This window comes from Malania oleifera, chromosome 3 (assembly GCF_029873635.1).
Source record: "Malania oleifera isolate guangnan ecotype guangnan chromosome 3, ASM2987363v1, whole genome shotgun sequence".
Lineage (NCBI taxonomy): Eukaryota > Viridiplantae > Streptophyta > Magnoliopsida > Santalales > Ximeniaceae > Malania > Malania oleifera.
This window is the reverse complement of record NC_080419.1, coordinates 109,993,541-110,137,719: the sequence shown is the minus strand read 5'-3', so window position 1 is coordinate 110,137,719 and position 144,179 is coordinate 109,993,541. Positions and strand designations below refer to the sequence as shown.

General features: G+C 37.4%; 3 protein-coding genes across 6 annotated transcripts; 1 reads left to right on the top strand and 2 right to left on the bottom strand.

Annotated features, from left to right (window-relative positions):
* Nucleotides 1-11,275: 11,275 nt before the first annotated feature.
* Nucleotides 11,276-21,865, bottom strand: LOC131152227 (mediator of RNA polymerase II transcription subunit 27). The gene is made up of 8 exons (XM_058103979.1): nt 21,471-21,865; nt 14,265-14,430; nt 13,421-13,892; nt 12,568-12,627; nt 12,402-12,470; nt 12,238-12,281; nt 11,958-12,159; nt 11,276-11,657 (listed from the first exon to the last, which is right to left on the bottom strand). The coding sequence occupies exons 1-7, from the start codon at nt 21,757-21,759 to the stop codon at nt 11,976-11,978; spliced, it is 1,284 nt and encodes a 427-aa protein (XP_057959962.1). The 5' UTR covers nt 21,760-21,865; the 3' UTR covers nt 11,276-11,657; nt 11,958-11,975.
* Nucleotides 21,866-25,826: 3,961 nt separating this feature from the next.
* On the top strand, nt 25,827-26,680 carry LOC131151483 (probable lysophospholipase BODYGUARD 4; the record flags this gene model as incomplete). Its single annotated transcript, XM_058102723.1, is given in 5 exon segments — nt 25,827-25,901; nt 26,165-26,265; nt 26,333-26,411; nt 26,413-26,462; nt 26,464-26,680. Coding segments are annotated over 5 exon segments (522 nt in total), but the record flags the coding sequence as incomplete, so codon positions are not given.
* Nucleotides 26,681-27,881: 1,201 nt separating this feature from the next.
* Nucleotides 27,882-103,307, bottom strand: LOC131152226 (protein KAKU4). 4 transcript variants are annotated; one of them, XM_058103977.1, is made up of 13 exons: nt 102,816-103,307; nt 94,631-94,698; nt 91,534-91,652; nt 70,220-70,287; nt 70,005-70,135; nt 61,681-61,860; nt 59,832-60,117; nt 59,588-59,667; nt 59,304-59,376; nt 35,297-35,378; nt 29,887-29,966; nt 28,468-28,567; nt 27,882-28,385 (listed from the first exon to the last, which is right to left on the bottom strand). In XM_058103977.1, the coding sequence occupies exons 1-13, from the start codon at nt 103,084-103,086 to the stop codon at nt 28,034-28,036; spliced, it is 1,890 nt and encodes a 629-aa protein (XP_057959960.1). In that variant the 5' UTR covers nt 103,087-103,307; the 3' UTR covers nt 27,882-28,033. The 4 variants fall into 4 exon arrangements, with proteins under 4 accessions (XP_057959960.1, XP_057959961.1, XP_057959959.1 ...); XM_058103978.1 differs by having other exon boundaries at nt 94,631-94,695; nt 102,816-103,298; XM_058103976.1 differs by having other exon boundaries at nt 70,005-70,287; nt 94,631-94,695; nt 102,816-103,271.
* Nucleotides 103,308-144,179: the final 40,872 nt, after the last annotated feature.

Genomic DNA, 144,179 nt, shown 5'->3' with positions numbered 1-144,179 from the left:
AATGCGAGATTTTCACTGATCATAAAAGCTTAAAATATCTCTTCACTCAGAAAGATTTGAATATGTGGCAGAGAAGATGGTTGGAGCTTATCAAAGACTATAATTGTACTATTAGCTAGCACCCAGGGAAAGCAAATGTGGCGGCTGATGCACTAAGCAGAAAAACAGTAGGAGCAGCGGTGTCAACAATGGTGATTCAGCACCCTATCCAGATGTATTTGGAGAGGTTAGGCGTGGAGCTGGTAAAGGGTGATCACTGGACATTTATTGCCAAACTAGTGTTACAACCTACACTACAAGAAAGGATTAAAGCCGCCCAGAGAGCTGATCCAGAACTAGCAGAGTTGATAGATAAAGTGCAAGACGGGGCAGGATGAAGAGTTCAGTATATCAGATGACGGATCCCTACAGTTTCATACCAGATTATGTGTTCCTACAGATGCTCAGATCAGGAGAGTTATCTTGGAGGAGGCACGTAGATCCCTATACACCGTGTATCCAGGTAGTACAAAAATATATCGGGATCTACGAAAATCCTTCTGGTGGAGCGGCATGAAGAAGGAGATTGCTGAATTCGTAAAGCAGTGCTTGATATGCCAGCAGATAAAGGCTGAACACCAGAGACCCACAAGGCAGTTGCAGCCACTCTACATCCCTGAGTGGAAATGGGATTATGTCTCTATGAATTTTGTAACAGGACTACCGCTAGCGCGATAGCCAAAATGCTATTTGGGTGGCCTAGATCGATTAATGAAAACCGCTCATTTCATCCCTATCAAAGTCAACTATTCTATGGATATACTAGTAGAGTTATAGATTCAGGAGATGGTGCACTCATATGGTGTGCTAGTATCTATAGTCTTAGACTGAGACCCCCGATTTACTTTACGATTTTGGAGGAGCTTTCAGGAGGCTATGGGGTCACAGTAAGCATTCAGCACCACTTTTCATCCTCAAACAAATGGGCAGACAGAGAGGACAATACAAATACTTGAGAATATGCTATGTGCATGTGTGTTGGATTTCAGGGGTAGTTGGACCTAGTATTTGCCGCTGGTCGAGTTTGCATACAATAACAGCTATCAGACCAACATTGGGATGGCATCGTACGACGCTTTATATGGTAGAATGTGTCATTCTCCATTATATTGGGATGAAGTTGGAGAAAAGCGAGTATGGGTACCAGAGTTGGTGTAGTAGGCGTAAGATAAAGTCCGATTTATTAAAGACATAATTAGTGTAGCTCAGAGTCGGCAGAAAAATTACGCTGATACTCGCCGCTGGGAGTTGGAGTTCGACGTGGGAGATCAGACATTTTTTAAGGTAGCACCACTAAGAGGAGTTAAGAGATTTGGGAAGAAGGGTAAGCTGAGCCCTAGGTACATAGGCCCATTTGAGATACTTGAAAAAGTGGGGTCAGTTGCCTACAGGCTAGCTTTACCACCAGTTCTATCTAGAATACACATCGTATTTCATGTTTCCATGTTGAAGAAATACGTCCCAGACCCATCCCACGTGATCAGTTATGCAAAGATAGAGCTTAGAGATTCACTGGCATATGAGGAAGCACCAGTGCAAATCTTAGATAAGAAGGAAAAAGAATTGCGCACCAAGAAAATTCAGTTAGTAAAAGTCTTGTGGAGGAATCATGTCATAGAGGAAACTTCGTGGGAGCTTGAGGAGGAAATCAGATAGAAATACCCACACCTATTTAGTGGGATACGGTAACAGTTAGTATTGTTCAAATAATGACAGTTTTAATGATTAGTTGTGGATTGAATAAAGAACTAAGGATTGGTTTGTGTGATTGCTGAAATAACAAGAGGTTAAGAATTCATGAAAAGAATTAAAAGAAAATTTTAAAACCCAATTCACCCCCCCTTTTGGGACTACACCTTAGTTTACATGTTGTGATCATTTAAGAGGGGGAAGACTCTCCCACCATAGTATTAATTAGCTATGATTGATTTGATTGGATTGCCTTTTCAAGGTCGTAATCAATTACACTACAGTAGCTATGGTTTAGTTCTGTCATTATGGTAGAGGATCAAAGCAGTTCGGTTGGTATCCATCCAAGCATTTCCAAAAGAGCATAAATGAGTTTTAATCATTCATAGTGGACAAAAGAAATGGATAATTTATTGGTGGAAATGGAAGAAAAATTGTTGCTTCCACAATGATCAAGAATTATTTATGAAATGGATAGGAAGTTCCAATCGAAGTTCCAAAACGAATGGGAATATATAGCCATCAGTAAGTTCTTCAATACTTGGAATGTATTTTCAAACATGGCTGAGTTTAATCTTGAAAGTATGTGGAAGTTGAAAGGAGTCATGTCAATAATTCCAACGGAATGTGTTAGGTATTACTACAAGTTTGAAAATGCTAGATATTTTAGGAGAGTATTAAAGAATGGCCCATGGATAGTCAAAGGGGCATTCCTCGCCTTAACAAGAATGCCCTAAAAAATGGGACCGATGGATGTCAATTTCAACAGGGTTTCTATATGAGTCACTACTAAAGGTCTCTTGGTGGGGTATATTGACATTACTATGGCTAACATGATAGGAAAATAATGGGGAATGTCATTGATAAGGATTTGATTGCTAGTAATTTAGGGGCGGGGGGAGAAGTCTATAATGAGACCAAAGGTGAAAATGGACTTTGAGAAGGCCTTACTAACAAGATTTTATTTGAGGTTGGAGAAGGATTGTATGAGGTGGACCACATTTAAATACAAGAAGCTATACAAAATTTTCCATAACTGTGGATTGGTGGGGCATTTGGAGAGAGAATGTCCTACGAATCTAGAGGAGGCAAGAAAGTAACACGAGAGCATGCTGCACAAGTTGGTGAGGAATAATAATTCACAAGTATTTATGGACCCCATAGAAGATCTCTATGCTAGAAGGAACAAGGTGTATTCTCCTTCAAAAGAAATAAACATGAAATATGTAGAGGACGACAAAAGGAGCAAAAATAAGGGCCCAAAATTATTCAAAAAGAGAAATAAAAATACAGGAATTGAGACAACATTGAACAAACCAATAGGGGAAACCCTTTTATTCTTAAATTGAGTTCTTGGGGAATGACTTTAATTCAGACAAAGAAAACATGTCTCTTATGTTTGTCAACCATGGTTTTTTTTTGGGGGGGGGGGGGGTAAGTGAGGTTTGAAAAGCTTGCACATTGTAGGTGGAGCTTGAAACCTTGCTAGCACCAACTATAAAAGGGCACCTTGGTAGCACCCTTCAACACACAGTGAAGAAGATCCTCTTCCACAGCTAAAATGAGAGTCAGAAGAAAGGGAGGAAATCTTACAACCTTGATTGGATAGCTATCCCAAACAACAGTCTCTCTAGTGGGATCCTTCTTATTTATCATTGTATACATGAGTAATCTTGCTGAGATAAAGTGTATATTGAGCCTCCAGTGTGCTAGAGAAGGCCCATTGTTGTACCCATCATTTTGATAATAGTGGAAGTTAATCCGAACTTTGGTCTCATGGTTTTTACCTCCATATTGAAGGGTTTTCCACGTATATATGGTGTTCCTATGAATTGTCTACTCATCTCATCATTACCTCCTTTTTAATTAGCACACGTGGGGGGTAGAAGTATTGCCCTTCACCCCCAGCAACTGGTGTCAGAGATATGGCTTCGTAGTTTTCTAGTACTGTGCTACCTAAAATGGAGGAGAAATCTACTACGGTTAAACTGACCTCATCCAATTATAGGCTTTTGCTCATTATGGATTCCTTGATTTTGAAACATTAAAGTGCTTTTGTTAAAGGAATATTAATCTCAGATAATATTCTCCTAGCCCAAGAAATTATTCATTTTATTCATAAATGTAAAAAAGGAGGTACAAAAATGGGCAGCTATCAAAATTGATATATGTAAAGCTTATGTTTCTATTAAATGAAGATGTCTGTTGAGAATATTTAAGAAAATAAGCTTTCATGCTCGATGGGCTTAGTGTGTGGACCAATGTTTTTCCACAGTTCATTACTCAATTTTAATTAATAGGCAACTCTCGGAGGCTTTCTCTTCTTCAAGAGGCTTTCAACAAGGTGGTCCTTTTCTTTCTTTTTGTTTATCTTGGCAATGCAAGCTATCTTCGTATATCTTCACGATAAAATCCAACACAAAAATTTACAAGAGATAAGAATCAAAAGGGGTTGCCCTGAGATCTCCCACTTGTTTTTTGTTGATGGTTGTTTTCCTTTCTACAAGATGGTTTTGATAACTTTTTTGAAATCAAAAAGGCTTTTGGCTTATTTTACAATGCATTGGGATTGAAAATGAACCCTGCGAAGTCAACATGTTTTTTTAGTCTAAATACTCCTTGCAAAATGGGACATATTATGGCTAAAAGGATTTATTCATAAGATTTGTGACATGGAGAATTACTTAGGCACTTTTTGTCTTGTTTGTGAGGAGGAAAGTTGAAGAATTCAGTAGGATTATTGATAAGCTAGGATATGATGTAGGTTGGGCTCTTAGTGCTCTAAATTTCTTTCTTAGGTAGGTAGACCTATTTTGATAAAGGCGGTGAGGAATAGTCTCCCAAATTTACAAAATGAGCATTTGGAGGATACCTAAAGCCATTTCTTTTAAATACAACAATATTCTTGGGGACTTTTGGTAGGGCAAAAAGCCAAACCTCACACCTACACCTTATTTGTCTAAATGGGATGAACTTTGCTTGCCATCTTCTTGTCGAAATTTTTGGCTTTTAAGAACCTTTTATTGTTTAATAGAGCTTGATTAAACTCCAACTTCCTTGTGGGGAAGAACTTGCAAGACACTTTACTTCCTAAAAACTTCAATTTGAAGAGCATGGGCTTTTTGGGCAAGAAATATTTTCAAAGAAATTTGTATTATGGAAAAATTTGGCTTATTCTCTTTAGGGGATGGTTGTTTCTCCCCATGGAAGTCCCTTGGATTCCTTCTCCTTCCTTTTTACATAGACCAATTAGCTGGGATCACTTGCTTGCTTTTGATTTGTGGGATAGACAGAATGCTCAATGGAATAGTGAACTTTTGATGCAACTTCTCCTACAGGAGGTCGTCAAGGCAATTAAAAAGCTTCATGGCCTCAGTTTTCAAATGCAATTAAAGGCATCTAGACCCCTTTTAAGTCAGAAGCATTCTCAATCAGATGAGCTTATCTTGCATTTCTAAGGACTCGATTAAGGGTAGAAATCAAGTGTGAATTGTATGGGAATTATGCATTTAAGGTGGAATGGATCTCTTTGATTTGGAAAATGAAGATTGCACCAAAATTAAAAAAGATTTTATTCAAGTTCATTGCCAATATTTTACCAACAAGGGTTTGCCTTGGGGAGAGGCACGTCCTGAATCTTGAAGCTAATGTCTCTTGTCGTTCGTGTGGTCACGAGGAGGAACTGTCTGATCATATTTTCTTACCTTGCGATTTTTCTCAATGCCCATGGTTTGCTTCACTCATTCAATCAAGGCTTTCATCTTTTACTAATCAGTGGGAACATTTTGGTGCTATTGAACAGAATGTAAGGAAAAATCTTTTTAAACTCCATCAGCTTACAAAACTATTACCATCCATTGCTTTTTTCAGTTTCCAATCAAATTAAGACAAAACATTTCAAATCCACCTCACATTGCTCTGGAAACTATATATACCAGTGAGGATAACAGTCCAAATCAAAATTAACTACTACAAAACTTGAATCATCTATGTTGAAATTAAGAAACCAATGTGTAAGTGAAAGGCTTTTCTGTTAAACTGAATCACACAATGCAACAACCAACAATAAAATATACAAAAAACACAATCACACAGATTATATGAAAGTAATAAAAAAATGACACGGAGAATTTCGTGGTTCGACTATGCCTACATCCACGGGAGCAAACGACTGTGAATTTTCACTATCTTGTGTCCAAAGACATTAAGTTACAACATACAACATTGTATATATAACTCTCCCGGAGGTTTTCCCCCCGAAACCCAACCTATTCAACTTCCCAATTCAAAATCCCAAAACAAGCGCCGTGTAATTGAGCAAAATCGTCAACGGTTTAATGCCGAGACCAAACCGTCGATAAAGCCATCGATTGTTTTCTTCCAAACCTGAAAACATCGAGTAGAACTTTCGATAGCTTCAAATAAACCGTCGACAGTTTATTCTTGAGAGCAAACCGTCGATGCAACTCTCTACAACCGTCAACTGTTTTTTGCGTACTAGCTTCTCTATTTTCCACCATGTTTTCTTTATACATGTGTTCCACTCAATATATGAGTCACATAATACAATAATCTCCACCTTAGCAAATATACACCCCTTAGGAGAAAAAATCGAAAACATAACCAACAGTTCCACCTGGGACAATAGGTTGGGACTGCCTCCCTCTAGTAACTAGAGATATTAAGCAAGTCCAAGCAATGCTTGAACTTATCTGTGATAACATGGTTTTTCAAAACATCTGCTGCATTCTCAGAAGTGTGAATTTTCTCAAACAAGAGTTCACCAGAAGAGACCAACTCCCGAATCCTGTGAAACCTCACATCTATGTGTTTGGTTCTCGCATGATACACTTCGTTCTTCACCAAATAAATGACACTCTGACTATCACAGCGCAGTTGAACTCCACCTTACTGGATAGCTAGCTTCTTGATTAATCCTATAAGCCACAATGCTTCCTTGGCAGCTTTGACTACTATCATATATTCCGACTTAGTTGTTGATAATGCAACTAGAGACTGTACCATGGAACTCCAGCAAATAGGACCTCCCACAAGAGTGAACACATATCCTATTATAGACCTCATGTCATCCAAGTCCCTTACATGGTCTGCATCCACATATCCTGCAACAAATGGGTCACTCTGTTGCCTACCGAACATCATGCCATAGTGTGAAGTACCTCATAAGTATCTGAAAATCCACTTGACTACATCACAATGTTGTCTACTTAGATGAAACTTACTCACCACACTAACAACTTGTGCTAGGTCCGGTCTTGTACATACCATAGCATACATTAAACACCCCAATGCACTAGCATAGGGGACCTTTGACATGTCACGAATATCATCATCCGTCTTTGGGCATTGGGTGGTAGACAATTTAAAATGATTCGCTAACAGTGTATTTATCAGTTTTGTATTAACCATGCTAAACCTCTCAACACCTTCTCCACATAGCTACCCTAAGATAACCACAATCTCCCTATAGCTCTGTCTTTGCGAATCTCCATCCCAAGAATCTTCTTGCTCGCATCCAAATCCTTCATGTCAAACTCTTTACTCAACAAAATCTTCAGCTGATTTACCTTAATCATATCCTTTGCAGCAATTAGCATGTCATCAACATAAAGCAATAGAAAAATGAGTGAACCATCCTTCAAACTCTTCACATAAACGTAACAATCATACTCACACCTTCTGTAACCAATTTGAATCATGTAGGAGTCAAAATGTTTGTACCACTGCATCGGAGACTGCTTCAGCCCGTAAAGTTACTTCCTTAGTTTACAAACCAAATACTTTTGTCTAGGTTGACTAAACCCTTCTAGCTATACCATATAAATCAGCTTCTCCAAATCCTCATAGAGAAATGTTATTTTTTTGTCCATTTGCTCCAAATGCACATCGCAATGCGCCACCCATCCCAACACTACCCTTATGAAAGTGTGTTTGACCCTTATGAAAGTGTGTTTGACCACAGGGGAGAAGATCTCATCATAATCAACTCCTTTCCTTTGTAAGTAATCCTTTGCTACTAATCGATCCTTGAATTTCTCTCCTTTTTTTTTTTTTTTTTCTAATACTGCTTCTTTCTTTCTATACACCCACTTGTATCCTATTGCCCTCTTCCCTTCTGGAAGTTCCACCAACTCTCACATCTGGTTCTTATGCAATGACCCCATCTCCTCCACCATAGCACCCATCCATCTACTTTTCTTTTAGTTGTGCATCGCCTCTTGAGAAGTAGTCAGATCCTTACTACTAATAATAAGTGCATCAGACACTAGATCATCAAATTCATACCTGGGTGGTGGCCTGATAGTGTATCTGGGTTTGTGTATAGCTATACCGTGATCTTATTGGTCTCCCAAACTAGAGCTCCCTACATTCTGAACAATATCATCTCTGCCCTGAGTCTTTAACTCCACCTGCACCACATGCTTATTTCTGCTACAGTTTTTTGGCACATATTTCTTTTCATTATCCTCTTGAGTATGTCGCAAAATGGATTTTTCATCAAAAATCATGTCTTTATTGATTACCACCTTGTTTGCCATTGGATCCCACAACTTGAACCCTTTCACACCTTTCTTATACCCCAGAAAAATACACCGTCTAGACTTCGCATCAAACTTCAATCTCTCCTCACTAGAAATGTGCACATAGGTTGTACAACCAAATACTTTCAAACCATAGTAGTCTACCGCATTACCTGTCCACACCTTCTCTACAACTTTCCCATCTAGTGATGCCCTTAGTGATCAGTTAACTAAGAAACATGTCATACTCACCGCCTCGACCCAAAAGTTCTTTACAAGTCCTGCATTCAATCTAAGACACCAAGCTCTTTTAGCTAGAGTTTGATTCATCCTTTTTGCCACACCATTCTATTGTGGTGTCTTGTATACTGTGGAATGTCTCCTTATGTCATGCTACTCACACAACTCCCTAAACCTCAAATCAGTGTACTCAGTTCCATTGTTTGACTTGAGGCATTTAATCCTCCTCCTGGTCTGATTTTCCATCTCAGCTTTCCACAATTTAAACCTAGTAAATGTCTTTGACTTGTGTTGCATAAAGTACACCCAAACCTTTCATAAGTAATCATCGATAAAACTCATGAAGTACATGTCTACCTCGTGATGCTACCCTCATTGTCCCCTAAACATCTAAATAAATGTAGTCAAGAATCCCCTCCGTCTTGTGTGTAGTTGTTTTGATTTGCACCCTATTTTGTTTCCCAAGAACACAATACTTGCAGAAATTCAGCCTGCATGTTTTGACACCCATCAAAAGATTTCTCTTATAAAGTTCCATCATTCCACACTCACTTATATGCCCTAACTGCATATGCCACAAAACAGTATTATCTAACTCAAAATCCGCAGTTGTAGCTCCTACAACTGTAGTACCCAACAGTGCATAGATATTTCTTGCTAATTTATGTCACTTCATTACCGTTAAAACGCCTTTACACACCTTCATTACCCCACTTTTAGACTTGTAACTAAAACCATTACAATCTAAAGTGCCTAATGAAATCAAATTCTTTTGTAGATCTAGTATATGCTTAACATAACATAATGTTCTCACAACACCATCAAACATTTTAATTCTGATGTTTCATATTCCAACAATTTTGCACAAAGCATCATTTTTCATCAGAACAGAACCATAATTAACTGACCTACAGGTGCTGACCAATCTTTCTTTGGTGTCATGTGATAAGAGCATGCCGAATCTAGGATCCAATAATCTGTGAGGCCATTTGAACCCGATGAAACAGAAAGCATATCACCATTATTACTTTCTGAGTCTACTTCTTCCACTACATTCGCTAATTTTGAAGAACCCTCTTGATCTTCTGCATTCCCCTTCGTCCTTTCCAAACACTCCGATTTTATATGCCCCTTTTTCCCACATCTAAAACACCGTATGTCCTTCCAGGATTGCGACTAAGATTTATTATTATTCGATCCGCTCCGGAACTTACTTCTCCCACGTTCCGGGTTACCCTTCACCACAAGCCATTCACCTTGTGAAATCTCATCGCTGGCTTTCTCTCTTTGATGAAAACCTAGCAAAGTGCTCATAACCTCTTCCAAATTCAGTATTTCTTTTCCCCATGTCAGAGTTGTAACCAGATTTTCATACGTATAAGACGCAGGTAGGGAATTCAATAGTATTAATGCCTTGTCTTCATCCTCAAACTTCACATCAACTCGCATCAAATCACTTATAATCTGATTGAATACATTGATGTGTTAGCTCAAATCCAAACCCTCTGCCATCTTATGTCAATACAATTTCTACTTAACATACAATTTGCTCGTTAAAGACTAGGACATATACCGGCTTTCCAGTTTCTATCAAACAATCGCCGAAGATTCTTCATCCATGACATGATACAACACATCATCAGTCAGACAAAGTCTGATAGTCGATATAGTCTTCGCTTCCAACTCCTTCCAACTTGTTTCGTCCATGCCTTCCGATTGACTTCCATATAAGGCCTTCACCATACCTTGCTGCACTAACAGATCCTTAACCCTCCTCTATCATAGTCCGAAATTTCCTAATCCATTGAACTTTGCAGAAGAAATCTCAAAAGTCATTGTAACCAATTGCTCTAATACCAATTTGTTGTGCAAATGAATGCACAACAAAAAACCGAATCACACAATGCAGCAACCAATAATGAAATATATAAAAAATACAATCACGCAGATTATATGAAAGCAATAAAACAATGATACGAAAAATTACGTGGTTCGACAATGCTTACATCCACGGGAACAAACGACTGTGAATTTTCACTATCTTATGTCCAAAGACATTGAGTTACAATATACAACTTTGTATATATTTAATCCTCTCGGAGGTTTTTCCCCTGAAACCTAACTTATTCAACTTCCCAATTCAAAATTCAAAAACCAGCACCATGTAATTGAGCAAAACTATCAACGATTTCAAACAAATCGCCGACAATTTAATGCTGAGACCAAACTGTCGATAAAGTCGTCAACTGTTTTCTTCTAAACCTAAAACCATCAAACAAAACTACTAACAGTTTCAGACAAAGTTTATTCCTAAGAGCAAACCGTCGATGCAACTCTCTAAAACATTCGACTGTTTCTTGCACACTAGTTTCTCTATTTTCCATCATTTTTTTCTTTATACATGTGTTCTACTCAATATACGAGCTGCATATTACAACATTTTTACTAAATTAACGCCAACTAATCCTAGCAAATAAAATATTTCTAAATTGGAAAGACACATAAGGTTTCTCATACTTGATTTTAATTGTTTATTGACCTTACATAAAGTCTCAAGTAAAAAGTATCCAATTTCGGAGAGAGACATAAATTGGATTAGACAAAAGATTCTACATGACAATTATTGATAGAGGATGAGTGTTAAAAATCATTTCAGTTTAATAAATTTTCCGACTCTTTAAGTCTTCAATTCTAGAGGAGAGAAGTGATGGTTGGGCCTTTCATGTTTGGGAAAGGAAGAGAAAAAACGACTAGATATGAAACAATTTGTATAAAAAATAATTCTATTGAGCAGGAAGTGTCAAAACTTGTTTACCTTTTTACATACAATATCGCTGTGGAATAAGTTACTAAAATATCTGCTTAACAAGAGCAAGAAGAACAATGTTCATTGGAAGGCCCATTGAACTTGACAATCCATCCCTGTTTTCTTAACCCCTCCTTGCCTAGGCCAAGATTTGAAAATTAGACCTTCAACATGGGTTAGCATTTATAACACTTAGGGTGTCCCTGCTCGATCATGTACACAATTGATGCCATTTTCAAATGAACGATGTCTGTTGCAAGGCGTAACTAATGGACTGCAAACTGCACGGTTACTTTTGATGGATCATTTACCCAGTAATTCCCACACTAGTCATAGAATGCCTGCCAATAACCAACAAATAAAACAAAGCATTAACAACTAAATGGTTGTACTGATAAAACAAAACACTAAATCTGTTCATGGAACATTGCTGGGTGATGGTTTGTTTCATTTTTGGTGGATTGGGGAGTTGAGGGTTTTATTTGTGGATGATGGCATAGTTTTACTGCCTTCCAGTAACCAATAATGTCAAATTACAGCCTAGAAAGTAAAAGGATGAACAATAAGAACTTTTGGAACGAATTTGTGTTTGATCTTTTCGTTTTATCAGCTATAAGGGTCTAGCAGAGTATCACAAGTACCTGCATCAATCGATGTTTCTATGTTTCCTCTGAAAAACAGCCAACATGATAAGCCTGAACAACATCCAAATTATGTTCCTTTAATGAAGGATTTGGTTGTCCAGATGAAAGCTTATGGGCAGAAAAACGCTGGTAAGGTCTATGAACAGGAGGCAACAGCAAAGCCAATCTTCTATCCATTGACAATAGCCGTCCACACTTACTGCACAACACCAGCATTAAATTCATTTATCCAACAGGAACTAGAGAAATTCATGAAGTTGAAAAGAGAAAATTGCACCTGCAAACTTTTGTAAAAAGATTTTGGTAGCTGCAGATCCAGTGCTGCATAACAAATGGATATATAAGAAAACTAAAATAACCATGAATTTAAAATTATTCAGAATTTGAAAATGGATAATTTAATTAGGCCGGAAACCCTTTTAAGTAGGATAGAGATGGTACCAATAGAGAATATAGAGGTGTTTCAGTTCTAATCCCAAGAAAATGCTGCAAGGCCATAGCAGCATTCTCCTGCAATAAAAATCCCAGTAAAGTCCAGCTTTGTGACATATTATGAACATATTGCGCATATGAACTAGAACTAAAGTAAGAAACAAAAAGCCATTACCGTAATGTGTCTAAATACATGGAAAACAGAAAAACCTCGAGCATGTACGTAGCTGCCTCCCTGTAAGTGAAAATTCCAAGTGCATTAGCAGAGCATACTACAGTTTTTGACAGCATTAGAGAATATAAAGCATAAATTACAATAGGAATAAGAACTCATTCTTAAATTATATTTTTCATGGAAATTTTGGGGGACTTGATTTATTACAGTTCGGAAAAAGAAAGGTGACGGAAAAAATAGTATTCAAAGAACAAAACTTTAACATAATTTTACAAACATTAATAAGGAAAATTTCTCGAACATAATTTTGAGAAACAATAATAAGGAAAATTTATGCACTCTTTGGCATTGGGCATTGAGCCAAAGAGGTCAGTCAATTCAGCAGAATTCCATGCAAGGTTGAAGAGAACTCGTATCAGCACAATCTTTTGTATTTTAGCTAGGCCAAAGTTTGTTGTAAAAATAGAAATAAAAATATTTTGGGCTAATCCCACCCACCGTTTACTGGATTGTGTGGAAATTGGACCGGAGGGAAAGAAATAGGAGAGTACTTCAGGCAATTGAATTGTCTATTATAAAGATCATAAATATGCGGTTAAATTGCTTTCTTTTTTGGTTTAGTGGAGATACTGCTATAGGTGATCAGGTAGTGGTTGATTTTATTGATTTTCTGTCTTGTAAATGATCTGTTGTACTTGGGTTTGCATCCCCATGGTGCCTTTTAAAGATTATTTTCCCTTGCTCGTTGGGAGAAAAAAAAAATTTGAAGCATGGGGCCTCAAAACAAGTGGGAACAGAATCCTCAAATGCTAACAGTTCTGAAAGAAAAATATTGTCTAGGGAACAGATTTACCTCATCTGGAGAAAAGAAAGCCACTGCATCAGGATCAGCAGATCCAGCAGGATGCAATGATACTATTGCCCTAAAAACAGAAGGAACCAACAATTCAACTACAGCAACCTTTTCTGCATCTACAGCATCCAGAGATCCTGGTCTTAATTTATTTGAACTGTGGTAATTATGTGCTTTGGATGATTCTACAAAGCTCTCATTTGCAGAAGAGGGCAGTGAAGAAGCTTTCTTTAACCAGTCTAGACGTTGGTAAGTAGAAATTTTCACATTTGGCACTTCTTTTTCCAGACGCATCAGAACATCAGATAGTGTTTTGCAATCAATATGCTCTTCTTGATGAGTCCCCAATAATGCTTGAGAACTACAATGTTTCTTCGAAACAGGTTCAGTACTGGAAATCTGGCTATTTACTCCACCATCAAGGTGAGGGAAAAATTGCCTTTTCTGGTCGGTAAAGGCCTTGAGGGCTAACCTGGAAACATTCAGAAAAATATGTAACTTGCCTTGGATCTGTATCTGTAGTACCATATCCGGAAAAAAAAAAAATAAAAGACAGCAAGAGGGAAATTGAAACAAAAGCAACAGTCCTATAAAGAAGAAAATGGCCTTAGTACTTTAAATAACAGAGAAGGACCCAACATAACTACAGCACAACTTCAGCAGCAGTTTTGCTTGTATTTAGATCTGAAATTCAGACTGAGAAGTCTACAAGAACATCAAGAACTAAAAGCAAATTTCTGGAGCTGTTTGTTAGAAACTCTAATATAATTGATATATAAGCAACAAAAGACTAGAGTGCAAAACAGTATCAGTGCATCAGTATATCCAAGATCTTCAAACACACCTTGTCCTGTCAACTGCAGATGCACCAGCCTGACCAGCAAGTTGACGTTTCCAAGCATACGCAACAACAGCACCATCTGGACAAACCAAAGGCATGTGCAAGCCCCAGGAGTTACTTCGTGATCGAAGAGATTCATTCAGAACACCCGAGTCTTCCAGCTGCTTACCTAACGAAAGTGAAAAGATCTCAAATTTATGGATGTTAACCCATACAAATTGAAGTATCAAGCTGTGAGCTTTTTTTTTTTTTTTTTTGGGAAGTTGGGGGGGGGGGGGGGGGGGGGAGAGATTACAAGCATCTAATGATTCAGATTTCAGTCTAGTTTCTACCAGACAATACATCCTCCAAAATTTAATTTCAATACCAAAATATGAAAGGGGATGACCAAAGTTCAAAGTACCAATGATGTTGAATATGTATATTGCCTGTACATATGGTAAATATTCTATTTAATGCATTTTCATCAACATTGTCAAAAAGATAAGGGCATCTGCGCAGCACACAAACTGGGCAAATCCTTACTTTAACTATAGTTTCAGATCAGTAATGCAATGTGTATGGTTGTAATTTAGTAAAATGTAGACATGTCTGCAGTTCTCTCACTACCTCCACTGACATATTCTCTAAAATTCCACTCATTCTCAGAGCATGTTTATTATCCTGATCTACACCAGTCGCTGTTGCAGTCGCTGGTCTTCACTAAAGTAGACAAAACCATCTCAGTAGAGTTTTCATCATATTGCTCCCAACTGATGCTATCAATGCCACATCACCAAAGCATTTCTAACTCCATTCATTTTTGTGTATTGATTATGCTATCTCAATGTTCTTGTTTCAGTTTTCACCTATCTTATTTGACAAACATATTTTTCAACCATGGTCTTAATTCTTGAATTTTCATGGTGTTTAAAATTCCACTTTCCACCATCACCGAACTCGAAATGCCAGTCAGTTTTCACAGTAGAACTTCCATTGAAATATCCACAAATTATCCAAAGTTTATCAAAATCTCTAAGTTTCAACAAAATCTTGACTGAAGAACAAAATTTCTTCTTAATTGAATTGAAAACCCTAAAAATTGAAATTTATGTCTTACCAAATGTTTTATAAAATTGAAAATATACATTGTTATGAGGATAGCTTTAGTTTTAACTTTAAATTCAAATTTATTTCTGAATTTTATTTATGCTGAAGATGTTTAATATGGTTATCATTCAGTTCTTGCAGCTTTTTCTTGGATAAGTAAAATTCATTCATTACAAAAAGAACGAAAGATACAAGCTGTGGAGGACAAAACAGTAATTGCAGCCTATATTGTCGTTGGTGCATTTCATTTACAATCTTTTAGTTCTAAATCCAGCACTATTATGTGTTTTTTCTAAAATTTTATCCTAAAAAAAAATTCATGATTTACTATCAACTTTCATATTTTTTAAAAAACAAAAATCAACATAAAATTTCTGTGTTTTTAAACTCATTAAATTTTGGTTGCAACTGGAATGTAAAATTTTTTAACTACTGAAAACCAATGACTACCTAATTGCAAAAAAATAATAAAATGAAAAAGCCCAATCCCTTCCTCCATGTCAAAACTGCAGTCTAAACAATGATAGCATGTCAATCTAGACCCTTCATGTTCATCTATATTAACTTAACTATATTCCAATTTTACTAGTAATTTGACCACATTCCCAATCTTAAATTTGCTCATCTTAACAGCAGACCTTAAAATAATCTCCCCAAATTCAAAGTCAGTTTTCCCTGTGTTTTTTTTTTTTTTTAACACAGAGAAACCATTCCATTAAACATTAGTACAATAAATAGAGGATAGTGATATAAATGGATTTTGGTTGGTGGATATCCTGCTCCAATTCATCCCTATAGGGGTAGATTTGGTAGTTTCTAAATGGATCCTAGACAATAGTTGGATTGAATTTTATCACCCGAGGCGGATTCTGAGAACAAGGGGGGCATGTATTTTCCCGCAATCCGCCCCGGCCCAAATACTGCTCCACTTAACTGAAACCTGCCTGGAATATAAATAAATAAACAAATATATACACACACACACACGCATACATACATACATACATACATACATAAATATATATATATATATATGTGTGTGTGTGTGTGTGTGTGTGTGTGTGTGTCTATATATATATATGTATGTGTCGATATATTTGTGTCTATAAACATAATATCTTCATTCAATTTTTCATAGGTTCTAAACGTATTATTTTTATTTTATTTTATCCTACTAAAAAGGTTATGTTATAATTATATTAAAATTATACTAAGCTATATTATTTTAACAATATAAAGGCCCACGAATTGTTTTTTCCCCAAAATTTTGTATGTTTTTTATAGTTGGTGGGGCGGATTTTGGTCCCTGAAGGGAGGTGAATCCCCTAATGAGGCAGGGATGGGGATATAAATAATGCCACAAGACGGATTCCAGGCAATAGGCAGGACGGATAATTCTTGGTGGGGCAGATTCGAGTTCTGCTGCTCCCACTGCAATCAGCCCCATTTACATCCTTAATGGAGGATAAGGCATCCTTTACAAAATCAAAATTAATTACAAGAGCAAACTTGTTGAAGATAACATAGCTCATTCCACCGAGGCTACCCAAATATAGCTGCATTGACCCTCATGATTGTAGATATTTCATTCATTCTAGGATATTAGTCTCCATTATATATACGGTATCATTTCATTGTAATTATTCTTTGTAATTATAAATATAGTATTCATACCCACGTTAATGTGTGGTGGTTTCTCAAAATATTCACATGGTATCAAAGAGAAATTGATCCTTCTTCGGCACAAGAAAAATTTCCCCGCTGTGCTTTGTTCACACCAAACCCAACGGACACTACCCTTGCATCTTCGTCGCCCCCAGTTCTCATCATCAACTTCCAATGTTTGACTCTGCACGTTCGTTCCCGACGGCCGCCATGCTTGCCGACGGTCACCACCTGCCGTCACCGACCCTGTTCTTCTGGATCTCCGTCTTCGCCAGTTCCTTGATTGTTGCCGCTGCCTTTGTGCCATGATTCGTCGCCGGCACACGTCCCCTTCGCAATCCGGGAGCAGATCTTCTTTGTAGAGGGACCCGAGAGCAGCAACATTCTCCGGCGCTCGTCTGTGTCTCCATTCTATTAGTCTGTCTTCTTTGACATTCGCAGTTCTTGTCTCAGTTCTCCGACGCCCTCATCTCAGTTCAACTCTCCAGCTTCTCTTGTCTTCTCTGACCATCGCCCGTCTCTCAGCTACCGTATCAATATCCCTCAGATCTACACCAGCTTTACATTTCTCAAATTTGCTTATATTTTACTTGTACAAATGCTAAGGTCACTCGTGGGTGCACCAATTTTCACATAGTATTGAAGCACCTCCCCGGTTGAGATCAAGACCCAAAAAAAACAAAAAAACAAATAAAAAAAATCAAAATAATAATAATAAAAAAATCGAATCTTTTTTATTTGTCTCCATGGCTGCCAATACTGCAAGCACCGACAATTTTGATGATCCAAGTCATGTTTTTTATCTTAGTAATTCTGACAATCCTGACATCGTCCTGGTTTCCAATCTCTTGACTAAAACCAATTACAATACATGGAGCCAATCCATGGTCATTGCACTCAGCACCAAGAACAAAGTCGGCTTCATTGATGGTACCATATCCAAGCCCTCCAAGACATCTTCTACTGAGTATCGACAATGGAATCGTTGCAATAACATGGTAAAAGCATGGCTTGTCAACTCCCTTTCAAAAGAAATTTCTACTAGTGTTCTCTTTTGTGATCTTGCTCAAGATATCTGGATAAATTTGAAGGAGCGTTTTTCTCAAGTTAATGGTCCTAGGATGTATCATCTTGAACAAGAAATCCATAATCTTGTTCAAGGAAAATACGTCTGTGACCACCTATTTTACAAGGCTGAAATTGCTATGGGATGAGCTGTCGCCTCTTCAGTCTAATCTCTTTAAGGGGGATGTTGCTCCATACCAAAAGTACCAACGCACCATGAAGTTTCTTATGGGACTTAATGACTCCTATGGTGCGATTCACAGTCAGATTCTCTTGATGGATCCTTTGCTCATGATCAACCGCATCTACAATTTAATTCTTCAAGAAGATTGTCAACAAAACATCCAAACTACTTCACTTGTTGATGGGGTTGCATTAGCTGCAAAAGGTATTCTCCCCACACCAAAAGATGGTAAGTCGTTCCGCAAGCCTAGACAAAAGTGTACTCACTGTCACAAAGAAGGTCACACTGTGGATCACTGCTATTTCATCCATGGGTTCCCATCTGGATCTTCTAAAACTAGCTCGGGTTCCAAGCCATGTGCACACCAAGTCTTTTCCATTGACAAGACTAGAACCCAGGACCTCCTGGTAACTAGCTCTGATACCATGTTATTGCAACGGTTCCATTGTCGATACTCAGCAAAAGATGTCTTGGAGAGCTTGGATATGGTACCATCAATGAAGCCGACTTTGTCCTTAGTGCTGAATGCAATGACCATGGATTGGCTCCATGTATTGTAATTGGCTTTAGTCAAGAGATTGGAAACCAGGACGATGTCAGGATTGTCGGAATTACTAAGATAAAAAACACGACTTAGATCATCAAAATTGTCGGTGCTTGCAGTATTGGCAGCCATGAAGACAAATAGAAAAGATTTGATTTTTTTTTATTATTATTTTGATTTTTTTTATTTGTTTTATTATTTGATTTTTTTTTTTTTTTTTGTCTTGATCTCAATCGTGGAGGTGGTTCAGTACTATGTGAAAATTGGTGCACCCACACGTGACCATAGCATTTGTACAAGTAAAATATAAGCAGATTTGAGAAATGTAAAACTGGTGTAGATTTGAGGGATATTGATACGATAGCTGAGAGACGGGTGATGGCCGGAGAAGACGAGAGACGCCAGAGAGCTGAACTGAGATGAGGACATTGGAGAACTGAGACAAGAACCGCGAACGCCAGAGAAGACGAACTAATAGAATGGAGACACAGACGAGTGTCGGAGAATGCTGCTGCTCTCGGGTCCCTCTGCAGAGAAGATCTGCTCTCGGATTACGAGGGGGACGTGTGCCGGCGACGAATCGTGGCACGAAGGCAGCGGCGACGATCAAGGAACCGGAGAAGACGGAGATCCATAAGAACAGGGTCGGTGACGGCGGGTGGTGATCGTCGGCAAGCAGGTCGGCGATGGTGACCATCAGGAACAAACATGCAAAGTCGAACGTTGGAAGTTGATGATGAGAACTGGGGGCAACAGAGATGCAAGGGTGGTGTCCATCGGGTTTGGTGTGAATAGAGCGCAGCAGGGAAATTTTTCTTGACATAAAGAAGGATCAATTTCGCTCTGATACCATGTGAATATTTTGAGAAACCACCACACATTAACTTCCAACCCCTTTGAAGATAAAGCATTGACAAACCCCCAAACCCCAAAGGAATGAGCCCAAAATGCAAAAAAGTTAACTTTCTCCCAAAGCAAAATTGAAAAAGTCTTACAATCTTTGAAAATTCTCGCATACTGCTTGTGCCATAGAATCCATAAGCATACATTTCCACAAGTCCATAAAGTCCTCCCTCTTTTTCCTCTTCCCAACCCCAAAATCTCACCAACAAAACAATCATAGGTAGTGTTTGGGAACATGATTTTAGGCCTTGGATTTGGATATGCGGGTCTGGAAGAGACTCAATGCAATTTTATACTGCATTTTGTCTAAATTCACACAAATCGAATTCAATGCCCTGAAATTCATGCCCCCAAACGTATGGGCACACATTCTGCAAGGCCATTCAATCCTCACCGTAATAATTTAAAAAAAGTATTCCAAAGATACCTTGCCACCTCAAAATGAAGTAAAATATGAACATTAGTCTCGTTTGATTCACAAGTCACAACTCAACATACAAACATCCAGGCTGGTTGAGGCCTTATAGGATCTCCTTAGCAAGTCATTCATATTAACCCTGTTAAGAACAATTGAACAAGTGTCCAACTGAAAGCGCAAATCTTGAAAGGAATTTTTGCTTGCCAAGAAATATCGTCTAACAATTCATCCATAACCGATGGCAACGATAAGAGTTCCAAATCAACAACTACTGCTACCAAGTTGTAGTTCCATCATGCATCCTATACCTAACATATATCTATTTGAGTAGCGTTCGGTTTAGAGTTGGAATTGGAATCTAAACTGCAGCAGGGACTTCCCACTTACTGGCATGACCCAATGAACCCCCAACCACTGCCAGATAATATAGCACAGCTCCTGCATCTTTCCAAATGAAACATCAGCTAATGAAAATGACCCATTATCCAGCGATATTTTCACCAAGAATTGCTCCTACACAGCTTTCCAGGCAAAGAAAGCTACCTTTTTGGGGCTCTTGATCTACAAAAATGATTTCCAAAACCAAGGAGAATTTCGTGCATCCCTGTGGATGTATTAGGTTGTAGAAAGAGTTACTTCGAATCTGCTGTTCATTCCATCTGACTTATCTGATTGAATCCTCCTTCCCTAACATTAGCAATGTTAACGCTATGGCAAATACCCGGAAGATTCACCACAAGTGCCAGCTCCCAGTCACTGCATTCCCTTCAGAAGTGCAGGTTTCCGTGCTTCCAATTTCAACTAAGGAGGTTACCTTTGCTATTCTGAACCTAAATTTAGATCTTTGTGCCTTTTAAATATGGTTTCTCCACTGACCACTTCAATATTTCATGTTTAACACATTTATATCTTGCAATATCCTCATTCTTATGCCAAGGTAGATAACAGAGCGTGCAGGTTGCAATTTCAGTTTTATCATTCCAGTACCATATTTCTTTATATCAAGATAATGACACCATCCCTTCATATGATACGAGAGCCTTCATTTCTCCATCACAATACAGTATGGTTCCAGGAAAGATTTGAAAAAAAAGAACTATCAATTGAAGTTAAATTTAGCAATACAAAAGGAAAAATTAGTAGCAAGTAGAGAAAACTTCTTTGCACACAATATCTCTTTAATACTACAACAGATTTTAAAAACTGACAAATAAAAATTAGAAATTCAACCGCAACTAATCGTAAAACCCTCAACCCAGACATGTAGAATAAAATGAAAATGCGACCATTTCATGAAAAATAAATAAATAAATAAATAAAGGGCCCAAGAATAAAAATTACCAACGTCGCGAAGGTCTTGGAGGTGCTTCCGCATGGAAGCCTCCTCTTCGGTAATCATATTAAAGGGTTTTTTGTGGAGTTGGGGTTGCGCTGAGATGAAGAGGGCTTCGAGAATGTGGTCGGCGCTGAGGCGGATATCGGCAATAAGGCGGGCAGCGTGCGCCAGCCGCTCCATCGCCAGCGCCACCTGCTTCGGCGGCGCGTCCCCCGCAGTTTCGCGCTGCTGCGGGGCCGGTGGCGGAGGGTTGGGCGTCGCCGCCTGAGGGTACTGCTGCTGCTGCATCATCATTTGGGTGACCAGTCGTCGTGCTCGCGATGTGTTGTAGGCAATCGAGATGTGGAATACCGGAGGTAGGATCCTACCTGGTTTAAATTTTGTAATTGTGAAATTTTGTTCACCCATTTACAAAACGGGTTTACCCGTTTATAAAATGGTGTTCCCCCCATTTTTGGTTGTTGCTTCTTCTTTTTTTTTCCCCTTGTCTTTCTCTATTTTTCTTTTTATTGGGTAGGATAGGGTGGGGAATAATTGGCTAGTTTGCACCAATTTATTGCGATCACACTATTATATTCGGTGCTAGAGCTATTTAAGTATTATAATATGAGTGGATTCTCCCTATAAGTGCAAGTTGCAAGTTATAGAAATGTTGGAGATTAGAGGAAAAAACGTGTCATAATTCCCTATCAAGTAAAGAGATCGTGATCTCATAAGGATGACATAGACTTTAATGAGACGTCTTTTGAGATAAGATCGCGATGTCTAGTGGGAAAAAAAGAGAATAATATTTCATCATAGTTTGGTGAATACCGTTACAACTACTATGACTTCCTAATTTTTAAATGGATGTATAAACATTTGGAGAATAGGGATGCAGGCGTGAATTCATGCATGTGGAAGTTGTTATCTGACATGTTTTGAAATAATTTAGATAAGACCACAAGTTGGAAAGATGTTATTTAAAAAAATCATCTCTATAGCTTGTTTATTCAATCTCTATGAAAAGTATATAGGTCTACAGTGAAGTGAGTGATTAGGTGTGCATTTTACTACATACATGTTAAATGGAATCACAAGTTGGCAATGTTTGCAATTTATGTAACTTTGCACATTTAATCTCCACAAAAGAGCATTGTATATTTGTATATCTTTAGTGAATTCATGAGCTTGAATTCATGTATGTGAAGTTCACATCTAACATGTGTCACGCCCTGAACCCGCAAGTGGGTCTCAGGTGTGAATTTAGTAACCTAACATATCTCTGTATCAGTTTAAAACATATCTGATACAATACAAAGTGAGGGTCCGACCCTGTGGGGTGAACGGATGCCCATATACATACATACAAACATCCATACTCATCCATGATACGCAGCGGAATACGGTCTTTTATACATCAACAATATCATACCAGAGTTTGTACATGTTAGAATATACATCCCCATAATACAAAACATACCCCAAGTGTCTACAAAACTATCCCGACAACCTGGATACCAAAACTCGTACCTAATAGGTACTAGTAGTAGTTACGAGACCCTTGCTCCCAGACGCTAGGATGCTACTTACGGCTGAAGGACCTGAAAACATTTATATATATATTCGGGGTGAGACACCTCTCAGTAAGGGAGAAAACATGTTATATCAGTGTGTGGCATACTAGTGTTATTTTACATACTTCATAACACATAAAATACGATATAGTTCGTAACATTTCCATACAGTTTCATACGTATACATACAGTTCCACACAGTTCTAGTATTTTCACAAAAACCATTCCAGTACATACGATACCCAAAACATACGGTCAATGTTGTCACACTAGTTCGCAACTACACAAGGTCACCTCGTCTCACAACGATTACATTGCTACATACGCAACTACGCTGCGACGACCGAGACCCATAGTGATTACATTACTCCATACGCAACTACACAAGGTCACCTAGTCTTATATTGATTACATTGCTACACATACAACTACGAAGTGACGACTTAGGCCCACAGTGATTACATTGCTACATACGCAACTACACAAGGTCACCTAATCTCACAACGATTACATTGTCACATGCACAACTACGCTGCAACGACCTAGGCCCACAGTGATTACATTGCTACATACGATGTAGAACACACCCCTCGATGACCAGCCGGAACATACTGGTGATATTTCACACCCCGGATATAGAGTTGGCCACTCTCGCCCATGGTAGTTAACCAATACATGGCTATTTTACAAATCCTTGGAATCATTTTGGAACTCACGTTCCTATACATTTCAGCGTACGGTAATAAGCCGCCACATAACTGTTTTACAAATACCTGGAACAAATACATACAATCCATACATACCACACTTATTTGGTTTACAGCAAATCATATCATTTACAATTTCAAGTATACAATTTATGCAAATATGGATTATGGTCACTTCAATAATACAGTTTTAACACAACCAATAGTTTTCCAAACAAAATATAGATGATACCCGAAATCCCAAATTTTCCTGAAAAACTGTAACCCAAAAATCCCGCAATTTTATCAGATAGATTTCCCCAAATAAGTTACCAAAACATACATACAATCGTAGCCTACAAGCTTACCGATCCTAATTTCGAAAATGAACTGATATAAACAGAATCCCCTTACCTTAACCCGAATTTCAATTACGAACTTTACTGTCCTCAAAACTATGAACTGAGACTCCAAAACTTACAAACCACAGTATAGTACATACTTACAATCCATACTACTACACATATATTGAATCAGAAATGAAAACCAAGTCTTACCTCGATTTTAGCACGAAACCTGGAATCCTGCGAAACGAGATTCCAATCCACTAGAAACGTAGAGAATCCTTCTCTGATCATCGCAGTAACATTGGATTTGCGATTCCGGCAACAAACGACGAAAAAAACTAGAGAGAGTGTGTGTAGGGAGAGTTCTAGAGTTCTAAAGGGTTTTGGGGAAACTTAGTCCCAAAGCAACCCAAAATATCCCTTTATAGACCTTTGACCCAGGGAATTTCATCGACGAATTAAGGTCCTCATCGATGAATTCTTCACTAGCCTTGTCGACGAATCAGCAGTCTCGTCGACGAGCCAGATATTCCAATTTTCCTGGGCCTCTCGGCTTTTCCTCATCAACGAACCTCTGAATTTCGTTGACAAGAAGCCTTCTACCTTTGTCGATAAATTTTGGCCTCGTAGACGAAGTATGTAGAATTCCATTTTTACCCCTCTTTTACATAATCAACCCTCATCTCACGATTTGGGTTCTTACAACATGTGTTGTAATGATTTAACTTAGGTGTATTGAAAATGTCACTATTTATGTATCTTTTTTATACTTTTTTTAATTTAATTTCTACATAAGAGTAAAGCATGTTATGTAGGGCTTTGTTTTAATGTTTCAAAAAGGTAACATGTTAATATTTTATATATATATATATATATATATATATATATATATATAAAGAAGAAAAAAAATGTCAAAAAATTATGAAACATTAAAACTAGATTCAATAAATTTTATTTCCTAATATAAACTTAATTAAAAAGAACATATTTTTTTAACTAAAAATTTAAATTTTTATGTGAATATAATTAAAATATAATATCCATAAATTTATAAAAATATGAAAAAAAAGTCATTTAAAAATTATATTTACCATTTGTCAATGTGCATATACAATAAGATTGTTCATATATCACTAATTAAAAAACAAGTTTTGAAATTAAATAATTTATATTCTATTAAAAATTTATTTTTTATCTTTTGGGTTATATTAAGGATTATTTTTTTTATTCAAGGATAAAAATGAGCATTTATTCGATTAAAATTTTAATTTGTATTAATTTTATAAATATTATTTAAAACACTGATTTTATTTTTATATTTTTATTTTTGAATCTAGTTTTAATGTTTCATAATTTTTTGACATTTTTTTCTTCTTTCTATATATATATATATATATATATATATATATATATATATATATAATATTAACATGTTACCTTTTTGGGTTTTTTTAGATCAAGGATTTTATTTGAAAAGAAGAAAAAGAAAGGAAAGTAAGGATAAATCTCGCAGCTTCATGATGCGAGATTTGCTGAACCTGTGCCACGCGTCGCCAGACGAAACGCTAAGTCTTCAAAATCTCGCAACATGATGCTGCGAGATTTATTTTGGCACCGTGTCACGTGTCAGCTTCTCACTCGTTGGGCATTCAAATCTCACAGCTTGGTGCTGCGAGATCACGTGAGCATCAGTTTGAGAAATTTTTTCCCAATAAGAATATTATTTAATATTTTATTTTTTTTTAATAATAAAATGGGAAAAAACTCACTCTACGGGCTGTAATATTGCATTGGCCTTGGCTGCAAAGTACCCCAATTCTGTCAAATCAATCTCCCTCGTTGCACCGGTTAGTGCATCACCTTCTTTGATCAAATATTTCAATAGTGCAATGCAGCCTTTTTTAACCAACAGCTCTTAGTTTGCTCAACTCTTCTTTCCTTTTCTTTTTGGTGCATTGAGCAACAAAAAAGCATTTCATCCAACAAAAAATGCCGTACTTGTTGCTTGGGTTCTTCATGTATATTTCTGTTTTCGTCTTTTTTTAACTCTTTTCTAATTTCAGCCTTACATCTCCTTGTTTAAAGATGATTCTGGCTTAACAGCACTCAGAAAATTTGCAGATATGAACACCTGGGTCGATGCATCTGTTTTCTTATTTGCTGAGACCACAGGACATGGGAGTGGATTCTGAAGCTCCTTACTTGGAGAAGGTAAACCTCAGGACATGGGAGTGGAAAAGGCAAATAGCGAGCAGCCTTTCTTTTTTCCTCCTTGCAAGGATCTTCATTTCATGATTGTGGACTTGACAAGGCAGACCCATCATTCTGCTTGGCATACCATGCACAATGTGATATGTCGGGGGAGCAAAGTTAATGGATGAGTATTTGGAAACCATGAATAAATGTGGAGAAAATGTTTGTCATCCAAGGCGACCGGGACAAGGTTCTGCCTTCGGAGTGCAGGAACATCCTCAAAATGAAGGTAGAGGAAACTGGAATTAGCATCATAAAAACTGTGAACCATATCTCTGTAGTCCTAGGTAGAGAGGATTTCACTCGAGATCTAATTTGGCAGTCTGCTGAGGCCACAAGCAGAAAGGAATGTTTGAAAGATGGCAGATTGTGAACGTTTGGTCCCTCTTACTGCTTTTGTGTTACCAATTCTTTTAGGGGATTTGAGGATGCAGTTTTAAATTGTTTGTGACACAATGATGATCATATGCTTGGTGAACCAAAACTCTGGTCGAATCATTCTTGAAGAACCTTGGAATTTAGCAAATGAATTTGCCTCCAAATGGAAAGAAATTTGTGTCATTGGCAACCAAGACCTGATCAAGTATGCTAAATACCATGTTTGTGTTGTTGAAGTATGCTCAGACTTATGTTCATTATTCTTCCAATGCATGGTAATCTAATGGTCATACTCCTTGCATGTATTGACTATTGCTTTGAAGTTTTTAGTTCATCTCTTATAGACTAGAGTAATTTTTCAAGGAGTGAGATCCTTCCCTTGCATTTAATTTTATTCACTAATTTCCATGCTTTGATTTTTCAAGTAATATGTACGAAGCTTACACATTTGAGGATGCTTTTCATATAAAGTGAGCAATCTTTTAGACCCTGTTACGAACTTGAAAGGAAATTGGGGAAAATAAATACAAAAGCTTATGCTCTTTCTTGTTTGGTTATGGAAAAGAACTTGAGAGAGAAAATGAAGTATATGATAAACTAATGAATGCAATTTCTATGTTACATCTCGTTAACCTTTGAGTTTATTAATTAATTTTTAAACATACTATCCCACATTGCAACCATGCTTGAGCAGCGTAGTCGCAGGGTTTACCCTCAAAATGAGGGAGAGAGATGGGAAAAGGAATGAATGAATAAACTGAGAGAAATCTTTCTTCTCTTGGTAAATAAAAATGATAGCTATAAAAAATAACTCCGGCCGTAAGGGTCCTTCATGTTTCAGACACTGGCTGTGATGTTTGGAGATGTATTATAAAACGTCAACCACATTAGTCTAGCGAGACTTTGACAAAGAGGTAAAAACATCTAAAGCCAGATAATTCACTGATATGAAGTTCCAGAGTGCCTTCTACTACATACAAACAACAATTTAAGGAAAGTGTATAAAGTGCAGGAGAGAAAAAAGGAAATCACGAACATAATAGGGTTTTACATTCCCTCTTTTAACTTCCTTTTTTTTTTTTTTTTCCTGAATCAATAATTTTCAGTGCACCATCAAGGGTTTTAGGTGCATGAATAATGTTGATAGGTGCATTGAGAACTATAGATTTGAAAAAATAATTGAGACGCGCTGTGCATGAATGAAACTATTCCGACAACTAAATTCCCACCGCAAGTAAACAATGAGCTTGATTTTGAGTCCAACAGGACATCTGACTACAATTCGGTTACAAGATAATTTAAATGCTATTGTACAATAAAATACAGTAAGTACAAATGCAGCTCCATATCATTTAGCCTTCCCTCTGGTTTTTCTGGTGTATCTGCTCGGTTTCTTTCCCTGCTGCCTCTCCACTGCAGCGCTTTTGCTGGTCTTCCTTGGGAAGCTCTGTCTTGAATAAGGCTTGGTTGTCTCCTGGGGTAACTCATCATAAGTCATGCTCAAACTATTCTGGGAGTGGGTGTCATTTGCAGCACCATCAGCCTCATTTGCAATTGGGATCTCAACAGAAGCTTCACTAAGAAGCTCGCGGGCCTCCTCCATGTGGGCATTGGTATTTCTCTTGTCATTGCTTGAACTGCCTCGTTGTTGTTCCCTAGATGCTCTAGGCTCTGGTTCTGCGTCCTTTCCGGCAGAAGCACTAATAATCACGGAGAACAGCATTTATTAGAAGTTCAATTAAACAGCAGAAATAACAAAAAATATGTCAGACACCCTTTCACCTAGATCCATGAGAAGGAAAACCATTAGCAGTGTCTGTGCCCCTCAATCCTGTAATTTCTTTCGGCTGCGACTGTTCTCTATCATCATTGGACCTTGAATCTGGATATGCATTACAGCCGAGTCAAGCTCATAGAGGGGATTCTCAAATGACAGTAAGGATACATCAGACTACTGCAAAGTACTTATTTATAATTGGTACAAAATGGAGGCTTAAAATGAATACACTGCTGGAGTTTTCTCTTTCCTTTTGCGCTTGTGTGCATGCATCAGTAGAATGTAGTTAGAGTTCTCTTGCAACTATAAATTAATAATTTTTAGGAAAATGAAGTATATTAATGGAGGACTACATCTACAAGGGGGATCACCCTAGAATAAAAGGACCATTCAATCAAAGAAACAAAATAGAGAACCACTTATCTTTCATGACTTGCACTGGAAAAATATTTTCCCCAAAATGCAAGCAAACGGTTCTCAAAATAATGCAGATGGTCAAATTTACAAGTTGAAACCTTATTCACCACAGATAATTTTTTTACCCTCTTAACTTCATGATGTCATCGACTCAAACACTGACCAGCTTAGAAAAATATGAAAAGAAAAATATCAACATTTACAACCCATGTTAAATTCTAATGCAATATAGTGGATATAATAACAGAGAGAACTTCTGGTTGTTACCTTACCACTGAGACCAAAGTGCAGGAGTTTAAAAAATGGTTGTCAAGTAATATGACACACATACATGTTTGTAACAAGGGTAATGGAGATCAGCTAGATTTCATTCATGTTTATTAAGCATATGTTTAAATTCATGATCAGAAATAACAAGTACAAAAACTGTGATACCAAAAGAGCTCAATAAGAAACGAAGGAATCCATAATTAGTTAAAAAAAAAAAAACAATGGATTTTACAGATCAGTAATTTACACTAACAAATTATGCTCCCATTTGGAACGTCTTAAAAAATAGGGATCGTTTGGAATCACCTAAAAAAAAGTACAATTTTTTTTTAAAGAAGTACTTATCAGAGAAAGTACTTATCTAAAAGTAGTCAAGGATTACTTATTATAAGTACTTCACAGATAAGTACCTTTTTTTTTTAGAGATATTTTTTTAGAAAATACTTATTTTCCTTAAAAAGGAAGAGTAGTTTGGAGAAGTACTTTTTTTTAGTAAGTACTTAATTTAAGTGTAAACCAAACACTAAATTACCCTTTTTTTTTTTTGAGTACTTTTTATAAGTACTTGTGTCAATATGTATCACATAGAAAACTCTTTTTTTTTTCTTTTTTTTTTTTTCAAGTTTACATATAAAGAACTCATATAACCTTAAAATGTCAGAACAAAAACAAGCATGACAAATGGCACGTTGACGTGAAAAGCATGCCGGACAACCAAATGTTTTTGAAAACCTTACCATGTAACATTCCTTCCACTGTAGAACCTAGCTGCTGCTGGTTGAATCCATTATTGTCCTTAAGGCCCTCAACATTATCACTGTAATGAAGCAACACAAAAATTATATGAAGAGAGATAGCTGCATAAGGAAAATAACACACAGGGTTGGGGGCGGGGGTGGGGGGAGAGATAGAGAGCATGGTTATCAAAATCCAGATCCGGATTGTGCAATTCTATGATCCTACGATCCATACTTGCCTAATCAATCCAGATCTTAAGTAGAATCTTAATAAAGTAGGATCTTATCTAGATCTTTAGGATCTAAGGATCGCGATCCTACTGATCCTACTTTTGCAATGGAATATGGATTTTTCCCATCTAGGATTTTAAAGAAAAAGGCCCAATATATATTTTTATTGGCCCAAACACTTTGCGTTTGCAATAGACAAAAAATTTGGTCTAGTTGACTCAACTGCATCAAAATTAGGACAACACAACGAGCATGTTCTAGGATTTGAAGTCAAGAGAGCAGCTGAGCATCACTTGAAAGCTCTCTTTCTTCAAAATTAAAAGCTCTCTGAGAGCCTAGAGTTCTTGATAGACAGATCATAGGTTGTCTATCAGTAGGCTTGGACTGTTCCTTCATCCAGCAACAGTAGAGGCCAGCTGAGAGCTTTCATATCAGCAGAGAGCTTTAACAAATAGGGAGTTGCAGTCAGACTGAGAGCTTAAAGTTGCAGGCCTGTAGCAGTTATGCCTTATCTTTCTAGTACCTATCTTTTTTGCCAAAGATGAGAGCATATAGCTTTCTTTTCTCCGTGACTAACAAAAAATTCTTCCTCTTCTTTTTTATTCTTCTCCTTCTTCTTCTTCTTCTTCTTCTTCTTCTTCTTACGGTCTGATGACAAAACCGCAGAAATTGAGAAATTTACATCAGTTCATTGAATTAAGATTAGCAATTTCTTCTTCCTTCTTCTCTTCATTCTTTTTGCTTTTCTTTTTAATTATAATTATTAAATAAATCAGCTAGCAACAGTCTGCCCTTTGCAGAGCACTTTGCAGTTCAGGCTATTTAGATTTTTTTGTAGAAGGAAAAACCTGCTAGGTGCTAGCTAGCAAGCTAGCTATGTTCCCGAAATATGTTTTAACTTCTCAAACATATTACCAAGTTTTTTATGATTATTTTATTGAGAGTCATCATAAATTGCCAAATATATAAAATTTTAAATTTATTTTACCTTGTAAGTAGAATCTTTTGTTCCAGAATCCAATCTTATGATCCAATCCTGTGGGGAACCTCCCAATGGTCCTATGTAGGATCCTGATTCTAACAACCTTGATAGAGAGATAAAGAGAGAGAGAATTTCGTTTGTGTATGCCCATGTAATTGTATCATACTTTTTCTTTTTCTTCTTTTTCTCACTCCATTTTTCCTTCCCTATTTTTGATGGCCATGGCCAAATGCATGTACTACCACACAAGGGACATCAATGAACAACATCTTGACAACGGCATCTTGGCACAGAACAGCTGTTCTAAAGACTCTGAGCTTGTGCATGCAAGCCCAACAGCCCAAAGCTTTTGCTACTGCACTAGATTTTTACCATTACTCTTGTATCACAAAAGCTCAACAATAATCACATTAAGCACAATATCACTCAAAACTATAAATTTTTCCATACAGGCAATCATGTAGACATCAAGAATTTGAGTGTGACAGTTACTAAGTGCCTGTTTAGTTGTGGAAACAGTTTTTATTTTAAATTTTAGTTTTACAAAAAATAATAAAGAAGTTTGTTAATTTTTCATTTTTACAACATTTGTAGGAGAAACCAATCCCACTAAAACAAAAAGAAGAAAATGCCCAAGAAGAATCAAGGAAAACAACCTAATGGCGCATGACAGTGTTCAGCATGGAGAATTGGTACTATCCAGAAGCCTTGCACATTAATCAAGAAAGGATCTACATTGAACAGGAAAAGAACCACATTGAAAATTTTGGCTTGATTTTATGATTTGGTTATGGTAATATTTCTATGTAGAAAATTATGGAAGTATGTCTTACAATTTTGGAAACTAATTACTTATATATAGTGAGTTGTAAGCCTGGAGGCAGTGTTGATTAATAAATGATAATAGATTCATGGATAGGGTTTTGTACGGGAATGTGTCCCTTGTGTGAGCAATATGTGTGGCATCTCTGCATCTCTGTCTTGCGAGTGCCACACAGCATCAACTTGTTATTAGAGCCATATGACTGCTGTGAAACCACCATCGTCCCACCACCTTCCATCCTCCCTTAACGATGGCATCTTTGTTGTCTGCTGTGCCATTGCAGAAGCTGCAAAGCTTCAAAAGTAGTCACTTTGGCACCAGAAGCACAGGATCCAAAATCCTCAAGAGTCTGCTCCAAGGACTAGGTTACACCACCTAGATCCTTTGACTGACTTCCACTTAAATTGACCACCATGCAACCATTGATGGCTTCCTCCAACCTCAACAGCCATTGTTGGAGCGTTGTTGACTTTTTTTAGGACCTGATTATATTCCTCACCAAAAATGAGTGTACCCTAGCCACCTCATATCACCGTATCCAACTAAACATTGCTAGATCCTTCTAAAACTGTTACCCTCCCATCACAAATCTTGCCATTGCCAAGTTGTAATGCCTCTTTATTAACTCTAGAGATAATAGTAATATGGAGGAGACAATTGTTTCAGGCACTGACAGAACTGAAACCATCCTTTGTTTCAAAGAAAGGAAGACAGGTTATTCACATTTCATTCGATGGTCAAAGGGCGTATTGAAAGCTAATCAGTGGGAATTCTAAAGATTGTCTTCCCTAGGGTTCTTCCTCTTTACCCTTGCAAGATCTTCTCCACACTCCCACTTATCATGTAACTACCATGAGAGCCCCAAATCCCCAACCCACTCTTTCACCTGACCAGTTTCCCTTCTAAAATTACCAAGCCCAATATCAACATCTTTAATCCAGGTAGGCTACCATTTGATCTACCCTATTTCCAGCACAAGCCCAAAGCCATGACCCACCTTTATAAATTTGAGCGCATGCAACAAGATGTGGCTGGTTTAAAAGATAAGCTGGATCACACCCACGACCTCCTATATTGCGCTCATGCAATGATTCAACAACAAAATGGTCAGAACATCGCAACCCTTCAGTTCAACACGGTATATATTCCTAAGGATATTTGGGACTTCGATAGCCAATTGGACAATGTGTTGGCTTGCTTGGATGCCATGACAAAAGGAAAAGAAATGCTTGATGGTATTGGTACTTTGGCTTGGTTGCGCTCAATAAGTAAATCCTAGAAATCCATGTGGGAAGTTGCTTGCTGCTGCTCTTGATTATTTCCAGTAGATCTCCACCGCTTGCTGTAGCTTGATGAAGAAATTGATGGAGCTGCAAATCAATCCCACCAATTTGCATCCATCTTTATTTTTTTTCTTGAATATTTCCAGCCTATCTTTCCTTTCAAGTCCCAACTTCATGTTCATTTTTTAATTTTTACAGAATTTTTTCTTGAATTTGAGTTGTTGTGTGTTCAGATTTTCTTTTTCGTCTGTAAAAATTATTTAATTTGAAGAATGCAACCAATTATTCTGTTTGGATAATTTTATTTGTGCTCGGCATTTTTTATAAAATTTTTTTCCCCAAAAACTGACATTCAGATGTTCACCAAACAATTATACTTTTCAATATTCAGGGGCTCATCAAGCTCCAATTCGGTTTATAAAACTCACAGGCTAATTCGAGCACATATTGCTTAATTTTGTCAAAACCCCCTTCCTCTAGTATCCCACCCATTCTGATGAACTCCACACACACTTTTAATACCCTAATGCCATGGTGGATTAGCCTCTAAGGGGAACCTCCAAAACCAATTCCAATTTATTTTTTGATACACATTTCCAAGCCCCAAACCCCTCAGACTTGGGTCTCCTACCAACATCCCGATCTACAAGATGATAACTCTTATTCACACCACTGCCTGACCACAATGAATGTCTCATCAACTTCTTCAAAACCCTCAACACACTTGTAGGAACCCAAAAAAATGATAAGAAATAAATGGGAATGTTATAAAGGTATGAAAAAAATGAGTAATATGATCCCTACTGGTAAGTAGGCCCTCTTCAACCCTTCCAAGTTATTTCCCACTCTCTCACTCTATTTCCACCATTTATAACTTTTAATCTTCCAAATTGACTTCCAAGAAAGGCTAACCCACCCATCCACAAAAATTTCCCTGTCAATAGGCAAGTAATAGGAAGATTTTTACACGCATGCCCCAGTTTCCAAAACCCTAATCATAAATGATAAAAAAGAAGGGCTTCCCTGGGCCACAAGGCCGAAACATAAATCATATTCAATGCAATAATCAGCGCTGCTTCCAAAGGCTCATAACCCACTGTGTATTAGTTAATTTCCTAAATTCTTATTGGCATAAGTTCCCTACATACTAATTTGCTATATAAAAATAATGATATAACCACACCATAAAATAAAATCAAAATTTCAAAATATGTATCCTTTCTTGAAAGATGCAAAAGGCCTCCTGGCAGGTACAAGCCTTCACGATGAACACTCTCTCTTGCCATCACAACCTACACATGCAAAGAGAAACAACCAGATACTTTCACAAATCCATCCACCTCCACACACAAAAGCCAAGTGGCTCCCTACCCATCATTGTGTTCAAATCATTACAATCGACGCCATACCTTCCTATAACTGCCGCCCTCCAAAATGATATTTTTTCCAGCATGAGCTGCCATGTGAATTTGATAAGGAGAATTTGTTAAAAATACCACCATCGATTTATAGCATAATTTAACACAAACCCGCTTCACCAAATGACCTTTAGACTCCTCTTTCACACCACACCCACCAGCAACACATTGTACATTCTTCAATCTCCATGCCATAAGCAAGGAATAGGCAACAAAGGAAACTAAGCAAGGAATAGGAAACTAAGGAACTAAGGCATTAATTAAATACAAATATTAGGAAAAGAACTTTTGTGCCTGCACCCATTTCAAATGAGAATTCCTCTTCCAAAACACATTTGTTTTCAAATCTCTCCACAGGAGATTTTTTTAGAATAATAACAAAAAGATCATAACACTCAACATAGCATGAAAAAAATAAAAAAAAAAAAAACAAATGATGTAGGATATTAGGCAAGCAATGGGGTATCCCAATATTTCACAAAATAAAGAAACAATACAAAACAGTACTTTTTGATGCCAGATTTACAAAAGTTGTGCTGAGAGTCATGTAAGCTTGTGCCGTACAAAATAAAGAATTCAATGCTCACTTGGAATCCTATTTTATGGGAGATGTTACCCACCCACAAAAAAAAGAGTGAAGAAGACTGAAAATTGGAGAAAGTAAAACACCAACCTCTGTAAGACTGCCAGTACGATGTCTGATGACAGAAGTTCACGTGGAGAGTTTATTCTCTCTTTTGAACCGTCTTGGAAACCTAAAAACAAAAGGAATGTCTTCAGAAACTAAATAATGTTCAGCATGGGGCTGGAGGTTGGAGGGGATGAAGCATAAATCATTATTATACATAATTTCATTCATCTCTTTGGATTGTATCAATTCAGTCAGAATGAAAAGAAGCTATGATCAGTACTAAAATCACCATTCATAAAGGACAGAAACATTTCATTAGTCAACATCAATTTAACAAACATCATTAGTTCTATCCCACTTACACCAATGGTTAGATCTTCCATGATAATGATCAGTCCTTATTCCACCAACCCTATATGCATTTGAAATTGGTGAATACTACCAACAAAGATAAAACCACTTACACTTAACATTTTTCATATGGGTCATGTCAACTAGCTTGATAGACGTTGATCAGCAGAATTTCTAACAGCTTAAGCTTTGGGGGTACTGGTAGCATAACTCAATGTTAGAACAGCAGTTGTTCCTGGGAGGTTTGGTTCCAGCCTCCAGGAGGTCATCAATGAAGTTTTGAATTTAGACCTGCCACTCCAAAGATCCAAATCACTGCTTTGGTTGCAAGAATACCAACATAGCAGCTTGAGGCAAGTAATATGATAGAAATCATTAGTGTTTTAAAAGGCAAAGGCATAAGGCGAGGCATTTTACCCCTTTTTAGGTGAGGCATAAGCCTTTCGGGAATTTAATTTTTTATTTAAAAAAATATATAAATAAATTATATATACTAAAAATACTTTGGATTTTTATTGTATAATTAAAATAACGCATGTTCTTTAAATTTCAGGATTACCTCCCTTGAGGTTTGTCAAAAAGACATAAACCTCTCTTCATATTTGGCAAAAAGGCTAACTTTTTTAGAGGTATAAGTGTCCCAAAAATCAAATGTCAGGAGAGGCCTGTGGGATTTCTGTCATCTCAGAGGAGGTCTCTGGGATTCATAAAACCTTGAGGGAGGTCCTTATCTTTTTGCCAAACCTTAGGGGAGGTTAGCACCTTATGTTGTTAATTTTACCACAAAAAAATAGCTTAGAGAGTCTGCCTATAGGCTATTGGCCCATGAATTATTAGGGCCGCTTCCATGTGCCCATCATTGATCTTAAATATTTTACTGCAAGTGTCCACCCTTGCTTTATTGGTTATAAAAATAAATAAAAAAAGATTTGTCTCTCAGTTCTCTCTCTCTCTCTCTGAGATAACTCCCAAATGGAATTGAAGAGAGATCATCTCTTAGTTGCCATGTCTTGCTGGAAGTGAGGAAAGTCGCTTGTAAGGAGAGAGGGTTTCTAGAAAGAGGTTGCTTGAGAAGATAGTCACTGATGTAGAGAAGATCCGATGTTGGTTGAAGATATGAAGAGATGTTGAAGATCTAAAGGAGTTTGCGTCTTCGTCAGCAAGAGGAGAGAGTGAAAGGTTTATAAGCAGTGATAACTTGTCAAAAGGCAGAAGGATCTTCATTTGTTGGTGACCCGTTTGTGGTTAATTGAGTGCTTAACCTTATTTGTGGTTGTTTCAATTGTTCTAGAAGTTCACCTTGTTTGTTGTTGGTTTTGTTTGTGAGTGTTGGGATGGAGCTTGCGAATACCAAGAGCAATTTGTTTGATGTGTATTTTTGATTTGCTACTACATAGAGGTTGTGTGTGCGCTAGGATGGGGATCCAAGTGTGTTTCCCTCTTCAGACACTTATTAAGGTAACATCATACTATAACTGTCTTAAAGGAATAGTATTCAACGTTCTTATAGTATCAAACATCCCAACAAGCATCTCATCACATTGAATCTTTTGCTTAGAACGGTAGTGCTACAATTTGTATGTCATCTGGTATCTCTTCTGCTTGTCCTTGGGTTATCAACTCTGTCGAGAAAATTTCTTGGGGTCATTCAAGAAAGCTTTGAGCATATTTAAACTCATACATATTGCTTGAACAGCTTCTTGGTTTATCAAAGGTCAATTTAAAGAAAATCATTTTCTTACTCTCATTTATTCTTTGCATAATATTTTTGAGAGGATTTTACAATCTCAACCGAGCCTCATTTTAAAATCATTTGAGTACATATAGATTTTCATCTATACAAATCAGCTTATTGAAGAAGCAATTCTTTGTACAAAAAATTTATTTCTTTTGTATCCCTGCGATTCGAGTAGTGAATCGTGCCAGGCGTAGGATATCGCCTGAAGAGGAGGGCTCCATCCTACTAAAGGAGTGCTGTAAAGGATGGCTCCATCCTGTAAGGAGTGTGTAAAGGGAGGCTCCACCTTGCAAGGAGTTGTAACGGTTTTGCTCTGCCCGGTTAAGGGAGCTGGTTAGTGAAATCCTCAAGCGGGTTGGCTTGAGGCGAGGACATAGACAGGGTTTGCCGAACCTCGTAAAAAATCGTTGTGTTTGCTCTCTCTTCCCTAAACTATTTATTTTCCGCACTTGTATTCTATATTTAATTTGATGTGCATGATTTAAATATTTCCAAATCTTAATATCTGTGATATTTGTGATTGCTTGGAAAAGCCCTAGGTTTGAGTATTACTGCTTATGGATTTCAAAATTAGGATATAAACGACCTAGGTTTTTTAAATACCCAATTCACCCCCCTCCCCCATTGGGAATACACCATAAATCACACCTTTCAATCTCATGTCAGTTTATAAGCTTACAAAACCACTAAATTGTTCTATAACCTTCTTTCCTAATTATGTGCTTATTCAAGATCTAAAGACAAGGAAGATAATTGGCACAAGATGTGAGGCTCGTGGACTTTACAACAACTTTGCTTGCACAACCACTACTACACCACTTCAAATCTATTGCCCTTGGTCATCTGTCATTGGACAAGTTGAAACAGTTAGTTCTTGCCTTAAGTTGTGTGTCTAATACTGAATGCATCTTATCAATTGGGAAAACATCATCATGTTTGCTTTGCTTTTCAAGCCAACAAATTGGCAATTAGTCCTTTCATGCTTGTCCATTTTGATGTTTAGGGTGCTAGTCATGTCACGTCGAATTGGGCCATTGGTACTTTGTTACATTCATTGATGACTACTCCAGGATGACTTGGTTGTATTTGATGAAAGATCGTTCTAAGTTGTTTGATATCTTTTATGCCTTCTGTTCTCAAATAAAGACTTGGTTTGATATGCTAGTCAAGATACATTGCAATGATAATGCTAAGGAATACTTCTTGGGTATTAGACGTATCGAGATCTCATATGGGAACCGTCTTGTCAGAAAGGAAGTATGTTTTTGATCTTTTAGATGAGACTGGGCTGTTAGGATCCAAATTTATTGATAGACCCATGGATCCCAATTGTAAGCTAGTGCTAGATATGGCTGATTTGTTGCCTAAGCCAAGACAGTATTGGAGACTTGTTGGAAAGTTGAATTATTCCACAACCACTCAGTTGGACATATCCTTCACAACAAGTGTTGCAAGTCAATTTTTGAATTCTTTGAGACAAGTCATTGGGATGCAATAATTTACATCTTGAGATATCTTAAAGGTGCACCTGGGAGAGGTCTCTTATATTAGGATTTGGGTCACACTCATATTTATGGATATATAGATGCAGATTGGACTGGGTCACCTTCCAATAGAAGATCCACAACCGGGTACTGTATCTTTATCGGTGGTCATTTGGTTTATTGGAAGAGTAAGAAACAAGCTGTTGGGCCTAGGACAAGTGCAGAGTCTTGAGTATAGGGCCATGGCACACACTACATATGAACTTGTTTGGTCGAAGAACATGTTGGAAGAATTGGTTTTTCCACATTCTCAACCTATGGAGTTGATGTGTGATACTCCAGCTGCTATTCAGACTGCCTCCACCTTGCTCTTTCATGAGTGAACAAAGCACATTGAAATTGATTGCCACTTTGTTCAGGTGAAACTTGCGTAGAAGCTCATTACAACCACTCATTTGAAGACAGACTTGCAACTTACTAATTTATTTACTAAAACCTTGGGAGGTGCTTGTGGAAATTCATTTGTAACAAGCTAGGAGCATGTGATATATATGCTACAACTTAAGGGGGAATGTTGATGGTTCTTTTGGTCATTTAGCATTGTTAGCATGTACTAGAGTTATGTTAGTACGTGTGAGTTAGTAAGGGTATTATGGACACTGGTATGTACTACTTGACATATATTACAAATAGGTATATGCCTATCATTTATGTTAGGTCTTTCATTTTACTCAAAATCTCACCACCACCCACTACAAATAAAAAACAAGGAAAGAGGGATACCCTAGATGACCTGAATCACTCTTTAGGCTGCCATTAATTATTAGTGTTTTAAAAGGCGTTTGTAAGGCGCGCCTCAAGGCGTTTTGAGCATAAAATGCCCTAAGGCGTAATTGGAAAGGCATAAAGCCTCAAATGCGTACGCCTTAGCCAAAAAAAATGCGCATTTTACGCCTCATTTGGGAAGGCGTACGCATTTCAAGAGCACCTGATTTAAAATATAAATAAAAAAGGAACAAGCACGGCCTGAATCGTCAAAAACACCTCGATTAAAGCTTCTTTCCTCCCTCTCTCGACGATTCCTCCAGCTTCTTCTCCCTCTCCGATGACTCAATAACAGCTTCCGACAATTCCTCCAAGCTTCTCATCGCCCTCCAACAACTCGATGATTGCTTCTGACGATTCTTCCAAGCTTCTCGTCTCTCTCCGACGAGTCAAGGATCCCTTCCAAGCTTTGACCTACCTTTGATGACTCCTTCCAACGTATCATCTCTATTCAACAACCCCTTCAAAGCTCTCGTCTCTTTTGATCTGCCTCCGATGACCCCTTACAAAGTCTCATCTCTCTCCAACAACCCATTTGAACCTCTCGTCTCTCTACAGCGACCCTCTACAACATCACTGCTTAGAGATTTCATCTCATTTTGAGATCTTTGCTCAAACTAATTCAAGTATTCAACTCTTACTCGCTCCACTCTCCAGTGTTGTTCATAGCAAACTCCCACGAGGCCCTCTTCCATTGTCTCTATCTCTAAAACTGAAGGTAGCTGCAGCTGGCTTTTGGTTTGTTTCAGTTTTCAATTTTCAGTTTTAATTTCCTGCTGCAGCTGTCTGAAGGTGATTCAAAGGGGCACAAAAAAGATTTTTTTTGGAAATGCATAAAAGTTGATGGAGAAAAATATTTTAGATGCAAATTTTGTGATCAAACTTGCGGTGGGATTGTGACAAGATTTAAACATCATTTGGCAGGGTACAAGTAGGGCAATGAAACCTTGCCCAAAAGCTCCTCAAAACGTGAGAGATGAGTGCAAGATTGCTCTTGAAAAATTCCAAGAAGAGAAAGGTAAAGAAATAAACTTCTTGAAGAGATTGGGATGGGCCCAGGAGGAGGGACTCAGAGTGTCATGTCTCCATTAGTTGGACATATTGAGCAGCATAACAGTGGGCCTGGCCTTAATCCCAAGGGTAGAGGTCCAATGGACAAGTTTTCATTTTCATAGACCAAACAACCCACTCTAAACTCAAAATGGAAGAAGGAAGAAAGAAATGAAGTGTGTAGGAAAGTTGGTCGTTATGTGTTCAACAATGCTTTACCATTTAATTTGATGGATGACGTATATTGGCGTGCTATGGTGGATTGTATTTCTAATTACGGGCCAGGTTTCAAGCCTCCATCTATGCAAGAGATGAGGACATGGATCCTTAAAGATGAAGTGAAAGACATCAATGGCATGTTGAAAGACCACAAAAAAACTTGGAAGGAATATGGATGTTCTATCATGGTTGATGGATGGGCTGATGGGTGTTCAACGGTCTTGATTAATTTCCTTGTGAATAATACTGCTGGTACATGGTTTTTAAAACCCATTGATGCTTCTGATTCTATAAAAAATGGTGATTGGATGTTTAAGTATATGGATGAGGTGGTTAAGGAAGTTGGTGAGGAGAATGTTGTGCAAGTGATAACTGATAATGCAAAGAACATAATAAATGGTGGAAAAAAGCTTATGGAAAAGAGGGAGAAGCTCTATTGGACTCCATGTGCTACACATTGCTTGGATCTCAAGTTGGAGGATATTGCAAAATTGAGGATCCATGCAACCACAATCCTGAAGACTAAGCAAGTCGTGAAATTTATTTATAATCATTCCTATGTACTTGCAATGATGAGAAAGCATTTCACCAACAACAAAGAACTCATCCGCCCTTCAGTGACGCGCTTTGCTACTGCATTTTTGACACTTCAAAGCATTTACAAACAAAAGCGCAGTCTTCAATCTATGTTCTCTTCTATGGTGCACTTCTACATATGCAAAAATGCATGAATGTATAAGGACTCACTCAATAGTTTTATTTGACCAACATTTTTGGCCTCACGTGGCTTATGTTATCAAGAGTGTTGTCCCTCTTGTGTGTGTTCTAAGAGAAGTTGATTTTGAGGAAAGACCAGCCATGGGGTTTCTCTATGAGTAGAAGGATTCAGCAAAGGAAAAATATTGCTGCAAATTTTTCTAGAAATGCCCAAGAACTATGGACTCATTTGCATAAAAATAGATGATAGATGGACTCCACAACTTCATCACCCTTTACATGCCGCGGGATATTATTTAAATCCCCAATTGCATTATAAGGAGATCTTTTCTGATTGTGAAGAAAGGACTACTTGAATGCATGGATAGAATGTTGAGATATGAGGAGAGGCTAGCTACAAACATCCAATTGGATTTGTTTGATAATGCACGAGGGGATTTTGGGACTCGAGTGACTATTGACTCCAGTATGTAGAGAAGCCCGGGTAAAAATAATACTTCAATATAAATTAGTTAATTAGTAGTACTCTATCCTTGTTTCTTCTCATAACTTGGAACTTAAACATGTTTTTTTCTTTTGTAGCTAATTGGTGGGAGTGCTTTGGGATAAAGACCCCAGAATTGACCAAGTTTGCTATTCATGTTCTTAGCCTGACATGTAGTGCTAGTGGATGTGAGAGGAATTGGAGCACATTTGAGCAGGTTCTTAGTTTTTACAAATGCCATGTTATTATTGTTTCACCCAAATATGAAAATCTCTTCTAATATCTAAAAATTTAAATGGCTTAAACTCAATTGTGTATTCATACGAAAAATAGGAATAGATTAGAGCACAAGAGATTGAATGCTCTAGTTTACGTGAAGTACAACACCAAACTGAGGGAGAGAGCTCTAAGAAGAATACAAAAGTGTGATCCAATATTGGTGGCGGAAGTAGCTTCAGATGATGAATGGATCACTAGAAAGGAAGAACCTATCCTCCCAAAAGATACTTCTTGGTTTGATGATGAAAATCTCCTAGAAGTTGATGCTATTAGAGCTTTTCCCGTGGTAGCTTTTGAAGGAGATGATGCTCAAGCAACACAAGCTTCTGGTAGCTCGCATTCTATACTTCCTCGCAAAAGGAAGATTAGTGATTATTGTGAGAACTTGAGTACATACATATCAATAGTCATTTTTGAATCTACTAATTTAAAATTCTCCATTATCCTAACTCCTAATCTATAGCTTTATTGAATTTCTAGGCACTCAAGACAAAGGCAAGAGGCCAATATTGGTCACAATTGAGGAAGACGATCATGTTGAAGTGGGGGAGGGGGAATTTATAAGTGGAAGAACTCCTACTATAGGTGAGTTTGATGAAGATGAGGATTTTGATGAAGATCTTGATAGTTCCTTCAGAACTTTGTTGATTTAGATTTAGATTCTTAGAAATTAGAATCTTAGATGATGAGACATTGTGATGTTTGTGGCTAATGTTAGCTAAAATTGGCCTATATGATATTTAAAAATTATGTTTTTATTTTTTTCTCCATTCTTTTAAAATTTTTCTCTTTTTTTTTTTCTATATATAATTTGATTTTATTTATTATTTCAAAAATACAGCTGCAAAATTCTTACGCCTCAAGGCTTATGCCTCGCCTTGCAGAGGAGGGTAAAACGCCTCGCCTTACGCCTTTGCCTTTTACAACATTGTTAATTATCATTGAAAAATAAGCATTTGATAAGCACCCTCATCCAATTCTTACACTTCTCTCCAAATGCAAATGATCTCACACACGCTATATGCTAAACTAATGGGCTGAACTCTGCCAACTTCATCGACGTACTCTGATCCCATTGAATTCTCCACCACCAAATCCCAAAACTCCTGAAAAGAAAGGTACTATAAATTCATCCAGTCCCTCCCTATGCTGAACACAACCACGACCTCCACCTAAAAAAGCCTCTCTAGCCAAGACATTAATGTCTTGGAAAATAGGATTCCACTCCAACCCTCGATCATTGGCCTTTAAAAGTCTTCCTCCACGTACAGGTTTTTAAAGAAATCAGTAGCCTCTTCTGATATCAACTGAACATCAATCACTACCTCCTGATGTAGGAAAAGAAGCTGTGTACCATGGCAGACCCTTTTTGGAGACTCATTCAAAGGAATTGGGTCAAGGATTATTGGGCTTAACTAATAGTGTTTTATGTGTTTAGTTTAATTAGTACAGGATTATGTGGGGCTTGTTTGTAATATTTGTGTATTATAGCAGTGTGTTTGTAATTTCATATAGTTTTAGGGGTATATATGTAATTTCATGGGAAGAACTCCTTTTTCACAGGCTTAAAAACCTCTCGAGATGTCTTAGCAGAGGTCGAGTAAGATTTACCCTGGACTCTATTCAAAATTGCCATCAAACTAGCACATGCAGAAACTGTTGACTTACAGGGAAAAATCACCAAACTCCCTTCCTCAACTACAGCATTTTGGAAGCCTACCTCCTTCAAATGGCAAACAGCTGAATACCATTCTGTACATTCTTGGCATTTCTCCCAAAGTCTAAGGTCCCCCACTCCTGCTGATTAAGTAGTTCACATTCCCCCAAATCCACAATGCCCCCATGCTCAAAGCCACATTTTCTTCAATATTTACATGCAAATCAAATTCATCCCTTAGGCCATGAGTGTCAATCAAGTAATCCTACAGTAACCCTCTCTCAGCTTCACTCATACTATCAAACTCCCCTCTCTCACCTAGCTGAACACCAGATGCAACAGAGAATTAAACCCACAATCCCCTTAACAACACCTCCTTGCCTTCTAAATTCATCTCAACATTCTCTTTGCCCACATACTTCATTACCTCAGCTTCCATATGAATTATATTAATCTACTCTGAGATTTTGAAGGCCTCACCTTCAAATTGTCCTCCTAGGGAATCCCTGTCCCTGCCTTGCAAATTCATTTTTGGCATTTTAACAGGGGGGTCTCACATATCATAATTTGTCTCCTCTTTTGTGATTAGATCTTCAGTATCAAGCTTCCCATTACCTTCCTGGGCTTGTCACCTTCATCCACCTCTCTTCAACTGTCTCCAGCATTGTCATAATTTGCCTCCCTGCAACCCAATGCTCAATTTGGGTTCAATTGACCCTTCTTATCCCAGCATAAGAGCCATTTGTGTTGGGCTTTGGTTTAGCAGCTCAAACTTTTTTAATCCTGAGCCCAATCCCCTTATCACCAGCTGAAGCATTTTTTGTAGGTCTCTTTTGAAACTGTCAGGCTGGCTTACAAGAACCTTAGAAGCCCCTCCTTTTATTTGACTTAGATTGGACGCAGAAAATACCCGCCCATCCCACCTTTTGCCTTCTCAGCTCTTGGGTTCTCTACAGAACTTATTTGGCCCATTTTGTAGCCGATCTTTTTGGCACATGCACCCCCCCTGACTAGAGATCCAACCGAGCTAATTAGGTACCCCACCCCAAATATCTTCCCTACCATTGGCCATTGAGCTCCCTCTCCTTCAGAATATCTCAATCAACATTCAAATTAAAATATGAGTCAGGTTCTTGTCCTGCACATCTCCCTTCCCAACAGCAATCTCCACATTCTCTCCTTCGACATGCAAAATCCAGCCAAATTTCCCCACAAGGCTCCCATCCCTCTCCAATTGACTTAGCTTCCTGTCCTCTTCTCTGAAACACTTACAGCTTCTTTTCAGCTTCCACAACATTGAAACATCCACTATCTCTGCACTTCAATCATAAATTCCCATGCTGATTAACAAAAACATGACCATTCACAATTTCACCCAAACTTTTAAAATACATCCAACATGCAGATGCAGCTTCATCAGGAATTCTCAGCGAAGACCTTCTTCCTGAATCAAAAACTTCCCAAGAAATATTATAATTTTCCAATACTGCATTTGGAAAAACCCATTTGGAAATCTACAGTTATTACTATGGGTACTCTGATTTAGCTGAGCAGAACTGATGAAGTTGGTCCGGCACCCAATTATACATGATTCATAGCATAGGTGGCACATGCTTTAATCAGATATGAGAAAGCCATGATATGAGGTTGTTATCTTCTCCAACCCAATCACTTATGAATTGATCATTCCATGGCAAGTCTAACTTGCTAAAATAATGATCAAAAGCAAGCAACAGCAATGAAGATAAGGGTCAAAAAGGATCAAATTCTGGGTTCTGGATTGTGTGATTATGATGCAATATGTCTGGTTGTGGTTCAAGGTTTGATTCTAGGCTAGGTTGAAGGAATTCAGATTATTGCATGCAAAATTAATAGTACAATTTTCAGTTCTAAGGAAAAATGAGTGATCAACAAACAACGGTGCCAGAGGAGCATCCATCAGACGAACATCAGTGCCCATCACTGAAAACACTTAAATTGGATAATTTAGAAGTCCCCACTTAGAATTATGTAAAATTATGCACCGCTGCATACAAAGCTTTTTATTTTTTCTGTAGTCAGCATAACATATATATTCTGCATGTCAATTCTGTATGGCATTTGGACAATGCAATCAATAAAAAAAGAAATCATCCTTCAATTAATACATCCGTTTTCCCTTCTCAACAAGGCATACTGTAATAAGTAAATAAATAAATAAATCAGTGGAGAGAGAGAGAGAGAGAGAGAGAGAAGAAATTGGTTGTTATTGATGAAATTTGTTAAAAAATATTTGGGCCCTTTCTAGCTCCATTCTCAAAAAAAAATTAAAGTTATGAATGATTGATAGGTTCAATTTGATGGTTGTCCAACAAATATAGAACTGTTCCACAATAGAGTCACTAAGATCAAGTACATTATTGCCCACAGATGACCCAAAACTTCAAGGAAGTGTATTCAGTCTTCCTAACCAACAATATATATCCTCACATCAGAATAAATGTAGTTCTTTTTTGGGCTTCTACGAGTTGAAAACCATCATAGAAGCTCAATATTCTCAATTAATTACAAGAAATATTTGAAACCACAATATAACTTTAGTTGTTCATTCTTCTCCCAAATCATCACTTGAGAATTGTAAGTTGTAACTGTTGACTCCTTGAGTTTCTTTTAACACTGCAGCCTAAAAATCTTAATCTTTCATACAGCTCCAATGGAAAATTTCATTAAAAGAACTTAGTTTCATAAAAAGGGAGAAGACAGGCTCAACAATAACAATTTAATTAAATTCTCTTAGTTTCATAAAAAGGGAGAAGACAGGCTCAACAGTAACAATTTAATTAAATTCTTTATAGCTTAAAATTTTAAAAATAAAGGATAAATAAAAATGAAAATTTTATTTTATGGAAAAAGAGAAGAAATTTCATTGATAGATTACGAATATACAGAAAGGAGAAAAAGACATCTCCCAACAGAAAATCTAGGACAAACCAGAATAAAAAATACAAAAAAACAGCAACAGGAAAAAAAAGGAAACAAACAAAAACCACAACTCCCAAAATGAAGCCATTAGATTTCGCCAATCTCACTGAACATCCAGATTACAGCACTACAATGCCATGTAGTGATTTTTTTCCCAAACCAGCAAACAATTGAACTTCTTCCCCAAAAAGATACGTGCAGTGCCCATAACCAACACACCACAATGATGACATATAATGAATCTCTTCCCAAACCAGAAAACAATGCAACTTCTTCCTTGAAAAACTACGTGCATCACGTCTCAACCATACCCCAACAACACTGCAAAAAACCACATGTCCATAACACTGCCATGTCCTTCTCCTTCCAAAACCCACAAAGAAGCCAAAATATCTTCCACCAATTCTGGACAAACCAAGATTTCTCCCAAAACACCAAATAACTTACCCCACTCTCCAAGAAAAATCACAATGCAGAAAGAGATGAGATGCTGTCTCTGAATTATTATAGAAAAGCACACAAACATTTGGTGGAAGTGCCTTCAATGGTCGCCAAAACTGCAACAAGTTTTGTTATTGATTCAATAAGCACAACCAACCAAATAAAACCTTAATTTTTTAGGGTAATTAGGCCTTTCAAAATAAAGGAATAAAGAGAAAAAGAATAATTAGAATGAGTCAAGAACTCACAAAAAAAAAAAAAAAAAGGATTAACAAGAACATATCCCCAAATGATCGAAGGACCAAGAATAAGAATCCAATCCCAAAGAAAGGATGACAATTACTCAACAAAAGCAACAAAGAGGAACGCTCAACCAACTTACAATCATTAAGAGGTCACCTAAAATGAAAATCCCAAAAAGCTCAAAATAAAAATAACGCTATTCTGGTTTGTGCTCAAACAAGAGATAAGGAAAACAGGTGAATAAAACAATATTCACCAACCAAAGATCTTTCTGCAAACGAATCTGAGAACCTCTACCAACACAAATTTAGTGTGGGGAAAGAACAAGGGATAAATCTGAGAAGATCTACACAAACTCTTCGAAGAACATCTAAAACTAAAATTGGTATACCATCAATTCTCAATCCAACCCAAACTTAATTCTAAATTCTAATGACTATGCCAAAGGGAAAAATCCTCTAGGGGAAAAAGCCAAAGCCATTTAGCTATGAAAATAGTGTTCTTAGACACCAACTTACCAAGACTGAACCCACCCTCCAATTTTTACCTGCACACCACATCCCAACTCACCAAATGATCTCTATGACCCTCAACTTTATACCACAAGAAATCTCTCATAATTTTCTTATGCACACTAGCAATCCCCACAAGAATCTTAAAAGTTGACAAGTAATACAACGAGATACAAGACAGACAATCCAGAATAAGAGTGGTTACATAACAGAGAAAAGGGCCCCCTTCCAACCATCTAGACACTTAGCCACCTTTACATTACCAAATTCCAAAAATTTACAGATCTGGGATCTCCTCCCAAAGGGAACCCTAAGCATGTCAAAGGCTAGCCACCAAACCACACCCCGCTTGAAAGGACCACTCCCTAGCACGCCTGAGAGGCACATTGATGGCAGCTCGACCACTTTTTCCCATGTTAATCTTAAGCGCAGACACCCTCTCAAAAACATTGAGAATACCCAAGATACTCCTAAAAGGACTATAATCATCTAAAAGGAAAATGGTATCAACAGGACTAAAGTTGAAAGACCAACCCCCACAAGGCTAATATCTTACACACACTAGAAACTAGACTAATAGGTATGAAATCTTCTATCTTGATAGATCTACTCTTCTTAGGAACCAAAGTAATGAATGTGGAGTTAGTACTAAAAGGATGTCCCCGGGCCACAAGGCCCCCCACTATGTGAGCATAAAAGGGAAGGTCATCATAGTATATGTAGTCTTACTCCTATTACGTAGAGAAGTTGTTTCTTTGGACTTAAACCTGTGACCAACCGGTCACAAAGGAGCAACCTTACTGTTGATCCAAGACCCACTCTCCAATAGAATTCAATAAACACTTTAAGCAAAGCTTTTATAGAAAGATTTCTTGATCTGGCACACTAATCGTAACTCCCCCAGAGCAACAAGCTTAGGTGTTTGCTCCATATAGACCTCCTAAAGATCACCATGTAGGAAGGCATTCTTTGTATCTAGCTAATGCAACGAACAACGACATGTGATGGCTAAGGAGATAAACAAATGAACTGGGCAAGTTTAAAAATCGAGTAGAATGTGTCAAGAGCAATCCAAACCTTACACTTGAGTGTAACCCTAGCAACAAGATAGGCCTTCAAACAAGCCACAAAACCATTAGGATCGACTTTCACAGTATACACTCAAAGACAGCCAACTAGAAACCTATCAGGAGGACAAGCAACCATCTCCCAAGTACATCATATAATCTAACGCACGCATATCTTCAACCATTCAGTCCTCCACCTAGAATGGGGTAGAGCTTCAAAAATCTATTTTAGAAGAGCGACAAATGATAGAGCACTCATAAAACAATAACACGAGGGTGACAAGAAAACACAACAAATAAAATTAGACACTAGATGTTGGATTCACATACATTTGCCTTTTCAAACAGCAATCTTGAGAAATCCAGAGAGGGAAATAAAGGCATAGTAGTAGTAGTAGTTGGAGGAGGCTCTTTACCTTCAATTGTTGTGTGTAAACTTACAAATTGATATGATCCAAGCGCGAGAAGGACTCAAGTTGGATGAAGATGCTCAAGGACTAGGCAAAGATAATAGGCAAGGAAATGGAAGGCTAGGCAAAGGAAGGGCCTCATCAAAGTCAACATAACTCAAGAAAAAATAGTACGATGTAGACTTAATGAAGGTGACATGACAAAGAATTAATTTTAAGTAGGGCTATAACATTGACATCCCTTTTTGTCACGGGCTAAGCTTGTTCAGGGCATTATGCTTGCCTATGACCGCTTATCTCGTGTGTTTGGGATGGGTTTCCATCATGTAAATACTAGTGTAGGGTCATTTTCTATTATTTCTTTCATTGTAAGCCAAATAAGGCAGTATGACTCCTCGGTCACTTTGATGTTTCCTAGTGCTAGAGTGAGAATGGCCTAGAAAGCTCTTTAGGGGAGGGTGAGTGTTCATCAATCATTGTAAAACTCACTAGCAATTGTCAACGTGCTTAGCCTACTTGCCTCCCTCGCTAAGTACAACATGTCAACGGAGGATTTGTTAATGAATTACGTTTGCTTCAATATTTACTGCTTGGTTGCCACGGCTTTCATGAATTGATTATTATTTCCGCTGCTATCTGATTGAATGTTAATGAAAGTGTTCCGTGGATGAATGTTGGTAAACAAAAGGCTGGCTAGTTAAGCAAGAGTGCTTTAGCTAGCGCCGCACGGCCCTTCACAACAGTGTGAAAAAGGCGGACCGTGACATTTGGTATCAGAGCCCAAGTCGGTGACACTTGGTGAGAGCCCAAGGTTGAGTTGCTACGTGAATTCGATTGCCTTCGTTGTTGGGTTTGGAAAGCTTTGGTAAGTGACCATGGCACCAAACAATGCTGAGAGGATCAGCGTGCTGGAAGCACAGGTTGAAGAGTCAACCAACACTATGGCCGCGGAGGTGGCCCAGATGAGAGAACTTGTTGATGAAGTGAGGGGATCACAAAAACATCAAGCAGGTTTGATAGGCGACATGTCAGAGGACTTTCGCCACACTGTGGAAACTTTGCAAGCCCGGATGGCAGATCTGGATGCAAAGGTAAATGTGATGGTTCTTGCTATGGGGAACTCCAACACTCCGGGAGTTAGCAAAACCAAGGTGCCAGAACCCAGGACGTATGGGGGTGCCCGAGATGCCAAGGAGTTAGAGAACTTCTTGTTTGATGTGGAGCAGTACTTTCGCGTTGTGAGGATGGCCTCAGAACAGGCAAAGGTGGATACTGCGACCATGTACTTGGTTGGTGATGCCAAACTGTGGTGGCGTACCAAGTACAGAGAAATTGAAAATGGAAGCTGTGTGATTGATAGTTGGGCAGACTTGAGGAGAGAGCTCAAGGCCCAATTCTTTCCTGAGAACGTTGAGTATAATGCAAGGAGAAAACTGAGAGATCTCAAGCATACGGGTTCAATCAGTGACTATGTGAAACAATTTTCTGCTTTAATGTTGGATATTCGGGATATGTCGGAGAAGGACAAGTTGTTCTATTTTCTAGAGGGGATGAAACCGTGGGCAAGAACTGAACTTCATAGACAAAGGGTTCAAGACTTGTCAACTGCACAAGCGGCTGCAGAACGCTTGACAGACTACGCTGGTGATGAGACCACTTCGTCCAAACGGTTTGGCGGAGAGGGAAACGGTGGAAAGTCTTTCAAGAATGGCAAACCCAAGAGTGGGGGAGCCGACCCTAATTCATCAACCTCACAGGAAGCTTCGTCGTCTCGAGGGTTCAACACACCCAATGGAAAGGGGAAGAGTAAAATTGAGTGTTTCTTGTGTCGAGGTCCTCATAGAGTTTTTGAGTGCCCTCACAAAGCATCACTTAATGCCTTACAGGCTTCCATTGTAGAACAAGCAGTGGAAGACGATGGGGAAGAGGATGAAGCCCCGAGGGTGGGTTCAGTGCGGTTGGTGAACGCATTGGAAAAGCAGGCAAAAACACCGAAAGTTACACGAGCAAAAGGGTTAATGTTTGTGGACTTGAGGATAAATGGGAAGAGTCCTCGCGCTATGGTGGATACGGGAGCTACTCATAATTTTGTTTCACAGTTGGAAGCAGGAAGACTCAACTTATCCTTAGAGAAGGATACAGGACGCGTGAAAGCAGTTAACTCTGTAGCCCAGCCTACTCTGGGAGTAGCCAAGCAAGTGGTGATAAAGCTTGGACAGTGGGAAGGTCATGCGAATTTCACAGTGGTGCCATTGGATGACTATCCAGTCATTCTAGGAACGGAGTTCCTAATGGGGACGAGGGCAGTGCTGATGCCTTCGACTGGTTCCCTGTGTCTGATGGGAGATCACTCGTGCATGGTGCAAGTCGTTGCAACGAAAGGAGACGAAGGGAAGTCCCTTTCAGCCATACAACTCAATGAAGGATTGGGTCAGGGTGAGCAGACACGTCTAGCCATGGTGGTGGTAGACAAAGAAGTAGGCCAAGAGGTGGAGCCTACGACCATCCAAGCGGTGTTGGATGAGGATAAAGAGGTGTTGCCGGATAAGCTGCCTCACAATTTGCCTTCACGACGGACTGTGGAGCAAGAGATCAAGTTGTTATCAGGAGTGAAACCACCTGCTAAAAGGCCATGTTGGATTGTGCCTAGAGAGATAGTAGAGTTGGGGAAACAGCTTGATGAAGTGGAAGCGGGATGTGTTCGCCCTTCCAAAACACCGTTGGGAGCATCGGTGTCGTTTCAAAGGAAACATGAAGAGCATCTACGGAAGGTGTTCGACAGGCTGAAGGGAAACAGTCTGAATTTGAAGAAGGAGAATTTCTCTTTCGCTCGGCGGAGCAACAAATTCCTTGGTCAAGTCGTTGAACAAGGTCGTATCCGGAGGGATATGGAGAAGGTAAGGATGGTTCAAGAACGGAAGATTCCCACAACAGTGAAGGAGTTGCGTTCCTTTCTTGGCCTTACTAGTTTCTACAGGAAGTTCGTTAAGGGGTATTCGCGGAGAATGACTCCAATGACAGGACTACTGGGGAGGTATTATTGGCCGCACACGCGGGATGATGTGGTTAATTATACCAAAACTTGTCTCACTTGCCAACAAGACAAAGGGGAGCGGAAGAAGTATGGTACTTTCATGGCCGCACCAAAGTACTGTTCGGCAGAGGGGACGACACAATTGTTCCTTGTGACTATTGTGAAACTTTGGGGTGTTCCCCAAGTTATTATTTGTGACCAAGATTTAATGTTCACTGACAACTTCTTAACAAGATTTTTCAGGATATTCAGGTCACACCTTGACATCTCTTCGAGTTATCATCGACAGACAGACGAACAGATGAAGAGATTCAGAGAGCTACTAGATGAGTACTTGCGCCATTGTGTCAATGACAACCGGAAGAATGGCGTGCAACTACTTGATGTGGCTCCATTCTGTAGCAACGCCCAAAGGCGCTCAACAACCAAAAAGAGCCCTTTTGAGCTTGCTATAGACCAGCTGCCGCTGTTACCTCACACAGTGGGCGAGCCGTACAGACGAAAGAGTCCTAAGGCGTACATCTTCACCAGTGAAGGGAGACAGAATGCAGACTTTGCCCAAGCCTATCTAGAGAATGCTTCTAAGCAGATGAAGAAATGGGCAGATTAAGAGAGAAAACCGCAATTTCATGTCAATTGCCTCAAGCCATTCAACGCCAACACCAACGACCTGAGCAGAAGTCAGTCAAACAGCGTAGAGTTGAAGGCAGTGCAACCTGACAGACATGATGTTGAAGAGATCCTTGCAGGCAGAAAGTTCATATCCTCAAGGAAGAAGCGGCAGAAGTTCTTAGTGGAGTGGAAATGCCTTAATGACAAAGAAATCAGCTGGATTTCTGCGGAAGATATTCAACTGTTCGTGGATAAATTTGAAGTGTACCTACCGCCAAAAGTCTACGAGGACGTCGACCGCATAAGTGGGGGAGAATGTCACGGGCTAAGCTTGTTCAGGGCATTATGCTTGCCTATGACCGCTTATCTCGTGTGTTTGGGATGGGTTTCCATCATGTAAATACTAGTGTAGGGTCATTTTCTAGTATTTCTTTCATTGTAAGCCAAATAAGGCAGTATGACTCATCGGTCACTTTGATGTTTCCTAGTGCTAGAGTGAGAATGGCCTAGAAAGCTCTTTAGGGGAGGGTGAGTGTTCATCAATCATTGTAAAACTCACTAGCAATTGTCAACGTGCTTAGCCTACTTGCCTCCCTCGCTAAGTACAACATGTCAACGGAGGATTTGTTAATGAATTACGTTTGCTTCAATATTTACTGCTTGGTTGCCACGGCTTTCATGAATTGATTATTATTTCCGCTGCTATCTGATTGAATGTTAATGAAAGTGTTCCGTGGATGAATGTTGGTAAACAAAAGGCTGGCTAGTTAAGCAAGAGTGCTTTAGCTAGCGCCGCACGGCCCTTCACAACGGTGTGAAAAAGGCGGACCGTGACACTTTTGAATGCAAAATAGCCTAAAAAAAATACATTTGACGGCACGAGGATCCAACTTATTCATTCATGTGCTTAACCAATGGACAAAGGACACATGACCAAATATACAAGGAAGAAGTGAGAAACAAAGCCATTGGAAAGATAACTGAATATGGGATCTTACCACGAAGGATAGAGGATGGCATTTTATTGGTGAAAGAGCAAGCAATGAGCACAACTCCACTCCAAAGGGCTTTGGGGATATTCATTTGATACAACAGACTACAAGTGACTTCGAGAATGTGTGTGTTTTTCTGCTCTGGAACTCCATTTTGTTGTGGAGTGAAGGCACAAGATGATTGATGGATCATATCAAAGATACTCATATAGGTAGTGAATTGGGTACTTAAGTACTCCTTAGCAATATCACAACAAAATATCTTAATTGGCAAATCAAACTTAGTCCTTATTTGAGAAAAAAAGACACAAAAGATATTAATCTTTCACTAAATCCAACCAAGTCATCCTAAAGTAGTCATTGACAAATGTAACAAAGTATCAAAACCCTAACTTTGACATGACACGACTAGGACTCCAAACATCAGAATAGACTAACATGAAAGGATTGACCGTCTGTTTATTAACGTGGGAAGCAAAGGGAACACAATGATGCTTTCCTAATTGACAAGACTTGCACATAAATTAGACATAGAACTCAAAGCAAGAACTAGCTCTTTTAACTTGTCCAATGAAGGATGAGCAACACAACATTGGGTTTGAAGTGGTGTAGTAGCAGCACTACAGGCAATAGGAGGAGAGAATGACTTAAAGTAGTAAATTCCACTAGCCTCACATCATGTCCAAGTCTTTTTCCTTGTCTACAGATTTTGAATAACAAAAGAATCAAGAAGGAAGGTTTTTACACAACAATAAAGTAACTTGATAATCTTATTAACATACATAAGATTGAAAGGGAATTTAGGAATGTACACAACAGAAAAAAGATAGGTGGAGAAGGTAGGATTTATAGTTCCTATCCCATTAACTGTAGCAGTGGACCCATTAGTAAGGGTAACTCTTGACAAATTTTTAGAATATAGAAGGGCAAGAAAGAATTTGGTTACACCTATCATTCTGGTTAATAGGAAGAAGGAAGATAACCCAAGGACTAGAGGGGGAGATGCAAGATGACTTGAAAACTACAGGAGTACCTTTCTAAGCAAAAGAAACAATGTGATGAGATGCTTGTTAGGATGCTTGATAAAGAAGGAACCATGAATACTCACCCTTTGAAACAGTTATAGACAGTGTCCACCAAAGCTAGTGGCCAATGAGGAAAACATACTTTCCGAATTTGGGGAATCCATCCCAACACGAACAACCTTGGTATGGCAGAAAATTAAATGTACACAGCAAACAAGATACTTCTAGGATTCATGGACCCCGTTCCAACAACCACCTTCGACAACTGGAGCAAACCACAAACACATGATGAACAAGATAAACTGAACAAACCACAAACACATCAACTATCACTGTTTTGGGCCCCAATGAACTCAATAAACATTGACAAGCATTTTCAGACAGTACCAAAAAGAAGCTTCACATGCCGATGTGTGGGGTCGGTGAGTGAGGGTGCGTGGGAGCAGCTCCAGTGATAGGATTTACGTGTTGTGTAGATCAACAATGTCAGTGGATGGCTATGGTGTTGATTTGGAAAAATTTAAAGGGGTTTTTGTGGGCCTTAATTAGCAGAGTCGTCCAGGAAATTTCTAGGAACTGCTGGCTGTTGTTCAGGCAAATGGTGATGCTGGCAATGCTCCTACAATGATAGACTTGCAGCAGATTTAGGGTTTTAGGCTCTGGTTCAATGATACTCTGGCAATTAGGGTTTAGGTCTCAGATTCTGAAGAATTCTGATACATTGCTGAAGAATTCAGTAAAATGGAAGACCTAATCACAATGATAAGTCTCTCCCTCTATTTATAATTTTTATTTTTGATAACAAAAGAAAATTATATTAATGGGAAAAAAATTACAAGAGGTAGAATGAGAAATCTCCCAAAGAAAATCTGGAACAAACCAAAAAAAAAAAAACAAAAACCCACAGAAAAAGGATTAACTCAACAAGCCAGCACATTCCTCCAATCTCTTTGAATCTCCTGGAAACTATTTCCTCCGAAAAAACCAAAGCCAACACTCCACAGTGACGTTAAGAACTGGATCTTATCCCAGCCCAACTCCCAAATTAATTTTTCCCGGAGATGCATTCCCTTCCATCCATAACCCCAATAAAATTGCAAATACACCAAACCTCTATAAGGCTGCCCTGTCCTTCCTTCTACCAAAACCTGCAGAAGAAATGGCTAAATCTTCCACTGATACAGGGCATATCCAACTCTCCCCAACAATACCAAACAACTTCTTTCAAATCCTCCAAAAAAAATCAGAGTGTAAAGGAAATGAGAAGCTGTCTCATGGTCCTCAAAAGGGAGCACACAAACATCAGGAGAAAGAGCCTTCAAAGGTCTTCTAATTTGCAACAAGTTATTAGTATTTATTTTATTAAGCACAACAAACCAAGTAAAAGCCTTAATTTTTTAGGGAGCCTTGGCCTTCCAAATTGTAGGAAAGAGCAGAAATGAAGAATTATAATGGATCGATAATTCAAAAAAATATTTGCAAGAATACACTCCCGAATGATCCAATAACCAAGTTTGAATATCTCTCCCCAACAAAAGATTACCTCTGTTCAACAAGGATAACAAAGAAGACAGCTCCTCAATCTCCCTCCCTCTCATTAAGAGGTCTCCTAAAATGAAGATTCTAGGAAATCAAAGGACTACTCAAATCCCCAACAAAAGAATATGTGGCTCTATTTTGCTTAACAATTAAAAGAAAGAGACAAGGGAAAGAAGTGGATAAAGCTTCATTACCTAGGCAACAGTCTTTCTAGAAGCAGATACGTGACCCACTCCGACCACAAGATTAGTGTTAGGGTCAAAGGAAGGATAAATCTAAGAAATGGATCTCCACAGACTCCTCAAAGAACATCATAGATTACTATTCGTATCCCACCCATTCTCATCCTACCCAAACTTGCTTCTTATTATTTATGCCAAAGGGAAGATTCTTCAAAAGGGAAGTGCCACAACCATTTGGCTAAAAGTGTGGGGTTTTTAGACACCAATTTACCCAAACCCAACCCACCCTCCTTTTCTGCTTAAAAACCTCATTCCATCTGACTAAGTGAGCTTTATGGTCCCCCACGTCAACCCACATAAAGTCTCTCCTGATTTTCTCCATTTCACTAGCAATCAGTGTCTGAATCTTAAAATCAAAGAGAAAATAAAGTGGAATACTTAAAAGACGAGCCTGAATCACAGTAATTCTACTCCCTAAAGAGAAAAAAGCCCCTTTCCACCCATCTAACCTCTTTGTCACCCTCTCCACCACTAGATCCTAAAACTCTGCTGCTCTAGGATTCCCCCCCCCCCCCCCCCAAAGGAAACCCAAGAAAAGTCAAAGGCCAATCTAGAATGCCACACTCCACTTCAATGGCCCGATCCCTAACTCGCTCGTCGAGTACATTTAGCGCTACTAATCCACTCTTCCCCATACTAATTTTGAGACCAGACCCCTCCTCAAGGATTTGGAGAATACACAAAATACTTCTAAAGGACTGTTATCATCAGGGAAGAAAATGGTATCATCAGCAAACTGAAGATGGGAAATCACCACATCCTCTCTCCTTACTATTAAAGCCTCTAACTAGTCCCCTCTCCACAGCCCTATCCACCATCCTGCTCAACACATCCGCTATAGAACAAATAGAAAAACGGATAGAGGATTACCCTTACCAAGCACACGTCAATGACCATATTACCCTTACTAACACACACTTACTAACACAGCAGTACCACTAAACAACTACAGTAACTAGTAACAGTAGGTTTGTGACTTTGTTCATAATTTTCATTGATTCGCTCAAGTCTCATGCTTCAAAGTTTAAATTTTCACGATTTACAGCTTTGGCTTTTTTTTTGCACCAATTGAATAGGGAAAATGAAAAAAACAAAAAATCAACTGTAAAAAGTAAAAAACAAATAAAATGATGAAAAGTGCAAAGAATAGATAAAAATAGGGTAAGGTGCGAATCCATCAAAGTATATTCAACCTGTTGAGGTAACTGGAGTTTAACAAAACCCACTGGGTTTGACTGGTTTGATCAGGTTGTATGCATTTCCAGTTTGATATAACCCAGCCTGGTTTTAGGCCCAGGTTACCGGGGTTTTGATCCAACAGCCCAGGCCTAGTGAGGTTCAATAACATGGTCAGAATACAAAGACATCAAGACGTGCGTCCACAAGTGCATGCAAGACGTTTTTTGTTTTTGCCTATTTACCATATTCACTAATACTATGCAAAATGCTTAGCAATATATATATACACACATACATACATATATATACTAACCATAGACAGTTTTCATGCTATGAATCATCTCTTTATGTTAAAAAATCATAATTCTTGAAGGATGATTGGGTTGGGATTGCTCTTTTGATTTGAGCTTTTCCCCCAATCTTTTCCAGTTTACGAAGCAGCGGGGAACTTTCTTTATGTCAGATTGATGGCAGTCACAAGGCCATTGAGCTCTCTTTCAAATATGAAGAGGCTAACATCAAACTCCATTCTGTGCCAAAGAAGCACAAAACAGCCACACGCACATTGTTGCTACTAAACTACATCAGAAGTTTCCTTCAGACATACAGCAGGTTACATCTACTCATGCCATGGTCATCTCCAAGTAAATCCCATGGTCACTACTATGAATGCATATGGTCACTCCACAAGCTTGATCATCCAAGCTAGGGCAGGGAAGTAGCCATCTCATTAGCTTCTAGACATTCTTGATGATAAATGGAATTTATGTACTACAATCCCATATCGTTCCAGCTAAACTAAATATTGAAAAAGCTGTCTCGGCCAGCCTAGCCTTGCTCCCCTTGTTACTAAATTCTAAAATAAGTAGGCATGTAGTGTTTCACCCTCTAATCAGCAAAAACCATGATATGGAAATAAAAGAAAAAATAAGCTGCTCTTTAACTTCATATGAAAGCAATGTATCATTATGTGGCTTTGAAACAAAACCTGAAAGGCCGGATTGGTAAGATTCAGAAGTACCATGTGGTCTTCCGTCAGTTATCTGCTGGGCTTCTAAATCCTGCACAATACAATGATAAAACTATAAGAGGTATTGCATAATACTAACAGAACTTAAACTCAGCGAAGCAGTTCTCACTCTTACTTTTAGTTGACTGAAACCAAATCTAGGAAATAAGACTAGCATAGCAATTCAAATTTTCTTCTACCCTAAAAAGGAAAATAAAATTTGAAGCTGAAAAACAAAAAAAAAAAATCGCCTAATCGGGTACCTGGTTTCTATTGCAAACAGAAATTGCAGGATTGGATGACAAAGTTTCATTTTGTAATCCATCTTGTGCCATCTCTGCATCTGAAGGAGTATAAAACAAGATTTTATTTCTTAGATTTTTTAATTCATTTTCTTCATATTCTTAATGTCAAAACATATTTCAGCAAGTAGGCAGCTTATTCTGCCTGTAATGACAATTGGCTATGGAATAACGAAAGTAGATTTTTCTTGAGTAAAAACTGCACCTAGAATGTCATTAGATGCATTCACTCCTGTCACCAATTTCAAAGATTCATCTGCTGATTGCATAGCTGCTAAAGGATTTGAGTTGCACATTTTATCCCCAATGCCAGATTCCATTTTGTCACCCATTGCAGGATTTTGGCTGGTTTTCTGTTCTAAAGAAAATGCGGATAAGTCAATTTTTGTAGATGGTAAATCCTTCAGCATTTCTTCTGTTGCCTTTGAACGCACTCTTCGTATTTCATCCAGAATATTCCATGATCCAGCAGCAAAAGAATCCCTTTTCAGCTGCATTCCATTTACAAGAATAAATTAACAAATTGAAACTGGTGAGAAAAAGCAAAGAATATAAAAATAGGCCAATGCAGCATTGAAGCCAAAAATAAAAGCTGGCACTCAACAGGTCACCATAGCATTGACTTTCCTACCTGCAACTACAAATCCAAGTAAATAAACCAGTTTGACATAAATCCTGGAAGCATCAACACAAATAAACAACATCCACTTTACATCTCAAAGTTTCTGTTCTATTCCTAATTTGTCAACCTTCCACATAGTTAAATTATATCTCTTACAAGCGATCTTATACACCAGAATCACAAGTGATTCCAAAAGAAACTAGTTCAACTCACTTTATACATGGAATCCAGTCAAAAAAAAAAAATTGTGATTCACCAACTGGAAAACAGTTCAAGTCAACCCTTCAACGTAAAAGAGCACGCATCAACATATCTTCCAGCAAAATTCAATCATAACTTATCAATTCAACAGGTATGGGATTGCAAAATTAAGGTATGGTCCAATCAGGCTACCCATGGATGTGAAGAATGCATGAATGTCAGCTTGTGTCGCATAAAAAAAAAATTAAAAATTTATCAAAAAAACATGCACAATTGCAAAATTAAGGTATGATCCAATCAGGTTACTCTTTGATGTGAAAAAGCACGACTGTCTACCTTTTTGTTGTAGCAAAAGTTAAACAAGTTTATTAACTCAAGAGGCAGTGTAGAAAATTTAGGCATGATTCAATCAAGTCAAGATGTCTCTTATTAAAGGTATAAATTCATGAAAACATTTATATTTATACTCTGCCATCAAATGGTACTTATTGATGTCTTTATTATTCATGGACAAGTTAAAATATATTTCTGGACAGTCCTACAATCTTAGCTTTAAAGGTATTCAATTTTCAATTCTGAAAGGTGACTGATGCTACATTTCAAAAGATTGGTAGCAGTTTCCTGTTTTCAGAGGAGTTTCCAATCTTAAACCATCCTAAGCCAGGTGATTCTACAGTTCTACACATCAAGAATTTGTGAAAATTCTATTCTGACGTCTACTTTGTTGGTCACCATAATCTAATCTGCATTCAAAACTCCCCGTCCCCACGTATTATTTTTGTGGAAAAATAAAAAATTTCCTGGAATTGGTATGTCCCGCTTTAGAGGTACTCTCAACAACTGAGACAGAATTTCAAAATGTTAGTAGTACTTCCAAGTATCAGAAGACATTTTATCCTAAATTATGATAAGCGGGATGAACCTACAGCATCAAGAAGCAGTAAAATTCTATCCTGATCTTTGATTCACCAGATACCATAATTTAGTTTCTATTTACCATCCTAGCAGCAATTGCTCATCTAACGGAACCACCCAATCTCACATTATTGCTAATTCCACCTATGTTCATCATCCGCCAAGTCCAAACATGCAAATTAGGGATTAAATTGCTTTTCTATACACCATCACTTCATAGAACCCAACTCCAACCGTGTTCTGGAAGCACAAGATGAGCAATAAAAAGATGCAGCAAACATCAGAAATTAAATATGAAAATATATAAAGAAGGCACCTTGGGTGTAGACAAAGAACTTCCACCAATTGAATGTGGTGTTTCTTGCTTAAAAAGATCCATCCCAATTGGTGACGAGGAATTATACTCAATATTTACAGATGGAGATGCCCATGGAGGACGAGCCCGCATATATGATTTGGCCATATCTACTGGAGAGCCCATTGCAGTTTCAGTAACCTATGTCATTTTGAATCAGTACTGAGATGAACTCAACTTAAATAACAAGTAAATATCTAAAAGCAAATTTTTTTAAAAAAAAAATGCAGTACCTAGGCATCTAGATGTCACCACAGAACGACGGCCAATTAAAATTCACTAATTTTACACTCTTAAATCAAGCACTTGCAATTTTCCTTTTTTTATATAGAAAAGGAAATTTATTAAGAAAGAGAACGTAGAGAAGCTAGAGAACAAGATGTCCTCCAAGCGACAATCACAAGAGAGCTGCCTCTGTTCAACTGCAAAATGATGTAAATCAGTCAAAAAAACCAAAAAAAGGAGCCCTTCCCTCTGCAGAGGAAAACTGAATGGAAGGGGAAAAAATATTTCTGCAAATCAATCAAAGAAACACCTAAAAATCCCCCAAAAGCAAAAGCCGTGGAAAAGCAAGAAAGACTACTCTATCCTATAAAAAATAGGAAGGCATAATTTGATCTTTGAAGATTCTAGAACTCTTCTCCACCCAATAGCATGCCAAAAGCACAATTTGACAAAACTTTCACTTTCTCACATTTCCCTAGAATTTCACTGTCAATACCCAGCTGCTATTATACAAACACTACCACCACAGTTTCCTTTTCTACCCTGTATAAGATTAGCTTCTTGATCATTTTGTCACACTCAGAATGAAACTTGACCAGACACAGCTCCCTTTGAATGAGATGAAACAAGCTGAACATCATTAAAATGCAATTTGAATTGCTTTTTTTTTTTTTTAGAAAAAGGATATTAACAGAATAAGAAAGAGAATGTACAACGAAGAGGACACGGAGTCCTCATACACGAAAGGAAAATAAATAAAATACAATCAGCTCAATAGAGCCATCTAATCACATTTAACATCCTCAAAACAAATAAAACAACCCGCACTCAAAGCCCAACGATATGCCAATGCTGTATCCTGCCCCAAAGCAAAAGTAAAGACAATTTCTTCCAGAGAAAATAGATGCATTCCATTCCAGCCGAATCCCACACAAAACAGCAAATAAAACACACTTCCACAAACTACCAGCATCTTTACTCTTCCCAGATCCTGTAAGAGAAATAATCAATAGCTCTTCCACCGTCTTCGGCTCACCAAATAAGCGAAATACTCTATTCCACATGCTGAAAGTAAATCTCCAGATTCTGACTACCTCCAGATTCTATAATCGGCTTGAAAATAGCTTACCCTTCTGGTCCATCTTGAGAAATCAACGTTGCTTCTGGTCATAATGTCAGAAACTTACTGTTTATTAGCAGATTTAAATCACCCTCTCCATGAGTCATGTCCATTTGATACAAGAGCAGAGAGATGGCTAAGTGAGACAAAGAAGGAATACCATGAGTACAAGGCAGAATGCTTAAATTTGCTGCTTATCTGTACTTTGCAAGGCTGGAATCTGGAGTACCATGTCTAATCACATCTTGTGTTAAACATCAGTTCCTCTTGGGTCTTGTTGGTTATTCAGATCGTATTTCTGAACTTGAGTCAACTTTACCATCTACTCCCTGATGCTACTGCCTACAATTGATCCAGACAAGCTTGACAGAAATTATCAAACTTGGCCCAAGTCCAGTGTAACTCTTAGACTGGCCATTCAGGCATAGTATGTTCCTAATTGTGACCACTACAATGCAGCAATCCTCCTGAATCAAGAGCCAGGAAACCACAATCACCACTGCCATCATCTCACTAGTTGACTTGGCATATCAGTGAGCACCACTTGACCACCACAACTGACATTCAACGCATTGCCAAAACCCAACCTTGCATCTTACATCATCTTTCCAACTCCTCAATCCAACAACACTTGCTTGCCACTTCAATTTATAGAAATCTACTGGCCTGAATGATTCAGCAAAAAATCTTTGCCACCAATCCTTATTTATGCAAATGCCTCCATAAGGAACCCAATCGGCCAATCCCACATCATGAAATTTCCAATGATCAATTCTTTGACTTTTCACCAAGTTGGAAAACATACCAAACTCCATGTCTTCACTAAACTTCAGCAGACCCTGAGAAGCAGATGACGAGCCTTCACCCAGGACACAAACATCATGCCACCAATGCTAAAATTCTAAAACAACAATGCCCTACCTTTCTCCACCGCTTGGACATACCCATTGTTAAACTTCACCAAACCTCCATTATGAAGAATTATATTAAACCTCAATTCCATTTAGAAATCCATTTGATGCTCTTTTCCTGGGGGCAGAGCTTGGAAAAAAAATTAAGAGTCTATTTGGCATCAGTTCTGTATAGTAATGAAACAATCTACAACACCTTTGTTAACATTGCTCGGTTTTGTTGTCAGTCTTCAGTTGTTTTCGAAAAAATTGGAAACCAAAATTTGTTTTTCAGTTGTTTTTGGCAACCTAGGGCAGGCATTAGATCAACGGTAAGGTTGCTCCTTTGTGATCGGGGTTGGTCACGGGTTCAAGTCCAAGCAAACTGCCTCTCTGCATAAAAGCAGGGGTAAGGCTACGTATACTGTAACGATCCTCCCCCTACCCTTGCAAAGCGAGGAGCTTTGTAGCCCAAGGACGCCCTTTTCTTTTAGCTACTGTTAGGCATCCATGCTTTATCACATACTCATGTTCCTTGGAAAACTAAAATAGAAAAACAGAAACTGGTTTTCAACAACTAAATGGCCTTTGTAACTTTCCTCGTATTTGCATCAGAAAAGCTCTCAATTGAGGAGTCCTTTCTTCTGTGCTCTTGCTCTCGTTGAGAAAAAATGTCGTAATTGCTGACTTTCTGGCTATCCAAGATTTTGTCTCACCATCCATCCCCACCTTGTTATTACTAGGACTCACATTGTCCCAATTCACAGCATGATCCACAATCGAATTAGCCTTATTCTACACATTGAGACCTTCATCCTCCTTAGAAGCCCTCTTGAGGGCTCTTTAGATTTCATAACACTCCTTCCTGCATCTCTCTGCCCTCCAAAAGAGGATATACCCTGCCCACACAGAAACACTTTTCATTAGGGAAGATGTGTTATGAAGCTGATTCTTCTCCACCTGCTCACTCAGCCTTAAGCCAAACCTGCTGTTCCCCTCCCTTTTGAAGCCCATGGTATCATGATCCTCAGCTATAAAACCCTCACCACTCCTACATTGCTGAAATTGCTGTGGGGTTGAGGATAATTCAACTGTACAGCCTCTATACCTACAGATTGGGCCTCTAGAGCATTAGTCTGTAAAGAAAAAATAGTCCCATTATGGGCCAATCAAATCTCTTTTGCATGCGAGATTTCAAAAACCCTTAAAAGCTCCCTTAACAGCCAAACAAGTTGCAATTGAGCGAAATCTTCTATAAAAATCCCTAGCTTGTTTCCTAGAAGTTGGGCCAAATGGATAGTGATATTAAGGATACCTTGGCCAACTGAATTGAAGCCTATTCCACCCTTTTGTGCCTTCGCAATCATCCCTTCCCCTCAGAAACCCTAGTTTCCCCAAAAGCTCCTAGAACACCAGCCACCACTAACCCAGTGTTCATCATTGAGAACCTCAGTAAGTTCCACATTGCCACTCATCCTTCGATGTATCTAAACAATCAGACAAGACCTCCTTCAAGCTCCTGCAGCATGATTACTTTAAGATTGACCCACAGATTGTTGTATCTTCAATTGCTTGAAGAGTGAGCCACAATTACCCTTTTGATTTGCTCTAGTCGCCACAAACCTTCATCTTGCCAAACTTTTTGTAATGAGTGTTTTTCCCCAATTTCAAAAGTGAAGGCAAGCACTTCCAAACCCATCTAGCCACCAACAGGGAATCCAAATCCATAGACTGCAAATTTGGGTTTTCTCCTCCAAGTGAACAAAACCCCTTACCCAACCTTTTCCAATTTATTTCCATCTGCACCATTTTGTGGAAGTTCACTTCCATACCTATATACGATTGTATCCATCAGGAAGAACAAAAGAAAACCAGAAAGGGGATTGAGAGGAAAATGATAGCCAAAGCAAAAGTGAGAGTGAGAGTTGCCATCCCCTTCTAGGTGATGGAACCTTTCAAAGGGCATTGTGGTAACAATCCCATGGATACGCAATAGGTGACAATTAAGGGACCTGTCTTCTAGATTGGGTATCTAAACAAATCTTTAGAATATGATTAAGAAATAGGATCAATCAATAAGTTACATTAGGTCAGATAAAATCAAATGTAAGTTCTACATAAAAAAAAAATTTTAACAATAATGATTGTGAAAACTGAAGTCATAGACCGTAGCAATGCTTAGTATGAATCTCTTGCCATGTTGTGCATATCTATGCATTGATGAAAGAGAAGTCGAGAATTAGATTAGATTTTTTAAGGATACAAAATTCCTTTTAGGAATACCTATAATCTTAAAACACCACGACCATGCAACATAAACTTTCTTTTACAATTTTTTTTTTTTTTTTTAAAAGGCTATTTATATCCTCTTTTTTCATCTACAATGATATCGGTTGACAGCCATGATGGAGCAAAATCTTTGGTGATTACACTACAGATCAAAGGAAAATCCTTGGATTTGAAAGGATGAAGATAGGAGATTTCATGGTTTGGATAGAGAAGAATGAGACAAGAAATCAATGGGTGGGGGCTCCTACGTTGGTGATAACAATGGATTTTTTAGAATGTGACATTGGTGTGCTCTCGGTTGAGTAGGTGCTATCTCGATTTTTTGGTGGTGATTTCTTGAGCTGGGAGTCTAGGAATCTTCGATTTTTTTTCCTAAAGGGTTGAAAGGAGGTAGCTGGAGAAGTTTTGTGCAAGGTTTACAAGATTTAGTAGAGAGAAATGTAATAATGTATCGAATGATCTAATCTTGAGAGGGTCGGTATCAAAGATGCAAAAAGGGGAAAATTTTGTGGAGCAAGGCCATAAAGGAAAAATATCCTTTGGAATCATTTGCACATTGATGAAGGCACACAAGTTGTGGGAATAAAGAAGGAAGCCATGGAAGCAATCTGGCAGCTGCAGCAGTGTGCGATTGGGGGAAAAAAAAAAAAAAATTAAAAATTAAAAAATTAAAAAAAAAATTAAAAAAAATTAAAAAATTAAAAAAAAAAAAAAAAAAAAAAAAAAAAAAAAAAACCAAAAATAAAGAAAAAGATGGTGGCAGCAGATCAGCAAGATATAGGTCTAGTGCTTCTTGCGAGTGATCCATTAATGAAGAAAGGGGAGATCTTCAGGCTAGAGATTAGTGAAAACCTTCTATTGTTGTAGTGTTCATTTATTTGGTAATGGATCTAGTCAGGCTGTTGGGCCTAAAATTGGTGGGCTTCAGAGTAGTGGGTCTATGAGTACAGGAAGTGTATCGGGTGCTTGCTGGGGTAGGGAAGGGCATGTTTTAAAGATTTCAATAGACTTGACCCATTCAGTGAATTGTTGTGGCCTTTTTACTGAGGCAACCCTGAGAGGGGATAACAAGGTAGCTTTCTCATTTAGCAAAATAGGCGTAGAGTCCCAGGTACGATCTGAAGGGAACTCTTGTATCGATAAAGGGGTTTCACACTTAAACAATATGGATGTTATGCAAGTGGATAAGAGAAAAAGTTATGATTTTGCAACTTCTGATTCGATTGTAACAGGTATTTTTCTGGAAGCTTCTTTTCAAAATCAGAATGTTTAAATGGCAGGAGCAGGGGCTAAGCAAACTGCCAAAGGTCTCAATGCTGATAGATGCGATATTAATGCTTGTGTTCAGGAGCTGTCTAATAATTTTGGTAATGGTGTGCTTAAAAATTCTCATGAGCAGGAGATGATCAGAGAAAGTTTTGGCAACAAGTTGTGCCCAGAGGTGGTGAATACTTCTGGAGAAAGAAAGGATGAAAAAGATGTAAAAGGGCAGTGGAAATGAAGGTGTATAAGAAGCAATCAGCAAGGAAGGAATGAGTATGGACTCAAGTTTGCAAGGAGGAAAATTTTTAAAAATAGATGATGCTGGAAAGTTTTGTTTCAGGAATCTCAGAATTGTTGTAGGTCTGGCTTAGATGAAGGCAGAAATTATTTTAAGAAAGAAGAAAAGAAGCAAGGGGTGTTTTTTGGAAGAGGGCAGCGAATATGAGAATGATTTTGCTCTGATGGTGGTCCTCTTTTTTTCTTTTGATAAACAAAGGGAATTTATTGAATAGGCATCAAGGGATACCGGCCCATAATACAGAAAGCCACCACTCTGAAGGGTGTCACAAAAATCAAAACATTACATTAAAATCATTTACAACTCCCCCTACGCCAGCGCTATTAAACGCAGTAAACCACTGCTCTTTGCTGATCAGAAGTCCTGAGGTTGAGTTATTAAACACTACTGTTCCTCTCTTTCCAAATGCACCAGAAAATTGCGAGGGGGATGAGAGGCATGGCCTTTCTCTTCTCTTTTGTTTCCCAAATCCCTCCCCAGGCCCAGTGTTCCACTTCCAAGAGTTGGTGATAACCCAGTGTCTATCAAAGTCACAGCCATATTCCAAAGATTCCTGGTCCAAGGGCAATGGAGGAGGATGAACTCAACTGACTCTGCATCAGCCATGAAAAGGGGCACTGTTTGTGACAGACACCCCCCTTCTCAGTAAGTTATCCAAAGTCAAAGATCTTACCATGTGTTGCCTCCCAGGCAAAAAAGGCAACTTATGTTGGGGCATCTGTCTTCCAAATCAGATTCCAAGGAAAATTATTACTGTTAGACTCGAAAGAAAGAGTTTCTTGTAGAAGGATCTAACTGTGAAGACCCCCTTCTTGTGTAAGGTCCAAACTGGACAATTTGAACAATATTTTGGTGCTGGAAGTTGTAAAGATAGCTGTAGAATTCTGTGAGCTGGTGGAGTTCCCAATCTTCCACCTTTCTAAGCAGATATTCCAGAAGAGCCCCTGACGTGAGGTGTGGACTTTCTGAATGATGCAGGCATCTTTGTCGCGGCCAAGCTCCAGATGGCTGGAAATAAGACATTAGAGCCTCCTAATGGAATCTAATAAAAGAGAAGAAATCATTGGTGATGATTTCCCACCAAAGGTGATCCTTCACTACTGTGATTCTCCATAACAGTTTCCCTAGTAAGGCTTTTTTTAAAAAGTGGAGGGACTTCAAACCCAGGTCTCCTGAACGAATGGGTTGCTTCACCATACCTCATTGACCAGGTGGAACTTGAATTCCAATCCCCTAGCTCCCTCAAAGAAACCTCCTTTGAATTCCTTCAAGTCTCTTCACAACAGAAGCCGGAAGGGGTAGGAGGGACATGTAATAAATGGGAAGATTTGTCAAGTTACTTCTAATGAGAGTGAGTCTGCCACCTTTTGACAAAAAATTCCTTTTCCATCCTGCCAATTTTTTTCAAATTTTTCAATGATGGGATCCCACACTCCTTTATCTTTGAATTTGGTGCCAAGAGGTAGCCCAAGGTAATTGATAGGGAAAGTTCCCATCTTGCAGCCCAAAAGGACAGCAGGGAGAGGCCCATCTGAAATTCTGCCAATCAGAATGATTTCACTTGATCTTTTGTAGGATGAGATTTGCAAAAATATGGATTACATTTCTGATTCTTTTGATGCTCTCTATAATATTTCTTATGTGCCCCTTCTCTGATTGAAGTTTAAAGGATTTTTCTATCTTTGAGGAGAGGGATTGGCGTAGACTTGGCAATGACCAACAAACGTAGGGATGGATTATTATTATAACCTACTCCAGTAGAGGAGATTAGTGCACAGGATGTACCAGCTCAAAACACTCGGGATGATATGGTAGCATGGCTGGCTGATCCAGGAGGGAATGAAGTCAAATTGAATGTGCTAAAAGAAAAACGGTTTAAAGGCAGTGAGAACTACCAAGATTACAGAGCTCACAAATGGAAGGGCTTAAAGAAGGGGTTTTTGGATTGTTAGTCTTATATTGTATTTTTTACTTTTGGTTTTTGTTGTTTTTTAAGGATCACTGGTCCTCTTCTAGGTTTTACATCTCTCTTTTCTCCTCCTTAATGAATTTCCTTTTTGTGATAAATAAAAAATAGAAAAACAAAAAAACAAAAAACTAATATAGCAGTATATCTCTCAAAGCTAAAGCCACATAAAAATGTCATAATGTTTACTAAAGGAAACTAGCAGCAGAAGGAAATCACTGAAAAATAACTCACATCTGGAAGCAGAAAAGTATTCAATGAACAGGTTCGCTGATCTAATTCCGACTTTGAGCTTGATCCTAATTTCTTCTCCTTTAACCATTTTTTTGCCTCCATAACAGCTGTGCTACAGAGATCAAGCATATCTGCATCCGAAATATAATTATAGTTAAACATAAGTAATATATGAGAGTTCATCAGTAATACCACCTGTTCTGTCGTGTACTCACCCCCTTCTATAGCAGGGCTATCTATAACCCGCAATTTGATGATCTCTATTAGTTTTTCACTTTCTTCCCTGGTCAAATGGTTCACACAAATTAAAAATTCGGAAATTCAAAGCAAAGAAAGCTCACCAAATAAATAGATATGGATCAATATCTAAAACATCAAAAAGCAAGCAAAAGTATTCGCTAAAGCCAAACACCAAAAGATTCTTAAAAAAAAAGGCAAATGTTTACTCATACAACCATCAATAAATAATAGCTTGATGAAGCCTGTAAAGTCCAACTCAATCTATCAAGCCATCTATCTCTTGTTCAAGACCCCTTTTCTCATAAGTCATCCCTTCTTCAAGAATTAATTAATTTCTATTTTTTTTTGTTAATTATGGCATCTTCAACAACATATATACACATACACATATATTTTATAACAAAAAAAAAAAAACTTCTTCAAATTCAAGAATCTTCAAAAAATATTTCAATTGCGGAAGATATTGTACTGTTTTGCTTCAGAATATTTTAATGGTGGAAGATCTTTAGAAACAAGTAGGGTCTAGGTGTAATGTGTCTATTGTGTATATATATTGCAGTAATGAAAGAGAAAAGGAGAGTATCTGGTTTCGTGATTAAAAATTATGTCTCATAGAGTGGGCAACTCACTCTTCTAGTCAATCACAAGGCTTGGTTATGTTGAGTTATTCGCAATTACCAGCATTGAGTCAATTCAATCCCTGGTTGATTTTCTTCTGAGCATATCTACATTAGTTTGGTATCAGAACATGTCTTTTCTGTGGAGATTTCAAGCTTAATTGTCCATACAAATCAAACATTGTTCCTTGATCACACATTGAAAGGAGCAAACTACCTATTTTGATGAGGAAATAATTCTTGGAAAATCTCCATTATCTCAATAATTTCAACAAAGTTTTCTATTGTTCAACAAGATTTGAACAACAAAGGCAGAATTCCAAAGGGCACTTTGCTGCTATTGAAGTATGAATCGCTAACAAGAGCAGAATTCCAAGGAGCCACTTTGCTACTAATAAGCATTAATCGCTGACAGTCATCATATTCTTAAAGTTGATATAGTGATATTCAAGATGTTGATCTGTTTTTTACTACTTTGTTGAATTTCATCTTAGTTGTTGTTAAAGCTTGATATACATTGTTGGCCCACAACCTAATAGCTTAAGATTTTAGGTGAAGTGGTAATCTAACGTGGTGCCAGAGCTGGTTACCAGGAGGTCTTGGGTTCTCTAGCCTTGCTGCCCGCATTTAATGTGTGGTGTTTAAAAAAAATATTGTGTTCCCTATCATGGGTGTTCTTTATCATGTGTTCATCTCTCCACGTGATGTCGGGCTGCACGTGCGGAGGAATGTTTAAGTTTGATATACATTGTTGGCCCACAAACTAATAGCTTAAACTTTTAGGTAAAGTGGTAATCTAACAGTCATCATTATGATGATAGATAGATATCTTTGCTTCTCAACTTTTTCCCAGCCCATTGAAAACATTTGTTTATCATACATATATTACTAACCAACTTATTGAAATGATTGGATGAACAATTTAAAGGAGCTACAAATGTTCCATGTTCTCCAACTAGATGCAGAGGAGCAGCCAAACATGACGATTTTTTTAATAAGGATTAAAATGTACCAAAGGCCATCATAGAAGTAACAATCCAAGATCAAACAAAAAAATTGGTCCAGGATAAAAGGTCTGGACTCTGGATACAGAGGTCAGGTGTCCAAAAAGAAAACAACATCTAGGAGCTGGTTTTTCAACTTTTTAGTAGGTGAGTCAATCAAACTAAATGCCTTTGTCATTTCTTTCACTCTATTTGCACCAGAACTGGCATAGGAATCGGCCCCACAATTTTCCACAGACTATCCTCAGATACCCAGCACAGGAGTGGGGATTGGACACAATTGACCATAACACCATGGACTCCAAAACACTGCCACACACAGCGCCACAGATCTTGACGCACCTTGCAATGGAGGAGAAGAGGAATCAGAGTCCACAAATTCTTCTTCTCTCCAGGAATATTCTCACTGACGCAGCATTGCAGCAGGGAATGGACACCATTGGATAAATCCAAAGGATTCCAAACCACTGTAATAAAGAAAAACTACAGATCCTGTGCCACTTGGAAATGAAAGAGAAGATGATTTGGCAAACTCTGTTCACTCTGCAACGAAGCACGAAGGGGCTAGTATCAACCCCCTCCCCAAACCACACACACACCAAAAAATAAAGGTTGTCCCTACTAACAATAGCTTCTGAGGCAGCTTCTCAGCAAGGAAACCAAGGGCTTGTTTACTTGTGACAAATAATTTTATTTTCACTTCTGGTTTCCAAAAAATTCACAAAAATACCACCTTGTTTTCCAGTTTTCCAACATTTGTATACGAAAGCTGAAAAATGACTTTTTATTGTTTTCCAGCTTTTCTATACAAATGTCGGGAAGCTGTAATGCAAGGTGCCATTTTTGTAAAAAAAATTTATAAACAAAGAATTATATTAGAAGAGAATACACAACAAAAGAAAAAGAAAAATAAAACAAGGAGAATGAGAAATCCTCCTTTTACAAAAAGAAAACCAGCTACAAGCTCACAGAAAAACAAACAAAAACTCAATTCAGCAGAGCCAACCAATCCCCCTGTAAGCTCCAGAGAAACATCTTGAAAGAAACCACTTGCCAACACCCACAGCGCACAAGCTAAATCACTCTACTCCAAATCAAATTGTTATTAGTAGCCACAACCTTGAAGATTCTAGCATTTCTCTCACACCAAATAATAGCCAAGACAGTGCACTGCCACAAATCTTTCCTATCCTTTTCCATGGCAAACCCCCAAAACAAAATTTGTACAAACAGCCTTCAATGTGGAGGGGCAAGCTCAGTTTCCACCAAAGACACCAAAATATTTATTCCAAACAGCCAAAGTGAAGGGGCCATGAAGAAACAAAGGTGAGCAAGTCGACCCACTCCTCAAACAAAGCACAAACATTAGGCAACAAGGCCTTAGTTGGTCTTCTCTTCTAAAGCAAGTCATTTATTAGTTCTTTGGAAAACTAAAATTGAAAAATGAAAATTTTTCTCCACAAATAAACAAAAATTGAAAAATGAAACACCCTAGCCTCCCTCTTCAATAGGAGATCGTAGAAGGATTAATAGAAAAAACACCATTCTTGCCATGCCCTATTTAATAACATTCTCTCAGAACCTGTCAGGCTTGGATCTGTAGAGGATATCCAGGAGATTTTCCACATTCCTGATTTCCCAGAAATTGTACAAGAAACAAAATTAGAATGAGTAGATGAGGATATTATTAGGGAAATCTGGCCAGATAGAGGAAAAGATTAGGCTATTCTATATTTCTATCTTCAAGAGGGGCATGTGGTGGTATTTTGATGCTTTCAAGCACTCAGGTGGTAAATAGGGTGGATTGAATCAGTGTATTTTTTCCTCGTCAGTTTGTGGCGGGGTTTGGGGGTACAATGTGGCTTACTTCTGCTTATGGACCTTCTAGACCTACCTTAAAATAACAATTTTGGGAGGGATTGGGAGCTGTCTATGGTTTGTGTTATCTTAATGGTGATTGGGGGTGACTAATTTAATTATATTTCCATCAAGAAAAAAAAGGTGGTCACAGTTTTTCTTCTAGCCTTTTTGTTAACTGCATTAGGGAGCATGGTTTGAGAGATACTCCATTGCAAAATACTTCGTTTACTTGATTAGTGCTTTGGTCATGATGGTTTTTTTTTTGTGATGTAGAGGGAGGGGGGGGTTGGATATCAGAGTTAGAAAGGTTAGATGGCGCCTACACCCTTTCATTTCGAGAATATGTGGATGAATCGTCATGTTTTTTGTAATTTAGTTAAGGAGACTTGGAGTAATCGTGACACTGTTGGGCGGGAAGGTATTATGAAAGAGAAAGCTAAAAGGGATTTAAAAGGTCTTTCAAGTGAAAAGAGAACAATATACAAGTCAGTTTTTTAAAATGATGATCAATACCGAGCTGAAACCGAATTTCCCAAAAAATGTGGTCTGTTTAATGTTTGGTCTATAAACCAGTTTTCTAGGCTTCTTAAAATGCCAACATTTCTGGAAATTATAAACAAAGAAACAAGCTTAAAATCTTAACCCTGAGCCTATTCCTTCAAGCTAGCTAATCCACTTTGAGCAGGTCTTAACAAGGGCCCAAAAGACTCAAGGGAAGAGAATACGGAAGGGTGAAATGGGACAATGGGCTTTTATAGATTAGAAGGCTGAGATTCTCGAACATTCCCAATGTGGGATATGAATTTTCCCAGGCAAGTGAGTGACTCGGTATCTCACTTCGATATCTCCCCAACAAGAACTCCCCCACATTAGAAGTTGGAAGAGGTATTGGGTCTCCCCTCTTTCAATATAAACCCCTGTTCTCCCTTATTAGTTTTAATATGTTATAAAGAATATAATCTAAATTCGTGGCTAGTATACCAGCCAAACTCACCTCATAAGACTAATTTAAATGAAAATATAACCAATTTACAAGATGACTCAAATAAAATATTTACTAGACATATAAAGTTGATAAAGTAATAACAACTTTCTTGTTTAATAAATATACATGTATTGGTTTTCAGTTCGGTTTAACCAAAAAATCAGAACTGAAACTGAAAACTGATTTTGCAAAATAAATAAATAAATTTAAAAAAAAAAATCAAAAACTCTTAACACTGAAGCTTAGATCAAAATCCAGTTTCCGGCTGGCATCTGGTTTTTCGGTAAACATTGTACAGCCCCATTGGCAAGTAAGTTTGAAGAATTCATTAAAGAATGTGTTGTTGAAGGAGATTAGGAGTTGGAGATTAAAAATAAAAAATAAAAAATAAAAAACGTAAGTTTAAATGGGTAAAGGAGGATTGTAGCTAAAAGATTTTTCATAAGGTGGTAAATGGGCAAATGAGGCATAATTACATTAGAGGAATGGAGTTGAGAAATGGAGAAATAATGATTGATGCTAGGTTCATGGCTCTGCAGAAGCTACTGATTTCTTTAAAAAATTGTTTACTAGGTAAGATTAGTAACACCAATGATTAAGGGGTTGGAGTAGAATCCTATTTCGGGCACACAGATGCTCCTAACACAGATATTGGCACAAAGAAGACATACTCCATGAATAAATAATGCAAAACCAAATAAGAAAAGTCAAGATGTAAAAGATTTACAATAGAGTCCAAGAATTTATAATTTGGTTCAAACTTATGTAAATTAAATAAGACAAGCAAATCCAGAATGATCAGAAAGGTAGTATACAAAACAGCCCGATACCTCTATTGGTACCCAGAATGGGAGAACAAAAGTGATACAACTCTAGAAATTAAAAAGAACTGGAATGAGACAACACTCAGTGAATGGAGAATATAGAGTTACAAGAGCCATGCTATTTTACAAAATATAATCGTGAAATAGTTTGTCATTCCAGGAATCAAAGTGCCTTCATCGTAAACAAAATACAGATGTATCATAAACATATTTGTCAACACATTTATTCTTCCAGCGAGGATGAGCGAGGATGAGAGAGTGTGAGAGAGGGATTCCACAGGCATATTTACATCTAAATCTTTTCTATCTCATCTTTTGAAACCCCTAGCCTCACCCTTTTCCTCGGAATCCCTTATTTTGGAGGGCTAAGGAGCCAAGATTCAGGCTTTTGTATGGACCGTGATCCTGGAAAAGATCAACACGCATGATATACATTAGAGAAGAAGACCCTATATGGGTCTTACTCCTGATATGTGCTTCATGTGTCATGAAAATAATGAGTTAAGTGCCCATCTCTTTGTGCATTGCAAGTTGGCATCGCAGCTTTTGAACACTCTTTTCTCTCTGGCAAAGGAAGAGTGGGTGGCTCCAGGAAAGGTGAAAGACTTGCTTTTAGTTAATTTCGGGGGTTTTGGAAAGAATAGCAATGGCAAAGCTCTATGGTGTGCAGCTGTTTTTTCGATCCTTTGGACTGTGTTGATTGAAAGGAATGCCTAGGATTATCAAAAGTCAATCTACATGCTCACAGATTTTGTGGGATAGGGCAATCTTCCTTGCCTCCTTGTGGGTGCAATCTTTGGGTTTCTTTAAGCATCCTCCAATGTCAGACCTTACTAGAGAAGAGATTGGAAGGCAGCACTCTTGCAATAAAGTTTTGGGTTGTATTTTGTTCTCTTTCTTTGGTAATTTCAGCTGTCTTCTGGTTTTTCCAGGTTTTGTATTTGGTTGAGGACTCCTGCCCTCCAATCGTGTACTACACTTCTCAGGTTTAATAAAGCAGTCTTCTTTTTCTATCAAAATACACACACACACACACACATATATATATATATTCAACATCATATATATAAATAATAGTCTTGTCAGGGGGAGAGAGGGAGACAACTGGAGAGAGATGACAGCACAGTCCTCCCATCCGAGAAGCTCACCAAAGAAGATTGACAGTGGCTCTTTGTTGAAGTGATGGAGTACTTGTTGAAGGGAGGAGTCTTCATCGAAGGGAGGAGTCTTCAATCATTCAATTCATCATTGACAGAAGCACGAACAAAAGGGCATTTCTACCCAATTTGCAATTCTTTTCATTATTTTTACATTGTTCGAACAAGTTAATTGATGGTCCCAAAATGTGTGTGCCTTAGAAGCATAAAATAATGCTTTCCTCAGTTGAGGCGTACACCCCAACTCAGCAGGACTTCCGCCTTTTGGACAACACGTCAGTGTGTTTTACCCTCAAAATGCCCCAAGGCACCTCATAAACACCTTTAAGAACACTGATCCAAACACCAACCCCATTTGAAGCACTCACCTCTAGGAGAACCAGTCTCCTATAAAACTGCCGTGCTTAGTTTTTTGGATAAAATAAGATAATATTATTAAAAACCGAGAAGCAGAATACAGGATCAGGAGGACAAGGAGTCCTCCCAATATATCTAGAGTGCAGAAAAGCAATAAATACACCAAGGAAAAAATAATTCAAGTAATAATTACAAAAACTTCCTTCCAATCTCTTATGAGGTTAGACAGCGATAATCCTCAAAAAAAATCCAAAGGCATGCACCCAAATGGAAGCAAAAAAGGTCACTCTCCCCATAATAGTCGTGAGCATACTGAGAGACCTTTAAAAATCCTAGCATTCCTCTCAATCCACAAGGTCCAAATGATGTTGAAAACAGCCGCGCTCCAAAGAGCTCCAACATTTCTATTCTTTCCCAAACCCCTATATTTAATCAAATAATTCTCCCACCTTTCCCCGTGCCACCCGCTCTTCCCCCAAAATGAAAAAGGGCATTCCAAAGCTCAATTCCACCCTGCAATGCACGATTTTGTTTTGTTGCTTTCACAACACATGATGCACATGTCAGGACTGAAAGCCTTGTAGGGCCTTGTCCTCTTAAGTGAACCATGTATGTTAATCCTTTCCAACATCGCAGTCCAGACATTGGCCAGAACCTTCCCAGGCACCTTAGCGCTTCAAAGAATGCAGTTAAAAGGTAAAAGGTTAGGAAAAGCGGATTTCAAAAGGAATGAGAGAAAGGATTTAGAAGTGAATGTCGGATTTCTAGAGAATAAATTAGGAAATTCTATTTTTTTAAATATGAAATTACTATTTCAGTTTCTAGTAGTTTCAGTTTCATGTTTTCTAGCCTAGAGATCTGCTGATTTTGTGGTGATTTGATTTGCTGATTTTGTGGTCTTCCTAATTTGGTGGCCTTCCTCTACTATTTATCTTGTGATTGTGTCTCTTGAAATTCAATAAGAATGGTTATTCTTCTTCTAAAAAAACCATCAGGGTACAGAGCCTTGTGCTCTTTTCTTCTGATGATGTCGTATAAGTTGGCGATGACCGGCGCCCAAAGAAATCCTACCATTCCACCCAATCCTCCCAAGTCTGTATCTGCTGATTACTATTCCCAGAATTCAGCCCTTTATCTCACGGTTACAAAACTCAATGGGCATAAGAAACCATGGTGCGAGCATTGCAAAAAACCGTGGCATATGAAGGAGACGTGTTGGAAGCTTCATGGCAAACCAGCAAATTGGAAGCCAAAATCCAAACGTGACAGTCACGCCTACCCCACTGCTGAAAATACTCAAGAGCCTTCTACCAACTCGGATGCAGTCATTTTTACCAAGAAGCAATTAGAGCACATGTACAAATTGTTTCAATCTCCAAAACTGTCCTTAACTCCATCTTGTTCTTCGTTACAGAACGGTAACTCTCTTTCCAATGTGTTTTAAGGTGTTATTCCTAATTCTGTTCTTTCTTGGATAACTGATTCTGGCGCAACTGATCATATGATTGGTTGCTCCAAATTGTTCTCATCCTATAGTCTGTGTGCAGGCAATAAAAAGGTCAAAATTACAGATGGTTCACTCTCGGTAATTGCCAGGACAGGAACTATCAAACTCACTTCGGTTTTAACTCTCCATGATGTGCTCCACGTTTGAAATTTGTATTGCAATTTGTTGTCCATATGTAAAATTACCTCTGATCATCAATGTCAAGCTAATTTCTACTCTTCTTATTGTGAGTTTCAGGAATTGACCAAGGGGAGGATGATTGGCAGTGCTAAGGAAAAAGAGGGACTCTATTATTTTGACAATGGACCTAACTCGAGTAGACAATGTCAAAGTACTTGCTTAAATTCTGTTTCTGTTTTCAAAGATAATGATATCATGTTATGGCATTATAGGTTAGGCCATCCTAGTTTTCAATATTTAAAATACTTGTTTCCCAATTTATTTCGGAAAAAGTCCATCTTCTTTTCAATGTGAAGTTTGTCAGTTTTCTAATCATCATTGTGCATCCTTTTCCACCCTACCCTACAAACCAACTACACCATTTACTGTGATTCATAGTGATATCTGGCGCCCATGTAGAACATCTATGTATTCTAGCAAAAAATGTTTGTGACCTTTATTGATGATCACACGAGATTAAGTTGGGTTTATTTGATAAAGGAAAAATATGAAGTGGAAACAATTTTCAAAACATTTTACACCATGGTACAAACACAATTTCAAAAAAAATATTCAACTATTGCGGAGTGATAATGGTCGAGAATATTTCAAAAACATTTTGAGCCAATTTTTTCTTGAAAAAGGAATTGTTCAAGAAAGCTCTTGTGTTGACACTCCGCAACAGAATGGTCTGGCTGAAAGAAAAAATAAACACTTATTGGAAGTGCTCGGGCATCGCTTTTTACCAATCAGGTACCCATTTATCTTTGGGATGAAGCCGTTCTTACTACTACATATCTCATAAATAGAACGCTTAATAAGGTTTTAAGCTTTGAAACACCTTTTGATGTTTTTCATAAGTTTTATCCAACAAATCGGCTGTCTTCTTCTTTACCACTAAAGATATTTGGTTATACCGCTTTTGTTCATATTCATAGTCATAATCAAGGAAAACTTAAATCCCAAGCCACAAAATGTGTGTTTGTTGGTTATGCCCCCACTCAAAAGGGGTATAAATGTTTTGAACCAATTTCCAAAAAAATGTTTGTTACCATGGATGTTACATTCTTTGAATTACATCCCTATTTTACGCCTCATCTTCAGGGGGGGAACCAAAACAAAGATTCGGCTGTGTTTCATGATTTTTTCCAAAATAAAGACTCACAAAATTATCCTTCTCCAACTTTGATTATTCAACCTGAAAACCCTTTGATTATTCAACCTGAAACCCAAGCTTTACTATACCAGCAGAAAGTGAGTCGACTTTTTTTAGATACTGAAAAGGCAGGCCTTCCTACAATGTCATCTCATGGTGTTCATGACCCTATAATGACTAACAAAGGAGAAACGAAAAAAAAAAAAAAAAATCACTACGGTGGTACCATTTGACATTGTCTACTCGCGACAGAGGGCAACTCGAAAGAAAGAGTCTTCCAATCCTTTACACTTCCGTAAACCCTCCAGATAGTGTCCTCACCGAGCCTTTACCTCATCTTCATTCCATTTCATCTTCGGGTTTTGAGTCCTCTAGTTTTGAACTCAAGTCTGGTTCCAATCCTAAGTTCAATGATCCTGAACTTCCCATTCCTGTCCGAAAGGGTGTGAGGTCTTGCACCCAACATCCATTGTCCAATTATGTGTCATATGAAAATCTCTCACCTGTTTTTCGTGTTTTACCTCACAATTGTCTTGTATAGAGATTCATAATACTGTGTAGGATGCTCTGAAAGTTCCTAAGTGGAAGAAGGCTGTCTTCGAGGAGATGAAAGCTCTTGAAAAAAATGGCACGTGGGAGTTAGTTGATCTACCAAGAGGAAAGACAACTGTAGGGTGCAAATGGGTGTTTACAGGCAAGTATAAATCTGATGGTTCTCTAGAATGGTATAAAGCTCGATTGGTCACCAAGGGATTCACTCATACCTATGGCATTGATTACATGGAGACATTCGCCCCAGTCGCAAAGCTAAACTCTGTAAGAGTTCTTTTGTCATTTGCAACTAATCGTGACTGGCCCCTGTAACAGTTGGACGTAAAAAATGCATTTCTTAATGGAGACCTAGAGGAAGAAGTGTACATGGATGCACCTCTGGGATTTGGTGAAAAGTGTGGCACAAAGGTGTGTAAACTGAAGAAGTCTTTATATGGGTTAAAATAGTCACCAAGAGTCGGGTTTCAAAAATTCACTCAGTTTGTTAAAAGTCAGGAGTATACTCAAGGGCAAGGTGATCATACGATGTTTATAAGACATTCACAGGATGAGAAGATAGCAATACTGATTGTGAATGTAGACGATATAATTCTCACTGGAGATGATGTACTTGAGATGAACCGATTGAAGACTTCCCTCTCATCAACATTTGAGATCAAGGACTTCGGATCTCTGAGGTATTTCCTTGGAATGGAGGTTGCTCGGTCGAAGAAAGGGATTGCTGTCTCCCAACGGAAGTATGTCCTTGACCTTCTTAAGGAGACTGGGATGAGCGGTTGTAGCCCAGAAGACACTCCAATAGATCCCAATCAGAAACTTGGCGATGACAAGGAAGGAGATCAAGTGAATACAACTCGATATCAAAAGTTAGTGGGAAAGTTAATTTACTTATCACATACATGGCCCGATATTGTTTTTGCTGTGAGTTTGGTAAACCAGTTTATGCATTCACCCTACAAGAAACATCTTGAATTAGTTTATTGGATTCTCAGATACTTGAAAAGTACACCAGGCAAGGGTTTGCTCTTCCGGAAGACCACACAATAGAACATAAAGGCATACACTGATGCAGATTGACCAAGCTCAGTTATTGACAGGAGACCCATGTTAGGATACTGTACTTATGTCTAGGGAAATATGGTCACATGGCAAAGCAAGAAACAGAATGGGGTTGCAAGGAGCAGTGCCGAGGCAAAATATAGGGCTATGGCTAACAGAGTTTGTGAGATGCTATGGCTAAAGAGAATTCTTGAAGAGTTGCGGATACCGGTGAACATGCCAATGAAGTTGTATTGTGACAGCAAAGCTGCCATAAGTATTGCTCAAAATTCAGTACAACAAGACCGCATGAAGCATGTAGAGATTGACAAACACTTCATAAAAGAAAGGATTGATAGTGGAGTAGTTTGCATGCCTTTTGTTCCTACTACTCAACAAATAGTTGTTATCTTCACCAAAGGACTTTTCAGACCTAGTTTTGAGCTCTTTGTAAGCAAGTTGAGCATGATAGATATCCACGCTCCAACTTGAGGGGGTGTCGGATTTCTAGGGAATAAATTATCTATTTTTTTAAATCTGGAATTACTATTTCAATTTCTAGTAGTTTCAGTTACCTATTTACTAGCTTAGAGATCTGCTGATTTGATTTGCTGATTTTGTGATGATTTGATTTGCTGATTTTGTGGCCTTCCTAATTAGGTGGCCTTCCTCTACTATTTATCTTGCAATCGTGTCTCTTGAAATTCAATAAGAATGGTTATTCTTCTTCTAAAAAATCCTTCAGAGAACATACCCGATGAATCACCCTCCCAAGCACTCTAATCCTCAGTAATGGAGGAAAAATGCCAGTCCAACAAAGGAAGGATAGCGAGCTCATCAATCCTTCTTTGAGATTCCTAAAAAAATTGAAATACCAAGAAGAAGAACCCCCCTCAAAAGAAATGAAGGAACTGATGAGGGCATTATGTAGCAATGAAGCTCAAATACTTTTTTTTTTTTTTGTGGATAACAAAAGATATCATTAATAGAAAGAAAATTTACAAGAGCGACAATGATAAATCTACCGAGACAAACTGAGACTCTCCAAGACTAAACAAGAACATAAAAAATGCCAAAGAAAAAATCATCTAGTCAACGTGTTCCTCCAATCTCTTTGCAACTCCTAAAAGCTTGCCTTTTTAAAAAAACTATACCCAACACATCACACAAAGGCCAAATATTTTTTTTTTTTCCCCAAACCAACATCTGATTCAATTTTTTCCTAGAAAATGTCCTAGTATACGTCCCATCCATAAACCCCATAGTACGGAGAATAAGCCTCACTTTTCCATAAAGTTGCCCTGTCCTTTCTTCTGCCAAAACCTGCAAAGGATATTTCTAAAAGGTCTTTGACTGAGAGAGGACAACCCCAGCTTTCCCCCAAAACACCAAAAAGCATATTCCAAATACTCCAAGAAAATTCACATTTCAAAGGGAGGTGAGAAGTTGTCTTAGAGTTCTTGTAACAAAGCACACATACATCAAGAGAGAGAGCTTTTCATAGGTCTCCTAATTTGCAACAAATTATTGTTATTTATCTTATTAAGCACAACCAACCAAGAGAAAGCCATTATTTTAGGGGGGAACCTTAGCCTTCCAAATAGTGGAGTATAGCGAGAATAAAGAGTTGAAATTCTTGTAACAAAGCACACATACATCAGGAGGGAAAGCCTTCATAGGTCGTTTAATTTGCAACAAGTAATTGGTGTTTATCATAATAAGCACAACCAACCAAGAGAAAGCCTTTCTTTTAGGGGGAACCTTACCCTTCCAAATAGTGGAGTATAGCGAAAAAAAAAAAAAGAGTTGGAACGAATCAAAATTTCAAAAAAAATATATATTTGCAAGAAAACATACCTAACTAGTCCAAAGACCAAGAACAAACATTCCTCCTCAAAGATAGATTACTCCCACTCCATAAAGATAAGAAAGATGACAACTCCACCATCGGTCTTCTATCGTTTAGAGGTCTACTAAAATGAAGATCCCACGACACCAAAGGACTACTCAATTCGCCAACAAAGAAAGAAATGCCTTTATTTTGTTCAGAACTAAGATGAAATAGACGAGGGAAAGAAGTAGAAAATGGTTCATTTCCTAGCAAAGGGTCCTTCCAAAAACGAATATGGGAACCCTCCCCACCTCAAGTTTAGTGTGAGGGATGAAAGAAGGATGAATATGAGAAATGGATCTCCACAGACTCCCCGAAGAGCATCTTAAATTAACATTGGTATCCCACCCATTTTCATCCAACCCAAACCTACTTCTTAATACTTTATGCCAGAGGGATGATTCTTCTAGAGGGGAACATCATAGCCATTTAGCTAGAAGAGCAATGTTTTTAGGCACCAACTTGGCAAGACCCAAACCCCCCTCCTTTTTAGATCAACAAACCTCATTCCAACTCACTAAATGGCTCCTATGACTTCCCCCGTCAGACCACAAAAACTCTCTCATGATCCTCTCAAGCTTGCTAGCAATCCCCGCCAGAATCTTGAAGACAAACAAGAAATATAACGGGATGCTAGCAAGACAAGCCTGAATCAAAGTAATTCTACCCCCAAGAGAAAAGAGGGCTCTTTTCCAAGTTCCAACCATCTAATCTCTTTGTCACCCTTTCCACTACCAAATTCCAAAATATGTAGCCTTAGGGTTACCCCCCAAAGGGACACCTAAGTATGTCAAAGGCCAATCCAAAATACCACACCCCACTTTGTTCACCCACTCCCTAACACGCTCAACTAGCACATTCATAGCCACTAAATCACTCTTCCCCATATTGATTTTAAGCCCAAAAACCATCTCAAAAAATATGAAGAATACCCAAAAAACACCTAAAAGAGAGACTATGATCGCCTACAAAGAAAATGGTGTCATCATCGAACTAGAGATGTGAACCACCACCCCCTCTCTCCCCACTTCCAGCCCTCTAACCAAACCCCTTTCCACCACCCTATCCAACATCCTACTCAAAACATTTACTACAAAAACAAACAAAAAAGGGGATAAAGGGTCTCCTCGTCCAAAACCCCTCAAAGGACCAAACCAAGATTTAGGCTCAGCATTCACAATTACCGAAAACCACATATTAGACAAACAAACCTTGATCCAACAACACTAACGCACATCAAAACCTTTTTTTGTACAAACTCTATCCAAAAAAACTCCAACTCACTCAATCATAGGCTCTCTCAAAATCTAGTTTAAAGACAAACCCCCTCTCCTTATTCCTATGAATATCCTCCACCACCTCATTGGCAACTAAAATAGCATCCACAATCTGCCTTCCCCCAACGAATGCGCTTTCAGCACTAGAGATGGTATCATCAAACACCACACTCATCCTATTAGCTAAAACTTCAGCAATAATCATATACACACTAGAAACAAGGCTAATAGGTCTAAAATCCTCCACTTTAATAGAATTAGATTTCTTTGGAACCAAGGCTATAAAGGAGGAATTAATACTCTTACTAAGGACTCCGTCATCAAAGAACTCGCTAAAATTTTCAACAAATCCTCTTTTACTATGTCCCAACAATCTTGAAAAAAAGCAATGTTAAAACCATCTAGGCCTAGAGCCTTATCCCTATCCATCTCGAAAACCACCCCCCTAACTTCCTTCTCATCAAAAGATCTCTCTAACCAACACTTTTGATCAACAGATATAGAGTTCCAATCTAATCCCTCTATCATCAGCCTACAATGATCCTCCTCCGAATACGAGTTCAGAAAGAAATTGATAACAAAATCAACATGACCTTGATTATTAGAAACTATCCCATCCCCCACATCAAACTCCCTAATCAAATTCTTGCTTCTTTTCCCATTAGCTAGTATACAACAGAAAGAAAAGTTGCAATCACCATCCTTAACCATTTGAATTTGGTCTTTTGTCTCCAACTCCTCATTTCCTAAAATATCACCTCTTCTAGCTTGTTTTTCAGAGAAACTCTCCTAATCTCCTCACTTTTGTAATATCACAATCTTGCTCCTTCCTATCCAGTGAAGTTACTTGGCTCAAGATGCTAGAATTTCTAAATCTAATGTTACCAAACACCTCCCTATTCCAAGCTTTCAACTTCTCCTTCAGGCAATTCAACTATCTCATGAAACACAAACCACCTCAACCCCTTTCCAAATCCTCTCCCCAAGATTCCCTTACCAAAGGCTTGAAGGCAGCACGATCCAGCCACATATTCTCAAATCAAAAAGATGTAGGACCCCAAGCCACCTTGCTAGATTCCAACAGATTTGGAAAATGGTCAAACGTAGTCCTAGGAAGAACACAATGAGAAAGATTAGGAAATTCATCCACCCACTCGCTGCAACACAAAAACCTATAAAGCCTTCTAGCCACCGCTCTAGCCCCCTCGACAGACCAAGTAAACATAGCATTCCCCAAGGGAGTATCTCTTAAACCCACAATCCCTAATAAACAAATCAAAATTCTGCATGCTGGTTGTTACTCTACCACCCTCTTCTTCTCACTAGAAAATCTTACTACATTAAAATCACCTCCCACAATCCACCTAGGGGAGTAAAAGCCAAGAACATTATACAACTCCTCCTAGAAAGGACTCCTAAGAGTCAGTCTAGTAGGCCCATACACAGAGGGAACCCACCATTGACCCCTCCCTTGCACTTCGAATAACAAAGAAAGGGAGAAACCCACCATTGACCCCTCCCTTGCACTTTGAATAACAAAGAAAGGGAGAAAAAACCAAAGCAAGCATCCAAACTTGGAAATATTTTGGGAATCCCACATACCTAGGGTGCCTCAAGAAGCACCGCGAGCACCACGCGAGGGGTAAGAACTCCCACTCCCTACTTCACCCCTACCCCAATAATCTCATAACAAACACCCCCACCCCCCCCAAAAAAAAAAAAATCAACCTCTTCCAATTTAGTCTCCTGTATAAGGGCAATATCCAGAGTATTTGTCCAAGACTTCTCTTCCTAAACCCCCTAGTCCTCTTATATTCCACCTTACAAGCTTCATAGTTTTAGTCACTCACCCCCCTTGCCAATCCCTTTACTGCACTTATAAATTATAATTAATAGAAGAAACCAAGTTTTTAAGCTTTCTCGACTTTCTTTTTTCCTTCTTTCATAAGTCCTAGGAAAAAGGATCACCTTCATCGGGTTTCCAACATGATCTAGAAGCTCCAACACTAGATCCCCTTAGAGTTTAAGTGCATCTATAATGTCTATCTCACCACCCTCACAACTAAACCCACAACCCTTAAGGCATATATTTTCCGAAGAAAGAATGGGTTGGGTAGGAATAGTAGAAACCCACGCTCACAATTTTCCCCAGCAACACAAGAAGGATTATAGAATTATCCATAGGAGAACAAATGAACCCAAGGCCGGTATTAGAATGCATAGGCCCCTCAAAGTTGTAATTTAAGACTCTTCCCCCTCATTTTCTTTACTATAACTTTCCAACCAACCCAAATAGATAATAATATTCTCTGTTTCCTGAGGATTAGCCTCTTGCCTTATGATTTCTCAACCACTCCTTTCCTAGCATCCCGGAATCTTTGGTTTATCAAAAGCTTTCAACTGAGAAGAGCCCATACACACATCCTCAAATTTCTGAATCTGTTCCAAAAGCAAACCATTATTATCCTCTAACCAGTCTTCCAATTCAATATCAAAGTCCTGCAAAATATACCTTTCTTTTTAACCACTTCTTCAATATCTGAGGATTCAGCATTGTGTGTTGCTATCCTCTTTCCTTGAAATGTGAGGTCAATAGCAGGTTTTACTTTTTCTTGTAATGCTATCTAAATCCCTCATCGTTGGCAGATTGACTAAAATGTTCCAACTTGTCGATCACTTATGCCTTCAGCAAGTTAGAATCATGTTTACATCCTAGATTCTTCCTCGAACTAGATTTTTCCTTCTCCTCCCACCCTAGGCCCACTAATCCAACCTACTTAGAATTTTTGGGCCTGCAGGGAAAACAGGCTTCAATACAAGGCCTCCTGGCCCACAGCAAGTAACGTAAAGTTGTTTATCCGCTTTCACAATTTTCGGCCTTCTGATCGAACCAATTATTTTAGGCGGACAGCTTTCACCTCTCCCCTAATTTTTCTCTTTCCAAAACCAGAGTCTTACCTTTCCCAATTGTTCGGCAGGATTCACCGAAGTAATTACTAATATGATCATCCTTAACTCCATGTTTTATGACCTCTGCACATCTTAGCTCGTCATGTAATCCCTTAAGTGTCGTAGCCATTACATTTCTTCGCGCTATATCTGTTGAACTGCACTGCAGTATTCTGAAATTCCCAGGGGGTTTTCTCTGCCTATTGAGAAGGATTTTGGCATCATGGAAACTCCCAAGCTGACTAGTAAGTGGGAGGATGAATTTTCCAGCCTTTCCCAAATTGTACTTCCTAGGACTACTTCCAATTGCTTCCCTATTTTGTTGGAGTCTCTTATGAGTTCCTACCCTTTTCAAGTTTGAGAACATGTGGATGAACCATGCAACATTTAAGCCTTTATTTAGGGATTCTTCGAAAAAGGAAGTGGAGAGAGGCAAGGAAGGCTTTAGATTCATGAGGAAATTAAAACTATTGGAGAAATTGAAATCATGGAACTAGGTCTTTGAAGACGTTAGAATTAGAAACTCTAGTCTTTTAAGTGAGTGGGTGGATTTGGATAGAAAGGAGGAGGTTATTCTATTGAAAAATTAGGAGGCTAGATGAGTCTCAATTTAAAATGAGTTGGAAAGGGTAATTTTTCAAGAAATTAAGAGTTGGGCTAAAGACCAAATTCAAATGGGTGAAAGATGGTGATTGTAAGTTTGTAATTCCTCTTTTTTCCACAGGTTAGCCAATAGAAATTAGAGTAAAATTTTGATAAGGGAGTTGGACATGGAAGATGGGAGTTGCATCTATGATTACTAATTTATTTTGTTGTTTATATTCAGAGGAGATCCATAATAGATCAATGATTGAGGGTTTATTAGGGATTCTATCTCCAATGATCAAATGCACCGGTTAGAGAGACATTTTGATGAGGGTCAAAATGATTTTAACATGACTTTCTTTCAAGATTGTTGGGAGATCGTTAAAGGTGATTTTTTTGCCTTCGATAAGTAAACGAAACCTTAAGGGTGATTTGTTGGAAATTTTCACTGATTGCTATGGGAATGGGATTTTGAACAAGAGTATCAATTCATATTTTATACCCTTGATTCCTAGAAAAGCTAGGTCTTCCAAGATTGAAGATTTTAGACCCATTAGTCTTGTCTCTAGTGTGTATAAGATTATCACTACTGTATTAGCTAATAGGTTGAGTGTGGTGCTTAATGATTCTATTTCAAGTGCCTAGAGTGCATTTGTGAAGGGGGGGGAGGAGAAAAATAGTGGATGCAGTTATGGTGGCCAAAGAGGTGGTGGAGGTCATTTGCAGCGAACAAGAAAAAGGGGTTCATACTCAAAAGTAGATTTTGAGAAAGCTTATGATGAGTTAGCTAGAGATTCCTCAATAAGCTTTTCGTGGAAAAGGGTTTTGGGGAGCATTGGCGCAGGTGGATCAGGGATTGCTTGTCTAATGTGTGGTCCTCAATTATTGTAAATGGTGAACCCAAATATTGGTTTACTGCTTCAAGAAGCATTAGACAAGGAGACCTGTTATCTCCCTTTTAGCTCATCCTTGCAGCTAACATCTTAAGTAGGATAGTAGATAGGGCAGTTGAAAGAGCGCTGATTAAAGGGTTAGGTGTTGGAATGAGGGGTGGTGGTTTCTCATCTTCAATTTGTTGATGATACCATTCTCTTTGTTGATGACCATAGCCCTTCGTTTAAGAGAATTTTGGGTATTCTTCAAGTTTTTTAAAGGGTTTCTAGGGTCAAAAAAAATATAAGAAGAGTGAATTAACAGCCTTTAAATGTAGCTATTGAGGGAACTAGTGATTCGGCTGCAGATATGTGGTGTGATTTATTGGATTGGCACCTGACTTACTTGCAGTTTCCGTTGGGAAGGAAACTTAGGAGTGGCAGATTTTTGGAATTTGGAAGAAGAAAAGGTAACTAAGAGATTAGATGGTAGGAAGGGAGCCCTTTTTCCTCTTGAGGGTAGAACTACACTTAATCAGGCTTGTTTTCTAGCATTCCGCTGTATTTCTTATCTCTTTTTAAAATTCCTGGGGGACTGTTTGAGAGAATCATGAGAGATTTTTTGTTGTCTGATATGTGGAGTTGAAGAAACCATTTAGTGAGTTGGACAGAGGTTTGTAGGTCTAAAAAGGAGGGGGGGTTGGGTCTTGGTTTTGTGCGCCGCATGGTTTTAAATTGCGGTAGTGGGTAGCACAACGTAACAGTAATGAGAGTAACAGGAAGCAGGAGTAGCAAACATTACGTAACAGGAAGTGGGTGTAACGGCCGTGAATTTTTTTCAAGCACGCACAACCTTTTGCATAGTACTGTCTTTGCACGTTTTAAGCTTTTAATCCTTCTTAAAAAGAGCTTGTGTATTTTGGATCCTTTAGTTCAACTGACTGAGTTGTTTGGTAAGTGGCAAGAAATTTACATTTGTTTTAGACCACCATTGACAGAAAAATTACATGTGTGCGCGTATTTATGTTTTGTCATTGTTCTTACGTGTGATACATTCTTCTGTGTGATAAATCAATTAATAAGACAAAACACATTATACACTCCATTAATATATTAGATGCATAAGACATACACATAATACAAATATACAGCAACTAGAAAAGAAAGGAAGGTTGAACTTAAAAAATATAGAACACAAATATCAAATTGCTAATATTATCAAAATAAAATATATTCCTAACAAGTTAGTATTTTGTGTTAATTAATGCATCTTTCGTGAGTATTTAAAAATATATAAAATTTTGTATCATTATCATCCTCATTATAATCTTTTCCCCCTCTCGCTGCATAGTGCATTAAGAATGATTTATAAAGTGGGGGAAAACAAAAGTGAGAAGAAAAAGTAAAAAAATAATAATAATTTTTTATGTAACAGTCTTGTAGCGGTCACATAACAGCTGTAGCAGCTTTACGTAACGATCGCAATCCATAATGACCACTTCGGCTGTGATTTTTCTTCCCACTCTTGTAGCAGGTACATAACAGCTGTAGCGGCCTTTACGTAATGATCGCAATCCGTAACAACTGCTACGGCTGTGATTTTTCTTCCCACCAATTTCGCAGTATGTAACAATATCAAGAACCCAAAAAACTATTATGTAACGGTCGCAGACTTTATTTAAAACCAACTGTCCAAAAACACTGCTCTTTTAGCTAAGTGATTGTGGCACTTCCCCTTAGAAAATAATTCCCTGCAGCATAGAGTTATATGAAGTAAGTTTGGGTTGGATGAGAAAGGGTGGAAAGGGGTTCCCAGATTTACTCTCTTTTCACCCCTCACCAAATTTGAGGTGGGAAGGGGTTCCCAAATTTGTTTTTAGAAAGACCCATGGCTCAAGAATGGTTTTTTTTCCACATCTTTTTAGACTGTGCTCTAAGCCGAGCAAAATTATTTCTTTTTTTTGTTGACAGTGTGAGTAGCTCTCCAATCTCTCGGGATTTGTATCTCAGGAGACATCTAAATATAGGGAGATGGTGGAGTTGTCTTCCTTGTTTCCCATATTGAACAATTGCAACCTATCTTTCAGAAAGAATGTTCGTTCTTGGTGTCTATATTTTCTAGGGGTGTTTACTTGAAAATCATTCTATGAATTCTTGACCTATTCAAACTCCCATTTTCCTCTTTATCCTGTTATTTGGAAGGTAAAACTACTGAACCCAAAAAGGAAAAAGAAAGTTCCTGTTGAAAGCATTAAAGTGACATTAAAATCATAACTTCATATTTCCTTTTGACTCTCTGTGCATGAAGGATCTCTCTCATATTCCTTTTGTATTCCCAAACAAAAAGATATATATGTGCGTGTGTGTATTATATATATTTGCTTATATGGGGATGGGGATGAAATAAGCAACCTCATAGCAAATCAGAAAGGCTAAAAGAAGTGAATCACACAAGAATTAGATCGAAAAAATTTTGAGAAATTTCAAATTTCTCATTACCTTGAAAAAGTTTCCTGCATAATTAGCTGTTCAATTATACGCTTGGTTTCATTCTTCCCTACCACCGGTTGAGGCTCATTACTCAAGTGCTTAACCATTTCTGATGGTGTCCCATTCGTCTAAGAGCAATAAAAAGAACAGAAAGAAAACCAGCATCACATTTTATGATATTGACACTTTCTTATTCTAATAACATCTTTCTTTCTCTATCAGAAAATGATATTGATACTGAAAATAAATTTCTTATACACTTGTATGATGATTGAAGACACTGAAATTTAACAGTGAAAGGGAAGAGTAATAATAAAATCCTAATTTAATACTGCCTACATCTGCTTATTTGTATTGACTTAATGTGGATTATATGTGCCTAGGATAAAATTTTTGTTTCTTTTTTTTTTCCTCCCCAAAATCATGGATATCTCATAAAATGACACATAAAGAGAATACACAAAGGAGACATCATGCTACTCCATGTTACAAAGAAATGCATGGGCAACTAAAGAATTGAGGATAAAATAAGAGAAAAATGCACAAGGCAAACAATCTCTGAAGAATGTTCAACAGAAATACCTAATCTATTTGCTAAGAACCCATGTCATTGTTGGCTGATAATGAGCCAGTGGAAGAAGGAATTTTCCGTACATTGAATACGTAGGCACACTGCAAGCCTTCTCCAATATCCAAGACATGATGATCACTGTTGATGTCTCACAGCTGTTGGTACAATGCATAACCAATACAAAGGGCAGGAGAGAAAATAGAAGGAGATACCCAAAATTATTCATGTTGCAGCCAATGCAAACTATTATTTTAACAAAAAATGGATGAAAGTATCCTTCAAGATGTCAAATGTGAAATTAAAAGGATAAAATTACATAAATCCCCTTTGTGTTTTAATTGAAAAACAACAAGCTACCATTTGTTTTTATTATGATCACTAAACCCCATGGTGATTCTCAAAATTATGAAAAGTTATAATGTTGCTAAGTTATGTTAAATGTGTAAAAATACAAATATACCTTCATGTAATTAATCAAAATGGGGAATGAGTGAGAGCATTAGGATCTCCAATAAACAACACTGGAGGTTGTAAAAAAAAAGGGTCTCATTACCAACACCTAGAGGTGGCAATTATAACCCACACCCACCATAAATAAATGTGTTACATATGCACGTAATTAATTACATAATTATAAGTAATTATATAAATTTGTTTGTACGTAAGTACATAAGAGACTAGATATATATATATATATATATAATATATATATTAATAATGTAATTATGTATCTATAGAGACATACACATTCCTCTCTTCTCATCCTCGAGGCATTTAAGTATATATAGATATGTATACGTGATTAATATGTTAATTAATTACATATGTATATTATTAATCGATTTTTATCTATACACAAACATATAAATTTTAAGGGAGAAATTCATATGGCTAAAAAAGAAATTTGACCATCTCGTGGATGACACAACCGAATGGCGATGAAGAATCCTTTATACTTTGGGAATGAAAGACAAGATTTACCTGCCAAGAGCAATATTTTGACAGAACCACGAGATAGACCTTGATTATGTACATAATTAATACATAATTATGCAATTATGTAATTATATGCAAGCATATGCAACTCCAAATACGTAATTTTGATGTATCATTTATACTTTAGAGGGGCTGACCCATTACCCCGATGAATTACTTGAGTGTCTAAAGAGTCTTGGACACCATTGTTTCAATATATATATATATATATATATATATATATATATAATTTACAAAAAAATAAAATGTGATGTGGTTCTTTGGAGGTTTGAAAAAAAAAGAGTATTAATTTTTAAGAGTATTTTTGTCCACAAAATAGCACTTGCATCCAACACTTAATTTCCATCTAGAAAACTAACTACTCTAACATCCTTTCTCTTTTTATAAGAGACATCTCCGTGCACGGATTGCTCTAGCCATAAACATTAAACCTAAAAGCCTTTTGAACCTTATCAATACTAGAACACCCACATGTAAACCCCCCTCCCCCCACCAGGGCCCTAATTTAAAGGCTGCTAAGATCCACGGGCTATTGTAAAAGCCTCTTAGACTCCAACAAAAAGTTAGGGTTTGAGCTATTCACTTAAATGGCCCAACTGGGAACTAGCCAGGCTTCCCTTCCTTTCGAAAGTGTTGCTCCAAAACCACTCCAATCTGCTTTTGGAATTGTTCATTTAACTGGCCCATTTTTCAAATAAGCCTGCCTTCATTCCTTACCACTAACCCCAGGTTCAGAACAATCATCAAACACCTGGGCCCACTACACCCAATCTTCATAGGACTATCAACACCCTGAGAGAAACCCTAACCCCCTCTGTCACCCTTGCATCCCCAGTCCAAATCCTAACCGTCTCAGCAATAAGAGACCTAATCACCAGATGAAAATTATTGTCTTTCAGCGATGAATGCCAAGGTTCATTCAAATGCATCTTCCTACAACAATGTGCACAATACTGCTCTTCTCTGCCACCTCAATGTTACTTCACGAACTATTTCGTCAATGACTTCATTCACCCTCCATCTTTTTTCTCCAGCAACACAACATAGCTCCAAGAATTATTACCTTGCTTGTTTCCATCACCAAAAGCACCACCACCATTTCTCAACCATCCCCATCATTAATTTGCTTTTGAGTAGATGCAACGATTTAGGCCGGATAAAAATTAAAAATAAATGTAAGTTCTTCAAAGGCTATTGTTTTGAGTATGTCAATTGCAATTGGTCGAAATTGAGCTGCTTGTTTTTTTGTCTTTTCTTCTCACTTTCAGCTTGAGTATCACTTGCTCTCTTCATTGTACTTATCCTCACTGTTCTAATAAAGTTCCTTTTTCTATCCCAAAAAAATAAAAAAAGTTTTTGAAATCAATTGAGAAATTATGCAAGCTGAATTTGTTCTCTTCAACATGTTCACTAAATCTTATAACTGTAGCTAGTGCAATTACAAAAATTCATGCAGGTTATTGTCTTACAGATACAAATAGGCATGTGTACATAAGCAGTTTGTAATGTCATACCAACATCATAAAGAATAGCAATTACCTTGTTCAACCAACCAGCCCCTTGAGAAGAGAGATCATTTTCATCATGGCCACCTTCAACTACATCTGCTGAAAAATTTTATTTTAAAAACACCAAAAAAAAAAAAAAGATCCAGTATGAGGCTTTGAACCAGAAAGCAACTTCACTTTCTGTCTTAGTAAAAGAATGCACAATCTACTCATTTAATGGCTGGTTATCCAAACAAACAAATCGTAGAGTGCTGCAAGTCCCACACAATATGGTAGTTGATTAGATGCTCAAAAATAATTTGTGAGTCTAGAATTCTAGTTCAGAACAAAACAGCAAGCTTCAGTCACTTTCACAGAGTCAAGGGTATCAGTTTAAAATAATAAATCAATTAGATTCATATTACCACTAATTACTCAATAACTTAATTTAATAACTTTACTTAATACAACTAGACAAGAGGCACGTGATTTGATGCTTAAGAAAATTAAATCACCCCTTGGACCCCTTCAGCAAAGTACTTCTCTTTTTTTTAAAAAAAAAATGGTAAAATAGGCAAGTTAAACTCTGCAGGTCTCATTGTATGTAGATAACTATTTAAATACAAGTGGAGGAGAACAAGATCCCCAATAATTGAGAAAAAATTACAAAAATCTGCAGCCCCTTTGCATGTCAGACAAATAATCACCCCCAAAACACCATGGAGGCTAAAGCCCAACAAGACACAAAATAATTATAGTAGTGAAAAAAAGGTACCGTTCCTTTAATGAAATCTTTTTTGTTACCAAAAAAGGGGGGGGATCAAACCTTGATTTGTCCAAATTCGGTTTCTAAACTTATCAATGCATTCCAATGGACCTCTTCCCACATCCATTGAACATGATAGAATGGTGATGTGTAACGGTGACGAGATTCAGTTTTAGGAGGAACTTTGGGTGGAAGAGATTTCGTTGGAGGCACTGGTGCTCTCGTCTTTCTAGATATATTCAGTTCATAATGCATCAATTACATTCTTTTATTCATAACAGGAGGGCTCCCTTTCTTGGGATTTCCATTCCTTAGAAGTCCCAATGAAGGAGAGTTTGGTGATCTTCCTACTTTGCTGCGTGTTTTGGAATCTTTTGGCCTCCAAACAAGGAGTGACATGAGGGTCTGGCTAAGGGATTCATCAGGTTCTTTTCCTTCCAAGTCTTCCTTCAATTGTTTAACGCCTTAAATAAATAAAAGAATACTTGAAAGGAAAAGAACCCAAAGAAAAAGAGTAAATAGGATTAATACCAAAAATATTTTGCAAAGTAGGATACCTTTGAAAGCACTTTCTCCATTGTGAGTTTTTTATGCTTTAGCAGTTCAGAAACAGCTTCTTGTTTGTTTTTGCACCGTAATTTTGCTTGGAAAAAAATTGGGTGTGCCCAAACTTGGCTCTTTTCGTGGCTTTGGCAGAAAGAAGGAAACTGGAGTATTATCGAGATGTGCTTTCTTTTCAGCGTTGCGGGGTTTATGATTGGAGCATAATTTGCGTATTTTTCCTGGAAGAAGCTGAATATTTCCTTGCTTTGGGATAAGACTAAATATCTAGCCTCGCTTTGGTGCGTTAGATTGGGGTGCTTCAAGGGAGTAAACTTCTCTGACATTCAACAGGATTGGTTACCTTTGGGGGTTTGATTGATGTTTTTTTTCCTTTCTTTTTTTATACTTTTTTGTCTTGTCTGTTATAGTTAGGAGGATCTCTTATTCTCCATTTGCGTACATTCTTTCTTCCTTAATAAAATCATTTTCTCTTGTTATCAAAAAAAAAAATTATTTAAACCTTCAGCCTCTAGGTCTTTTTCTTTTGCATCTTGTCATTTGGGACTCTAGTGATCCAGGACAGCATCAAGGAAATGCTGCTGCCAAGAGAGAAATTAGAAGAGAAATAGAGGAGATAAGAGAAATGAACACAACAGCAGTAAGGTACTGTCCAAGGGAGATTAGGAAGCATGGAGAGGAAGAAGAAGAAGGAAGGAGAGAAGAAGAGAGGAAAGAAATCAAATGGTGGAAAACTCACGTTCACTTTCAATTCAAATTTATAAAAAAAAAAACTAACTCTTACATGGCTTTTGTACCCTATTTATAAGAAAGCCTAAATTACATGAAATTACACATAAAACCTTAAAGACATGAAATTCCAAACAAACCCTTGAAACATACTATATTATAAACACACCCCAAAATACACATAAGCCTACTACAAGCAACTAAACACATATAATAAACCAATAATTAACTTTGCAAATTTGGGTTTAGGGCCCAACAATCACTAGACCCTATTCATTGAAAATTAGTCTCTACATTGGGTCTAAACAATCCATCTAAATACCCATTTTCCATCCTAAATCACTCAGGTTACTTTCTAAGATTTGACTTTAATCTAGACTAACTCTTAACAAGATTCATACGAATGATTAGTTACAGGTAAGTAGACCCTATAAGGCCACCAACCCAGATACTAGCATGATTTTCCGAGAGTATAACAAGACTAATGAGCACCTCTTTCTACATTGTCCCATGGCGAGCCAACTTTGGGACAATCTTTTCTCTTGTTTTGGTGAAGCATGGGTGTGTTGATGATTTGCTGTGTGTGTAATTCTAAGATTTTAGGAAAAGTAAAAAGAGGAAGGCTTCATGGGCATTCGCGATATATGCTGTCTTTTGGACTCTATGGCTCAGGCAGAATGCAAAAATTGTAAAGGCTCAAACAACTTTTTTCCCTTTTGTTTTTGTCGGACAGAGTTGTCTTTCCCCCTTCTTTGGGGCACATTTTTTTTGTTCCTCTTTTCTTTTCTTTTCTTTTTTTGGTGGGGGAGGGGGGGCTTCCACAAGGAGATTGGAGTGCAACATTCTTTTAATTGCTTTCAATTGATTCCTAGAGGATGTCTTGTCTTTCACATATTGTCCCATTATTCTGCTCCAACAGAATTTTTTATTATAAAAAAAATTCCAAGCAGTCAAGCACTACAATATTGCATGAAAGGTTATGCTTCGTTTATACAATAGTAATGTTCTTCCATGCAGCCAAAATTTTATCCCACATTTTAACAGGTTTTTTTATAGCAAAGAAGTGTGCTAGAAAAATAAAAAGTACAACAAAAGAAATAGAAATAATATATCCCCCAGTAACGGAAAGAAAACAGCAAGAGAAAAAGGAAAGTAACTACAGGACAAAGCAAGCAATCCAGTGCCTTTGCAAGTCTTCCAGATATGCATCCTAAAGAAACCATTTGCCAAACACCAAAGTGACACAAGAAACACCACTCTGCTCCTAAGCAGGTTAAGAGAAGTGGCACAACCTTTAAAAATTCTAACACTTCTCTCCAACCAAATACCCCAAATAATAGCAAAAACGGCACTCCAAATAATAGCAAACACTGTGCAATGCCACAAAGCTCCCCCTCCCCCCCCCCTTTTTTTTTAAAAAAAAAAATAAATAAAACACTAAATCCCCTATATTAGTGCATAAACCTCCAAAGAATAGGGACAAACCCAATTCTTGCCAAAAATACCAAACAAATTATTCCAAAGAACCCATGCAAAAGGGCAATGTAAAAAACAAATAAAAGCAAATTTCCCCACTCATAAACCAAAGGACACAAAGATTGGGTAACAGGGCCAAAAGCAAACCACTAGTATTGATTTTATCTAGTCTCGCAGTCCAAGTAAAAGCCTTTTTCTTTGACGAAACTTTAGCTTTCCAGATTAAATTAAAGGGCAAAAGGATTTACATGACAATCATGTATCAAAAAAAAAAAGAGGCCTGCAAGAGTCTAAATTCTTCTATCAGTCCCCCAACTAGATATTAAAATAATCGAGCACATTTATCAAGAAGGCAATTTCAATGATAACATTCTTCATTAAAAAACCCCAAGAATGCCCACCTGCTTGCAAGAGAAGGGAAACAGTAAAAGGAATTTCATGAATAGTGAATAATTGGAAAAGATAAGCGTACATATGAATGAAAGGAAACCCCCCCCCCCCCCAATCCAATGATCACCCAAAATATTTATTAAAAAAAAAATTCTCTTCCACTAACAACTCTATATTGAACATTTGGTAAAAGAAAGAACAATAAATTTGAGACACAAATTTACAAGGACTCGAGCGGCTCCAACTTTAGCATCAAATCCATTCTGTAGAACTCTAAATTTACTATGGATTACCTTATGCCAAAGAGAATTAGGTTCTAATGAAGAGCTGCTCCACCAAGGAAATGCTTTTAGACACCAAATCACCTCGACCCAAGCCTCCCTAACTTTTAGACCTACTCTCACAATCTCCCACCCTTCAAGATGATCTATGCCACTTTCACCAACTCCTGACCGCAAGAGATCCCTCATCCTTAGCAGTTTATAGTAAACATGGATTACTATAGGATTGTTTCCAATAAGGACCACCCTTCAAGATGATCTATACCACTTTCACCAACTCCTAACCACAAAAGATCCCTCATCCTTAGCAGTTTTTAGTAAACATGGATTACTATAGGATTGTTTCCAATAAGGCAATAATTTCCAAATGAAAGGAGACTGGTGATTGTAGATTGCTTAATATTGAAGAGTTTGAGCATAAAACAATTCATATATGACCAGAGGGCACCGCAAAATAGCTACAAATGCGGCACAATTGCACAAAGATGTAAAATATCCCATGTCTAGTCATGATAATAGATGTGGTTTATAACATGAAGAAAACCCATTACAAGCATGCAACCAATTTGATTTTAGAGTAGAAAAACATAAATGCCCAGAAGGATGCTACAAGTGAAAGAGCTAATAAATTAAGGAGAAGAAGAAATGGGGAGGTGTCTCAAACGATTTAGAAGTAAATAAAGTGTGGTTGTGTTCGGAGGGTTGCTTTTGGATGAGGGAACATTATGGATATTCGTCTCCACTATAATTTACTTGGAGTATGCCATATGTGTCGCTGTCACAGTTGGAAGGATGATGCATTAAACAAAACGCAACTGTGTAAGGATGGAATTCTGCCCACTCCTACAGAGGAGATCACTGAAAAGTATTAAGAAGCTTAGTAATTGATGGAGAAGATGGGTTTATGGATGTCTAATCTTGGAACAAATGAAGTTTGTCTCCAAGGTGGTAGAATTAAGGTGAAGGCCAAAGAGAACCAACAAATTTGAAGTGCTCGATGAACTACAATGGAAAGAAGGGTTTTCTCAGCTAATTCCTGTTAGTTTTTATATATTAATTTTTTATTTTTTTATTTTTGAGGACTTCCAGGCCTCACTTACGTTGTAATCTCTCTTCTTTCTTTCTTAATACATCTTCTTTTCTTATCAAAAATAATTAAATAAATGCTCCAACAATCACCTACAACATAAACTGAAACAATTTTAATTCAAAACTGGAAAACATTTCAAGGCAGTTTGACAAAAATAAATTCAGCACACAATATGGTGGATGCTCAACCCTAGTTTGAAGTTTACTCATTCTATGGGTGTATGTCTACGCACACCAAAATAGGGGGAGAGAGAGAGAGAGATGAGCAATCATGGGGATATGATCATCCAAGCATTGTTTTAATTTGTTTATATAAAATATCAATCTATTTTACAAAGTAAAAAAGTCAACAAACAAATAAACAGATGAAGACGATAGTGAACATTAATCATACTCTCTACATTGTAGAGGGAAGGAAAACCTAACATGCTCTATAGAGAAAAGAAAAGAAAAGTTGCTCAATCCATGAATAGTCACCAATTTCACTTGTACATTCTGAATCTCCTTATTGGAAATAAATAAAGAGTTGATCTTCCAAGCAAATGACAGAACACCCATTCTCTTCCTTGATTCTATTATTGCCATATCCATAGCTTTGCAGCAATCTCTTGGTGTGCAACACTACATTGTAGCCACAGATTTGGTTGGCAAAAGGAGCTGTAGAGGGGAAGAAAGAAATGAGGAGAACAACTAAGTTGAGTTAATAAGAGGAGTTTGACGGGACCACAGAAATAAGTTAGCTTCCATGTCATCATTCCATATTGTTTAACAAGATATCCATCAATGAGAAGGATATACTGCAACATGTCAGGACCTTATAGTTTTGCAACCCTAGCACATGGTTTTCGGTGTATGATTCTAACTCGTACGGAAGATCGATTAACCTGGATTTGACTATCGGATGTCATGGGGATGGTTCCGATATGTCACTATGACATTGTGGTTGGTCAGTATAGTACTAATGGTGGTGTTCTCGAACCTAAAACATATGATCATTAGATCCCTAATGGTTACTCGTATGCGAATGAGAATATTTCGAAGACATGACTTTTGGGGGAACACTAGGTGAGTGGCCTACCTTCCCCAATATCCTATTAGGTACTAAGTGACCACCCTAAGGAGCTCAAAAGCAGGCTCTTGACATCTTTAAAGTGTGCTCCTAGGCTTCCGTGTGGGATTGGCAGCCTCATGGACGATCCATTTGGGAATAAGATCACGCAGTACTCTCACCCCGAAGGTTTGATGTACTTCCCTCCTTGGTTGTGGGCTATCTTATTGGGCGGAGTCATTCTATATTTGATTGGACTATTAAGGGGTGTGAATCCTTCATGTGTCCTGCTCGAGTCGTGTATGGTGTCACTTCCCCTGGTCCCAACTAGCAAGTGGTAAGTGATAGGTACACTAACACAAGGTTGTACTATGGAGATGAGAATTACCCTTAGTACTTGAGGAATGTGAATTTTATCTCCCCACAGAAGCCAACGCTATCAGGAAGGACTGCTCGATGGCAGCTCTTATTATCAGAGTTCGACATCACTTATGTCACGCAGAATTCCATCAAGGCACCGTTAATGTTCGGGTTCCTCGATGATGACCTTAGTTGATTCAAGGGTCTAGTTGGCCATGAGACTTGACCACTAGGTTAGACATTAGAGTGCTTCCTCGAATAAGGATGTACATCTAGGCTAGACTTGACTTAATGTAGTCTTGCCGCCGCACGAGCGTGACTCCTTGACATTAGGCAGATCTGGACAAGAGTGATCCCTTTTGGCCTTTGAGATCTCCACATCCGTGACACAACGCAAAGTTGTGTTTAGCAACTTTAGACTAATGGAGTTCGGTGACCAACTTGAAAGCCAACACAAGTTTAGTGATTGATGATGAAATTTAATGCACAAAAAGGGTAATATAAAGCCCTATCAAGTAGCAACGAGAATATCAAAGTAAAAAAGCACCCTACACCTTCAACAATCATGCTTCTATAGCTACCAAAAGAAACCGACACCCTAGCAATTAGCAAACACAAATTGGTAAAACATTCCAACATGGTATGTTTCCATTCCGAAACATTGAATCTAACAATCCAAAGTTCTATTTTAATATTTTTCACAACATTTTTTTTATTAGTTAAATTGAAGAATTATCACATTATAATTGTATTTTTAGTCATTATTAATCAATTTCACTTAAAACATATTATAGATTTAGAAACATCATGACATCCTCTCTAAAATATACAAGTGTCATAACACATTTTTCTCCAATAAATCTAAGAATACACCTAACATTCCATATTTTAGAGCATCTGCCATCGTGCAATCCCATTTACATTTCACGAACCAGCTTCAACCCGCATTATATGTAACATTGCTTAGGGGGGTTGATTTGGATAAACAATTCTGATAATAATGGCACTTTTTACAAAGGAACTTCAAACTTGTTCATTTACAAATCTTAAGATGAATAAAATACTTTGTTTGGGTGACTTCTGCTATGGTAGGACTTCAGACATAGAAAGATTTCCCAAGCCCTAGGTTTTGTTAGTCAGAAAGCCCAAAAGATGCTGACGCATGCCTTATCAAAACATGCTCTAAGGCCCCATTCTTTCTCCATAGAACACCCCATTTTCTCCTTCCAATTTTACTAGTTATTCAATCCTCCTTTTCGTCTAGCATTTTTTTCACAAATGCACCCCAATGAGACCTCAGTACAATCCATCCCACAAGCAATTTAGTAACATCTAAAAAACAATTTCAATAGCTGCTACTCAATAATAGTTAACGAACAAAAGAACAGAACGTAAACACAACTTCCAAGTTATGATCCTCACAAGTTACTTAACAGAAAACAAACCAATATTTAATTAGAAAAAAAAAACCTCAAAAATTAATATAAAATACACTAATAAAAACCAAACAAAGCACAGAGTAATTGAAGAGACGTACCGAAACTCGAATCGCTCTCCTCCGACGAAGAAGAAGAGGATGAAGAACTGTCGGAGCCGAAGACAGTGGAAATAAGCTTTCCGGCGCCGCTAGCAATCATGCCAGCGGCAGGGAACACAAGGCCGGAGAGCCAACCGGGGCTTTCAGAAGCCCGAGAGGGGACCTTCGGCCGGTCGTAGGGAGTTCTCGTGGCAAAGACCCGCCGAGGTTTCACTACTTTGCCTCCGGATCGGGCCTCGGCGGCTCGGCGGGAGCGAGGAACAGTAGCCATAGTGAATCAACGGAAGCAGAGCAAGAATCTTCAAGCGCTTATCATCATGAATTCTTGCACGGAGGAATTCTTGCACGAAGAGGCAGAGAGAGAGAGAGAGAGGAATCAACAGAAGAGACAGAGATCGGGGGCTGCGTTTTTATAGGGTTGAACAGTTGGGGGTGGATTATCGGAGTTTGGAGCGGTTATTAGGAGTTTAGGATTGCGCAAGTACCAGAAATTATGATTGACTGCGCTCATATCCACAGCATTCACATTACAACAAAAGCTGATTGGCCGGGAAAATGGAGAAAATTTAAGGCATTAATGTCACACCTCAATTAAAATAATTTTCATAATGAAATGTAATTACATTAAAATTTCACCTCTTTTATAATATTTCCAGTAATGGATCGAGATAAGATTTCGTCTTAATTAGAGTCATCTCTCATTATGAACTCGAGCTAGAATAAAGTTTTTATGTTTATACTATCGTGTTAAAGTGTATGTAGATCATCTTTAATATAAGTTTTCAATTATCCTAGTTATATACTCATTTACGTGTGTATTTAATATTTTACAAATTCAGTATTGAAATAAATGCAACAATTTCCTATATTTTAGAATAAATGATAATAGTAAAAATATATATTTTAGAAAATATTATACCCAAAAACAACGAAGGTAATTTGTCTGAAAAATAATGTGAATTTCTAAAATATTTATCCTTATTTGATTTTAGTTATTATTTGAAAATGAGTACCATTCAAAGGTATTGAGTTTTTTTTATTTTGTGAAAATATGATTGAAAAATGTTTTGAATTTGTTTAATGATAACAAGATACTCTTTCTAGTCTCCGAAATTTCTATGCTACACTTTGATAGTTTTGAGTTTAAAACAAGACAAAATTATAAGAATTAGTTAAAAATTTTACGTATAAATAAATAAATAAACAAATATGCATTTATTAGTTTTTTTTTTCTAAAAAAAATGTTTATTGAATGCATATATTCAAGAGTAAATTAATTACATGTTTTGTTTTAGCAACTATCCTAAATTGGTTAATTATTTTTTTATTCACTCATGATCACATGCATCATAATAATGGATATGCTATTAGTTCACAATGTGATTAAAAGATGTTTTTAGTAATTTATTAATGAGTTGGTCAAAATGAATGAAACTATCAACTCTTGAGATAGAATAAAATTATGTTTCCAAATTATTTTTTTTATGTTTTAAATTATATCTTTACAGTAATATTTTATTGACACGGTTACAAAATATGTATTTTGGATGGACGTAAAAATTTATTGATCGAATATTGCATGTATCAAGATGAGTTTGTAATATTAGTGTTAGATAAGGTCACAAGTGGAATTTATCGATAATACTTAAAAAATCCATCCACTTAATGAAAGAGTACATTCATCTTTTTGATTAATTGATTTTGTCAAAAGTTGAGTGGTCAATCTCTAATCTTTTATGTTACATTTAGTTTATGAAATATATGTATTATTAGAATAGAATGGTTATTGTAAAAGAAATTGGCAATCAATGCAAGAGATGTTATCATAATAAAATAATAATACAAAAATTATGTGAAACTAATCATAACCTTAGTGTTTCTTATTTTTCAATTCGTCAAATTAAGAGCAACAATTCACACATCTTTTCTTTTTATCCACCCACCTTTGTTATCAATCAAACAAAATATAGATACATAATATATATATATATATATATATATATATATATTGCGATTTGATTACATTTTTAAAGCCAATTAACTATTTGCTAACGAAATGTACATTTTGACGAAATATTTACTTCATGAGCGATCTAATTATAAGAGAAAAACTAAAGTGATGCAATGGTAGAATAGTTGTAAGATTTAGGTCAAGAGTTAAATGGGTAGAATGTGTTGGGGAAAGGGATATATGGAGGCGATAGACAAAGCGCAAAATCCCAAAACAAACCTTTTCCTAATCCAATTAACACTAAGTAGAATAGCCAGTTACCCAATAACCTGAAATAGTCAGCAGCCAAAAAGATACTAATCAACCACACAATCACAATGAGATAACCAATTTTACGTGGAAAATCATTTAGTGTAAAGTAAAAAACCATGGGACTAAAGTCAGTTTCCAATCTTCCGCTATGTTAAATAGTACGTTACAGTAGGTCATCTCCAGTTAAAACTAGAGGTTACATCAACTAAATTCATTAAGAAAAATAAATTTTTGGTATACAAATCACAATGAATCATCACTGACAAAGGTGGAATCAAACTTCAAGAAAAAACGAAGTGGTCTCACCAAAAACAAGTGTTTTTGTCCAAGCAAAGAAAACTAATGCAAATTAGCTTCAAATGACAATCAAATCGAATAGATTGAAGAAATACAAGTCACAGACATAATGTCCAAAATTCAGCTAGGTCATACAACAAATCACCATCTGATCGTAAAGATCAATTTGACCATACAAATGCCTCTAAACCCAAATTTCATCTTGTTTTCTTCCTTTTTTTTTTTATCTATTTTTTCTCATTTCATGACTCTCACCGTAATGCATAAAAAATTTTTAACTCATAGCCATAATTCTCTTTAATTTGATGCCTTTGATTTCTCCAAAGATAATCAATCATCTTCCAATCAAATCACAAGTGATTGCTTAATGAATCAATCATTCGTAACAGCTAAGTGGGTTAGGCCGAGGTCCAAACTCAGGGAGGGGAAAGATATGCCAATATCTTCCCCATATGTGAAAGGATTAGAAGCTTCAAAGAATATCCATTTGTAGATCCTTACTTATCAGCATCCAATTGGGTCAAAATAAGAAAAAGCATGTCTTATTTCAATAATGTTGAGCCAAAAAGATTACCACAGGACTTATTCAACCCAACGCACTACCAGGATGATGAAAGGGCCAAGAATGCTTTTGACTCAGTCATATTTCTCCATTTTTATAAGACTTACATAACAAACTAGCTATTCGAAACCATAAAAAATATTTTTTTTCTTCCACTTAGGTATGGATTCCACTTGGACATTAGCCAAGACATCCAAGTAGACCAATAAAAAATGTTGGCCATCCTCCACATAGAAGGGAAACCCATGACATCTCCCTTCTAACCATGCATAAGAATTCATCATACCGGCAATTATACAAGAAGTTTTATGTTACTCCCTCGATAAGGATTTTGTCATCATGTCCGAACCATTATCATTAATATAAATCCTTTCAATTTCTAATAAATCAAAATCCAATGCATTTCTAATCCAATGATATTTCACATCGATGTATTTAGATCGTGAATGTAAAGTGTGATTCTTACAAGGATGAATTGCACTCAGACTATCACAATACAATATAGCTCTCCTACTTGAATTGTGCTCCTGTATAAATCTATTCATCCATAACATTTCTTTGCAAGTCTCAATAGCTGCAATGAACTCCTATTTAGTAATAGAAAGAACAACACATTTTTGCAACTTTGATTGCTAAGTGGTAGGTGTAAAGTGTGATTCTTACAAAGATGAATCGCACTCAGACTATCACAATACAATATAGCTCTCTTGCTTGAATTGTGCTCCTGTTGCAATGAACTCCTATTTAGTAATAGAAAGAAAAACACATTTTTGTAACTTTGACTGCTAAGTGGTAGGGTTTCGTCTAGCCAAGGTTTAGGTCCTCAACTCCCAAAAAATAAAATTTATAGCCTAACTACTCTCAAGTTCAGTAGAACAGTGAATAAGTCAGGTATCGATCCACAAGGACTCAAGTGCAGTTATTCACCACTTCTAATCTAGTTTACTATAGCTTTGTGCGAAAAGGAAAGTAAAAAGAGGAGATTTTTAAACGGTTTTTCTAACAATCTATTAAAAGCATGTAAATTCTATATTAGCACCACTCATATAAAGCGAATCTAAGATCATGAATCACGCGTAAATTGTCATAAGAAATTTTACCCACTCCTGGTTTATTCATTTTGATAAAAAAATTATTAAAAATTTTCCAAAATGGTTTCTTACATGGTTTTCTTACTTTGGTGTTGAAGTAGGAATTTTCCCAAAAGATATTCAAAATGATTTTGATCTATTTAGAAAAAATTTTAAGCTTCCTTTAGATTACTCAAAAGGACGCCTTGAGGAGACTGCTTGCCTCCTTTTCTTTTGTTCATTCTTCATGATCACATGGATATTCTGCTGGGATTATGTTTTGGTTTTCCCATCTGATAGTTCATTTGGTCATTCCAAAACTTTACGAAGAATTTACAAGATTCGTTGGTGGGATAAATTCATTATGTCTGAAGGCAAAGTTCGTGCATGGCTTTCAAAATCCCGTTGCCCAGAAGTTCCCATTATTTAGAAAGAGAAGAAGATTTTACTTGAAGATGATGATGTTATGTCCACAGTTTCATCAAGAAAGTCAAAATCTTTAACGAAGTCAAAATTACTCAAAATTATTGCTCAGCTCAGAGGGTTTAATTTCTCCTAGAGAAAGCCTGAGTCTTCGAGCTCCACTCAACTTCTCTCTTCTCCCATCCTTCTCACTTCTGTAAGTCCATTCTCTTTTGTAAAATTAACCTAAGCATTTAATAAAAAGCTTTTGTGTATTATATTTTAAAAAGTTATTTAAAAACTTTCATAAGTATGTTCTGCACTTGCGACTTTGTTCGATCTTGTGCATCAGAAAAATTGTCTTACGATTAAACTTGTTCTCAAGATTGCTCAAGAATTGTCTGTCAAGCCTGGCTTGGCCAACATTTGGCGCAAGTTATTTGTTCGGTCAATTATTTGTCTTAGGTTATCGGTTAAGAGGGCCATTCGAAGGCATAGTGTAACGCCCCAAAAATAATTATTACAAGAGGATGTAGTGATTTCAAGTATATATAAATATATATATATATATATTAATAAATAAATAAATTAATTGATTAATTAAATAAATTAATAAAATAGATTAACTAATAATAATAATAATTAAATAAATAAATGAGTAGTATTAAAATGAAAAGAAAAAAAATTTAATTAAATGAGAATAGAGATATAAATAAATATATATATAATATTATTATATTAATAAATGATTCCTTCAAAAATCAAATCTTTATCTTCTTCCTTAATTTGAAATCTAGAGAGCACGCTCTCTGTCTCTCTCCGTCTCAATTTGTTGTCTCTCTCCCACTTTCTTCAATTTCTCGATTAATTTTTGCTCGATCGAAAATCATAAAATATCACTGGACTCCATTTTCCACCATCGTCATTTCTACTAGAGCAGATTTGTCATAGGAGCGGTGTAGGCATATCTCTTAGGGTAAGCTCAATTCTCACTTTTACCTCAATTTCTCATAAATCTTAACCCAATTGATGATCAAACACAACCACGAGAATCTAAGGATGATTATCTACAAGTCTGGTGGAGCGGATTTCTCATGAGGTCATCGTAGGTAGAACCCCAAAATTAGGCTAAGGGGATTATTAAGGGGCTAATTATTATTTAATTATTGTAAATTTGGAAATGTTAAATATTGGACATTCTGAGGTTGAATTAGGATCATTGAATTCAGGGTTCGGGTAAGTGTCGCAGGTGTAATTTCGGGACCCTGCGGGCATAGTTTAAAAAAACCAAGGTAATTTGATTATTTTGGAGTTTAACAATTTTTTTAGGTTATTGGGAGCCTAGGAAATGTTTTATGGAATTATGTTGGAATTCTGTTGAATGTTCTGGGGAAATGGAAATTGTAGGTTTTTTACTGGAAATGCCACGGGCTCATAATTGAACTGTGTGGGCATCTCAGTAAGCCGGATAAAGGGATAAACTAATTTAGTTTTTTTTTTCATAAAATTAATCATTATTTTATAGCATTTAATTTTAGGCAAATATGTATATTGTATAATTATGCTTGGAAAATACCGCAGTTGAACAAAGATGCGATTTTAATGGGTTACCAGAGAATATGATTTTAGAACAGGTTTTATGTTCCGGATATTACCCATTTATGTATGGCATGAGTATTATTTATCATGAAAAATATGATAATGGAATATCACTTTTTCCCATAATTATCATGTATTTTCAGTTTTCAGGAAAATTATTAAAAAGTATAGGAACCATGACTTTATGAATATTACGAAAAATAGTGTAAGAAATTCATGTTCAGTATATTACGATATGCGAGCGCAGATGCCGAGACTACATTTTATGTTATACCGACACAGATGTTGTGATTCATGTTGGCGCAGATGTCATAAGCATGTATGATATTACATAATTCATAAAATATTATCATGTTAGATATTATTATGAAACATGAAACAGTTATGTTCAGTTTATGAAACATATTATATGTTATCAAAACTCGGATGGTATGGCATGGTTCGGTTTTTAGGAGCACAGTACCGTAGCTATATGTTCAAAATTATGATAGTGCTACCACACGACCAGTAGTGTGGGAGATGGCAGTCGATGTGGCTTCAGTGTAGAGTGATGATGTTCCCCTGGTAGTTCAGGACCAGGTGGGGCAGGCTCATCGTACTTACAGACTTATGTTTGATCTAGCATGGTCGGCCAACCATTGCTGACTGCCCAACTTAATCATGTGAGGGTAATACATGACATCAGCTAACTATCCATCCTTGGTGTTATTTCAGTATAGTACTGTTATATAAGATGTTTTCCATGTAGTATGCAATATATTATATTATGAATTGACAAATCATGTTTTACTTAGTTTAATACAATCAGACTTTTCGAGTTATGTTTTATGAATTATTTATATGTACAACACAAAAATACTCATGTTGCCACACACTGATACTAGTTTATTTTCCTTACTGAGAAGTGTCTCACCCCAGCATTAAAACATTTCAGGAAATTCAGGTAGAAGAGTAGATAGAGCTCTGTGAGAGTAGAGTTGTACTGTGCTACCCTGTTAGAAGGGTGAGTTGTTGTGTTAGGGTCAGATTTATTTAGGAATTGGCCCTAGGATACTTTCATTCTTTTGGTGGATGATTGTATATATATAATTAGTGGATTTAATATAACTTTGGTATTGTGATTTAATGGATGGTTGTATGTAAATTACGTTTCCTATTGCTTAGGTGTCAAAGTTGTTTGGCAGGTATGTTCCCGGTACCCACGGGTCTGGGTGGACCATTTTTATATAAGTATAACAGGGAAACAAAGTATATAAGAATGATGTTATGTTTTTATGTGGAAAAAAAATAGTATGGTAAAATAGGCAGGTCGTTACACATAGAGTAACGAAGGTGCACCAACCGTCTAGTGCACGATCGAGAACTAGGGTATACTTTATCTCAACGATCGCACATCCACCCTGTACATGAACCATAACTTAATTCGTATAGATGATTGAATCCCTAACTAGGCTATCCTATCCCATGGGGTATCATCAATTTCAAAGATGTAAAATTGCAAGGAAATTAAGTGACCCGAAGAATAATAGCAACTAAATAATAAGAGAAAGGAGGAAAAAGGGAACATGCTTATTGGGATTGTCGACGAAGTTACGTGTCTCATGGACGAGAAAATTTCGAGAGAACTGATTTCAGGGTCTGAAATTCGCCGACTAATACCTTCTTGTCCTCGTCGATGAAGCGACGTGTCTCATTGATGAAGCCAGGTGTATAAATAAGCTCAAATTCGGTTTCCATTGAAATTCTCATGCATCAATCCTCTCTCTCTCTCTCTAAAATCATCTCCCTCACCTTCTCTCTTCATTTTCGGCCCCAATTCTCACTAATCTTACGATCGAAAGACACCACGCTACTTCTGGGAAGATTCTCTTCAAATTTGCTGGAGTAGATTGTTGGTTAAGCCAACTTGGGCACCATCCCAAAATCAGGGTAAGTAGACTATTCAGGCATTTTCAATATTAGCAAGTTTATTTGAGTTCATATTTAGTATTATATGAGAATCTACTAGAGTTTTGTGGAATAAAATTAGGGGGAGAGAATTTTCAGATGTCTGAAACAAGCCGACCTTCCAGTAGTTAGAGAATTTTTAGATGTATTTCTAGAGGAGCTACCTAGCTTACCACCAGATCGTGAGGTAGAATTTGCAATTGATCTGCTTCCAAAGATGGCACCGATATCTAAAGCGCCGTACAGAATGGCTCCAGTTGAATTGAAAGAATTGAAAGACCAGTTACAAGAGTTATTAGATAAAGGTTTTATTAGGCCCAGCGTGTCGCCTTGGGGGGAGTTAGTCTTGTTCGTGAAAAAGAAAGATGGGACCATGAGGATTTGCATTGATTTCATACAGATAAATAAAGTAACAATAAAGAATAAATATCATCTTCCCAGAATTAATAATCTATTTGATAAACTCCAGGGGACTCAAGTCTACTCCAAGATCGACCTTAGGTCAGGTTATCATCAGGTGAAAGTTAAAGCGGAGGACGTTTTGAAGACGGCTTTCAGGACTAGATATGGACAGTATAGTTGGACTATGCTACCCTATCAGAAGGGTGAGTTGTTGTGCTAGGGTCAGATTTATTTTGGGAATTGGCCCTAGGATACTTTCAGTCTTTTGGTGGATAATTGTATATATATAATTAGCAGATTTAATAGAACTCTGGTATTTTGATTTTATTGGATGGTTGTATGTAAATTACGCTTCCTGCTGCTTAGGTGTCAAAGTTGCTTGGTAGGTACGTCCCTGGTACCCAGGAGTCTGGGTGCACCATGTTTATATCAGTATAATAGGGAAACAGGGTAATTAAGAATGATGTTATGTTTTTTATGTAGAAAAAAAATAATATGGTAAAATAGGCAGGTCATTACAGTTTGGTATCAGAGCATAGGTTGTTGGGTTCTATAGACTTTAAAGTGTAGCAGAAACAATACCTGAGTTAGGAAAAGAATTTAAGGTTTTGTTCTGCAGTCTGGAGGCAGGACTTCCATAGTGGTTTCTATGTCTTTCCTGGGGTGACGATTTCAGGAAAGTCATAGTAAACTATTGTCGGGTTGTGTTTCTAAAATGTTGGGTTGAATCTTGAATTAAGAAAGGAATGTCAAGATAGGGGGATAATATGATTTTTGGGTTAGATACGTAAATTATAAGGATAGGATCCCTAAACTATGTTTTTGTCTTTTCAGGATGGACTCTGGTGGTAGTAGTGCCCATGCGAGCAGCAGTGATGCAGTAGGGCCCTCAAGTGGAGGAGGAGGTGATTCAGACAATGTATTGCGCAGTGTAGCTCAACAAGTCATGACTGAGATTGCACGGAGCTCCAGAGAACAAGGGGGCTCGTCTGCAGGGCATGAGTGCATGATTGAGAAATTTACTAAGATGAATCCTCCGGCTTTTCTGGAGGGAGTTGATTTTGCAATTGCCGAGAACTGGATATAGGAAATAGAGAAGGTTTTGGCGGTGCTGCAGTGTACTAAAGAACAAAAGGTTCTATTTGCCACTTATAAACTGACAGGGGAGGCTGAAAGATGGTGGTCTACAGTGAAATTATTGAAGAATCAGAGGGCGGTGTCTATTAAAATGACTTGGTGCTGTTTTAAGGACTTGTTCTTTGATAGATACTTTACAGCCACTGTCAGGGAGGCTAGAGTGGAGGAGTTCTTGAATATGAAGCAGGGACAGCAGTAAATCCAGCAGTATGCAGCGAGGTTTATAGAATTGTCTCACTTCACTCCGTTTATCATACCTGATGAAGCAAATAAGGCAAGACAGTTTTAGGCATGAGATCTACAAACAAGTTATGGTATTGAAAATACAAGATTTTGCTGAGTTAGTTGATAGAGCAGCGTTGGCTGAGGCTGGTGAGCAGATGAGTGCTGAGGAGCAAGGACAGAAGAAAAGGTCCACACCTTCAAGTTTTCAGCAGGGCTCTGGTAGGGGCCAGTGGAGGAGAGGAAATTATGGTAGGGGTCAGAGGCAGGAGTCTAGGGGTTGTGAGGTTCAGGGTGTGTAGACCTACCTTGTATTCCAAACATGTGGAAAGAGACATCTTGGAGTGTGCCGAGCAGGGAGAGGTGTATGCTATCGCTGCGGCGAATCGGGGCATATGGCATGAGATTGTCCTACATCAGCTAGTACAACTCCTTCTCCCAAGCAATTCAGAGGAGGTTACCAGGCACCCAGTGGAGGCCAGCAAAGGAGCGTAGCTCTAACGAGGATTTATGCTCTAACGCTAGGGGACACTGAGACTGCCGCAGACGTAGTGACAGGTACCCTTACTATATTATCATGTCATGCTATTGTTTTATTTGATTTGGGTGCTACTCATTATTTTGCGTTTGCAAATTATATTAAATTGTCTGGTGGTGAGACCCAATCATTGGAGGTAGAATTGTTTGTAGCTACACCGTCAGGGTCTATGGTGAGGTGTCATAGAATGCTCAGGGGTTATCCCGTAGAAATTCGGGGAGAGTGTTACCAATTGACCTGATTGTGTTAGATATGCATGGGTTCGATGTAATACTGGGTATGGATTGGCTGATAGCTAACTATGCTAATATTGATTGTCATTTGAAAGAGGTGAATTTCATACCACCGAGTAAGCAATAATTCAAATTTGTGGGGTCTCTGGTGTGCTCTTCACCTCAGTTAGTATCAGCCATGCAAGCTAGAAAACTACTCCTAGATGGATGTTAGGGGTTTATGGCCTTTGTAAAGGAGGTGTCAGAAAATGAATTGAAACTTGGCAGCACACCAGTGGTTAAGGAGTTTTTAGACATTTTTTTAGAGGAGTTGCCAGAGTTGCCTCCCGATGGTGAGGTAGATTTTGCTATTGATCTACTTCTTGGGACAACACCGATCTCTAAAGCTCCTTACCGTATGACTCCAGCAGAGTTGGGGAAATTAAAGGACCAACTGCAAGACCTATTGAAAAAAGGATTTGTCAGACCTAGTGTTTCACCCTTGGGAGCTCCAGTGTTAGTTGTAAAGAAGAAAGACGGGTCTATAGGAATGTGTATAGACTACAGGGAGATAAATAAGGTAACCATTAAGAACATATATCCTCTACCCTGTATAGATGACTTATTTGATCAGTTTCGTGGTACATGAGTTTATTCTAAGATTGATCTATAATCAGGTTATCATCAGGTGAAGGCAAAAGCAGAAGACGCCTCGAAGACAGCTTTTAGGACCAGGTATAGGCATTATAAATTTCTTATTATGACTTTTGGTCTGACGAATGCTTCTGCAGTATTCATGGGTTTAATGAATAAAATCTTTCATCATTATTTAGACCAGTTTGTCGTGGTTTTCATTGATGATATACTGGTTTACTCGATGAGCTTTAAGGAGCATGAAGCACACTTACGACCGGTACTCCATACGCTCAGGGAAACGAGTTTGTATGCTAAGTTCAGTAAATGTGAATTCTGATTAGAGAATGTGGCTTTTCTGGGGCATGTTATCCCAAGTGATGGAATTTTAGTGGATCCCAGCAAGATTGATACAGTTGTGAATTGGGCTAGGCCGAAGAACGTTCAGGAAATCAGGAGTTTCTTGGGGCTTGCAGATTATTACCGTCGATTTGTTGAGGGGTTCTCAACATTATCAGGGCCTTTTATGTGACTGACCAGAAATAATGCCAAGTTTGAATGGGATGACAGTTGTGAGTAGAGTGTCTAGGAACTAACGCAAAGGCTCGTCATTGCACCAGTGTTGATCATCCCATCAGGGGATGATGGTTATGTTATCTACAGTGATGCGTCCTTGAAAAGGTTTGGTTGTAATGACAAAAAAAAAAAAAAAATTAAATTATTATTATTATTATTAAATAATTTATTATTATTAAGAAAATTAATTAAATTATGAAATTTGAGGATTACGGGTATATATATATATATATATATATGTATATTTAAATAGATATAAGGATATATATAAGTATATAAAAAAGTATAAAGTAAGGATAAAGGAAAAGAAAAAAAAAAAAAGGAAACTTAGTGCTTAAGTTCCTCGAGCAAGTAGGAGAGGAAAGAAAAAAAAAAAAAACTTCCCACACTGCGTAGATAGGAAGGAAAAGAAAGGAAAAAAAAATTCTCTCAGCTTACGCTCTCCACTTCTCCTCTCTCTACGATTTTGCAGCGGATTTTCGCCCAATTGAAAATCCAAAAATACCACTAGACTCCATTCTCTACCATCGACATATCTACTGAAGTGGATTTGTCGTAGGAGTAATGTAAGGTTATCTCCTCGGGTAAGGCAAATTCTTATTCTTACCTCATTTTTTCTTAAATTTTAAGCCAAATGGGTGATCGAACACCACCACGAGAATCTAGGGATGATTCTCTACAAGTCTAGCTGAACAGATTTCTTGTGGGATCGTTGTTGGCATAGCCTCAAAATTAGGATAAATAGGTTATTTAAAAATTAATTATTATTTAATTATTGTAAATTAGGAAAAGTTAAAATAATATTTTATTGGGGTTGATTTGATTGAATCAGAGTTCGGGTGAGTGCCGCGGGTATAATTTTGGGAGCCCTGTAGGCGCGGTTCAGGGAATTAGGTAAGGGGGAATAAAATTATATCAGTATTTTATTAAGGTGAACCGGTCATTTACGAGCATATGAAATTTATTATTTAACTATATGATTTTTAGAACTGCATGAGTACTAGAAAAATGATGATTTTTTTAAGGTTTATATTTGGGATAATTGCATATGATATTAAATTCGTGTGACATGAGAACAATTTTTCCTAATAAATTGAATATAAATTGTTATGACATTTGGGTTTGCATATGGGGGATGTTTGGAATGATTATGACATAATGTATAAATTCTTATGTTTGACTCCTGTGTGGAAATGTATTGATCTGTTGGAATACTGTGTGGGAAATGAATTGATCTGTTGGATACCTATGTGGTAATGCATTGATGCGTCTGTGTGAACTAACTGATGTGGTTATTTGTATGCATCTCAATATAACGTTGGCATGAGGACGTTGTTATATTGCCTAGATATAAATCACGATATGACGTTGGCAGGTCAAGGAGCTTGTCATATTGTCATTTATATGGGGTAGGACATTGGCAGGTCGAGGAGCTTGTTTTACTGATGTACTACAGGTAGGTCATGGGGATTGGATACTGGTGAATAGTGGTGCCTTTTGGGTCACGTGTCGTGGAAGCTGGAGTGGTGCCTATGTGGGCCACGTTATATCTTGTGTCGATAATGGCTTCTGTGTGAGACATGTTATGTATCTTGTGTGGATGGTGGCACCTGTGTGGGCCATGTTATGTACCCTGTGTGGATAGTGGTGCCTGTGTGGGCCACGTGAAGATGAGAAGTACGTAAGTGCCTTTGTGGGCCACGTACTGAGGACATTGGAAGCCGAAGTATAAGTTGCGTGATTCCTGTGTGGATGTGTTGTGTGTATGTGAATTTAACTAAAACATAATAATAACGTATACCATATTGTGAATGCATGTGTGTGCATGTGGCGAGGTAAACATACCACCGGGGGCTTGCTGAGAAAGGCGAGTGCTCTGCTAGGTAATTTCTTGGTATCAGTGCAAAGGGATGCTACTTGTTTGGGCGAGTAGACATCCCGATCCTCAGAAACCTGCGCCTTTAAAATAATAAAGATGTGTATACTAGCAGCGAGGTAATTCTCCACCTGAGGGCTTACTGAGTAAGGTGAGTGCTCTGGTAGGTATCTTTTAGGTACCAGAGTAGAGGGAAGCTACTTGTATGGATGTGTAATCTTCCCTATCTTCGGGGACTTTCGCCTGCATAAAAATTATGTACTTGTGCATATTGGATGTGTGTATGATATTAGATGTCGAGGATGTTATTAATGGTACATTTTCTCAATTGTTATTGACATTATGTGAGAAGTAGTTTATTTTGATATGTAAATATTAAAACTCATTTGTCACACACTGTTATAATTTATTCCACCCTTACTTAGAAGTGTCTCGCCCTAGTGGATTAACAACTTTTTAGGTTCTTCTAGAGATCAGGTTTGAAGGCCTAGGTTGAGATTGTATTTGGTGTTTTTTTTTTTAGGGGTATTGTGATATATTAGTATATATACAAATATATATTTGTACTGGGTTATGTTTAAATACTAGTTGTGGATACGGATATCTGGATGTTGTATTGTTCATTTTTGTGTTGTTATATAGAACTCTGGTATTTATTTGAGGTCATTTATTTATATTCCGCTGCGTGCATGTTAATTATGGTATCAGATACAGGTGATTGGAACACGTGGCACCAGGAGCCCACTTGGTGGGTTTGGGGCATCACATTGGTTGTGTATTTTTAACGACCTGCTTATATAATCATATAATAAAATTTGTTTAATAATAAAGTCAACCTGAACCCAAGGGTAACGGGGACACCTCTGACAATCACAGCGGAAATCTAAGCAGCAGTAAATGTGAATCACATTCCCATAACCATAAAATATAAAATGCCAGAGCCAACAACAATCCACAGTGATACTGTAATCATATACAACCTCAAAATATAAAAAATACATCTAGAATCCCACAACAAAAATCTCCTAACCCTAGTACAAAACTTACCCTCCTAACAGGGTAGCACCAGTGACTCAACGGCGGCCTCGATCCGCCGGTCTTTCTAGGTTTCCTAAAAATTATTTAATGTTCGAGGGTGTGACACTTCTCAGTAAGAGAAAATAAACTAAATACAGCTGTGTGGCAACATGAATAATTAATGCTAAAATAGATATACAGTACAATTTGCATATTAGAAAACATTGATCATTTAATAACTGCCTAAACATATACTTTCATATTTCTAATAAATCATACGGTTCATGAACTGTCTGGTATAATGATAATATTGAAAATTTACCCAGGATGTATAGCTAGCCGATGTCATGTATTACCCCTATGACGGGTTGTGCAGCCCAAAGGCGAGACCCGACAATGGCTGGCCAACCACTGCCGAGTCAAAAATGTCTATAAGTACGATGGACCCGCCACACCCTAGTCGGAACTGCCAGGTAGACGTCTATAACTCTAAACTGAAAGCCATATCGACTATCCATCTCCCACCCACTCGTGGGGCGGTTAGCAGAAATCTGAACATAGTAATCTAATCTGTATAACGACGGTACTGTGCTTCTGTAACTAAACTAAACTATCATTCGGGTTCTGATAATACATAATACATGATAATATACAGTTTATCGTAAAAAGGTTGACAACATTTTTTGTAATAATGTAAATACATACGACCTTGCGCTGTTTACTTTCATATTTGTGGCCTTGTGCCAAAATCATACATGTACACGGCCTTGCATCGGCTATCAACCACGGCCTTGCACCGAGCATCTCATAAATATCATTATGAATAAATAATTCATTTACCATGTATTTTGAAACCATAATGTACCATATTATTTCATAATTCCCAAAACATGCTTTATACGTAAAATAACCATAACATAATATTTTTCATGTAAAATAATATTCATGCCACACAATGCTAAATACACCGTACATTCCATTTTAAAATTATAATTTCTGGCATTTCATACATATATATGTACATTTCTACATCATAGCAGTATTTTCCCAAATATGCATTTTCTTAATAATATACAAAAATAATACATGCTTTCCTGAACATAATTCTTCTAATTAATAATAATTTTCATAGAAAATGACTGTTTTAGTTTATTCCCTAACCTTATACTGAAAAGAAACCCCCTAGAATATGTCGGTCCTGCACTCGTAGGGTTCCCCGAATAACACCCTAAAACTAACAACTCTGAGAATTAAACTTCAGTATTTTTCCGTGAATAACATTTTCTATAACTACGGTAAGGCCAAATTTTGCATAAAAAGCCTTACCTTAACCTAGGGATGATTTCCAACTCTGCCTCACCAACGATCTGCTCTGACAGAATTGGAGAGAACTTCCCCAAAAGCGTTGTGGTGGCCTCAGATCATCAATCCGGCGGCTAACGGAGCCGAAATCGAAGAGAGAGGAGAGAGAAACCGTATGGAGGAGAGAGAAAATGTTTTCGCCAATTTTTCTGCGTAAAAACCAAGTTTTGCACTATTTATACTATGAGCTTTGTCGACGAGGTCAAAAGGCAATTCGTCGACGAGGTGCCTGGTAGCCTCCTCTATGGTCGAGGAGCAGTCGCTACCGCTGGTGGTGCATGATAGTTCCTCGCGATATGCCCAGGCTAGTGGCACTGATAGCAAACAACCTCCCTTGCTTGGCACTCTAGTGAGTGCATCCTCAAACATCTGGGACAAGGAGGGGGCATCTGTATGCCCTGCACTACTTGCTTACCTCCCTTCTGTCGTCATCCCCCTCTGCTATCTATCTCCTCCACGACCCTCGACTGGTCCCTGCTTGAAAATCAAAAGGCGCGGGCCTCTTCCTCTGGCTCTGGGCTACTGTGCCTCTCTATATACTGCTCTCAATCACTACAACCCCATCCATATCTCCGAGAAGGTCTGAGCTTAGAAACCTACCACTTGCTCATACAAGTTCTATCTTAGGCCCTCTTCAAACTTCCTCGCCTTCATCTCCTCATCCGGTACCATATAAGGAGCGAATCGGGACAACTCAACAAACCTTGCTACGTACTGCTACACCGTCATAGACCCCTATGTCAGATACAGAAACTCTGACGCGTTCGCACTCCTAACCATCGTGGGAAAGTACCGCTTGAAAAAAATCTCCTTGACGAGACTCTATGTCATCCCTACGAGGTTAGACCTCTGCTCCTCAAGTAATCTTACTGACCTCCACGAGCGCTTTGCTTCCCCGGTCAATTTAAATGTAGCAAATAACACCCTCTGCTTATCTGTACACGAGAGGACTGTCAGTATATTCTCTATGTCCTGAACCCAGTTTTCTACTACTAGTGGGTCCGCTCCTCCAACAAAATACGGAGGTCGTATACGTGTGAACTGCTCAATTGTGCAGCTCCACTCCCCCGAGCTCCTAGCCATCTCAGCCATCACCTTCCGAGTGACACTACGCAACACCGCGTTAGGGTCTACACCACCCATACTGGAAGGTCCTACTCCATCACCTCTTGTATTCGTGTTGTTATTTCCCAGATCCATCGTGCAGAGAAAGCAACTAATGTCAGCGTACAATTACTATCACACAACCCATACACCACTATAACTCATAAATTACTCTTCTATCCACGTCCTTAATCTCCATTTAATATTCAGTCCTACCACTCAGAAACAAGACCCAGCGATAGTATCATTGGTTTTCCTGAAATCGTCACCCCAAAAAAAACACAGAAACAACCCAGTACTCCTGTCTCTAGGCCGCAAGATAGAATCATAAATTCTCACCACATCCTCTAACAATCACCAACTCACATTTCAATCCACCCATCTCCTATTTCCCTTAAAATCCACTCCTACACTCTAGTATTGTATTCTGCTGTTTACTAAAGTTTACAGAACCTAGCAACCTAGGCTCTGATACGAAACTGTGACGCCCCGATTTTTGTACAAATTTTTTTTTCAAATAATAAATGAATTTTCACTCGTCATCCACAACATTCACAAATCGGCCACGTCAACAACCCTACTACCATTCATACGACCTGACCCGCATTGGGTACCGGGTTAAAAATTATTTCATTATACAACCTAATAAAGAAACTCAGTAAATACATATCAGTCAGAATATAGTACCTAGAGTATCAATATACATCTATATACATCTATATACATCACCATAACAGACATAAAAACAACTCAACTCTAGGGGAATTATACCTCCCCTCGTCCTGAAACTCACCCTGTGTGTTAGGGTCCCAGCTCCCTATGATCACGGAGTTTTATCACCTGGCCTATCCTTGTTGCCTGAAAAATTTAGATAATTTGGATGAGACACATCTCATAAGAAGGAATAAATTATTTACAGTGTGTGGCTGCTTTATTTTTTTCAAAACAACATTTCATCTGAGAAAATACACTGATATTCACATTCTCATAATTATATAGATATACAACACAAGCTTTTATAAGATTTAAAACCATTTCTCAAGTTTATTCATTTACAAATAACATGCTTTATTTATTTCAAAACAACATTTCATCTGAGAAAATACACTGATAAACATATTCTCATAGTCATATAGATATACAACACAAGCTTTTATAAGCTTTTAAAACCATTTCTTAAGTTTATTCATTTCCAACACACATATTTACCCACGAAGTTCCTAAGAATAGGGAAGATTGTCCGCCCATACAGGTAGCTTTTCTCTGCCCTAACACGTTATGCTGCTAGGAATGGCCACATATGATACCTATCAAGGCACTCACCTTACTCAGTAAGCCCTCAGGCGGAGAGTTTCACTTCGCCTCAATTATTTATTTTATAACACACACTCTTTCATTTCTCATAATCATTTCCCATTCTAACTCATTACATATCTATGTGTACTCGCAATTATTATGCAGTATTGGCATATCATCAATCATATATCAGTATATCTCAATTCATTTCAACATAAATGTTCTCATCATTTTTTTTGCACATTTCATCATCTCGTAATAATATATATCGTGTTTCACGTATTTCAACATTTCCCAAAGTACTCATATCAGTAATTCACAAAATCTCATTTTCAGGCAAAACATTTTCTACTCATATATAAATACCAAATTTCATTATTTTTCACTAATCACATCAATAATTCTCATTTCAATATTTTATCAGAAAATACTCATTGTTATATTTCACATTTTCCAATATACAACGTATGTCACGCAGTTTTCATCTATTATTCATAAAATATTAAATTCGCGCTCCAAAATATCATAATTTAAAATTACTCAAATGCCACACAATTTATCTGACATTTATATCATAATAATTTCCAGACAAAATATCATATGCTCATATTCACATATTAATTCAAAAAGTAATTCTAAAAATACTGCTATAATTTATTCCCCTTACTTGACTTACTGAGAGTCTCGTTAACACCCAAATCCTAAGCCCTTGGCGCCCAAAACTCAACTCCTGCAATTTGCATTTTACCAAATTAATTAACCTATTTCCCCAAAATAATACCCATCTAACCTTCCCTAGGCTCCATATACCTCAAATTAACATTTAAACTAATATTTAACACCCCCACTTAATTTTATGAATTATGTCAGCAAGGCCCAAAATTACACCCGCGACGCTCACCTAGGCCCTAAATTTCAGAAATCCTACTTTAACTCCAGATGCTCAATATTTTAATATTCCTAAATTAATACTAATTAATTAAAAAATAAGCCCCTTAATAACCCCATATCCCAAATTTAAGGTTTTGCCCACGACGACCCTACGAGAAATCTGTCCTGCTAGACTTATAGAGAATCATCCCTAGATTCTCGTGATGGTTTCCGATCGTCAATCGGACTTATAATTTGTAAGAAATGAGGTAAAAAGTGAGATTTGACTTACCCTAGAAGATATGTCTATGCCGCTCCTACCACCGATCCACTCCAGTAGAAATGACGGCAGCGGAGAATGGAGTTCAACGATATCTTTTGATTTTTGATCGGGCGAGAATCCGTCACAAAACTGAGGAGAGAGGGAGAGAGAACAAGAGGAGAGAGAGAGAGAGAACGCAGGAAGTTGGTGCAGGGACTCTCTGGATTCTCCGTGCTTCCTGAAGTTTTGTTTGTTTTTTTTTTCTTTTAATTATATATATATATATATATTAATATTATAACTTTTACCTTTATATATATACATATATATATATTTAATGTATGTTATATTATTATCATTTAATTAATAATAATTTAATTAATTATTTAATAATTAATTAATTATTTATTTTTTTTTATTTTTTTATTTTTTATTCCCAAGACTATCACTTTCTGGGGTGTTACAGAAGATGGTTGGAACTTATCAAGGACTATGATTGCACCATTAATTACCATCCAAGTAAAGCAAATGTGACAACTGATGCACTAAGCCGTAAATCAGGGGGTGCAGCACAGTTAGTAACAATAATTCAGCATTTGATCTTGATGGATCTAGAGAGATTTGACTTGGAGTTGGTTGAGAGTGATCACCAAGTTTTTGTTGCCAACCTGGTGGTGTAACCTACGTTGTGTGAAAGGATTAAAGCAACCCAGAAGAATGACATAGAGTTGGTGGAATTGATTGAAAAAGTACATAACGGACAGGGGGAGGAGTTCAGTATTTTAGATGACAGAGCTCTGTGGTTCCGTTCTAGATTATACGTGCCTGTAGATGCTAATGTCAGGAGGACGATCCTTGAGGAGGCTCATAGGTCCTTATATACAGTTCATCCCGGTAGCACTAAAATGTATCAGGATCTACGGGAGTCCTTTTGGTGGAGCGACATGAAGACAAAGATTGTCGAGTCTGTGCAGCAGTGCCTAACGTGCTAGCAGATTAAGGCTGAGCACCAGAGGCCGGTGGGCCAGTTGCAGCCACTTTTCAACCTAGAGTGGAAGTAGGACCATGTTTCTATGGACTTAGTGACGAGTTTACCACTGAAACGACAGGAGCAGAAAGCTATTTGGGTGGTCATTGATAGATTGATGAAGACCACTCCTTTCATTTCCATTAAAGTCAACTACTCCATGGACAGACTAACAAAGTTATATATTCAGGAGATCGTGCGATCACATAAAGTGTCAGTGCCTATTATATTAGACCGAGACCCACGTTTCACGTCACATTTTTGGAGGAGCTTGCGGGAGGCTCTGGGGTCTCAATTATCTTTCAGCACAACGTTTCATCATCAGACGGATGCCCAGACTGAGAGGGTGATTCAGATATTAGAAGATATGTTGCGGGCATGCGTGCTAGATTTTGGGGGTAGTTGGACCCAGTATATGCCGATGGTAGAGTTTGCATACAATAACAGCTATCAAACCAGCATTGGCATGGCACCCTATGAGGTGCTCTATGGTAGGAGGTTTCGTTCTCCTTTATATTGGGATGAGATAGGTAAGAGGTGAGTTTTGGGACCATAAATAGTGCAGCAAGCATATGATAAAGTCTGGCTCATTAAAGAAAGAATCAGTGCAGCTCAGAGTCAATAGAAAAGCTACGCCGATACTCGCCACCGAGAATTGAAATTTGAGGTAGGAGATTATGTGTTTTTGAAGATAGTGCCACTGAAGGGTGTTATGAGATTTGGGAGGAAGTGTAAGTTGAGCCCTAGATTTATTGGCCCTTTCAAGATTCTTGAAAGAATAAGGTCAGTTGTCTATTGGTTAGCTTTACCACCAGCTTTGTTTAGAATTCACGATGTATTCCATGTTTCAATGTTAACGAAATACGTCCAGATCCCTCCCATGTCATCAGTTATGCTGAGTTAGAACTCGGTGTTGCTTTGGCTTATGAGGAAGCCCTAGTGCAGATTCTGGATAGGAAGGAACAAGAATTACGCAGTAAGAGAATTCCATTAATAAAGGTCTTGTGAAGGAATCACGCAGTGGAATAAGCTTCTTGGAAGCTTAAGGAAGAGATATGACAAAAATATTCATATCTCTTCAGTGGAGATCAGCAGTAATCAAGGAAAAATACAGGTAATTATGTAAAGTCTCTTTTGTGTATGTTAGTTAGTAAATATAATAATTTTCTACTAGTAGGTAGTGTTTTGGTTGTGGGAGAATTCTATTTTATATGTATTTGTAATTTCCCAAAACCTTGAATGTAATCATAGTATTCCTCCGCCACAAGTGAGGGTAAGTAATAAAATAAGTAGCCAATTTTTCCTTAAGGGATGGTGTATAGTACAGATAGCAAATTTTGAGGATGAAATTTCTATAAGGAGGGGAGAATGTAACGCCCCAAAAATAATTATTACAAAATGATGTAGTGATTTCAAATATATATATATATATATATATATATTAATAAATTAATTAGTTAATTGATTAATTAAATAAATTAATAAAATAGATTAACTAATAATAATAACAATTAAATAAATAAATGAGAAGTATTAAAATGAAAAGAAAAAAATTTTGAATTAAGATATAAATATATATATATATGTATAAGGTTAATCTAATATATATTTAATATTATTATATTAATAAATGATTCCTTCAGAAATCAAATTTTCATCTTCTTCCTTAATTTGAAATCCAGAGAGCGCGCTCTCTGTCTCTTTCTGTCTCACACCGTCGTAAATGTCGGAGGGCGCATGCGTGTGATCCTCTCGATGGTACACCCCGCACCAGTAGGAGAGCTCTTGTGTCTCCTAACACTCCGCCCAATTTGCCGGATCACCTGTCTCGCCATACTACAAGACACAGAAGGAGACTCATCACTTGCCGTCTCCTCGGAGCCACTTTCCAAGTTGTTATCCTTCGGCTCCATGTTGAAAATAGAATAGGATTCGGTTAGAATCCCTACAACACATACAGTTAACACAATGATCTACACTAAATTATGTTAACTACTTCCTGCTAGGTCCAGGTCTGTCCTATCACACCGATACGAAAGTCATCAATGATCTGCCTTGCTTTTACTGGAATCGTCATCCCAAGAAAAATACGGAATACCGTCAACAATTCCCGATCTAGGAACTAAACAACCCACAACCAACTCTACCCATATCCACATCCTATACTCTAGTATGTACATATCAATACTCCTAACCAAGTCTACAAGACCTAACAACCTGGTTAGCTCTGATACCAAGTTGTCACGCCCCGAACCCTGAAATGGGACCCAGGGGTGAATTAAGTAACTTAACCTGTTTCTGTATCAATATAAAACATACATGATACCATATACAAGAGGGTCCGACCCCGTGGGGTAACGGATGCCCTATATACTTACATACAATACATGTCCATACTCATCAATATAAGCAGCGGAATACGGTCTTTCTTTACATCAAATTATACCATACCAAAGTCTATACCATATAGGGTTAAACATCCCCACAAATACTATACATACCACGGGTGTCTACAAAATCCATCAGGACAACCCGGTTACAAAATCCATACCTATCAGGTACTAACAGTAGCTAAACACACCCCCCGCTTCCGGATGCTAGGATGCTAGTTTTGGCTACTCGAAGGACCTAAAAAACATTTGTATATATTCAGGGTGAGACACCTCTCAGCAAGGGAGAAAACAGGTTATATCAGTGTGTGGCATACCAGTGTCATTTTCATACGTCATAACACATACATATGATACAGTTTGAAACACATACGTACAGTTTCAAAACAAGTTCCATACAAATCCATACAGTTCCAGTATTTCCACAAAATCCATTTCAGTTCATACGATACTCAAATACATACATATATACATATGGTCAGTGTCGTCACACTACTCACAACTACATAAGTCACTTAATCTCACAGCTGTTACGTTCCAACACATTAAACTACGAAGGTTTCCGACTAAGGCCCAATAGTGAATCCATTGCTACACATGCAACTACACAAGGTCACCTAGTCTAACCCCAATAACGCTACCATGTGCAAACTACGCTGCGTCAACCTAGGCCCACTGTGGTCCGTTGCTACATTCGGTGACCAACCGAAACATACTGGTGATATTTCGCACCCCGGATATAGATCCGGCCACTCTTGCCCACGGTAGTTAGCCGTTACAGGGCACAGCGTACGATAGTTAGTCGCCCCTAGTAGTTACAGCGTACGGTAGTTAGCCGCTCCTAGCTGTTACGACGTACGGTAGTTAGCCGCCCCTAGCCGTGTTTGACAAAACCTGGAATCATTTTGGAACTCATGTCCCTATACATTTCAGCGTACAGTAATAAGCCGCCACATAGCTATTTTTCATAAATACCTGGAACATTTACAAACATACACACGTACCACACTTATTTGGTTTACGGCAGACGGCAGATCATATCGTTTACAATTTCAAGTATACAGTTTATGCAAATATGGATTACGGTCACCTCAATAATACAGTTTAAATAACATAAACGGTTTTCCAATCAAATAAGAGATGATACCCAAAATCCCCAATTTTCTCGAAAACTATAACCCCAAAATCCCATGTTTTTACCTGATAGATTTCCCCGAATAAGTAGTCAAAACATACATACGATCGTAGCCTACAGGCTTACCGATCCTGATTTCGAAAATGAACTGATATAAACAGAATCCCCTTACCTCTACCCGAAACCAAACCACGAACTCTATGGCCCTCAAAACTATGAACCGAGACTCCGAAATCTACAAACCACAATACTAAACATGCTTATAATCCATACTACTACACATATACCGAATTAGAAATGAAAACCGAGTCTTACCTTGATTTTGGCCCAAAACCCGAAAACGCTTGAACCGAGATTCCGATCCACAGAAGTTGTAGAGAATCCCTCCACGATCCTTATGGTAACCTCAGATTTCCGATTCTATTAACGACCGGTGAGGAAATCTAGAGAGAGAGAGAGAGAGAGAGTTTAGAGAGAGAGATTAGAGAGAGATGTGAGGAAACTTAATGAAGAAGAAATGAGAAAATCACTTTTATACCCCTTTTGACCCCCCCGGTTTTCGTCGATGAAAAGTACCTTCATCGATGAAAAGTCAAGGATTTCATCGCGGATGTCGGCAGCCTCGTCGACGAAGTCTGATATTTAAACTTTTCCAGACCTCTCGGCTTCTCTTCGTCGATGAACCTCTGAATTTTGTCAACGAAAAGTCTACTGCCTTCGTCGACGAAATCTGCAGAAATTCCTTTTATATTTTTCGAGTTCTTACAAGTACTGTTATTTAAGATGTTTTCCATGTACAGTATGCAGTGTGTTATATTATGAATTGACAAATCATGTTTTACTTAGTTTAGTACAGTCAGACTTTTCTAGTTATGTTTTATGTATTATTTATATATACAACACGAAAATACTTTTGTTGCCATACACTGATACTAGTTTATTTTCCTTACTGAGAGGTGTCTCACCCCAGCATTAAAACATTTCAGGAAATCCGGCTAGAAGAGTAGATAGAGCTCCGCGACAGTAGAGTTGGACTGTGCGACACTGTTAGAAGGGTAAGTTGTTGTGTTAGGGTCAGATTTATTTTGGGAATTGGCCCTAGGATACTTTTATTCTTTTGGTGGATGATTGTATTTATATAATTAGTGGATTTAATAGAACTCTGGTATTGTGATTTATTGGATGGTTGTATGTAAATTACGTTTCCTATTGCTTAGGTGTCAAAGTTGTTGGGCAGGTATGTTCCCAGTACCCACAGGTCTGGGTGGACCATTTTTATATAAGTATAACAAGGAAAAAGGGTCATTAAGAATGATGTTATGTTTTTATGTGGAAAAAAAAATAGTATGGTAAAATGGGCAGGTTATTACACATAGAGTAACGAAGGTGCACCAACTGTCTAATGCATGATTGGGAACTAGGGTATACTCTATCTCAACGATCACACATCCACCCCATACATGAACCATAACTTAATTCATATAGATGATTGAATCCCTAACTAGGCTATCCTATCCCATGGGGTATCATCAATTTCAAAGATGTAAAATTACATGGAAATTAAGTGAAAGCATGTAGAGACCCGAAGAATAATAGTAACTAAATAATAAGAGAAAGGAGGAAAAAGGGAACAGGCTTATTGGGATTGTTAACAAAGTGACGTGTCTCATGGATGAGAAAATTTTGAGAAAGCTGATTTTAGGGTTTGAAATTGGCTAAAAAATACCTTCTTGTCCTCATCGATGAAGTGACGTGTAACGACCCAGAAAATATTGATATTCAAATATTAAAGAGAGAGGAAAAATGGAAACAAAAACAGAAGGAGGCAGTAGGCTAAGCGTTCGTCGATGACATCGCATTTTGGGAATAATAATAATAAATTTCAAGGAATTACCGAGGCTTCGTCAATGAATACATAAGGAATTTCGTCGACAAATATAGGGCTTCGTCGATGAGCACATAATAAAATTCATCAATGAATACAGGACATCGTTGACGAGAAAATACCGAGAGGGGGTATGGAGCAGCCTGAATTTCGTCGACGAATTTAATGAAAGACTGGTCGACGAGATGACGTGTCTCGTCGACGAATCTGGCAGTATAAATATTTGAAAACCGGGATTTTATCCATATACTAGCATCTCTCTCTCTCTCTCCTCTCTCCTCTCTCTCTCTCTCTCTCTCTACGAATCCTCTCCCTTCTCTCTTCTATTCCGGCTCCACCAGTCACCGGATCGAAGATCCGAAGCTACCACAACGCTCCCGACGGAGTTCTCTACAAGTTTACCAAAGCGGATCGTCGGGAAAATAAAGTTGAATTTCATCCCAAATTCAGGGTAAGGTCTTTTATTCAGTTTTTGACTTCCTGACAGTTATAGGAAATGATGTAGGCTAAGAAATACTGATGTTTTGTTCTAGGGGATTGTGTTTTCAGGATGTTGAGTTAGGAACCCTGTGGGTATAGAGCCAAAATTTTGCAGGGGCTTTTCAAAGTTGAGGCAAGGGAAATATGCTATGTTAGGAATTTTTATAAAGTTTTCAGGGATTTTATAGACATATATTCATATCAGTTTATTATTTAGTTTATACAGAATATGAGTTAAATGCTTGTGTGGCCTAAGTAGTTTTTCATGAGATAAAGAATTTATATAGTTTTGTGATATATCATACTATACTGAGTACATAGTTAATGACAGTATATACAGTTTATATAGTTTTTCTAGTATGCAGGTTTACACAGAATATACAGATATAGATTTATATTCACAGAGAAATGTACATGCATATACAACTTTTATATGAATAGCTTCATGAAATAGATATATACATATATATATATATATATACATATATATATATATATATATATACATATACATGTATACAGATACTCAGATCAGTATTTTATATTACAGATTTATACAAAACAGTAATACAGAGTTATAGTATTTCATGTTTCCTATTACCGTAATATACAGAGTATACAGACAAAGTATATAGACAGATTATACAGATACATATACAGAGGTAGCATCAAGATGCTACGGATACAGTATACAGAGATTACAGTATTATAGCACAGAAAGATAGAATTATGGTAATTTTGGAAACATGACGAAGAAAACAGTAAAAGGAATATATATGTATATATGTATCTAGTATTAGATCCCTGTGGAAAGATTACAGATAAATACAGAATACAGAGCACGGTACTGTTGCTATATTCAGATAGAGTGCAACCACACATCTCAGATAGTGTGTGGGTACCGTCTAACCGTGCTCAGAGAGGATGCAGCTCCCCAGTACGCTGGGTAGAGGGAGCCGGTTAGACGAGGTAGCAGCCAGTCCCGCGCTTAGGAGAGGATGCAGTTTGGCCGGGCTGAGGTAGTGAAGAGTATACTAACTTATCTGGAGAGCCGACCAGATAGAGTCCTGCCTACGGGCCACACAAGCCAGTCATGAAGGGTCAAATCATGGCGTATAGAGTCCCAGGGATAAAGCACAGTTATGTATATGTATACAGTTTTTCAGTATATGATGAGTATAGTATGATATATTATCAGTACGAAAAGTAGAAAATATAGACGATACAATACATTTTAAATTGAGAAAGAAAGATATGTTTTACAAATTATTTATTGCATTACAATTCAATTTTTTTTTTTTTTAGTATTCTTAACTTAGTTGCCACACACTAGTAATAGCATATTTTCACTTACTGAACGTCGACTCACCTCATTACTTTAACATTTTTCAGGTGAGCCAGTGAGGCGAGCAGATCAGGCTCGCGGATAAAGTGTAGCTCAAATCACCCTGGTTATAGGGTGAGTTTTTGTCAGAGTTGTGTATGTTTTTGGATAGATGACACTGGAGGGACATTTTTGTATCGTCTGTATATTCTGGATTCTGGTATTGTACAGTTTATGTATAATGGTTATATGCTTTATGTTTCCGCTGCGTAGGAATGTTCATTGTATATATTTAAAAAAAAAATGTATGAATTTTGAGGTCGTTACATGACGTGTCTTGTTGACGAAGCTATGTGTATAAATAAGCTCAAACTCGGTTTCCATTGAAATTCTCATGCATCGATCCTCTCTCTCTCTAAAATCATCTCCCTCACCTTCTCTCTTCATTTTTGGACCCGATTCTCACCAGTTTGATGATCGGAAGCTGTCACACTACTTCTGGGAAGATTCTCTTCAAATCTGCTAGAGTAGATTGTTGGTTAGGCCAACTTGGGCACCATCCCAAAATCAGGGTAAGTAGATTATTCAGGTATTTTGAGTATTAGCAGGTTTATTTGAGTTCAAATTTAGTATTATATGAGAATCTACTAGAGTTTTGTGGAATAAAATTAGGGGGAGAGAATTTTCAGATGTCTGAAACAAGTCGACCTTCTAGTGGTTAGAGAATTTTTAGATGTATTTCTAGAGGAGTTACCTGGCTTACCACTAGATCGGGAGGTAGAATTTGCAATTGATCTGCTTCCAAGGATTGCACCGATATCTAAAGTGCCATACAGAATGGCTCCAGCTAAATTGAAAGACCAGTTACAAGAGTTATTCAATAAAGGTTTTATCAGACCCAATGTATCGCCTTGGGGGGAGCTAATCTTGTTCGTGAAAAAGAAAGATGGGACTATGAGGATTTGCATTGATTACAGAGAGATAAATAAAGTAATAATAAAGTATAAATATCCTCTTCCCAGAATTAATGATCTATTTTATCAACTCCAGAGGACTCAAGTCTACTCCAAGATTGACCTCAGGTAAGGTTATCATGAGGTGAAAGTTAAAGCGGTGGACGTTTTGAAGACGACTTTCAGGACTAGATATGGGCGCTACAAGTTTCTCATTTTGCTGTTTTGTCTGACGAATGCACCATCAGTGTTTATGGAGCTGATGAATCGGGTGTTCCATTAGTTTCTGGATCAGTTTTTTGTGGTATTTATAGATGATATACCAGTCTACTCAAAGAGATTTTGGGAACATGAGCCTCATTTGAGGATGGTGTTGCAAGTATTAAGGGAAAGAAAGCTATACGCGAAATTCAAGAAATGTGAATTCTGGTCGAGATAGGTTACCTTTGAGGGACATGTTTTCTCCAAGGATGGTATATCAGTTGACCCAGGCAAGATAGAGGCAGTGGTAGATTAGGTAAGGCCAAGAAATGTTCAGGAGGTCAGGAGCTTTCTAGGTTTTGCAGGGTATTACCGACGCTTTGTAGATGGTTTATCCACACTATCAAGTCCCTTGACATGGCTCACGAGAAAGAACGTGAGATTTGAATGGTCTGATGAATGGGAGCAGAGCTTCCAGGAGTTGAAGCAACGATTGATTACCACCCCAATGTTAGCTATTCCATCGAGGGAGAATGAATTCATTATATATAGTGATGTGTCCCAAAAAGGTACTTGGCTGCGTGTTGATGCAGCATGATAGAATTATTGCATACGCTTCTAGGCAGCTTAAAGAATATGAAAAGAACTACCTGGTGCATGATCTAGAGTTAGCTGCAATGGTATATGCTTTAAAAATCTGGAGGCATTATCTTTATGGTGGGAAATGTGAAATTTTTACGAACCACAAAAGTTTGAAGTATTTCTTTACCTAGAGAGAGTTGAATATGAGGCAGAGGAGGTGGCTAGAGCTTATTAAAGATTATGACTGCACTATCAGCTACCATTCTAGGAAATCAAATGTTGTGGCTAATGCACTGAGCAGGAAAACAGCAAGAGCAACGGTGTGAGCAGTGGAGATTTAGCACCCTATCCAAATGGATTTAGAGAAATTAGGCATGGAGTTGATAGAGGTTGATCACCAGACATTCATTGCTAACCTGGTGGTATAACCTACGTTGCAAGAAAAAATTAAATCCGCTTAGAAGAATGACGTAGAATTAGCAAAGTTGATAGAGAAAGTGCAAAAGGGACATGAGAAGGATTTCAGCATATCAGATAACGGAGCCCTACAGTTCCGTATCAGACTATGTGTTCCTGTAGATGCTGATATTTGGAGGAATATTTTAGAAGAGGCGCATATATCTCTATGCACCGTGCATCCAGGTAATACTAAAATGTATCGGTTTCTACGGGAATCCTTCTGGTGGAGCGATGTGAAGAGGGATATTACTAAATTCGTGAAGCAATGTTTGACATGCTAGCAGGTAAAGGCTGAGCACTAGAGACTCGTGGGGTAGTTGCAGCCACTCTACATCCTTGAGTGGAAATGGGATCACGTCTCCATGGATTTTGTGACAGGGCTACCGACAGAGCGACAGGGACAAAATTCTATATGGGTGGTCGTAGATCGGTTGACAAAGACCGCTCATTTTATCCCTATCAAGATCAGTTATTCTATGGATAGGCTAGCAGAGTTGTACATTCAAGAGATTATGCGCTCCCATGGTGTGCCAGTATCCATAGTCTCAGACCGATATTCCTGATATACGTCAAGGTTTTGGAAGAGCTTTCAGGAGGCTATGGGATCACAGTTAGCATTCAGCACCACTTTTCATCCTCAGACAGATGGGCAAATAAAGAGGATGATCTAGATACTTGAGGATATGCTGTGAGGATGTGTGCTGGATTTCTAGGGTGGTTGGACCCAGTATTTGCCGCTAGTCAGGTTTGCGTATAATAGCAGTTATTAGGCCAATATCGGGATGACACCTTACGAGGCTCTGTATGGTAGAAGGTGTCGTTCTCCATTATACTGGGATGAAGTGGGGGAAAGGTGAGTTTTAGGAAGATGGTGCAGCTGGCGTGCGATAAAGTCTGGCTTATTAAAGATAGAATCAGTGCAGCTGGTAGAAAAGTTATGATGATATGTGCCATCGAGAGTTAGAATTCGACGTGGGATATCAAGTATTTTTGAAAATAGCTCCACTAAGAGGATTTATGAGATTTGGAAAGAAGGGTAAACTAAGCCCTAGGTACATTGGCCCATTTGAGATACTTTAAATAGTGGGATCAGTTGCTTACAGGCTAACTTACCACCAGCTCTGTCTAGAATACACGATGTATTTCATGTTTCCATGCTGAGGAAATATGTCCTAGACCCATCCCACATGATCAGTTATGCAGAGATAGAGCTTAAAGATTCACTATCATATTAGGAAGCACTAGTACAAATCTTAGACAGGAAGGAACAGGAACTACGTACCATGAAAATTCAATTAGTAAAAGTCCTGTGGAGCAATCATGCCATAGAAGAAGCTTCGTAGGAGCTTAAGGAAGAAATCAGACGGAAATACCCACACTTGTTTCGTGGGATACAGTAATAGTCAGTATGGTTCAGATAATAACAGTTTTTTTTTTTAATCAATACAAAATGATGAATGTATAGTTGTATTTTAGATTATAGGGTAGGTAGTGCTTTTGTTTTGGGAGAATTTTATTTTATGAGTATATTTGTAATCTCCCATAACCCTAAATGTAATCATGGTATTCCTCTGCCATAAGTGAGGGTAAGTAATAAAATAAGTAGCCCATTTTCTTCAATGGATGATGTTTAATACAAATAGCAAATTTCAAGAATGAAATTTTATAAGGAGGGGAGAATATGCCAAGAGAGCTGATTTCAAGGTCTGAAATTCGTCGACAAACTACCTTTTTGTCCTCGTCAACGAAGTAACATGTCTCGTCGATGAAGTCATGTGTATAAATAAGCTCAAACTTGGTTTCTAGCGAAATTCTCATGCAGCAATCCTCTCTCTCTCTCTCTCTCTCTCTAAAATCATCCCCCTCACCTCTCTCTTCATTTTAGGTCCTGATTCTCGCTAATTTGATGATCGGAAGCCGCCACGCTACTCCTGGGAAGATTCTCTTCAAATCTGTTAGAGTAGATTGTTGGTTAGGCCAACTTGGGCACCATCCCAAAATCAGGGTAAGTAGATTATTTAGGTATTTTCAGTATTAGTAGGTTTATTTGAGTTCAGATTTAGTATTATATGAAAATCTACGGGAGTTTTGTGGAATAAAAATAGGAAATTATATTTTCAGGGTTAGGGTGTTTTTGGGACCCTACAGGCATGGGTTAAGGACCTAGTGAATATATTCAAGAGCTCAGGTAAATTATAATTCAGAAAATTATGAGGATGTAGGTTTGGGGAAATATAGTTGATTTATTGGAAATATGTATATATGTATTATTTTAGGATTTTTGAGGATAGTACGCTGAGGGTGTGAGAATGGAATTGGAGGCAAGCCTCCCAGTCAGTTAGGTAAAGAAAATATGCTATGCTAGCAAATTCAGGAATTTTTATCAGTATCAATTATAATATTTGAATATGAGTACAAGATGTGTTTTTGAATATGTTATAATATAGATTTATACATATTTTAATACATGAGTTTTATTTGGTGTGTGACACGAGTTCGTATTTATTCAGTACATAATTTATACAGTTCTCAAAATATCATGAAATATATATGTGTTCTACATAATTATAAATTTTCAGTATACATATAGATAGATTATTTATAGAATATTCAAAAAAATGATTTATAGCATATTCAAGTTACCATGACTTTAGAAACATGATATTCAGATATTCAGATATATAGATATTTAGATATTCAGTCAGTTATTTAGATATTCAAATTATTCAGACCATTTTTACAAGTATTATGATTATTCCAAAATCATGGTAAAAATAGTAAGATAATTATAAATACCAGTATTATATAGTATCATACCTTGATGAATTATTCAGTCAGATTCGGTCAGCAGAGCACGATACCGTTGCTATTTCATTTCAGAGTGCAACCACATAACTCAGATAGTATGTGGATTTTTCAGTAGTCAATCGTGCCTATGTTGTGGACAGGCTCCCCGTCAGTTAGGGTTGAGGAGGCCGATCTGAATTTCGAAGTTTAATTGACTTATCCTAGTTGACCAACCAGTGTTAAGTCCCGCCTACGAGCCACATAACCCTGTCATGAGGGGTTAAATCATGACGTACAGTTTTCCAGGGTATTATCACAGTTATTTGTATGTATATAGATTTACAGTAAGCAACAGATATATTATAGTATTAGCAGTATGAATAAGTAGGAAGTTCAGTTAATACAGTTGTATCTTAAACTATATAGGTGTGTGTTGCAATATAAATTGTTTTATCAATTAACTCAGTTTCAAAATTTTATCGGTATATATATATATATATATATGTAACTCATCTATCTCACACTGGTAGTAGCATATTTCGTCTTACTGAGAGTTATCTCATCCCAGTAATTTATCACTTTTCAAGTTATCCAGATAGGCATGGAGATTAGGCACAGAGATAGAGGGGACCTTGTACTGCCGTGCCTAAAGGGTAAGTATTTTGGGAGAGTCACTTTTTGAGTGGTCCCTAGGTGATCAGGTGGGGGTATTTTGGGAATGGTTATGTATGTATATTTTGGGAAAATATTGAAACTCTGGTATTGTATATAAAATATGGTTATATGCATTTTTGTTTTCCGCTACATAGGTAGTTTATGGATACACAGGTTCCACGGTTCCCACTTGGACCGTGATGATGATATGAATTATATTACAGGATATCAAAGCAGTGTAATTTAACAATATATGTGGGAAAAAAATATGACATGAAAATCAGGTCGTTATAGTTTGGTATCAGAGCCTAGGTTGCTAGGTTCTGTAGACTTTAGAGTGCAGCGAAAATAATACCAGAGTATAGAAAAAAAGATTTGAGACTTTGTTCTATGGTTTGGGTACGGGATTTTCGTAGTTGTTTCTATGTCTTTCCTGGGGTGATGATTTCAGGAAAGTCATAGTAAACTATTGTCGGGTTGTGTGTCTAGGTTGCAGGATTGAATTTCGAGTTAAGATCAGGGAGGGTAGTTAATCATGAACATGAAATTTCAGTTAAATGAAATAAATAAGATCTATATGGGAGATAGGGTCCTTAAATTATGTTTTTTGTCTTTTCAGGATGGACCCAAGGAGTAATGGTATGAATGCTAGAAGTGACGGAGCAAGACCTCCCAGTATGGGGGGTAGAGATTCTGATGCGGTGTTGCGCAGCGTCACCCAGCAGGTCATCACTGAGATTGATATAATCAAATTTCCATAGTTTAATTTAATTACATGCATATGAAAATAATTGAATTCACATAATCAATTTAAATCAGAAATATATTTAAAATAAACCCTGACATAATATAGTTCACTTACCCTACTTCTGGAGTTGTTCATGCGGCGTGCAGAAGATGAAATTTTTGTGGTCAAATCTTTGGAGAGCATAATTGGGACCTAGGAATGATTTTCGTTCTTCAATTTACATAGAATAAAAAAACAAAGAAAATTGAGATCCAAATTATTTGCAAAGGAAGAAAGGAACTTGAGTGGGAGAGAAAAAGTGGAGAAAAAGAATAAGAGAGAAAGTGAGAGAACGACTTAGAAGGGGGGGGGGGGAATTTGAAACTCCTGTAAGGATTATGATGTTTCGTGTTCCTTACTAATATATATATAAAATATTACAGTATTATTATATTATATTATATTAATATATTATTATATTATTTAATTAATAATTAATAATTAATTCATTAATTAATATTTTTTTATATAATTTTTTTTCTAATCATGTATATATACTTTTAGGACCGTTACATTGGGGCAAGACACCTCTCAGTAAGTAAGAACTAAATTATTACTAATGAGCTTCACAATAAAAAAATAAATTTAAAAACTTTAATAAAAATTGCAATTGTAAAATATAAGTCATGTATATAAATAAATATCCGTACTTTCCTCCAAAACACTATTTAGGCCTATTAAATGGCCATAATCACATAAGTATCCAAATATGTATAAAAGATTCATTTTGGCCAATGCATGTCATGTTTAACACTCATGATCGGGTTGTATGGTCCGAAGACTGGACTTAACTTAGTTGACCAACTAAAGATAAATCAAAACATTACGTCTGTAAGTGCGATTTGTCTATCACATCCTGGTCCGGAAACAGGTGTGTACTCCCCTACTCAGGCCAAATCTACTATCCACCGCCAATACTTTCACGACAGTGTGGCTGCACTAATATTCATCCATAACCACAGTATTGAACATTCACTACATTTGGCCCATCAGGGTCCTTAAAACATATAATTGCAATTTATGCAATACAATTATATAATAATCTCATCATTTTCCCAACGTAAAATTTGTGAAAAATCTCATCATTATTCCCAACCAAACACATAATTAACATCACACATAAAATTTGTAATAAATCTCATCATTATTCCCAATCAAACACGTAATAAACATCACACCGCAAAAATCTCAAATTTGCTCAGTTATGCAATAAAATAAAATAAACTCATGTCACATGATTTGCATAATCATTATAATTTCATAAATTACCTAATAAATTCTTATAAATATATATGCAGTAAACTTAAATAAAAAAACGGGCATGATCATTTTCACCTATTTAATTTAATTCGAATATATTCCCAAAAATCTAATATGATCAAATGTCCGCAATTTAATTTAATTTCAGTATATTCCCAAAAATTCGATATGAGCAAATCCCCGCAGTATAATTTAATTCCAATATATTCCCAAAAACTTGTAATGATTAAATCCCTGAAGTATAATTTAGCCTAGGCATATGGAAATAATTGAATTCACTTAATCAATTTAAATCATGAATTTATTTAAAATAAACCTTGACATAATGAAGTTCACTTACTCTATCTCTGGAGTTATGTCTGCAGCGTGTAGAAGATGAAATTCCTGTGGTCAAATCTTTGGAGAGCAGAATTGGGACCCGGGAATGATTTTGTTCTTTAATTTTGCAGAGAGAAGAATAGAAAATTGAGAGGGAAACTGAGAGAAGGGATGAGAGATTAAAGAGGGAGAGGAAGAGTGGAGAGAGAAAACGGGTGGGAGAATGGGGAAATTGATTTCCTAAAGGATCAAGTTTGTAGAAACTCGAAGAATTATAGCAATTAAATAATAAAAAGAAGGAAAAAAAAGAATTTTTCAAAAAAGGGGATTTAGTAGGGTCTCGTCGACGAGTGCAGAGTGCTCGTCGACGAACATGTTTTTTGGGCTCGTCGATGTGGATGCGTGTCTCTTCGACGAGACATTACCGAGAGGGCTAATTTCAAGGCTTGAAATTCATCGACAAGGGGTAAGTGTTTATTGACGAACTCCCTTCATGGACTCGTCGACAAATCCACACCTTATAAATAGGTTGAACTCGAGGTTTTAGCGAGAAAACTCATGCAAATTTTCTTTCTCTCTCTAAGTTTCGTCTCCCCCTCCTTCTCTCTAGATTTATGGCTTCGTCCTTCGCCGGTTCGACGATTGGAAGCTGTCACGCTACTCTTGGGAAGATTCTTTTCAAGTATGTTAGAGTAGTTCATTGGTTAGGCAAACTTGGGCACCATCCCAAAATCTGGGTAAGTTGGTTATTTTAAGTTTGATAAGGTGTTTGGTGTTTCTGGACTGAGGAAAATGCTTTAGATAGAATAATACTGAAACTTTATTAGGGAAAATGTAATTTCAGGGTGTTGAACTGGGAACACCACAAGAGTAGATTTGATTATTTTTGTAGGCTTCTTAGTAAGTCAGGTAAGAAGATAAATTAAGTCAGTATTTTTCGTGAAATTATTTATTATTATACAACATTTATTTTCAAGAAAATATGTATGTTATAGAACTATGTTTGGGAATACTGTTGTTGAACAGTGAAATGATTTTAACATATTTTATAAGGAAATATGATTTCAGAACAAATTATGAGTTTAGAAGACTACTTACATTTGTGTGGCATGAGTATAATATTTCCATGAAAATTATGTTATATTGAAATATTATGATTTTTCCAAGATAAGCATGTTATAGCAGTTTTCAAAAAAACCATTAAAATAGTACAAGAACTATGATTTTAAGAATATTATGTTAAATAGTATAAGAATTTCATGTACAAGTACACCATGTTATGCTGGCGCCAGTGTCATGATTTTTACATTATGTTATGACGGTATAAGTGTCGTAATTATGCATGTTATGTCAATTTTCAAGAAAATATTATCATGTCATATTTTACTCTGAAATATAAAACTGCTATGTTCAATATCATGAAATGTATCACAACCCGGATAGCTTAGTTTAGTTTCATGAAGCACGGTACCGTAGCTATATATTCACATTTATGTTTATGTTTATGTTAGTGCTACCACACATCTTATGTAGAGTGTGGGAGATGGCAGTCAATGTGACTTTATGGGAGTGTCGTAGTTCCCCTAGTAGTTCGACACAGGTGGAACGGGCCTATCGTACTTACACACCTATGTTTGAGTTAGCATGGTCAGCTAACCATTGCTAGGTCCCGCCTTCGGGCCACACAACCCTGTCATGTGGAGGGTAAGACGTGACAATAGCTAGTTATCTATCCTGGGTAATAATTCAAGTATGATATGATTATACAAGATGATTTCCCAAGTATAGAAATTTAGTATGTTAAACTATGTTATGATAAATCATGTTTTATTCAGATATAATACAACTGTTTATACCAGTTATGAATTATGTATTGATTACATGTATATCACGAAAAATACTCATGTTGCCATACACTGATATTAGATTATTTCCTTACTGAGAGATGTCTCACCCCAACATTACAAAAATTTTAGGAAATTTTAGTAAGAGGGCGGATAGAGCCCTGCAGCAGTAGAAGTGGACTGAGCTGCCCTATCAGTAGGGTAAGTGGTTGAGTTAGGGTCAGATGGGTTTTTGGATTGATACCCTAGGATTCTTTTTGGTCTTTTGTGGATGATTGTATGTATATGACAGATTCAGTAGAACTCTGGTATGGTTTCTAGTGTTGTATGACATGTATATAATTTTATGTTTCTGCTGCTTAGGTGTCAAAGTTGTATGACAGGTATATTCTTGGTACCAATGGGTCCAAGTTGATCATAATTATGACAGTTTAACAGGATGTTAGAATTATTAATATTATTATTACGTAGAAAAAAATAATAAATATGGTAAAATAGGTAGGTCGTTACAAGGTTACTTCCTGATCCTTCAATTATATATATATATATATATATAAAATAGTATATTATATTAATATATTATATTATATTATTTAATTAATAATTAATAATTAATTAATTATTAGTGACGACGTGTTATAACCTCATTATGGAACCTTAGTTTTCCTTCATCAGAGAGCAATATGTATTTATGTGGGGAATACTTGCTTGATGGTTAGTTGATGACCTCCTCAATAGTATATTAAATGAAACTAGTGACTGCTCATCTAGTTCAATTACCTCGCCACTAGTTATAAGTATATTTATATCACCTGGATCACCCTGATCATCATGTGTAGCATCTTCAACTTGATCCGAACTTGTAAAAGGAGGAACTAGATCTAAATCAACCGAACACCACAATTTGTCTTTGCCTTTTCAATAACCTTTTCAATGACTTCAAAGTTTTGGTATTCAACAAACACAACATCCCTACTTTTGATCAATTTATTCTCAAATGGACCATACAACTTATACTCAAAATTGTCGAGGCCATATCCCAAAAAGATACATGACTTCATTAATCAAGCTTTGATCTCTCATCCTTAGGAATGTGCATAAAAACTTTGCAACCAAACACTTTCAGGCAATTGTAGAAAACATCTTTCCTACTTCAAACTATTTTTGACATGTCATATTGTAAAGGAATGCATGGAGAAAGATTTATGAAATGGACTATTATACTTAGTGCTTCAACCCAAAATGATTTTTGGCAAATTATTATGTGATAGAATGCATTTTATTCCCTTTACCAGAGTCCTACTCAATTTTTTTTTTGGTCAAACCATTCAACTAAGATGTTTTTGAAAGAGTTTTCTAATGTCGAATGCCTTGAGCTCTGCAATACTCATCAAATGCTCCTAATTATTCACCATCATTATCTGATCAGATGTCCTTCAATTTTTTGCCAGTATCTCTTTCAACTATAGCCTAAAATTTTTTAAATACAACCAAAACTTGGTCTTTAGTATTCAAAGTGTACACTCATACGTTCCTATAATGATCATCAATAAAAGTAACAAAGTACAATGCACCACCACCAAGTGTTCTAGTTTTCATAAGACTAAACACATCTAAATGCACCAAGTCTAAAACATTAAATTTATAAATGAAGGAGGACTTTTAAAAGAAATTATATTTTTCTTCCTAACTAAACATTGATCACAATACTTAAAAGACATTCCTTTAATTTCTAGAATAAGTTTTTTTTTTTTTGCCAGAAATTCAAGTCCCTTTTGTCTCATATGCCTAAGTCTCTTATGTCACAACTCCAAAACTGAATCATTCTCCACTGTATTAAACATGCTATTGGAGAGCTTTGCCTACATCAAGTAAAGTGTAGAACACTTTTCCCCTTAATAATAACCATAGAACCTTTTGTGAGCTTCCACTGCCCATCACCAAAGGTGTTACAGTATCCCTCATCATCTAGCTTTCTTATCAAGACAAAATTCAATTTGATGTTTGGAATATGTCTCATATCTCTAAGAACAAACATGTTACCATTGTTAATTTGCAAGCATATATCTCCTATGCCAATAGTTGCAGATAAACCATCATTTCCCATCTTCACCACACTAAAATCATGGGTGTATATGATAAGAAGAAACCCTTTTTGGAAGTGATCACATGAATGGAGACACCACTATTTATTACCCTACTGGCCTCCTAGCAAGCAATATTAATTTCATCACTATCACTAATGATAAGAAAACCATCAAAAGTAGTAACAACCCTGTTTTTGTCTTTGTTTGTTTTGTCATTTTTTGTTCTTTTAGTCGTTCTTTCTTTCACTTTCAACAACATTTCTTTATATGTCATTTCTTACCACAAGCAAAGCTTTTATTATCCATCCTTGAGCAAGACTTGCTTTTGAATTTATTACAGTATATAGAACCTTTTCTTTTGCTTCTCCCCTAGCCTGCTTTTCGTGATAAAAGCTTATAGTTGAGAAGATAAAGAACCTGTAGTTTTTTGCCTTGTATCTTCATTTAATATACTATTTTTTACCAAACTCATAGACATAACTCCTTTAGGGGACAAGTTTATGTTATAAAATGTGAAAGTCTTGTAGTTGTTTGGTAAAGAACTAAAAAAGCATAAAGCATGCATCTCATTATCAAAAAATTATTATTATTTTTCTTTCATAGAAGTCAATTGATTTATAATTCATTGCATTTCATTCAAATGATCAGCAATAGGAGTACCATTATTGTACTTCAAATTCATAAGCTTTTTTTTTTTTTTTTTTAAATTATAAACAATTTATTTCCCCCTTGTTTTTATAGCATAAAGCTCAACCAACTCTGCCCAAAGTGAGAGTACATTAGCTTCATCATCTACGTAGTTATGAGCATTACCATCAACCCATTACGAGATATAACCACATACTTATCTATTTAGCAGGTTTCAATCATGAATAGTTTCATCACTTGGCTTGGCAGTCTCACCAAAAATGTAATGCCCCGAACCCATAAACCCGGGTCCGATGCGTTATACCTGATAATATCCTAATAAATCATAATCTATCACATACGCAGCGGAAAACATAAACATAATCTCTATATAATATAAAAACCATAATCACTAATACCAGAGTTTGCTATAACCTAACTAGAAATCTATAAAATTTATCCATCACCTGCATTTTCCATAGATACATACATCTCCAGCACATTTTAGTATATTCACAACCATTTCTCTCACAACATCCTTAAAACATAACAACATAAAACATAAAACATAAAACATAAATATTTACATTCCCAAAATAGTATCAACATATACCCTGTTTTTTTAATATATCTCAAAACTAAGTACCCTCGAGCTCCCTAAGACCGACCTCGAGGATGTCCTGAAAAAGAAACATTCATATTGGGGTGAGACACATCTCAGTAAGGGAAGAAAATATACATATTAAAACAGCATGTGGCCAACATGAGGTAAATAGACATCGTTTTAATTACATTTGCAAATCATTAACATAACTCTGAAATCATTTTCTGAACCTAATCAAACACATGCAGAGATTTAGCCCACGAGATTACCCAAGGATAGGGGTGATTACTCGCTCATACAAGTAGCACCCATT

Excerpts from the sequence above, each read along its gene's own strand:
- LOC131152227 (XM_058103979.1), bottom strand. The coding sequence starts at position 21,759 with ATGATGATGCAGCAGCAGCAGTACCCTCAGGCGGCGACGCCCAACCCT. Across the intron at positions 12,471-12,567 it reads ATGTATTTAGACACATTACG|GAGAATGCTGCTATGGCCTT; the intron begins GTAATGGCTTTT and ends TTTTTATTGCAG. Across the intron at positions 12,160-12,237 it reads CTTTTTACAAAAGTTTGCAG|TAAGTGTGGACGGCTATTGT; the intron begins GTGCAATTTTCT and ends GGTGTTGTGCAG.
- LOC131152226 (XM_058103975.1), bottom strand. The coding sequence starts at position 103,086 with ATGGCTACTGTTCCTCGCTCCCGCCGAGCCGCCGAGGCCCGATCCGGA. Across the intron at positions 61,861-70,004 it reads ATACTTTTCTGCTTCCAGAT|GTTACTGAAACTGCAATGGG; the intron begins GTGAGTTATTTT and ends AAAATGACATAG. Across the intron at positions 60,118-61,680 it reads GTTCTTTGTCTACACCCAAG|CTGAAAAGGGATTCTTTTGC; the intron begins GTGCCTTCTTTA and ends AATGGAATGCAG.